The following is a 142605-nucleotide window of genomic DNA, read 5'->3' on the forward strand; positions in this document are numbered from 1 at the left end:
GGTTGTCAAGGAGAAAATCAGGCTAGTTCTGCTGCCAAGCTCTTCTCCGTGTTTTCTCTGTACCTCTTCAATCTCTTGGGGCCACCACTGCCTCCAGCCTGCCCGTTCCTGTGCCGTTGGACTTCCATCAGCGTCTCTTCACATCTCAGACCATGCCGAGCCTCTGGGCTCCCTCCTCATGCCCTCTGACTCCAGGCTTCTTGGCTGGACACTTCTGTACCCTGTGCCACTGCCCACCAGCCCCTGGCACACCACCCTTGTCTATCCCTGACCCACCTGTGCATAGGGTCCTTGGGAAATGCACTGGAGTTGGTGTTCCTGGAGACAACCCTTTGCTTATGTAGCTGAGACTCGCTGGATAAATGACTCTCACACTCTGAGGGACCGAACGTTCTGAGGTAGAGTGACTGCTAAATGAACGTTTAGCAATAGGAATAAACAAATGAGCACTGACGTTTTGAGCTGTTGTTACAGATCTCAGTAGTAGCACTGGGGAGCAGGTTGTGAAGGAATGCTATCTGTATAAATAGCCCGTATTATATGAATTATTTATCATTATAATATATTCACAGCAATAGCAATAGGAACGGTTCAGACCAGTGCCCAAAGAGCAAATTCGCAAAAAACAAACAACAACAACAACAAAAGCGTTGACCCAGGGAGGAAGATACCTGCCCTGGCAAACCAGGTGAGAGGGAAATCCGCAGGCCCATGGCACTGCTGGTAACAGCAACAGTGGGAGGGAGAGCTTAGTGAGCTGCTTTTGAAGTTCCACGCAAACCCCTAAGACAGCAGAGGCAGGAAGAAAAAGAAGGGGGGGCATCTCTCCATCTCTCTCCCCTCTTCCCCCATAGAGACCTGCAGCCAGCGGACAGGCAGGTAGCTGCCACCGCCACCTCACTTGCACGTGCCCAGCAACAACAGGGGTCCTCCCCTACCCATACAGCAAGGGCCACAATTCAGAAAAATTCCTTCCACGTTAGTGCAAGTTGTACCACGCCAATTGCCCAGCAATGAGGGGGGAGGTAGAGTTGCACTTACAGAGGGCAAGTGAGCTGGGCTGCAGTGAATGGGGGCTCTAGGCCTGTGGTCCACAAACCTAATGAGAGGAAAAAGCCCCACACCCCAACTGACACTAAAGCAGGTTGGGATGACCACACAGAGACTGCAGCTCTGGGAACACCTTAGTTTTTATTTTGTTTTGGTTTGGTTTGTTTGTTTGTTTTTTGCTTTTTGACAGGCAGAGTTAGACAGTGAGAGAGAGAGACAGAGAGAAAGGTCTTCCTTCCATTGGTTCACCCCCCCAAATGGCTGCTACTGCCAGCACGCTGCACTGATCTGAAGCCAGGAGCCAGGTGCTTCTTCCTGGTCTCCCATGCGGGTGTAGGAGCCCAAGCATTTGGGCCATCCTCCACTTCCTTCCCGGGCCACAGCAGAGAGCTGGACTGGAAGAGGAGCAACTGGGACAAGAGCCTGGCGCCCATATGGGATGACGGCACCGCTGCTGGAGGATTAACCAAGTGAGCCACGGCGCCGCCCCCCACCTTAGTTTCATTATAGAAAGGACTGGCTAGTGGGACAGAGTGGCCCCATAGACAATCCACCACCCGGAGAGCCCTGGGAGTTAAGTCTGAGAAAACGGTGACTGCATAAGAGGAGACACAGTGTGGCTAGGCCCTGGGCAACTGCAGAGTGCTTCTGCACCCCTTGAGCTCCTCGGTTACCTATAGCAGCTCGTACCAGACGGAACTGTGCTCACAGGAAAACACTGCAGATCAAATATGCAGTTCATTAAGCAGTATGGACGAGTGCTGAGCACACAGGCGACTAACACTGGGGCATCCCACAGCCCTGGGGAGAAGGGCAGGTCACACCAACCGAGGTGACCATTCCCCTCCATCCAGCTAACCAGAGGAGAGCTACCAAGCCCAATGAGGGTCTTACCTTGGATACTTGCCCCACCCTGGAATACTGAACAGAGCACCCTGGCCACATCCAGCACACACCTCTTGGTATTCACTGAAAGTATAGATGTCCCACTAAGCTACAAGAGACACAGATCAAAGATAAAAACCACCAGACAATAAAAAACTACACAAATGCTGAAAAGAAGGAAAAATTTCAAGAAATAAGAAAAAGGAACACATTATAAGTCCCCCAAAGGAGGACTGCAACATTTCAATATTAGAAGGTGAAGGTGAAGAGGTTGAGGAAATGCCAGAAATGGAATTCAGAAAACTAGTCATTGGATTACTAAGAAGCAATCAGAAGCAAATTTATGAGCTAAAGAAACTATATATGATATGAATGAAAATTTTTCTCATGAAATTGAGGTAGTAAAGAGAAATGAAAATGAAATAACAGAAATGAAGAATTCAATAGATCAAAGAAAAATGCAGCACGAATCTCAACAACAGAGTAGTTGAGGCAGAAGAAAGAATATCCAAGCTAAAAGACAAATCTCTAGAAATTTTACAGTCAGACCAAAACCAAAAAGAAATTAGAAAAGAAAACACTGTTGGAGCTCTACAAGATACTATTAAACAACCCAGCATATGGGTCTAGGAGTCCCTGAAGGCATGGAGAGAGAGAAAGGATTAGAAGGCCTTTTCAGTGCAATAATAATAGAAAGCTTCCCTAATTAGGAGAAATAAAAGGATATCCAAGTACAGGAAGCACATAGAACTCCCAATAGACATGACCAGAAAAAATCTTCACCACGACACATCATAGTAAAACTAAAACTCTCCACAGTAAAACGTAAAGAAAAGATTCGAAAATGTGCATGACAGAAATGTCAGATTACATTCAGAGGAACACAAATTAGACTCACAGTGGACTTCTCATCAGAAACCCTACAAGCTGAGAGAGAATGGTGAGACATATTCCAAGTCTTAAGAGAAAAAACTGTCAATCTAGAATACTGTACCCTGCAAAGCTCTCACTTATGAATAAGATATACTACAGGCATTCCATAACAAACAGAAATAGAATTTGTCACTTCCCATCCAGCCCTGCAAAAGATGCTCAAGGATGTGCAACACACAGAAACACAAAAACAGGGATATCACTATGGAAGAAGGTGAAGGCAGAAAATTGCCCAGTACAAGTACCAAGAAGATCCAAAGTAAAAATTAGGAATATTAATGGAAAACTAGTAGGGCAATGTTTTTACATAACAACAGTCACCCTGACTGTAAATGGCCTCAACTCTCCAGTTAATAGACACAGACTGGCTGAATGGATTAAAAAAGAAAACCCATTTATTTGCTGCCTACAAGAAGCACATCTCAACCAGCAACAATACTCACAGACTGAAAGTGAAAGGATAGAAAAGAAATGCATGCTAACAGAAACCAAAAAGGAGCTGGTGTAGCCATCCTAATTTTGGGGAAAAAAAAGACTTTAACACAAAAACTGTTAAAAGAGACAATGAAGGACACTCTATAATGATTAAGGGATCAATCCAACAGGAAGATGTAACTGTTATATGCATATGTATATGTAACTGTATATGCATCCTATTATCGGGCACCTGGCTGTTTAAAAGAAATGTTAATGGATTTAAGGGGAGACATAGACTCAAATACAGTAGTAATGGGGGACCTCAATACCCCACTCTCTTCAATGAATGGATCAACCAGACCAAAAATCAGCAAGGAAACAACAAAGTTCATCGACACTATAGACCAAATGGACCCAAAAGATATCTACAGAGCTTTCCATCTTACAGCCACAGAATGCACATTCTTCTCAGCAGTGCATGGAACTTTCTTTAGGGTTGACCACATGCTAGGCTATAAAGCAAGTCTCAGCAAACCCAAAGACATTGAATTCATACTGTGCATCTTCTCTGAGCACAATGGAATGAACTTGGTAATCAACAACCCATGAACTCCCAGAACATATGCAAACACATGAAGACTGAACAACATGCTCCAAAACGAATAGTGGGTCATTAAAGAAATCAAGAACTTTCTGGAAACAAACGTAGATGACAATAACACATATAGAAACTTACAGGAATCAGCAGAAGCAGTGTTAAGAGGAAAGTTCATAGAGATTGCTGCCTACATCAAGAACTTGGAAAGGCACCAAATAAATGAGCCATCGATGCATCTCAAGGACCTAGAAAAACAACAGCAAACCAAACTCAAAACTACTAGGGGAAAAGAAATAATTAAAATTGCAGAAGAAATCACAAAATCAAAACCAATAAAACAATATAAAAGACTAAAAAAAGAGGAGCTGATTTTAAAAAAAAAAAAACTAACAAAATTGACACATTGACACAACATTGGCCCAACTATCCAAAAAAAGGAAAGAGAAGACTCAAACTAATAAAATTAGGAATGAAAAATGACATGTAACAACAGACGCTACATAAGCAAAAAGAATCATCAGAAATTATTACAAAGAGCTATACACCAACAAAACAGGAAACCTAAAAGAAATGGACAGATCCTTGGACACACATGAATTACCTAAAATAAGCCAATAGGGCACAGAAAACCTAAACAGACAATAACCAAGACAGAAATTGAATCAGTAATAAAGACCCTCCCATCAAAGGAAAGCCCAGGACCAGATGGCTTCACTGCTGAATTCTATAAACATTTAAAGAACTAACTCCCATACTATTCAAGCTATTCAAAATAATTGAAAGGGAGGAAACCATCCCAAATTATTTCTATAAAGCCAACATCACCTTAATTCCTAAACCTGAGAAAGATACAATATAGAAACAGAACTACAGACCAATTTCCCTGATAGACACAAAGCATAGCCACACATATCCTCAACAAAATACTAGCCAATGGAATCCACACCACATCAGGAAAATCATTCATCAAGACAAAGTATGATTTGTCCCTGGGATGCAGGGGTGGTTCAACATCTGCAAATCAAACTATGTGATACATCACGTTAACAAATTGAAGAGCAAAAGCCATATGATTATCTCAATAGATGCAGTGAAACCTTTTGACAAAAAACAACAGCCTTTCATTATGAAAACTTTAAGTCAATTGGGAATAGAGGAACATTTCTGAACAGAATCAAGGCAATCTATTACAAACCCACGGCCAGACTTAAATCTGAGACCTGATATCATCAAATTTTTAGAGAACATTGGAGAAACCCTACAAGGCAGCAGCATAGAGAAAGAGTTCTTGGAAAAGACCCCAGAGGCACAAGCAATCAAAGCCAAAATCAGGAAGTGGGAATACATAAAATTAAGAAGCTTCTGTAGTACAAAAGAAACACTCAGCAAAGTGAAGCGGCAACTGACAGAATGGGAGAAATTATTTGCAAACTGTACAACCAATAAAGGATTGATAACCAGAGTATATAAAGAGATCAAGAAACGCAACAACAAAAAAACAAACAATCTGGTTAAGAAGTGGGCAAAGGATTTAAACAGGCATTTTTCAATGGAGGAGAGATCCAAATGGCCAACATGCACATGGAAAATTGCTCAGGATTGCTAGCCATCAGAGAAATGCAAATCAAAACCACAATGAGGTTTCACCTCATTCCCATTAGAATAGTTCTCATAGAGAAAGCAACAAACAGCAAATGCTAGCCTGGATGTGGGGGAAAAGGTACCCTGATCCGTTGTTGGTGGGAATGTAAACTCATAAAGCCACTGTGGAAGACAGTATGGAGATATCTCAGAAATCTGAATATAGACCTACCATATAAAAAGCCATTCCACTCCTGGGAGTTTACCCAAGGGAAATGAGAACAGCATATGAAAGAGTTATCTGTACCCCCATTTTTATTGCAGCTCAATTCACAATAGCTAAGATAAGGAATCAACCAAGATGCCCATCATTTGATGACTGGATAAAGAAATTATGGGATATATACACCATGGAATACTACACAGCAGTAAAAAAAAAAAAAACTACAAAATCCGGACTTTGCAACAACACAGATGAAACTGGAAAACACCACACTTAGTATAATAAGCCAGTCACAAAGAGACAAATTCTATATGTTCTCCCTGACCTGTGACAAATAATAGAACACCTAAAAGGCAACCTGTAGAAGTGAAATTGACACCTTGAGAAGCAATGACTTTGAACAGCCCTTCTCTTGACTGTTAAGGAACAGGTTTTTTATTTTTGTTTTTCTTCTGTTATCTTTTTTTAACTTTTATTTAATGAATATAAATTTCCAAAGTACAATGGCGTCCCCCCATACAACGTCCCTCCCACCCTCAACTCTCCCCTTTCCCACTCCCTCTCCCCTTCCATTCACATTAAGATTCATTTTCAATTCTCTTTATATACAGAAGATCAGTTTAGCATATATTAAGTACAGATTTCAACAGTTTTGTACCCACACAGAAACACAAAGTGAAAAATACTGTTTGAGTACTGGTTATAGCATTAAATCACAATGTACAGTACATTAAGGACAGAGATCCTACATGAGGAGTAAGTGCACAGTGACTCCTGTTGTTGACTTAACAAATTGACACTCTTGTTTATGGAATCAGTAATCATCCTAGGCTCTTGTGATGAGTTGCCAAGGCTATGGAAGGCTTTTGAGTTCACCGACTCCGATCATATTTAGACAAGGTCATAGTCAAAGTGGAAGAAACACAGAAACACGGTTATCAATATGAAAGAAGGAAAACGAAGGAAACTTCACAGCAAAAGATCACAGGAAGTTCAAAACATATATTAGAAAATATCTTTGGCAAATGGCAGGGCAAAGCTACTACTTATCAATAGTCACATGGAACGTTAATGGCCTGAACGGTCCAGTTAAAAGACACCGATTGGCTGATTGTGTTAAGAAAGAAAAACCATCTATTTGCTGCTTACAGGAAACACATCTTTCCAACAAAGATGAATACAGACTGAAAGTGAAAGGCTGGAAAAAGATATACCATGTCAACAGAAATGAAAAAAGAGTGGGCGTAGCCATCTTAATATCGGACTTCATAAACTTTACCACAAAAACTGTTAGGAGAGACAAAGAGGGGCACTATATAATGATTAAGGGATCAATTCAACAGGAAGATATAACAATTATCAATGTATATGCACCTAATTACAGGGCACCGGTCTATTTAAAAGATATGTTAAGGGACTTAAAGGGAGACTTAGACCCCAATACAATAGTACTGGGGGACTTCAATACTCCACTCTCAGAAATAGACAGATCAACAGGACAGAAGATCAACAAGGAGACAGTAGATTTAAACGACACTATAGACCAAATGGATCTAACAGATATCTACAGAACTTTTCATCCTACACAGAAAGCATTTACTTTCTTCTCAGCAGTACATGGAACCTTCTCTAGGATTGACCACATACTAGGCCATAAAGCAAGTCTCAGCAAATTCAAAAGAATTAGAATCATACCATGCAGCTTCTCAGACCATAAAGGAATGAAGTTGGAAATTAGCAACTCAGGAATCCCTAGAGCATATGCAAACACATGGAGATTGAAGAACATGCTCCTGAATGAACAATAGGTCATAGAAGAAATTAAAAGAGAAATCAAAAATTTTCAGGAAGTAAACGAGGATAACAGCACAACATAGCAAAACTTATGGGACGCAGCAAAAGCAGTGTTAAGAGGAAAGTTTATATCAATAGGTACCTACATCAAGAAATTGGAAAGGCACCAAAGAGATGAGCTTTCATCACTGCATCTCAAGGATCTAGAAAATCTGCAGCAAACCAGACCCAAATCTAGTAGGAGAAGAGAAATAATTAAAATCAGAGAAGAAATCAACAGGATTGAATCTAAAAAAAATTACAAAAAATCAGCCAAATGAGGAGCTGTTTTTTTGAAAAAATAAACAAAATTGACACCCCATTGGCCCAACTAACTAGAAAAAGAAGAGAAAAGAGCCAAATCAATAAAATCAGAGATGAAAAAGGAAACGTAACAACAGACACCACAGAAATAGAAAGAATCATCAGAAATTACTACAAGGACTTGTATGCCAGCAAACAGGGAAACCTATCAGAAATGGATAGATTCCTGGACACATGCCAGCTACCTAAATTGAACCAGGAAGAAATAGAATACCTAAACAGACCCATAACTGAGACAGAAATTGAAACAGTAATAAAAGCCCTCCCAGCAAAGAAAAGCCCAGGTCCAGATGGATTCACTGCTGAATTCTACCAGACATTTGAAGAAGAACTAACTCCAATTCCTCTCAAACTATTCAGAGCAATCGGAAAAGAGGGAATCCTCCCAAATTCTTTCTATGAAGCCAGCATCACCTTAATTCCTAAGCTGGAAAAAGATGCAGTATTGAAAGAGAATTACAGACCAATATCCCTGATGAACATAGATGCAAAAATCCTTAATAAAATTCTGGCCAATAGAATGCAACAACACATCAGAAAGATCATCCACCCAGACCAAGTGGGATTTATCCCTGGCATGCAGGGATGGTTCAATGTGCGCAAAACAATCAATGTGATACACCACATTAACAGACTGCAGAAGAAAAACCATATGATTATCTCAATAGACGCCGAGAAGGCATTTGATAAAATACAACACCCTTTCATGATGAAAACTCTAAGCAAAATGGGTTTGGAAGGAACATTCCTCACTACAATCAAAGCAATCTATGAAAAACCCACGGCCAACATCCTATTGAATGGGGAAAAGTTGGAAGCCTTTCCACTGAGATCTGGTACCAGACAGGGATGCCTACTCTCAAAACTGCTATTCAATATAGTTCTGGAAGTTTTAGCCAGAGCCATTAGGCAAGAACAAGAAATTAAAGGGATACAAATTGGGAAGGAAGAACTCAAACTATCCCTCTTTGCAGATGATATGATTCTTTATTTAGGGGACCCAAAGAACTCTACTAAGAGACTATTGGAACTCATAGAAGAGTTTGGCAAAGTAGCAGGATATAAAATCAATGCACAAAAATCAATAGCCTTTGTATACACAGGCAATACCACGGCTGAGAAAGAACTTCTAAGATCAATCCCATTCACAATAGCTACAAAAACAATCAAATACCTTGGAATAAACTTAACCAAGGACGTTAAAGTTCTCTACGATGAAAATTACAAAACCTTAAAGAAAGAAATAGAAGAGGACACAAAAAATAGAAAACTCTTCCATGCTCATTGGTTGGAAGAATCAATATCATCAAAATGTCCATTCTCCCAAAAGTAATTTACAGATTCAATGAGATACCAATCAAGATACCGAAGACCTTCTCAGATCTGGAAAAAATGATGCTGAAATTCATATGGAGGCACAGGAGACCTCGAATAGCTAAAGCAATCTTGTACAACAAAAACAAAGCCGGAGGCATCACAATACCAGATTTCAGGACCTACTACAGGGCAGTTGTTATCAAAACAGCATGGTACTGGTACAGACACAGATGGATAGACCAATGCAACAGAATAGAAACACCAGAAATCAATCCAAACATCTACAGCCAACTTATATTTGATCAAGTATCCAAAACCAATCCCTGGAGTACGGACAGTCTATTCAATAAATAGTGCTGTGAAAATTGGATTTCCACATGCAGAATCATGAAGCAAGACCCCCTACCTTTCACCTTACACAAAAATCCACTCAACATGGATTAAAGACTTAAATCTACGACCCGACAGCATCGAATTCTTAGAGAGCATTGGAAAAACCCTGCAAGATATAGGTACCGGCAAAGACTTCTTGGAAAATACCCCAGAAGCACAGGCAGTCAAAGCCAAAATTAACATTTGGGATTGCATCAAATTGAGAAGTTTCTGTACTTCTCTTATCTTTTATCATATTTTACTTATCATATTTTCTTTCATCCTAATCATTGAGCTCTTTACTTAACATAGTTAACCATATAGAACTAATTGTTTGGTAATAATGATAGATATAATTATAAAGAGTGAACACTCCAACGTGGGAAGCAGTCCATACAGCAGACACATATATTGACAATCACTTTAAGCAGCATTCTGACCTCAGAACCAGCCCTTAAGGCATTCTGGCCAAGGTGAAAAGCCCAGGGGAGCATCTCAGGCAAGGAAAGGCAAGACACTGTGGCAAAAAGCGTTCTACATGAAGAACCTCTGTGGGTGAGACCCCAGTGGAAAGAAGCGGCCACCAAAGAAGGATGTACTTTTCTCTGAAGGGAGGAGAGAATGTCCACTTTGCGTATGTCCTTGTCGAGTTAGTGGATCTAAGATGCTTCCATGTAACTCATGCTTCCAGGCAACTCATGTCAAGAGCCTCAGGTGATCAGTGGTATCATACATAAGGCTGTTAATTGTTAATTAAATAAGAGTCATTATATGCTAACTTCCCATGCAGGACCTCTGTCCTCAAAGAGTTGTATTATGAGGCATAATAGTAAAACACGTTCTCAATGAATTACTTCCTCTTAGTGCATTAAGTGGGGCATATTCTTCTGCCTCATAAGTTATAGTTATTTATAAGTGCTCACAAAGATGTATCATTCTTGGATTCTTCTTTAAGGACAATTAAGTTTCTAAAAGGAAACAAAGGGGAAAAGGGGAAAGAGGAGAGAGGGAGAAAAGAGGAGAAGAAAAAAAAGCGAAATCACCTTTGAGATGTAATAACTTTGAATAGCCCTTGTCTGGACTGTTGAGGAATAGTTCATTTTTTTTATCCTTTTCTTTTGTTTTGTCTCATACAAGGAATTGAACTCTTTACCTAGAACAGGGTTAATCCTCTGTATATAAAGTTAAATGCAAAAAGATCTTAGTAAAAATCAAGACAGAGAACATGAGAAGGAAGTGGAGGGGGGCGGAGAGTGAGTGGGATGGCGGGTACAGTGAGAAGAATTTCTATGTTTCTAATGTTGGATTTATGAAATGCATGCAAATAAGTAGAAATGAAGAAAGTAGTATATTCTTAAAATTGCATATATGAACTACATTGAATAGATTCTCTTTATGTTAATACCACGTTAACATGAGATTTGATAAGTTTATTACAGAAATTATCATGCATCTGATGTGACCCTGAGAATTTAATGACCAAAAAATTTCACACAATGATAAATAAAAAGGAATATATTTACATATATATTCACCTAATATATGCACAATAAGACAAAAGTCAAAACACTTAAAGAAAATTTATATGAAGTTTATTTGCTTTTTGGCTGTGAGGAAGACTCTCCCAAGGCTTACTAGCAATTGGACTATAACAAACAAAACCATTTACTGGGTATTTACCTTGCTCCAGTAGCTGTTTTAAGCACTAACCAGAAATTAGGTCATTCATCCAGAAATACCACACATTTTCATTGTGGCTATCCTTACAGGTGACATAGTGCATGATTTCCATTTTCTTTTCCAAAATTTCCCTTGTTTTCTCCCTCCCTCTCACTCTCTCTCTCTCTCTCTCTGAGCAAGTGTTACACTTGTAAGCAGAGAAAAAATTAAGACAGTTATTCATCATTTGTTCTTTTTTTTTAACTTTTATTTAATGAATATAAATTTCCAAAGTACAGCTTATGGATTACAATGGCTCCCCCTCCCATAACTTCCCTCCCACCCGCAACCCTCCCCTTTCCCTCTCCCTCCCCCTTTCCATTCACATCAAGATTCATTTTCAATTCTCTTTATATACAGAAGATCAGTTTAGCATATATTAAGTAAAGATTTCAACAGTTTGCACCCAGATAGATCATCGTTTGTTCTTGAGAAAAGCTTCTAATTAGTTCCCAAGGGCACTCCTTGCTGAAGTTTCAGTTATCCTTTTCAATTCATTGGAGGATGTATTTTTCCTCTCAAAGTTCTTCTAATTGGCACCTTTTCTTGATGCCATGAAGAGGACTGTGCTATGATGAAGTCCCCGATGTCACTGAGCCTTGGGGCCGAGGCTAGACATCTCGGGGCCAGTCCCACACAGCGCAGTGCTCTCTGTCTCTGTGGCTTCGAGCTGTTTCAAACAGAAGCATTTTCTAAATTGTACCCACAATGCATGTCTTAACATGAGAATTATTCCTCCAGAGGACAACTGATAGTTGGCTTCATCAGCAGTCACCAGTATTACAGTCTGAGCTATTTTTTTTCTTCTGGCTCTTCCAAGTACTCACAGACAAACACCTGCATACCGGAACACAAAGAATGGGGGTGGGGAGTGCCTGGTGCGCTCAGCCGGTAAGGTTCCGTGCTCTTCCCTGGCTCCAGTCCCAGCTTCGACAGGATGGCCGGTCAAGCCTTTGTGTTTCTGAACCAGAGAAGACCTGTCTGTTCAGAACGTGTTAGATATAGTTGAAGACAGGTCAAGCGTAATCTGTAGTGTAGGCTTAGGAGGTCACAGGACTGGAGTCGGTGTTGTGGCATAGTGGGCTGGGCCACGGTCTGCAGTGCCTGCATACCATATGGTTACGGGTTCGAGTCCCAGCTGCTCCACATCCTATCCAGCTGCCTGCTCTCTCGCTTGCGCGTGCGCGCGCGTGCTCTCTCTCTCTGTAACACTACCTTTCAAATAAATAAAATAAATCTTAAGAAAGGGTACCAGGACCAAGGTGCAGGTATTCAAGAAAGGTGATCAACAAATCAGCAGATACTCAACATCTTCCTTTAATTTCTGAGCTTCAAACCAGTACAGACGTCCCTCAGTGTCTGCAGCGGGTTGGTCCCAGGATCCTCACGAAAAACAAAATCCACATATGCTCACATCCATTTTATAAAACGGTGTAGGATTTGCATGTAATCGACAGACTTCCTCCTGGACACGTTCTGTCATCTCTAGATCACTTGAATTACTTATTACACATACAATGCAAAAGCTATGTAAATAGTGAATGATGACAAGAAAAGAAGTTGGTATGTGTTCAGATGCAATTTTCCCCCAGTATTTTCTGCCTGAGGTTGATTGAATTCCTGGAAGTGGAACCTGCCTTGTAAGCACCTCCAACACAAACAGCCCCAAACACCCTCCCTGTCTGCTTCCCCCAACTCCCCAAGTGTGTGCCTCTGCTTTGTTGTCTGGCTTGGTGGCGAGCTGTTGCACAGCCTTCCTCCTTCTCAGCTCACCTTGCATCTATTCTTGGGTCCCTTTATGTCTGTCTGATCCACCCTCCCTAAGCCACCTGGGCCAGGTGGGCATCATCTCTCACCTATGTGGTGAGAGCAGCCACCCCCCAGTTCTGCCCAGATTCCTGGGCTCCTTTCCTAGGATTTGGCCTGCATGGGCCCTCCTTCTTTTGGGAGGGTCTTGAGACCTGCACAGACTGTCTGACTGTCTTACATGGCCCCAGAGGAGGGCCTGGGCCCATGTACCAGGGCTGGTGGACCTGGCCTAGTTCTCTTCCTTGTGGGTCTGTGAGGGCCCTGAGCCCACCCACCCCCACCCCCCGCCGAGGCAGCTGTGAGGTGCCAGGACCAGAGTCTGGTAGCTGGGAGGCCACTTTGTTCTGAGTGGCTCAGGTGGTCTTCCAGGGGTGGCTGGCAGAATTAAGAGGCCACTTGCCACAGACGGCCCCACGGATGTGTCCTTCTCCTCCTCACCACCAGCCCAATCTATGCCACATCTTCAATGCCTCCTCTCTGGGGCCCCTGAGCTGTCAGGCCTATCCCTACTACCTGGGAGTGGCCTGACTTTCCCTGTGTGCGCTGCCTCCAAGTCACTGTGTGTGTGCTTGTATGTGTGTGTGTCTGAGAGAGAGAGACAGACATAGAGAGAGAGACAGAGAGACAGAGAGGCAGAGACAGAGAGAGAAAGAGAGAGACTGTGATGTGGGGAGGATGGGGCAGCATGTTCTAAGCAAGGGGACTCTCAGGCTAAGAGAACCAATCAGTAGTCTTTAACTTTAAAAAGCTCATCTATTAATTCATTTATTTTCATTTTATTTGAGGAGCAGAGAATCACAAGCACAGAGACAGACAGAGATCTTCCATCCTCTGGTTGACTCTCCAAGTGCCTACAACAACCGGGAGTGGGGCAGGCCAAAACCAGGAGCCTGGTGCGCCATCCTGGTCTCCCACAGGAGTAGCGGGGACCCAAGCATCTGAGCTATCTCTTGCTGCCTTCCAGGATGTGCATTAGCAGGAAGTTGGGATGAAGAGCAGAGCTGGGACTCAAACCCAGGCACTCCAACGTGGGAAGTGGACATCCCAAGTAAACTTAACTGCTGTGCCAAACACCCACCCCTGAAAATGTTTTCTTATGGAAATCACGTATCTACACAAACACAGAGAGAATAGCATTTTCAAAATCTGCCTTTCTCCTATGCCAACAGTTCTCAATAGTTTCCTAGATAACTTTGAAAGTTGGGGAAGATCTGGGGGTGTGAGCAGTGAGAGCTGTTTTCTTGAGGAGACAGAGAGGCTCAAATACACGGGTGCCCACAACAGGCTTCAAGGGACAGTATGTGGGTGGGGTAGGTGTTGTCAGCACCAAGCAGCGGCTAGTCCCATCACTATACTTCTCTGGTTATCACTCCCAGTCTCTCTCTCTCTCTCTCTCTCTCTCTCTCTCTCTCCCCCTTTCTCTCGTCACATGGATTTTACTCATTCATTAATTTATTATTAAAATAGATTCCATGTAGGTCATAGATACAATTCTAAGAATATAATGATATTTCTCTCCTTCCCACCTCCTTCCTTCCTTTTGTTTTATCTTTTTAAACATTTGTGATAACAAATTTTTCTATCTTTTTTAAAGATTTATTTTAGTGGGGGTAGGCACCGCAGTGTAGTGGGCTAAGCCTCCAGCAGTTTGAGTCCCTGCTGCTTCTCTTTGGATCCAGCTCTCTGCTATTTTCTGGGAAAGCAGTAGAGGATGGCCCAAGTGCTTGGGCTCCTGCACCCTTTTGGGAGACCCAGAAGAAGCTCCTGGTTTCCGGCTTCAGATTAGCCCAGCTCCGGCCATTGTTACCCTTTGGGGATTGAATCAGCAGATGGAATACCTTTCTCTCTGTCTGTAACTCTGCCTCTCAAGGAAATAAATCAAATCTTTTATTTCTTTGAAAAACACACACACACACACACACAGAGAGAGAGAGAGAGAGAGAGAGAGAGGTCTTCCATGTACCTGTTTACTCACCAGATGGACACAATGACCAGGATTGAGCCAGGCCAAAGACAGGAGCCAAGAGCTTCATCTGGTCCCCCACTTGGGTGCAGAGGCCCAAGGACTTGAGCCATCTTCTGATGCTTTCCCAGGCACATTCCCAGGGATTGGGAGTGGAGCAGCCAGGACTCAAACTGGCGCCCGTATAGGATGCTGGCATTGCTGGGAAAACATATTTTTATTTTACTTTATAATCACAGGCTCAGTGCTGTACTAAACAAAGAGTCCGACAAGTAAAAAGCAGAATGATTGATATTCAGCAGGATTGTCGACAAGGGCTATAAACAATAATCAAATGCCGAGATGTCAATTTGACTCATATACATGAAATTGTTTTCTTTTTTTTGTACTCTGTATATTAGCTACCACAAATCATTTAGCTCTCATTTCAGCTTCCCTTTGGTCAACCTGGGATTGCCACCTAATGCCCCTGCAAGGACTTCATGATGGTGACCCCTTGCTGCCTGCTTCCACCTAAGGATGCAACATTGCCCAGTTCTGAGGGGGAGGCGTGGCCTGAAGAGGGTTGGCAAAATGGAGGCACCCAGTACCGCACTAAGCTGTGTCTAATCCTCATCACCATTGATTTGGCACCTGGATGCTGGGCCCTGGGCCATGTGTCGCTCTCCATGTGTCATCTCACGAAATTCTCACCGGGAGACCCAGAAGAATCTCCTGATTCCTGGCTTCGGATCAGCACACTTCTGGCCATTGTTACCATTTGGGGAGTGAACCAGCAGATGGAAGACCTTTCTCTCTGTCTCTCCCTCTCTCTTTCTCTAACTCTGCCTCTCAGAGAACTAAATAACATATCTCTGAATCTCTGTGTGTGTCCCTTGATCTCTCTCTCTCCCTTGCTCTCTCTCTTATGCTCTCCTTCTCCCTCTTTTCCTTCTTAGCCCCTTTCCTCTGGTCTGATGGGTCTCCCCACCAATAAACCCTTTCCCTTACTCCGCTGTTTGGTGTATTTTGTGGCGGCCTTACATTGGTGCCGTGACTCAGATCCAGGCTCCCCCAGTGACTTTGCTCTTCCTTCGGGGATCTCTGAGCTGCCTTGGGGTCCTGGATTTCTGCCAGCCACAAAACACACCCCCGGAACTCCTTCCACACCACCGAATGCTCTGTGATCTCCATCCACACACTGGCCTTTCAAATTCTGGGGTAATACATGGAACAGGAAATTCTCATGGCGACTTCCACTGTGGGTTGTGGTTCTACTCCCTCGCCTCAAAGTCCTGGTACCAGGCACTGCCTTGTGTCACTATGGACACTGTGTCTGGGCAACAGTGGGTGTGGGTGACGACTCAACCTCCTGTTTCCTTTCTATGGGCTAAGCCCTGGGCTCCAGCGGGCAGGTGGGTGACAACCCCCACCCCCCATTCCCATATCGTCTTATCAGTTTGATGGCCATGATCTCGGGGACGCCTGATATCTGCCAATATGACACTGCAGGTCTCCATGGGAGCTTCTTTTCTCCCCAGGTTTTGTCCGATTCTTCTCTGGATTGCCTTCTATGTAATATGGTCCCTCTAAAATTGGCTCCAGACTTCAAATGCCGACCCTGATAGTTTCATCACTCCTGTGAGTGATCAGGAAAATGGAAGGAGATCCCATACATTCAAGCTTTTCCTACGTTCGATCTAAACCTTCTATGTGTACTTCCTGCTCTCCTGCCCAGGTCCTTTTGGCCTCTACAGTTTTCACTAGAGGTCAAGGGCCTGAGCCGAAACCCCTTCCCTCTAAGTTCGCGGCCCCGACTCTTCACTGTCTTGGCTCACTGTAACTCCCCCTCTCACCTAGGAATTCCAACTTTATCTTAGAACCAGGCCTGGTCCAAAGTCTACTCTGCCTGTCTTATCAATGACCCTCCCGCAAGTTTGCGAGTGACCGTCTCCATGCCTTCACCCTCCAGCCCTTGTCCTCCAACTGGTCTTTGCCCCTCCCTCTCCTGTTCCAGTTTTACCATAAGACTAGCAAGGGAGTAGAGAGCCCATCCTTCTGAGCTCCCTGTTTACTGTGAGACAAATTAAGTATCCTGCCCTTTGATGGCTCTTTTGTTTTATCACGAGCAAGCCAGACAGGAAAATCAGGTCTTTTGACCTCCACCGCAGTGGACTTCTTGTCTTTGGTGTGTCGGCCCCTGGCCCACGGTCACCTTTGGGAAGTGTCTGGCAGCTGTGTGAACTTTTGTTTCAGAGTCAGTCCCAAGTGGCTGCCTGTTGACTAGGATATCATTGGCCTAAGGTGTTCTTAGGGTAAAAAACTAGACACTGAGTTTGAAAAAATTTCTCTCTTCGAATCTAGGCAGATCACTACCTTTAAAAATATTGCTGTGTAACTTGCCGAACTTATTTTGCAATTTATTTTAACAGGTTTCCGATGCTATAGCGATAGGTAATCAGTACTCGATGAAACAGCAGTGGGTAATCAGTACTAGTTATAGATGAGCGCAATTTTAATTTTAATACATCAGCATCTTAAATCATCTAGGTGTAACTGCTGAATGTAAAATTGGGTAAAGGCAGATGAGATAAATGCGTCTAAATGTAAACTTTGGTACTCTCCACACATTATATTCCATAGAAAAACTATTTCGGTTTGCTAACAAGTAGGTTTTCTTAAACTGTCTATGGAAGATAGTTCAACGCTGCTTAAGAGTAACTAAGGCTGAAATTTGATGTTACCTTATTTTTAAAATGTTGCATTAATTTGGAGATTTTTAACAGGTTATTTCAAAACGTATAGCAAATGAGGTTAAGAAGGAAAGAGTTTTCTTGTTAAGGAAGGCTAAGAAGGAAAGAGTTTTTTGAAAAAGAAAGGATGTGGTCTGTAAGAATTACTTTACACTGATGGCTAGTTTACTCTAGACTGGAATGGAAATGATAGGATGGTTCAAGTAAGTTGAAGAGGGTGTGTGGAAGTCACAGAAGGTTATAAAAGAAAGAGATTTTGGATACAAAATTATTAATCTATTTCTCTTTGACATAGAATTAGGATCTGATCCTCTGTTACAGCAATGAGTTAAAGTAATCTATTAGGTTCTCTTAATGTCTCTGTGAGGTTCTAATTGTTTAAAACAGCTGAGTTTTTTTTAAATTAAGAGTTATGATTTGTTTGACTATATGCTTATTCTAAAACATTTGAATAATCACCTTGTGACAATGATCAAATCTGGTCTATAGTATGTCATCATGTTAAGGGATCTTATTTCAATCAGATATTTTAAGCCTTCTTGACATCCTTGACAGGCATTCAAAAAAGTCAAAGTTCCAAAGCATTTGGACTTTGGCATTTCCAGCTGAGGCCCTGGAAATATCAAAGGATATATGTCTCTCATCTTGTAGAGACACCAACTAATCAGGCTATTTGGATTATATTAGAGGTACTGTCAAGATGGGAAGTGGTGCTAAATTTTAGATTTCGATAATATAAAGTGCTACTGATAGAAATGTCTGAAAGTTAAAAAGTCTAGTGATTCTGTGTTACTAGACATGATAGTTATCTTAATGAGAAAGGCCCAGAGGCCTAAGATGGTTAAATGTTCTGTAAAATCCTACGGGTGCTTTTGAAAATACTATATGAAGTAAGCAAGTGCCTCTTGTTAGTTAGGAGACAGGACCCACATGGTGGCTTTCCTTCAAGATCTACCACTCCATTCTGGGAGTGCCCCTGTGGTGGCCCCAAAGGCAGGGTCATCAGCTAGGCATGGTGAGGAAAGGGGAGGGAGCTGTGCGTGGAGGGGAGCAGGCAGGGCTCGAAACAGGTGATGACTATGGATGTTTTCCATGCCTCAGCTAGGAATGCTGCGGGGGTTCAATCCACAAGGAAAGGTATTGCTGATTAAACCCAGAGCCTGGAGCGAGGTGATCTTGCTGTCGGTTTATTTGCCCAAGGTGAAGGGTCCATCAAGCACTCAGGCTCTCTCCTTCTTGACCCGTATAAACAGCACGTGGGTGCTTCCAAGTGTGGGGGCAGTGGTGATTCTCCCCCTCCTATGAATGAGTAGGAAGCAACCATTGTGTTAAAGTGAATTCTTTCAGTGTCCAAGAGCCCAGGCTGATCTGTGCACTCCTGGAGGGCAGGGACCTTGTCTGGAGTTTTCTCCGCATCCCCGGGGCCAAGCCCAGGGCCTGGTACACAGGAGGTGCTCACTCTTTTACTCAAGAAATATTTGCTGCTAAGGGCTTCGGCGGTGGGAAGCAGAGGGACCTCCGGCACTCGGCCCAGCCTGTGGGGTGGGAGTGGGTGCAGCAGACACTTTCCCGACGTCCCTTCTCTGCCCTTGAATTACAGAGGCCTTGGCCCGACAAGGGATTAAGTGTTTGTATTCCCGTCAGAACCGGGCTCCGACGGTAATTCTCTGCTAAAGCACGTGGGAGTTCCCGATTCAGTCCAACGGCCACTTACTGAACACCTGCCACGTGCCAGGTGCTGCAGTGAGAGTGAGGAGCTTTAGGCCGTCAGGGAGACAGAGAACACGTTCCAGTATTGTCATGAGGCACATGGGTCACAGAGGAGGGGCATCTCCCCCACCCCGCCGGGCCCGGGATGGGCAGGGGGCAGGGCTTGTTGGGAGCAAGTGGCCCTCTGAGTGCAATTGGAAGAGGGAGGAGGAGTCAGCGGGCCTGGAAGCACAAGTGGAGCAGCTTCCCACCCGCCCTAGTGAGGGCGGGGAGCGGTTGGTGGGTGCAGAGTGGGCGGCCCTGGGCCTCGAGGACGCTGTGGCGGCAGCTGCTGGCGCTGCTGCTTGCCTTTGCTGTGGGGTCTCTCCGTGAGCTAGAGAAGACCGCCCCTTAGTGAGGCAGGAGTTCGGTTTCTGGGCTGGTCTGCCTGTCCACCGCTCCACTTTACCTAGTCTGGGTCTGGGAGCTCTTTGCATTTCTATCCCCGCTGGCTCTCTGGCCGGGGCAGTGGCTGGCTGAGGCCGTCCAGTGGGACGGGGGCACGTGGACCCCTTCAGATATAGGTAGAATGTCCTGCACAAGCAGGCTGCCGGCTGCGGCTGGAAAGCCTGTCTCCGGACCGACCGGCACCCCCCCCCCCCCGCCACTAATACCTTCTCGTGCCGCGTGTGTGACCTTGCCGCTTTAAATCACACCTTCAGGTTGGGTGCAATTTCCCTGGGGACAGTCAGACTGGCTCCAGGAGACCCTGGCTCTCTGTGTGACCTTGAGGCTACAGATCACCCCTTCAGGTTGGGTGCAATCTTTCACCAGAGCTAGCAGAGGAGGGGGTTGAGCCCCTAAGGGGACGGGAAGTCTCCAGCAGACCTCCGCTGTCTCCATGAGCCCCAAGCCAATCAACTTACGCATGTGAAACCCCCGTCCAATGGGCACCCCCAAGAGGATGACCCAGTGAACAGACAGTGATGCCTTAGAAACCCAGGACACTTCCTCAAAGCCAGGGTCCCGCTCAGGCACTCCACCTGCTCTCCTCTCGGACCAGACGTTTTCTCTGCCGCTCACCAATCAAATAAACATTTATTTTCTAATAAAAGTCTCTGCCTCTTCGCAAATCGCTTCCCGGCTTTTTATTTCTAGGCTGAGCTGAGGAAGAGAACCCATGTGACTTCGCTCTGGCAACTGCCCTCCCCTCTGAGACCGGTAACAATGGCTCAGGGTCCTGTTTGGGTCATCTCGTGGCCTTCTGCTTGCCGGTGCCCACGTCTCAGGCGGTGCCCCAGATGATGGGTGGGGCTGTCCCTGAGGGCGCCATGGAGCAGCCATGAATGCTCCGAACCGCCACATCTCAGAAGACCCTGGGATGCCATCCACGTTTCAGACCTCAGCACAGGAGCCAGTGGGTGGCAGGTGTTCTCAGAACCATGCAGGCGCCCTCACACGTGAGGAGCCGGGCCGCTAGGTCTGCACTGAGGTGAGAGTGCGTTCTCGAAAGGAGGCCACGTTGGTCCTGGTGGGCCCGGCCTTCGCCTCCAGCTCGCCCTGGGCTGGGCCTCAGTGGCCGTGGCTCTCCAGCAGTCTCCTGAGGGCACCCTTGACTTCCTTGTTCCTCAGACTGTAGATCATAGGGTAGAGCATGGGAGTCACGTTGGTGTAGATTAAGGACACGATTTTGTCCTGCTCTGGGGTGTAGCACGACTTGGGGCGAATGTAGATGAAAATGGCACAGCCGTAGTGCAGAAGAGAGACCAGCAGGTGGCCCGTGCAGGTGGAGAAGGCTTTGCTCCTGCCCTCAGCAGAGTGGATTTTGAGAACAGCAGCGATGATGAACGCATAGGAGAGCAGGATCAGCACGAAGGGAATCAAGAGGATGAGCATGCAGACAACGAAGATGGCGACCTCGTTGGCTCGCGTGTCCGAGCAGGCCAGGAAGAGCACAGCGGGGATGTCACAGAAGAAATGGTTGATCTCGTGGGACTGACAGAAGGGCAGCAGGAATATCAGTGTGGTGAGGGTGAGCGAGAGGGCAAAGCCGCTGATGCAGGCCAGGGCCAGCATCCGCAGGCAGAGGCCCCTGGTGATGAGGAGTGCATAGCGCAGGGGGTTGCAGATGGCCACGAAGCGGTCATAGGCCATCACAGCCAGGAGGAAGCACTCGGCCCCGCCCAGGGCGATGAAGAGGTGCATTTGCAGCGCACAGGCCAGGAAGGGCATCCGCTGGCTCCTGGACAGGAAATTGGCTAGCATGTTGGGGACAATAACCAACGTGTAGCAGATTTCAATGGCAGAGAGGTTTCGAAGGAAGAAATACATGGGAGTCTGGAGGCAAGAGTCGATGAGGGTGATGAGCACAATCGCTGCATGCCCTGCCAGGGTGACAAGATGCATGATTAGAAAGAGCCCAAAAAAGAGGATCTGCAGGTCAGCCATCTCCCCAAAGCCCAGGATAACAAACTCAGAGCTCAAGGTGTGGTTCTTCCGCACCGGCTCCATCCCGTGTGCTCCTCCGGACGGCCCGTGAGCTGGGGAGGCCAGCCTTCGTGCAAGTCCCAGGCCGTGGGAAACCCCGGAGCCCTGTGCACGGACCAGAGTGTCGTCAGCTCTCCCGGCCCTGCCACCGCCTTTTCCAGGCTCGCCCTGGAGTTCACTGTGTCAGCCCCGGGACTCCGGCCCTGTGTTCAGTGAGCATGAAGAGCTGCTCCTGGGAGGTCGCCTTGGAACACCTGTGGGGCTGTTACAGAGACGGAGCAGATGAGTGAACCCTAAAGACGGAGCTGTTTTCCAGAGATGCCAACCCCCGGCTTTCTGCCCAAACTGCTTGCGTCAGGAGGAGCTGGCGGGGGTGGGGGGTGGCGCCATCTCTGCCGCAGAGGTTCAGGGGGAGACTGGGCCTGCGGGGCTGCTGACGCTGCAGGGGGCTCCTGCAGGATGAAGGGTCACTGAGGTGATCTTACACAGTTTGGACTTCGTGCCAGCAGACTCCCAGGATTCCTGCTGCCAACAGGCCGCCCACAGTGGGCTAGGGGGCAAGCCAAAGCCCACAGTGGCAGCTGCCCCTCTGGCACCCATCGCTCCTCATGGCGTGGAGGCCCTGGCTCATGCGTCACCTCCTCCCAGCCTTTGCTCGACCCCTACGTTTCCTCAGCACTCTGGACTCCCCCTAAGCATATTATTTGCCACCAGGTCCTGTCATTCTCCGATGCTTTCTCCAGCTTGATCAACAGCCTATGAGCCCCATAATGGCAAAAGTGGAGAGCCGTGCTGCCTGTCACACCCTGGCTGAGGCTTGCTCAGGATCTCAGTAAACGTTTGTTGAACGAATGCCTCCCGCTCATCTGCACATGCTTCTCTGTTAGTTCCGGGCCAGATGCCGAGTGAGACGAGGGCAGAGGGAGGGGCTGGGTCCCAGGTAAGGCACCCCCAGGACAGAGCGGGAGAGTCAGGGAGGGACCTGTCTCAGGACGCAAGTTACAAGCCAGATGGGGAAGGGGGGAGACCTTATAAGGGGTCTAGAGATTTAGCCAAGCGTGAATCTGCAGGAGTTAGGGACCCTGTGGGAAGGGCGCTGCCACCGAGCGAGCGAGCGAGCGAGCGGGGCTCACTTCTTAGGGACGGCTGAGGATCCGAGTGGTTTTCATGACAGCTCTGCTTGGCATAGGTGGTGGTGGTGAGTCCAGGGGCTCAGCCATGTGCGGGTTACGCTGAGCATCATTGTTGGCTCCTGTTTACCTCACCGGCACCTGGATCGTTAGAGCTGGACCAGTACCTAGAGGGAAATGTGCGCATTCCTCCGTTGCCTGCATGACCTCCCCTCCGCAGCCGACAACAAGCCTGGCCGCACCAATGGCTCTGCCCGGACGCCACAGTCAGTCCCTGCGCAAAGGGCCCCTGCCCTGCTCAGGCCCAGCCCTGCGCAGCCCAGCCAGGGCTTCCCCCCGTCACACAGCCCCACGACGGTCCCAGGAGCCCCAGTTACAAGGACTGGCAGAGGGCCCGGTGATCAGCTCCTTCCACACAAGCGCCGCCTACAGCTGAGCTCAGCCCCGTCTCATGACTCAGCCCGGCCTCCCAGCCTCCACCTGCCCAGCCTTCCTCTGAACCCCAGGTTCTCCTTTGCAAGCTCTGTCTAAGCATGAGAACGCTTCCTGGTTTAAGTTTTTCCTCCTTGGACTGTACCCTGGGCTTTGGCTTCACTGCAACAAATCACTTGTACCCTCTTCCCCCGTGACAGTGCTGTGGAAATGTGGCGATTACTTTCTCATGCTTGGGGCCAAAACCCTTGAAAACATCAAAAACACGATGAAAATGAAAGCACAAGTCACGTAGGATTCAGCAACTTAAACAGTGCGATGTGAAAGTCAGCCTGAAAGTTTTCGATCCCTCAGGGCTCCCTCCCACTCTGCAAAGAGATCCACACGCACACACATTCACACACACGCGCACCCATACACACAAGGCTACTGTAAAAAGCTTATGGGGGAGGGCCGGCGCCGTGGCTCACTTGGTTAATCCTCCGCCTGGGCGCCGGCATCCCATATGGGCACCGGGTTCTAGTCCCGATTGCTCCTCTTCCAGTCCAGCTCTCTGCTGTGGCCCGGGAGGGCAGTGGAGGATGGCCCAGGTGCTTGGGCCCTGCACCCACACGGGAGACCAGGAGGAAGCACCTGGCTCCTGGCTTTGGATCGGCATGGCGCCGGCTGTGGCGGCCATTTGGGGACTGAACCAACGGAAGGAAGACCTTTCTCTCTGTCTCTCTCTCTCTCTCACTCTCTGTGACTCTACCTGTCAAAAAAAAAAAAAAAAAAAGAAAACGAAAAAGAAAAAAAACCTTATGGGGGAAATAGGGAAATATGAGTTTACTCTGGTGCAAACTGCTTTCAGATAGATGCCCAGTTTTTTCAGAACGTGCGTTTTCCACATATTGTGGAAAAAGTCTGCACCAAAAAAGCCCTTTTGCACCAAAGTATACTGATACATTTTGTGTGAACTTTTTGAAGTACTCTTTTTTTTTTTTTTTTTTTGGACAGGCAGAGTGGATAGTAAGAGAGAGACAGAGAGAAAGGTCTTCCTTTGCCGTTGGTTCACCCTCCAATGGCCACCGTGGCCGGTGCGCTGCGGCCGGCACACCACGCTGATCCGAAGGCAGGAACCAGGTGCCTATCCTGGTCTCCCATGGGGTGCAGGGCCCAAGCACTTGGGCCATCCTCCACTGCCTTCCCGGGCCACAGCAGAGAGCTGGCCTGGAAGAGGGGCAACCGGGAAAGAATCCGGCGCCCCGACCGGGATTAGGACCCCGTGTGCCGGCGCTGCTAGGTGGAGGATTAGCCTAGTGAGCCGCGGCGCCGGCCTTTGAAGTACTCTTGCATGCACTTGCAGCTGCATACTCGTACACACAGTCATTCACATAATTGCACATCCATGCACACACACACAAACAAAATGCACGAAGGCTCACATGCACACGCTTGCACGTGCACCTGCGTAAACAATCACCGCAAACATTTTTAAAAAGACCCGGGTGAGATCCTCACCTCGGAATTCCGCGCATCGGTTGACTTCATTCTTTTTGATGGCTGCGTTGTGGATGCACTGTGACTTCAGCAGGCGTAACTAAACACTAATGACAAATATATGGAACTGTATGAACAAGGAGAAATGAAATAAAGACAAGGTAATGCCTTCATTCTGTGATGGCCTCCACGGTGCAGCGCTTTCTTCTCTCTCTCTGTCACATTCCGCGGCACAAGCCCAGCCGGGTGTGGAGCAGAGAGCACTGCCCTGCTCGTTCCTCACGGGCCGAGCAGCCCTGGAGAAGAGGCCGGGGGTCACCTGAGAGGGGCGCAAGGGTGTCCGAAGCAGAAATCTGGGGAGCAGCCAAGGTGGGACGGAGGTTCTTCTGCTCCCACCTGCGGTCAGGGAGGAGCTGAGAAGGATGCACGGCCCAGCCTGGGGAGAGCAGCGGCCGGAGCGGGCGACCGGGACCTGGCAGCAACAGCTTTGCAGAGCCACACGGCAGCTCATCAGCCTGTGTGGACCGGAGGGAGCACCCCCCGGAAGGGTTGCTGCTGGCTGTTATGAAGGCTGCGTCCCGGGAGGAGCAGGTCCGACCCGAGACTCGGGCTAAACAGCAGGGAGGGCCGGAGGGGAAAGTCCTGGGAGAGGTCAGGGAGGAGCCCGGGCTGCAATCCTTCCCCACCGGGAGTGCCTTCCCCAGGTGGCTCAGCCCAAGCCAAAGCCAAACCCAGAGCCGGAGGGCTGCCGATTGCTTGTGAACTAGAGCGTCCTACAGGGCTGCATGATGCCGGAGCCCAGTTCGCTGCACCCCCCCACCCCGTGGTGGGCTTAGCAGGGTGTAAATGGGCCTGGCGGGCTGCATCCAGTGGCAGAAAACCTCCTGGTTCGGGTTGGGTGGAACCCAGTGAGCAAGCCTTGCTCAGGAAAGGCGTCCAGTGTGCAAGGGAGCCTAGGTGATGGCTTTGTGAGCTCCTCCATCCCAGGCTGAGCGCCTGCGGTTCTGTATGGTCACTGAGAGGAGCGGGATCAGGGCTCGCATCTGCAAACAGGAAATGGGAATGGGACCTACCCCGCCCCCCCCCCCCAAGACATCCCTGTTTGTGCTTAGAGTCACGCACAAGCCCGCTCCAATAATTCTAGTAGTTTCTCCTCTATCCCTGAGAAGGACTCCCAACACTGCTGGCAGGGGCTGGGGGTGGGGGTGGGGGTGGGGTCACGGTACCTTTCCAGCCTTGCCACTATCCCCCCCACCCATTCCCCATATTCTCTGTGCCCCTCCTCACCGCCCAAGTTCCTAGACAAAAGTTCCTTGGTTGTTAGCAGGACAAAGGGATTCAAAGCTTAGTGTTCTCAGCTCTCACGGAGGAGGCTTTGGCAGCAGCTCTGTGATGTGCTCTTGCCCTGCCTTGGGCAAGAGTGGGACTGCACGAGGTCCCTGAAACCCACCCCTGCTCAATCTGAGAGGCTGACCAAGGAAAGCCCCAGCAGCCCGAGGGAGAGGCCTGGCCTGGAGGCTGGGAGTGCCCTGCTCACAGAGGCCAGGGGACTCTTGCAGCAGGCGTGGTGGATGCCGGGCTTACCTTCAGGTAGGGCCCACAGGCAGGGGAGGAATGGAGGAGCTGTCACACACGCACTGCACGCTTTGGAAGACAGCTGCCTCAGAGGGCATGCAGGTAACTGGGCCTGCTGCCTCGGAAGCCCCCAGACCTTCCAAAGCAATAGCAGCTCAGGTACTGCAGCTGGCAAACTACCCCTAAGGCCTGCTTCTCTCTCTGTTTAGACAGCATGAATTCTGGTAGGATTTGGGGCCATCCACTACTGAGTTCTGGGAACGTAGCTCTGCTGGGACATTTTAAGACAATGACTTGGGGCCGGCATTGTGGCACAGTGGTTTGAACCCCAGCTGCTCCGTTTCTGATCCAACCCCCTGGGAATGCACCTGGGAAAGCAGTGCAAGATGAACCAAGTCCTTGGGCCCCTGCACCCATGTGGGGACTCGATGAAGCTCCTGGCTCCTGGCTTCAGCCTGGCCCAGCCCTGGCCATTGGGGCAATTTGGGCAGTGAACTGGTGGATGGAAGATTTCTCTCTCTCTCTCTCATTTTATCTCTCTGTGTCTCTCTCTTTCTCTCTGTTACTCTGCCTTTCAAAGAAACAAAACTTTTAAAGCAACATTGCCTTGCATTATAAATGTGGTGGGTGTAGGACTGGGGATCGATATCAAAGACATCCTTTGAACTATGTGGACTCTGTCTAAGAGAAAGCCACAGGGAGTTGGCATTGCAATCATACAGTAAAGCTGACTTCTGAGTAGAAGACAGATTGGAGACTGTGACTTGTGACAATTCCTTTCAGCTCTGTCTCATCACATCTAAAGACTTTCATTTTGAGATTCTCTCAAATGTCTTTGAACTTCAACTTGCAAGGAGACTTTTGAACTTTACTCTCTCCCCAGGAAGCTTCTCATGATGATGGTTTATATTTGGGTCGCCTGGTATGCTGGATGCTTATGACTGGAGTGTCATAGGGTTGCATTTGCTCTTGCTGCAGGATCTCTGATGCGATGCGTCGGGCAATGTTTGCTGTACATATCTTTTGTAAATTAATTAGTTAATTAATTAATTAATTTGAAAGACAGAGTTACAGAGAGAGGTCGAGAAAGAGAGAGAGGTCTTCCATCTGCTGGTTCACTCCCCAAATGGCCGCAATGGCCGGAGCTGAGCATATCTGAAGTCAGGAGCCAGGAGCTTCTTCCGGGTCTTCCATGTGGGTGCAGGGGCCCAAGGACTTGGGCCATCTAGAACCGGTGCCCATATGGGATGCCGGCACTTCAGGCCAGGGCTTTCACCAACTGTGCCACAGCACTGGCCCCCATACCTTTCTGATCACGTGGTTCATTCATCAAAAGCTCTGAGCTGAAGGGGCTTTGGTCTCTTTTGCTTCATTTTTCTAAGAATTATTTATTTGTTTGAAAGGCAGAGTTATATATACAGGGAGAGATAGAGGCAGAGACAGAGAGAGGTCTTCCATTCACTGGTTCACTTCTCAGATAGCCACAATGGCCAGAGCTGTGCCAATCCAAATCCAGGAGCCACGAGATTCTTCTGGGTCTCCCACACGGGTGCAAGGGCCCATATGGGATGCCAGCACTGAAGGCGGCGGCTTTACCCGTTACCCCGCAATGGCACCGGCCCCATCTTTTGCCTCTTCTTTCCACCCAGCTGAGGATGTGGGCCTCCTCTACAGAGCCTCCCCTTCCTCCAACGGGTTGTTCCAAGCATAGACACCAGGTGAGCACGGCATCAGCAAGCCCGCTCGGCTCGCACAGCAGGCTAGATCCACAATGAAGCCTGTGTCAGCACGAGGGCTGGGTGTGGGGTCCCCAGCTGCTGGCAGGGAAGAGCTGTGCTGTGCAGCTGCTGTTCCCTGATCAGCCACATCGTGAGCCTCAGGCCTGACTCACATTTATCATTTACTTAGTTATTGGGGTGTCAAACACACAGGAAAGCAATCCTAATTGGGGGCCTCAGATTTCCTTTGGCCTTCTCGGCCAGCACTTCTGGTTCCCAGAGTGCAACCCCCGCCCAGTCCCCTGCGTCATGTTGCCCGTGACCTTGATGCTTGTCTGCAGGGAGTGAGGAAGCCACAGCTGGCCCCGCAGCTGGGCACTAAACTCAGCAGAACCCTCACATGGATTAGATTAAAATGAGATGGAGCAACCTGGTTGATCACTGGTTTCTCATTTGAGCCATCATGGAGGACCGCCTCCCTCCCTCCTTCTCCCTCCAGCTGGGAGGACCCCCTCCTCGCTCTCTCCCTCCCTCTCCCGCCCACCCCCTCGGTCCATCCCTCCCTCTCCCACAGTCATGGAGGACCTCCTCCTCTCTCCCTCCCTCCCTCTCCTGCCTTCCTTCACCCCCCCCCCAACCCTCCTCTTTTTCTCTCCCTCCTTCCCTCTTGCTTCCCTCTCCTCCTGGGTTTCCAGTCTAGCATGAATCCGTACTTTTGAAAAATACAATAAAACTGGTAGTGAGATTAACTGAATAAATACATTCAAAATGTAACTTCATATTTTTATCACTAGATTCAACAGACATAAAGTCACTCTGTTGCCTAAACCCTCAGTACTTTCCACGGACCACAAATACTTTGGGGGTCATCACCAATCCTCAGACTGTCTTTCTTTTTTGGGGCTGTCAGAACAAAATACCACAAAACAAACTGTGTTGCATACAACAACAGAAATGTGTTCCCTTCCAAGCCCTGGAAGTCACTGGTCCAAACTCAGTCCTGGAGGTGGCTGGCATTCCTTGGTTCCCCTTGCCTTTTAGGCACTGAGATGAATCACTCCAGCCTCTCTTGCCTCTGTGTCTGTCTCCACATGTCCAATTTTATAAGCCCACCAGCTTCTGGACCACTCGAATGAGTTCCTTTCAAGTAAGTACATGTTCCTGGTTCCAGGTAGTCCTAAATTGGGTGAGGTGGGATACTATTCCACCCCTCCATGGACCATCATCATTTTGCAAAGCTGACTTTCCGTGGCCCTCACATACAGGGCGCAAGACTGATAGAAAGGCAAAGTCAGGCCTTGTTCCTGGTTCCTTGTGGAAATCACAGGTGCTATCCCACAAGGGCCTGAGCTCAAGGTAAGGCTGAGCTATGCAGCAGCTGGAGAAAGGGCACACTTCCTGCCCTGCCAGCACTCCTGGAAGCCCAGTCAAGTTGTGGTTTCAGTTCTTCTTCTTCCTCCTCCTCCACCTCCTTTCCTCCTCCTCCTTCTCCTCCTATTCCACCTCCTCCCCTTCCTCCTCCTCCTCTTCCTCTTCTCCTTATTCCTCTCCTCCTCCTCCTTCTTCTTCTTTTCATCCTCCTCCGCCTCCTCCTCCCCTCCTCCTCCACCTCCTCCCCTCCTCCTCCTCCTCGACCTCCTCCCCTCCTCCTCCTTCCTCCTCCTCCTCCTCTTCTTCTTCTTCCTCCTCCTCCTCTCCTTCTTCTTCCTCCTCTCCTCCTCCTCCTCCTTCTTCTCCTTCTCCTCCTCCTCCTTCTCCTTCTCCTCCTCCTCGACCTCCTCCCCTCCTCCTCCTTCCTCCTCCTCCTCCTCTCCTTCTTCTTCCTCCTCCTCCTCTCCTTCTTCTTCTTCCTCTCCTCCTCCTCCTCCTTCTTCTCCTTCTCCTCCTCCTCCTTCTTCTTCTTCTTCTTCTTCTTCCTCCTCCTCCTCCTCCCCTCCTCCTCCTATTCCACCTCCTACCCTTCTTCTTCTTCCTCCTCCTCATCCTCCTTCTCCTCATTCTTTTCCCCTTCCTCCTTCTCTTCCTCCTCCTCCTCTTCTTCTTCTTATTCCTCCTCCTCCTCTTCTTCTTCCTCTCCTCCTCCTCTTCTCCTCCTCCTCCTTCTCCTCCTCCTCCTCCTTCTTCTTCTCCTCCTCCTCCTTCTTCTTCTCCTCATCCTTGTCCTCCTCCCCTCCTCCTCTTCTTCCTCCTCCTCTTCTTCTTCTTCTTCTTCTTCTTCCTCCTCCTCCTCCCCTCCTCCTCCTTCTCCTCCTATTTCACCTCCTACCCTTCTTCTTCTTCCTCCTTCTCCTCATTCTTCTCCCCTTCCTCCTTCTCTTCCTCCTCCTCCTCCTCTTTCTCCCTCCTCCTCCTCTTATTCTTCTCCTTCCCCTTCTTCTCCTTGTCCTCCTCCTCCACCTCATCCCCTTCCCCTCCTCCTCCTTCTCCTCCTCTTCCTCCTTTTCCTGCTCCTCCTCCTCCTCCTCCTCCTCTTCTTCTCTTCGTCATCCTGGCTGGGCTTGAGCCAGGAGCGATGACCTCCACCCATGTCTCCTATGACAGCGGCAACCATCACTGCCACCTCCCAGGGTCTGCATCTGCAGGAAGCTGGGATTGGGAGCTGGAGCCAGGACTCAAACCCAGGCACGGGAATGTGGCATGCAGGCATCTGAACTGCCAGGTCAAACGCCCACCCTGTTCTCAGTTTTTCTTCGAGACAGTCTGAATTCTGCTGCTTACGTCTCAACGTCCACTCCGAGTGCGCACGTTTGCCTTCCTGTCAGTCCCTGAACCCATGCTGAGCATTGCTTCACTCACCACAGTCAGTACAGATCCTGGCCTTGAGGCGGTGCACAGTGAATGACGACAGTGTGCCCGGACAGGGGTCACTGACTCTTGCAAGGCTCTCGAAACAAAGCCTTGGACAGGGAGCCCTGAAATCCTATGCGTTGAGCTGCGAGGTCACAGAATGAACTTGTATGTTGCAATTCTTGGCTCAAGGAGTCCATCTTTCGCTCCATCAGAGACCACACTTACAATTGCAGCTGCCCCGAGAGACTACTCACAACTTCAGAGTATGCTTGCTGTGCACCTCTAAGGGTTCCCCCCTGAGGCTTTCTTGTCAAGATCTTCGATGTTTCCTAAGGCTCTCTCTGGTGAATAAGGCCAGCAGAGTCAACTTCCAAGTTGGCTTTCCCCTCCTCAGCCACATTGCCAGACTGGGGCACTAGGATTCCCCCCCTGAGCCCTGTGACTCTGGGAAGTTTCTCTCTTCCTAGAGTGTGAGTCTCACTGGAGATGTGCCAGGAATAGTTGGCTTTCGTGTGTCCCTAGCAAGGAAACCAGACTTTCATATGATGTCTCCTGGCTTTATGCCATCCCTGGATCGTGTGCATTGGAGCGACAGTGGAGGGCTACAGGGCGCCTCCAATTCAGGCTGCTTCTCTGGGGACAGCCCAGGCCTCTGAAGTCCTTTGCAAGCTTGTGGCTAGAGAGCGGTCCCTTTCATCTTTCCCAGGTGGGCCTCAGCCTCCAGGGACCAACTAGTTAGGAAACATTGATAGTCATGGAAAAAGAGTGAAGTTTAGCCTCTACCCCCAGGAGAGAAGAAATACTCATCTCTGTCCACATGTTCATTTTTTACTACACTGCTTTTCCAGAAGCAGAAGAGAATTACCTGTTAAGCATCCAACCTTTAAAGAATCAATTGGGAACTAATACATTAGTAATGAAGACACACACACACACACACACATACACACACACACAGCTAGGAGGCCCTTGGGTCTAGTTTAATCTCTTACTGTTGTTAGCTCCTCAAGCCACTAAGGGCTGGGCCCCTTGGCCTCTGTCAGAAGGAACGGTTTTTATGGGCAGAGATCACAGTTCTGTCTCTCCTCTCTCTCACCACAGTGAACCACGCGTCAGCACTCTAGGTGCAGGAAGACTTTATATGGGCATGCAAAATATTGCTTAATTGGGGCAAATGCATCATGGCACGACAAGAGAAGGGTTATGAAACATCGCATCGTGTTTATCCCATAGCAGATTTAGTCTCGAGGTCTTGGGAACACAAATTTGGCTCAAATCCGAGCAGAGAGGGCTCTTGGCCTGATTTTCTGCACCTCCACCCTGAGTGTGTGGGTCTACTTGAGTCAGCTGCTCAGCCCACCTCACAGACGTGACGGTGATGATTCTATCTTCCAAGGGGTGATAGGACAGGGGTGCTATTTTTGGAACTGCATGCCACCTGTGGGGTTCTTGGTGGAGAGCCCTTTGGGGCACGTCCCTTGGGGATGGTGGTGACAAGGTCTCAGGTCTTTGGATGGAATCCCCAGAAGAGAAAGGAGAGTCTAGTCACTCAAGTGCATCTGTGTGAGCACTGGCCCTCGTGGCAACAAGAAGCCGCCACCTTCCAGAAGAGCTCGTCTGTTTCATGCCGCAGGGCATGGTAGCAGGCTTCGCAGTGGGAGCTTGCCATGGAGCACACTCCGTCTGTCAGTGGCCTTTGAAAGGCTGTGTGGTTTCAGTGCCTGCTCTTCAAACCTAGGTAGGTATGCACACTGCCGAGGGTCAACAATGTCGCTCCAAGGGGTGGCAAACTGTGAGTGTTCATGGTAAGCCAGAATCATATCATGGTGAACTATTTAAATGTACAAAAACTATCAGACACTGGTTTGAAGGGGTGTGTGTGTGTGTGTGTGTAGAAGTGTGTGCGCACAGGTTCACAAAATGCTGCAGGGAGGAGAACAGCAGCCTCCGAGGCGTATCGGACAGAATCTCGGCCCGGCCTCAGTCCTCTCCTCTGTCAGCTCTGTGACTAGGAACGTGACAAGTGGATACAGCGACCTCTTCCCAAGGGCCTCACGGGAAACTTACCTTTGCTTCCCCATGTCCACAGGGAGCCCCTGCTTTGTTTCGGGCCTATGCTGGGGCCCCGGGCACCACTGGCCACCAGTGCCAGGACCTGGAAATGTGTTCAGCTGAAACCCATGGAAGGCACACAGCCCTGGGGAAGAGCAAGGAGGGCACATTCCTGCGGCAGAAGTCTGCTGCTGGAAGAGTCTGGGGGCTCGCACTGGGGAGGGGCAGGCTGGCTTCACCAGGGCTAAGGCGAGGGTTTTTCTCCCTCACTCTGTCATGGGGACCCCACAATTAGTAAGCATCTGAAAAGCTTTGTGTCTCCCCTCCTTCCTGCTTGAGGACAGAAGCCAAAGACCATCAGGAAATGACTAAGTTGTGTTCAGTCTGATGGTTCTCAAACTACAGGGGCATTGGTACCACTTGCAGGGCTTGCTAAAGCAGGTGTCTGAGCCCCACTCCCGGAGATTCCGACACAGCAGGTCCAAGACGGGACCTGAGAATCTGCACCTCTGTCAGGTCCCGGGGCTGCTGCTGCAGCTGGCCCAAGCGCCTCACCTTCAGAGGCCCTGATCTGGCCACCTGGCACTCCTGTGAGGCTATTGGGATGAGCTGCTCATGAATGCAGTTGCTGCTTTCCTCTGGCTGCCCCCTCCTCATCCTACAGGCAGGGCCAGCCCTTTGGACCCCACTGCTGGGGAGCAGGAGCCAGGGTGTTACCCTTTGTTTCTTCTCCCCACCCCACCCCTCCTCTCATTCTTCATGTCTCAACAGAGAGGGCACCTCCTCCCTGGTGAAAGGGCTGGGCGCCCCTGCTGGGTGCTTTTCAAAACTAGGACCTCAGACCTCCCCAGGATACTCTGCTGATTCTTTCTCTCTCATCCACTTGAGCACCACTTGAGGGCAGGGACTTACATGTTTAGGAGGTTTCTGGTAGTGAGTCTTGGTGTGAGGGAAGGAGTCTTTGGTTTCCAAAAGTGTAGAGCTTGAGAGAAAGCATGGATGTGTGTGTGTGTGTGTGTGTGTGTCTGTGAGAGAAGGAGAGAGGTGTGTGTGTGTGTGTGTGTGTGTGAGAGAGAGAGAGGTGTGTGTGTGTGTCTGTGAGAGAGAGATAGAGATGTGTGTGTGTGTGTGTGTGAGGGATGTGTGTGTGTCTGTGAGAGAGAGAGAGGCAGAGGTGAGAGAGAGAGAGAGAAAGAGAGAGGATGTGTTTGTGTGTGTGTATGAGAGAGAGGGGGGTTGTCTGAGAGAGAGGGGTGTGTGTGAGAGAGAGAAAGAGAGAGGGATGTGTGTGTGTGGAGAGAGAGGGGGCATGTGTGTGAGAGATATGTGTGTGTGTGAGAGAGGTGTGTGTGTGTCTGTGATAGAGAGGTGTGTGTGTGTGTGAGAGAGAGGGATGTTGTGAGAGAGAGAGAGAAAAACAGAGATGGAAATGTGTGTGAGAGAGAGAGGGGGTTGTGTGTGTGTAGGAGAGAGGGATGTGTGAGAGAGAGATAGAGAGGGATGTGTGTCTGTGAGAGAGAGAGGTGTGTGTGTGTGTGTGAGAGAGAGAGAGAGAGAGGGAGGTGTGTGTCTGAGAGAGAGAAAAAGAGGGGTGTGTGTGTGGCAGAGAGAGAAAGGGATGTGTGTGTGTGTGTTAGAGAGAGGGATGTGTGCGTGTGTGAGAGAGAGATGGATGTGTGTCTGTGTGTGAGAGAGAAGAGTGTGTGTGTGTGTGTGAGAGAGAGAGAGAGAGAGGTGAGTGTGTGTGAGAGAGAAAAGGGGGATGTGTGTGTGTATGAGAGAGAGAGAGATTGGGGGTGTGAGCGAGAGAGAGAGGTGTGTGTGTGTGTGAGAGAGGGATGTGTGTGTCTGTGAGAGAGAGATGGGTGTGTGTTGTGAGAGAGAGAAAGAGAGAGGGATGTGTGTGTGTGAGAGAGAAAGGGAGTGGGATGTGTATGTGTATGGGAGAGAGAGAGGGATGTGTGTGTGTCTGTGAGAGAGAGGGTGTGTGTGTGTGTGTTTTTGTGTGTGAGAGAGAGAAAAAGAGAGATGATGTGTGTGTGTGAGAGAGAGTTGTATGTGTGTGTGAGAGGGGTGTGTGTGTGAGAGAGAATAGAGAAAGAGAGAGAGATGTGTCTGTGTGTGTCAGAGAGAGAGAGGGATGTGTGTGTGTGTGTGAGAGAGAAATAGAGAGTAATGTGTGTGTGTGTGTGTGTGTGTGAGAGAGGGGTGTGTGTATGAAACAGGGATGTGTTTGTGTGTGTGAGAGAGAGAAAGAGGGATGTGTTTGTGTGTGAGAGAGGGATGTGTCAGAGTGTGTGTGTGAGAGAGTGGGATATATATGTGCGTCTGCGAGAGAGAGAGAGGGGTGAGTGTGTGTGAGAGAGAGAGAGGAGTGTGTGTGAAAGAAAGCGAGAGAGAAGGAGAGAGGGATATGTGAGTGTTTGTGTGAGAGAGGGGGAGTGTGAGAGAAACAGAGAGATGTGTGTGTGAGAGAGTTGTGTGTGTCTGTGAGAGAGAGATAGGTGTGTGTGTATGAGAGAGAGAGGAGTTGTGTTGTGAGAGAGAGAAAGAGAGAGGGATGTGTGTGTGTGTGAGAGAGAGGGAGTGGGATGTATGTGTGTATGAGAGAGAGAGTTGTGTGTGTGTTTGTGAGAGAGAGTGGTGTGTGTGTGTGTTTTTGTGAGAGAGAGAGATAGAGAGAGGTGTGTGTGTGAGAGAGAGATAAAGAGAGATGACATGTGTGTGAGAGAGGGGTGTGTATGAGAGAGTTTAGAGAGAGAGATGTGAGTGTGAGGGGGGTGTTTATGTGTGTGAGAGAGAGGTATGTGTGTGTGAGAGAGATATAGGGATGTGTGTGTGTTAGAGAGAGAGAGGGGTGTGTGTGAGAGAGAGAGTAGAGAAAGAGAGAGGGATGTGTCTGTGTGTGAGAGAGAGGAAGAGGGATGTGTGTGAGAGAGAGAGAGAAAGAGAGAGTAATGTGTCTGTGTGTGAGAGAGGGGTGTTTGTATGAGAAGACGGGGTGTGTTTGTGTGTGTGAGAGAGAGGGAAGTGTGTCTGTGTGTATGTGAGAGACATAAAGAGAAAGAGAGGGATGTGTGTGAGTGGTGTGTGTGTGTGAGAGAGAGGTGTGTGTGTGTGAGAAAGGGGTGTGTGAGAGAGAGAGAGAAAGAGAGAAGGATGTGTGTGTGTGTGAGAGAGAGAGGGATGTGCCTGTGAGAGAGAGATTGGGTGTTGTAAGCAAGAGAGGGGTGTGTGTGTGTGAGAGAGAGGGATGTGTGTGCGTGAGAGAGGGATGTGTGTGTGTGAGAGAGAGGTGTGTGTCTGTGTGAGAGAGATAGAAAGAGAGAGGGATGTGTGTGTGAGAGAGGTGTGTGTGTCTGTGTGAGAGAGAGGGGTGTGTGTGTTAGAGAGATGGATGTGTGTGTGTGTGAGAGGGATGTGTGTATTTGTGTGTGTAAGAGAGGAAGGGATGTGTGTGTGAGAGAGTGGTTTGTGTGTGTGTGAGAGTGAGAGAGAGAAAGAGAGAGGGATTTGTGTGTGTGTGAGAGGGAGGGGTGTGTGTGTGTGAGAGAGAAGAGAGGGATGTGTTTGTGTGTGTGTGAGCGAGGGGGTATGTGAGAGAGATGTGTGTGTGAGATAGAGGTGTGTGTGTCTGGGAGAGAGAGGTGTGTGTGTGTGTGTGAGAGAGAGAGAGGGATGTGTGTGAGAAGGAGAGAAAGAGAGAGGGATGTGTGTATGGGGGGTGTGTATGAGAGAGAGAGACGTGTGTGTGTTTGTGAGAGAGGTGGATGTGTGTCTATGATAGAGAGAGGTGTGTGTGTGAGATAGAGACAGAGATGGATGTGTGTGTGTGAGAGAGAAACAGGGATGCATATGTGTGTGTGAGAGAGATGGGGTTGTGTGTTTGTGAGAGTGAGAGGGATGTGTGGCAAGAGAGATAGAGAGGGATGTCTGTGTCCTGAGGAAGAGAGAGAGGGGTGTGTGTGTGTGTGTGTGTTTGAGAGAGAGAGAGAGAGAGAGAGAGAGAGAGAGAGAGAGAGAGAGGTGTGTGAGAGAGAGATGTGTGTGTCTGTGTGTGAGAGAGAGGGATGTGTGAGAGAGAGAGAAAGAGAGGGATGTGGGGGGCGTGTGTGAGAGAGATGTGTGTGTTTGTGAGAGAGGTGGATGTGTGTCTGTGAGAGAGAGAGCTGTGTGTGTGTGAGGGGGGGATGTGTGGGGGTGTGTGAGAGGGGTGTGTGTGTGTGTGAGAGAGGGATGAGAGTGTGTGTGAGAGAGGGATGTGTGTGTGTTTGTGTGTGTGTGAGACAGAGGTGTGTGAGAGAGAGAGACAGAGGTGTGTGTGTGAGAGAGAGAGGGGCTTTTGTGAGAGTGATAGAGAGAGGGATATGTGTGTGAAAGTGAGAAAGAAAGGAAGGTGTGTGTGTGTGAGAGAGAGAGGAGTGTGTGTGTGAGAGAGAGAGGGATGTCTGTGTCCTGAGAAAGAGAGAGAGGGGTGTGTGTGTGTGAGAGAGATGTTTGTGCGTGTTTTAGAGAGAGGTGTGTGTGTGTCTGTGAGAGAGAGGTGTATGTGGTGTGAGAGAGAGGGGTGTGTGTGTGTGTGAGAGAGAGAGATAAAGAATAGGGGTGTGTGTGGAGAGGGAGGGGGTGTTTGTGTGTGTGAGAGAGATGTATGTGTGTGTGAGAGAGGTGTGTGTGTCTGTGATAGAGAGAGGTGTGTGTGTGACATAGAGACAGAGATGGATGTGTGTGTGTGTGAGAAACAGGGATGCATATGTGTGTGAGAGAGATGGGGTTGTGTGTGTGTGAGAGTGAGAGGGGGATGTGTGACAGAGAGAGATACAGAGGGATGTCTGTGTACTGAGAAAGAGAGAGGGGTGTGTGTGTGTTTTAGAGAGAGAGAGAGAGACAGGGAGGTGTGTTTCTGAGAGAGAGAGAGGGATGTGTGTGTCTGTGAGAGAGAGGTGAGTGTGTGTGTGTGTGTGTGAGAGAGGTGAGTGTGTGTGTGTGAGAGAGATGTGTGTGTGTCTGAGAGAGAGGTGAGTGTGTGTGTGTGAGAGAGGGATGTGTGAGAGAGACAGAAAGAGAGAGGGATGAGGGGCGTTTGTGTGAGAGAGATATGTGTGTGTTTGTGAGAGAGGTGGGTGTGTGTGTGTGAGAGATTGCTGTGTGTGTGTGTCAGAGGGATGTGTGGGTATCTGTGAGAGAGAAAGAGGGGTGTGTGTGATATAGAAAGAGAGTGGGATGTTTGTGTGTCTGTGAGAAAGAGAGGGGTGTGTGTGTGTGAGAGAGAGAGATATGTGTGTGTGTTTTAGAGGTGTGTGTGTGTCTGTGAGAGAGAGGTGTATGTGGTGTGAGAGAGAGGGGTGTGTGTGTGAGAGAGAGATAAAGAATAGGGGTGTGTGTGGAGAGAGAGGGGGTGTTTGTGGGAGAGAGAGGTGTATGTGTGTGTGAGAGAGGTGTGTGTGTCTGTGATAGAGAGAGGTGTGTGTGTGACATAGAGACAGAGATGGATGTGTGTGTGTGAGAGAGAAACAGGGATGCATATGTGTGTGTGAGAGAGATGGGGTTGTGTGTGTGTGAGAGTGAGAGGGATGTGTGACAGAGAGAGATAGAGAGGGATGTCTGTGTCCTGAGAAAGAGAGGTGTGTGTGTGTTTTAGAGAGAGAGAGAGAGAGGGAGGTGTGTTTCTGAGAGATAGACGGATGTGTGTGTGTGTGAGAGAGAGGGATTTGTGTGTGTGTGTGTGAGAGAGAGAGAGAGAGGGGTGGGATGTGTGTGTGAGAGAGAGAGGGATTTGTGTGTGTGTGTGTGTGAGAGTGAGAAGGATGTGTTTGTGAGAGAGATGTGTGTGTCTGTGAGAGAGGGATGTTTATGTGTCTGTGAGAGAGAGAATGATGATGAGAGAGAGAGAGAGAGAGAGAAAAAGAGGGATGTGGGGGCCGTGTGTGTGAGAGAGATGTGTGTGTTTGTGAGAGAGGTGGGTGTGAGTCTGTGAGAGAGCTGTGGGGGGTTTGGGGGTGTGAGGGGTGTGTGTGTGAGAGAGACATGAGAGTGTGTGTGAGAGGGATGTGTGTGTGTTTGTGTGTGTGTGAGAGAGAGACAGAGGTGTGTGTGTGAGTGAGAGAGGGGCTTGTGTGAGAGTGAGAGATAGAGAGGGATGTGTGTGTATGAGAGAGGTGTGTGGGTGAGAGAGGGATGTGTGTGTGAGAGAGAGGATGTGTGTGTATCTGTGAGAGAGTTGGGTGGGTGTGAGAGAAAGAGAGAGGGATGTTTGTGTGTCTGTGAGAGAGGGAGGTGTGTGTGAGAGAGAGGGGGGATGTGTGTGTGAGAGAGAAGGGTGTGAGAGAGAGAGGGGTGTGTGTGTGTCAGAAAGAGGCATGAGAATGTGTGAGAGGGATGTGTGTGTGTTTGTATGTGTGAGAGAGAGAGACAGAGGTGTGTGTGAGAGAGAGGGGCTTGTGTGAGAGTGAGAGATGGAGAGGGATGTGTGTGTATGAGAGAGGTGTGTGGGTGAGAGAGGGATGTGTGTGTGTGTGTGAGAGAGAGAGGAGTGTGTGTGAGAGAGAGAGGGATGTGTGTGTGAGAGAGATGTGTGTGTCTCTGAGAGAGAGGTGAGTGTGTGTGTGTGAGAGAGGTGAGTGTGTGTGTGTGAGAGAGAGAGGGATACGTGAGAGAGACAGAAAGAGAGAGGGATGGGGGTGTGTGTGTGACAGGGATATGTGTGTGTTTGTGAGAGCGGTGGGTGTGTGTCTGTGAGAGAGAGAGAGCTGTGTGTGTGTGAGAGAGGGATGTGTGGGTATCTGTGAGAGAGAAAGAGGGGTGTGTGTGAGAGAGAGAAAGAGAGAGGGATGTATGTGTGTCTGTGAGAGAGGGGTGTGTGTGTGTGAGAGAGAGAGAGAGAAAGATGTATGTGGTGTGAGAGAGAGAGGGGTATGAGTGTGTGAGAGAGAGAGAAAGAATAGGGTGTGTGTGGAGAGAGAGGGGGTGTTTGTGTGAGAGAGATGTATGTGTGTGTGAGAGAGGTGTGTGTGTCTGTGATAGAGAGAGGTGTGTGTGTGACAGAGAGACAGAGATGGATGTGTGTGTGTGTGAGAAACAGGGATGCATATGTGTGTGTGAGAAAGATGGAGTTGTGTGTGTGAGAGTGAGAGGGATGTGTGACAGAGAGATAGAGAGGGATGTCTGTGTCCTGAGAAAGAGAGAGAGGGGTGTGTGTGTGTGTTTTAGAGAGAGAGAGATAGACAGGGAGGTGTGTTTCTAAGAGGGGGGCATGTGTATGTGAGAGAGAGGTGTGTGTGTCTGTGTGAGAGAGAGGGGGATGTGTGAGAGAGAGAGAGAAAGAGAGGGATGTGGGGGGGCGTGTGTGTGAGAGAGATGTGTGTGTTTGTGAGAGAGGTGGGTGTGTGTCTGTGAGAGAGAGAGCTGTGGGGGGATGTGGGGGGTGTGAGAGGGGGGTGTGTGTGAGAGAGAAAGAGAGAGGGATGTTTGTGTGTCTGTGAGAGAGGGATGTGTGTGTGTTTGTGTGTGTGTGTGAGAGAGACAGAGGTGTGTGTGTGTGAGAGAGGGGCTTTTGTGAGAGTGAGAGAGAGGGATGTGTGTGAGAGAGAGAGTGAAAAAGAGAGGAATGTGTGTGTCTGTGTGAGAGAGAGGAGTGTGTGTGAGAGAGAAAGAGAGAGGGATGTATGTGTGTGTGAGAGATGTGTGTGTGTGTCTGTGAGAGAGAGGGGTCTGTGTGTTTTAGAGAGAGCGATGTGTGTGTGTTTTAGAGAGAGGGATGTGTGTTTCTGTGTGAGAGAGAGGGTCTGTCTGTGTGAGAGAGAGATATGTGTGTGTGTCTGTAAGAGAGAGGTGTGTGTGGTGAGAGAGAGAGCGGGGTGAGTGTGTGAGACAGAGAAAGAGATAGGGATGTGTGTGTGGGCAGAGAGGGGGTGTTTGTGTGTGAGAGAGATGTGTGTGTGTGTGTGTGTGTGTGTGAAAGAGGTGTGTGTGTCTGTGATAGACAGAGAGGTGTGTGTGTGAGAGAGATAGAGATGGATGTGTGTGTGTGTGAGAAACAGGGATGCATATGTGTGTGAGAGAGGGGGTTGTGTGTGTTTGTGAGAGAGAGACAGGGAGGAGTGTTTCTGAGAGAGAGAGAAAGAGAGGGTTGTGTGTGTTAGAGAGAGGTGAGTGTGTGTGTGAGAGAGAAAGAGAGAGGGATGTGAGAGAGAGAGAGGGATGTGTTTGTCTATGAGGGAGGGGGGTGTTTGTGAGAGAGGGATGTGTGAGAGAGAGAGAGAAAGAGAGAGATGTGTATGTGTGTGAGAGAGGTGTGTGTGTCTGTGAGAGAGGGATGTTTGTGTGTCTGTGAGAGAGGGATGTGTGTGTATGTGAGAGAGAGAGAGGGATGTGGGGGGCATGTGTGAGAGAGAGATATGTGTGTGTTTGTGAGAGAGGTGGGTGTGTCTGTGAGAGAGAGCATGTGTGAGAGAGAGATATGTGTGTTTTGTGAAAGAGGTGGATGTGTATCTGTTGGAGAGAGAGCTGTGTGTGTGTGAGAGAGAGGGATGTTTGGGTATCTGTGAGAGAGAAAGAGGGGTGTGTGTGTGAGAGAGAAAGAGAGTGGGATGTTTGTGTGTCTATGAGAGAGAGAGGTGTGTGTGTGTGTGAGAGAGAGATGTGTGTGTGTGTGTGAGAGAGAGAGAGAGGTGTGTGTATGGTGAGAGAGAGAGAGGGGTGTGTGTGTGTGAGACAGAGAAAGAGATAGGGATGTGTGTGTGGAGAGAGAGGGGGTGGTTGTGTGAGAGAGAGATGTGTGTGTGTGAGAGAGGTGTGTGTCTGTGATAGAGAGAGAGGTGTGTGTGTGTGACATAGAGACAGAAATGGGTGTGTGTGTGAGAGAGAAAGGGATGCATATGTGTGTGTGAGAGAGGGGGGTTGTGTATGTGTGAGTGAGAGAGGGATGTGTGTGTGTGTGAGAGAGAGGGATGTCTGTGTCCTGAGAAAGAGAGAGAGGGGTGTGTGTGTGTGTGTGAGACAGAGAGAGAGAGAGAGGGAAAGGGAGGTGTGTTTCTGAGATAGAGAGAGAGATAGAGAGATGTGTGTGTTAGAGAGAGGTGAGTGTGTGTGTGTGAGAGAGAGAGAGAGAGAAAGAGACAGGGATGTGTGTGTGAGAGAGAGGGATGTGTGTGTCTATGATGGAGAGAGAGGGGGATGTGTGTGTGTCTCTGAGAGCGAGAGGTGTGTGTGTGAGAGAGAAAGAGAAAGAGAGAGGGATGTGTGTGTAAGAGAGAGGTGTGTGTGTGTCTGTGAGAGAGGGATGTTTGTGTGTCTGTGAGAGAGAGAGGGATGTGTGAGAGAGAGAGAGAAGGAGAGGGATGTGGGGTGTGTGTGTGAGAGAGAGATATGTGTGTGTTTGTGAGAGAGCTGGGTGTGTGTCTGTGAGAGAGAGCTGTGTGTGTGTGAGAGAGAGAGGGATGTGTGTGTATCTGTGAGAGAGAAAGAGGTGTGTGTGTGAGAGAGAGAAAGAGAGTGGGATGTTTGTGTGTCTGTGAGAAAGAGAGGGTGTGTGTGTGTGTGTGTGAGAGAGAGACAGATGTGTGTGTGTGAGAGGGATGTGTGTGTATCTGTGTGAGAGAGAGAAGTGTGTGTGTGAGAAAGAGAGAGGGATGTTTGTGTCTGTGAGAGAGAGAGAAGGGTGTGTGTGTGTGAGAGAGAGAGGGGTGTGTGTGTGTGTGTTTCTGTGTGAGAGAGACAGGGATATGTGTGAGAGAGATGTGTGTGTGTCCATGAGGGGGAGAGAGAGAGAGGGATGTGTGTGTGTTTGTGAGAGTGAGAGAGGTGTGTGTGTCAGAGAGAGGTGTGTGTGAGAGAGATGTGTGTGTGTTTGTGAGAGAGAGGGATTTGTGTGTGTGATATAGATGGAGGTGTGTGTGTGTGAGAGAGGGGGCTGTGTGTTTGTGAAAAAGAGAGAGAGGGCTGTGTGTGTGAGAGAGAAAGAGAGAGGGATGTGTGTGTCTGTGAGAAAGAGAGGGGGTTGTGTGTGCATGAGAGAGAGAAAGGGATGTGTGTGAGAGAGAGAAAAAAAGAGAGGAATGTGTGTGTGTGAATGAGAGCATGGGGGATGTGTGTGTGTGAGGGTGGGAGAGTCATGTGTGTGTGTGAGAGAGTGATGTGTGTTTGTGTGTGAGAGAGCTGTGTGTGTGAGAAAGAAAGAGGGATGTGTGTGTGTGAGAGAGAGATGGCTGTGTGTGAGAGAGAGTGAGAGAGGGATGTGTGTGTCTCTGCGAGAGAGAGGGGTTTGTTTGTGTGAGAGAGAGAAAGAGAGAGGGATTGTGTGTGTGAGAGAGATGTGTGTGTGTGAGAGAGATGTGTGTGTCTGTGACAGAGAGAGGGATTTGTGTGTGTGTGTGAGAGAGAGAAGGAGGGATGTGTGTGTGTCTGTGAGATAGACAGGGGTGTGTGTGTGAGAGAGAGGGGTGTGTGTGTGTGTTTGTGTGTGTCAGAGAGAGGTGTGTGTGTGAGAGAGAGAGAGGAAGAGAGAGGGATGTGTGTGTGTGTGAGAGAGGGATGTGTGTGTGAGAGAGAGATGTGTGCGTGTGAGAGAATTGTGTCTATCTGTGATAGAGAGAGAGGGGTGTGTGTGTGAGAGGGATGTGTGTGTGAGATAGAGTGAAACAGAGATGGATATTTGTGAGGGGGGTTTGTGTGTGACAGAGAGAGAGGGATGGGTTAGAAAGAGAGATATAGAGGGATGTCTGTATCTGTGAGAGAGAGAGGGTTGTGTGTGTGAGAGAGAGAAGGAGAGGTATGTGTGTGAGTGTGAGAGAGAGGTGTGTGTGTTTGAGTGAGAGAGAGGGATGTGTGTGTGAGAGAGAGAGGGGGGTGTGTGAGGGAGAGAGAGGTGTGTGTGTGTGTCTGTGAGAAAGAAGAATGTGTGTGTGTGAGAGAGAGAGGTATGTGTGCGAGAGAGAGAAAGAAAGACAGGGATGTGTGTGTCTCTGAGGGAGAGAGATGGATTTGTGTGTGTGAGAGAGAGTTGGGGGGTGAGAGAGTGAGGGGTGTGTGTGTGAGAGAGAGAGGAGTGCGTGTGTGTGAGAGAGTGATGTGTTTGTGTGAGAGAGATGTGTGTGTCTGTGAGAGAGAGAGGGATGTTTGTGTGTCTGTGAGAGAGAGAGAGGGGTGTGTGTGTGAGAGAGAGAGCGTGGGGCATGTGTGTGTATGAGGGTGGGTGTGAGAGAGGGATGTTTGTGTGTGTGAGAGAGAGAGGGATGTCTGTGTGTGAGAGAGATTGGGGGTGTAATCAAGAGAGAGAGTTTGTGTGTGAGAGAAAGAGGGATGTGTGTGTGTGAGAGAGGGATGTGTGTGTGAGAGAGAGAGGGGTGTGTGTGGGAGAGAGAAAGAGAGAAGGATGTGTGTGTGTGTGTGTGAGAGAGAGAGAGAGAGAGATAGAGAGGGATGTGCATGTGAGAGAGAGATTGGGGGTTGTAAGTGAGAGAGAGGTGTGTGTGTGAGAGAGAGAGTGGTGTGTTTGTGTTTGAGAGAGGGATGTTCGTGTGTCTGTGAGAGAGAGAAGGTTGTGTGTGTGAGAGAGAGAGCATGGGGTATGTGTGTGTGTGAGGGTGGGTGTGAGAGAGAGAAAGAGGGATGTGTGTGTGACAGAGAGTTCTGTGTGTGAGAGAGAGTGAGAGAGGCATGTGTGTGTGAGAGAGAGGGGGGAATGTTTGTGTGTGTGAGAGATAGGGATGTCTGTGTGTGAGAGAGATTGGGGGGTGTGAGCAAGAGAGAGAGTTGTGTGTGTGTGAGAGAGAATGATGTATGTGTGAGAGTATGTATGCGTGTATGTGTGAGAGAGGGGTGTGTGTGAGAGAGAGGGATGTGTGTGTGTGTGACAGAGAGAGAGGGATGTGTATGCATCTGTGAGAGAGAGGAATGTGTGTGCGTGAGAGAGAGAGGGGTGTGTCTGCGTGAGAGAGAGAAAGAGAGAGGATGTGTGTGAGAGTGAGAGAGAGAGAGAAAGGAAGGTTTTTTGTGTTGAGAGAGATGTGTCTGTGTGAGAGAGGTGTGTGTTAGTCTCTGAGAGAGAGGGAAGTGTGTGTGTATGTGAGAGAGAGGTGTGTGTGTATGAGAGAGGGGTGTGTGTGTGTGAAAGAGGCATGTGTGTGAGAGAGAGGGATGTGTGTGTGTGACAGAGAGGGATGTGTATGTGTCTGTGAGAACAAGAGGAATGTGTGTGAGAGAGAGAGAGAGAAAGGAATGTGTTTTGTGTGTGAGAGATGGGGGGTGTGTGTGAGACAGAGGTGCGTTTTTGTCTGTGAGAGAGAGAGAGGGAAGTGTGTGTGTGTATGTGAGAGGGAGGGTGTGTATGTGAGATAGAGAGAGAGAGAGGGATGTGTGTGTGTGAGCGGTGTGTGTGTGAGAGACAAGTGTGTGTGTGAGAGAGAAGAGTGTGTGTGTGTGAGAGAGGGTTGTGTGAGAGAGAGAGAGGGATGTGTGTGGGAGAGAGAAAGAGAGAAGGATGTGTGTGTGTGTGTGTGAGAGAGAGAGAGAGAGGGATGTGCCTGTGAGAGAGAGATTGGGGGTTGTAAGTGAGTGAGAGGTGTGTGTGTGTGTGAGAGAGAGAGTGGTGTGTTTGTGTTTGAGAGAGGGATGTGTGTGTGTCTGTGAGAGAGAGAGAGGGGTTTGTGTGTGTGAGAGACAGAGGGGTGTGTGTGTGTGTGTGAGAAGGGGTGTGTGTTAGAGAGAGGTGTGTGTGTGTGTGTGTGAGAGAGAGTGATGTGTGTGTGTGTGAGAAGGGGTGTGTGTGTGAGAGAGGTGTGTGTGTGTGAGAGAGAGGGTGGTGTGTTTGTGTTTGACAGAGGGATGTGGTGTGTCTGTGAGAGAGAGGGGGGGGTTTGTGTGTGTGTGAGAGAGAGATAGAGGGATGTGTGCGAGAGAGAGAGAAAAGGACAGCGATGTGTGTGTGAGAGAGAGACAGAGGAATGTGTGTGTGTGTGTGTGTGTGTGTGTGAGAAGGGGGTGTGAGAGAGAGGTGGGTGTGTGTGAGAGAGAGAGAATGGTGTGTGTCTGTGAGAGAAAGAGAGGGAAGTTTGTGTGTCTGTGAGAGGGAGAGGGGTGTGTGTGAGAGAGAGAGAGAAAGAGAGGGATGTCTGTGTGTGAGAGCGATTGGGGGGTGTAATCAAGAGAGAGAGTTGTGTGTGTGAGAGAGAGAGGGATGTGTGCATGTGTGTGTGAGAGAGGGGTGTGTGTGAGAGAGAGGTATGTGTGTGTGACAGAGAGAGGGATGTGTATGCGTCTGTGAGAGAGAGAGGAATGTGTGTGTGTGAGAGAGAGAGAGTTCTGTGTGTGTGAGAGAGAGGCATGTGTGTTTGTGAGAGAGAGAGGGATGTTTGTGTGTGTGTGAGAGAGAGGGATGTCTGTGTGTGAGAGAGATTGGGGGGTGTGATAAAGAGAGTTGTGTGTGAGAGAGAGAGGGATGTGTGCATGTGTGTGTGAGAGAGGGGTGTGCGTGTGAGAGAGGGATGTGTGTGTGTGACAGAGAGAGAGGGATGTGTATGTGTCTGTGAGAGAGAGGAATGTGTGTGCGTGAGAGAGAGAGGGGTGTGTCTGTGTGAGAGAGAGAAAGAGAGAGGATGTGTGTGAGAGTGAGAGAGAGAGAGAAAGGAAGGTTTTTTGTGTTGAGAGAGAGATGTGTCTGTGTGAGAGAGGTGTGTGTTAGTCTCTGAGAGAGAGGGAAGTGTGTGTGTGTGTGTGTGTATGTGAGAGAGAGGTGTGTGTGTATGAGAGAGGGATGTGTGCGTGTGTGAAAGAGGCATGTGTGTGAGAGAGAGGGATGTGTGTGTGTGTGACAGAGAGGGATGTGTATGTGTCTGTGAGAACAAGAGGAATGTGTGTGAGAGAGAGAGAGAGAAAGGAATGTGTTTTGTGTGTGAGAGATGGGGGGTGTGTGTGAGACAGAGGTGCGTTTTTGTCTGTGAGAGAGAGAGAGGGAAGTGTGTGTGTGTGTGTGTATGTGAGAGGGAGGGTGTGTATGTGAGAGAGAGAAAGAGAGAGGGACGTGTGTGTGTGAGTGGTGTGTGTGTGAGAGACAAGTGTGTGTGTGTGAGAGAGAAGAGTGTGTGTGTGAGAGAGAGGGTTGTGTGTGAGAGAGAGAGGGATGTGTGTGGGAGAGAGAAAGAGAGAAGGATGTGTGTGTGAGAGAGAGAGAGAGAGAGAGAGGGATGTGCCTGTGAGAGAGAGATTGGGGGTTGTAAGTGAGTGAGAGGTGTGTGTGTGAGAGAGAGAGAGAGAGAGACAGAGGTGTGTGTGTGAGAGAGAGAGGGGCTTGTGTGAGAGTGAGAGAGAGAGGGATGTGTGTGTATGAGAGAGGTGTGTGGGTGAGAGAGGGATGTGTGTCTGTGAGAGAGAGGATGTGTGTGTATCTGTGAGAGAGAGTTGGGTGGGTGTGAGAGAGAGAAAGAGAGAGGGATGTTTGTGTGTCTGTGAGAGAGGGAGGTGTGTGTGAGAGAGAGGGGTGTGTGTGAGAGAGTGAGGCATGAGAGTGTGTGAGAGAGAGGGATGTGTGTGCGTTTGTATGTGTGAGAGAGAGAGACAGAGGTGTGTGTGTGAGAGAGAGAGGGGCTTGTGTGAGAGTGAGAGATGGAGAGGGATGTGTGTGTATGAGAGAGATGTGTGGGTGAGAGAGGGATGTGTGTGTGTGAGAGAGAGGATGTGTGTGTATCTGTGAGAGAGAGCGGAGTGTGTGTGAGAGAGAGAGGGATGTGTGTGAGAGAGATGTGTGTGTCTCTGAGAGAGAGGTGAGTGTGTGTGTGTGAGAGAGGTGAGTGTGTGTGTGTGAGAGAGAGAGGGATATGTGAGAGAGACAGAAAGAGAGAGGGATGGGGGCATGTGTGTGAGAGAGATATGTGTGTGTTTGTGAGAGCGGTGGGTGTGTGTTTGTGAGAGAGAGAGAGCTGTGTGTGTGTGAGAGAGGGATGTGTGGGTATCTGTGAGAGAGAAAGAGGGGTGTGTGTGAGAGAGAGAAAGAGAGAGGGATGTTTGTGTGTCTGTGAGAGAGGGGTGTGTGTGTGTGAGAGAGAGAGAAAGATGTATGTGGTGTGAGAGAGAGAGGGGTATGAGTGTGTGAGAGAGAGAGAAAGAATAGGGTTTGTGTGGAGAGAGAGGGGGTGTGTGTGTGAGAGATGTATGTGTGTGTGAGAGAGGTGTGTGTGTCTGTGATAGAGAGAGGTGTGTGTGTGACAGAGAGACAGAGATGGATGTGTGTGTGAGAGAGAGAAACAGGGATGCATATGTGTGTGAGAGAGAGATGGGGTTGTGTGTGTGAGAGTGAGAGGGATGTGTGACAGAGAGATAGAGAGGGATGTCTGTGTCCTGAGAAAGAGAGAGAGGGGTGTGTGTGTGTGTGTTTTAGAGAGAGAGAGATAGACAGGGAGGTGTGTTTCTAAGAGGGGGGGGATGTGTATGTGAGAGAGAGGTGTGTGTGTCTGTGTGAGAGAGAGGGGGATGTGTGAGAGAGAGAGAGAAAGAGAGGGATGTGGGGGGGCATGTGTGTGAGAGAGATGTGTGTGTTTGTGAGAGAGGTGGGTGTGTGTCTGTGAGAGAGAGAGCTGTGGGGGGGATGTGGGGTGTGTGAGAGGGGGGTGTGTGTGTGAGAGAGAGAAAGAGAGAGGGATGTTTGTGTGTCTGTGAGAGAGGGATGTGTGTGTGTTTGTGTGTGTGTGAGAGAGACAGAGGTGTGTGTGTGTGAGAGAGGGGCTTTTGTGAGAGTGAGAGAGAGGGATGTGTGTGAGAGAGAGAGTGAAAAAGAGAGGAATGTGTGTGTCTGTGTGAGAGAGAGGAGTGTGTGTGAGAGAGAAAGAGAGAGGGATGTATGTGTGTGTGAGAGATGTGTGTGTTTCTGTGAGAGAGAGGTGTGTGTGTGTGAGAGAGAGAGAGGGATGTGTGTGTGTTTTAGAGAGAGGGATGTGTGTTTCTGTGTGAGAGAGAGGGTCTGTCTGTGTGAGAGAGAGATATGTGTGTGTGACAGAGAGAAGTGTGTGTGTGTCTGTGAGAGAGAGGTGTGTGTGGTGAGAGAGAGAGAGAGGGGTGAGTGTGTGAGACAGAGAAAGAGATAGGGATGTGTGTGTGGAGAGAGGGGGGTGTTTGTGTGAGAGAGAGATGTGCGTGTGTGTGTGAAAGAGGTGTGTGTGTCTGTGATAGACAGAGAGGTGTGTGTGTGAGAGAGATAGACAGAGATGGATGTGTGTGTGTGAGAGAGAAACTGGGATGCATATGTGTGTGTGAGAGAGAAAGAGAGAGGGATGTATGTGTGTGTGAGAGAGGTGTGTGTGTCTGTGAGAGGTGTGTGTGTGTGAGAGAGAGAGAAAGGGATGTGTGTGTGTTTTAGAGAGAGGGATGTGTGTTTCTGTGTGAGAGAGAGGGTCTGTCTGTGTGAGAGAGAGATATGTGTGTGTGTGAGAGAGAAGTGTGTGTGTGTGTCTGTGAGAGAGAGGTGTGTGTGGTGAGAGAGAGAGAGAGGGGGGGGTGACTGTGTGAGACAGAGAAAGAGATAGGGATGTGTGTGTGGAGAGGGGGGGTGTTTGTGTGAGGGAGAGATGTGCGTGTGTGTGTGAAAGAGGTGTGTGTGTCTGTGATAGACAGAGAGGTGTGTGTGTGAGAGAGATAGACAGAGATGGATGTGTGTGTGTGTGTGAGAGAGAAACAGAGATGCATATATGTGTGTGAGAGAGAGGCGGTTGTGTGTGTTTGTGTGAGAGAGAGACAGGGAGGAGTGTTTCTGAGAGAGAGAGAGGGTTGTGTGTGTTAGAGAGAGGTGAGTGTGTGTGTGTGAGAGAGAGAGAGAGAGGGATGTGTGTGTGAGAGAGAGAGGGATGTGTTTGTCTATGAGGGAGAGAGAGGGGGGTGTTTGTGAGAGAGAGAGGGATGTGTGAGAGAGAGAAAGAGAGAGGGATGTGTGTGTGTGAGAGAGAGAGATGTATGTGTCTGTGAGAGAGGTGTGAGTGTGTGTGAGAGAGGGAGGGATATGTGTGTGTCTGTGAGAGAGAGAGGGGTGTGTTTTTGTGAGAGAGAGAGGGATGTGAGAGAGAGAGGGATGTGAGAGAGAGAGAAAGAGAGAGGGATGTGTGTATGTGTGTGTTGTGAGAGAGAGGGATGTGTGTGTGTGTGTGTGAGAGAGTGATGTGTGTGCGTTTGCGAGGGGGGTTTGAGAGAGAGAGCTCTGTGTGTGAGAGAGAGAGATGGATGTGTGTGTGTTTGTGTGAGAGAGATGTGTGTGTGTCTGTGAGGGAGAGATTGAGAGTTGTGTGTGTGTGTGAGGGGGGGGAGGTGTGTGTGTGTGAGAGAGGGATGTGTATGAGAGAGAGAGAGAGAGATGTGTGTGCATCTGTGAGAGAGAGAGAGAGAGAGAGAGAGAGAGAGAGAGGACATGGGAAGATTTTTCCCAGTGCCTACCCCACAGGATGTGTCTGTAATGCTCATTCAATTCAACCAGCACGTTAACAAGGCTTGCTGATGGACAGCATATGGAGAGTAAGACAGAGAAGGCTTCTAACTTTTGGAGACCTCCAATATATCCCAGACCCTGAATGAGACGGCAGATGTGGAAAATGGTATTTACCTAGGGAGGAATGGGGCAAAACCATGAGTTGACTTCCACCAAGCGGTGCTGAAGGTGGTAGCGAATGCGCGAGTGGAGGTGCCCGGCTGTTCGGCGGGTCAGCAGATGTGTTGATCGCTTCTAGCACAGCGGTCAGGGGCTTTGCAAAGAACACGGGCACGGGCCTCAGCCACCTTTGTCTTATCCAGCAAGCCCCCTTCAAGATCTCACACTGCAAATGCAGTCAGTTCAGGCCTCGACAGCTGCCAGGACATTTGCAACCAAGCCCAGAGCAGTGCTGGCCTGGCCTGCCCCACCCAGCTGCCCACCTCTATGCAAGAGTCCAAAGGGAACGGGGCACCCAACAGGAGAGTCCCTAGCTGGCTCGCGATGGGGGCCTCCCCTGAACATCCTGAGCCTGTCCCCATTCCCTTTCTCCTTTCTCTCTTCTCTGCTGGGAAGACTGATGAGCTGCTGGTTGGAGAGGTGGGAGGAAACCCTCGTGGGTCTTTCAGCCTCAGGCCCAGTGCGGGAAGGGACGCGGGACCTCGAGCAGTGAACTTGATCAAGCAGCAAACAGTATCGACCTGAGGACCTTTCCCTGTGCCGCCGTGCTGTCATCCTTCTGCCCCTGGATGACAAGACCATGTGCATCCTCCCATGCTCAGATCTCGTTTAGCTTGGAGCGGGAGATCACTGGCGATGTGTTTGGCCAGATGGCTAGGTGGATGCTCTGTTCTCTCTTCCTCAAAGACTGTGCGTGCTAGTCCAGGGCTGCCGACCCCGCTTTGCCAGAGGACTGCCTTTTCATTTCCCCAGCGCAGGATGCAGAGATGGGGCTGGAGCTGCTGGCAGGCAGGGCCTGAAAGTTTCCGAGATGAGCTTGTGTCATGGGCTGCTGTGCTTCGACTAACTTGGAGGTTTAACCGATGGACTCCTGGTTAACAAAGCGCTGCTCCTCTGCTTTCTCTCCCTGCCTGTAGCTGTGCCTAGAGGAAATGAATTACCAGGAAAGTGGAAACTACACCAGAGTGACGGAATTCGTTCTGCTGGGGCTGTCCACGCACCCCGCATCCCAGAGTGCCCTCTTCTGGTCACTCATGTTTCTCTACATGGTGACTTTGGCGGGAAACGGCATGATCATCTTCCTGGTAGGAGTCAGTTCTCCGCTCCACACCCCGATGTATTTCTTCCTCAGTAACTTATCGTTACTGGATCTCCTGTTCTCCACCAGTGCTGTGCCCTTGATCATGGTGCACTCTCTGCAGGACTTCCCCACCATCTCCTACCGCTCCTGCTTTGCCCAGCTCACCATCCGAGCCTTCCTGGTACTGGCTGAGTGTTTCCTGCTGGCCATCATGGCTTACGACCGGTTTGTGGCAATCTCAGCTCCGCTCCGGTACAACCTGGTCATGTCTTCTCGAGTGTGCGCTGTGCTGGTGTTGGCTGCATGGATGGCAGCTCTCCTCCTCACCGTTACACCCGTTCTGCTCTTGCCCATCAGCTTCTGTGGGCATAACACCGTCAATCACTTCTCCTGCGAAGTGCAAGCCATCTTTAAATTGCTCTGTTCCAACACCACTTCCCTAGAGGTTATGATGATGGTGTGTGCTGTTACTTCAATGCCAGTACCTTTGAGTTTCATCCTGATCTCCTACCTTTGTATCCTCAAGGCTGTCTTAAGAATCCACCCAGCCGAGGCCAGGCTTAAAGCCTTTTCCACGTGTGGCTCTCACCTGGTTGTGGTCACCATCTACTTTGGGACACTAATATATATTTACGTGAGGCCTCAGACCAAAAAGGTCGAGGACGGAGACAAGATTGTCTCTATATTTTATGCAGCGGTGACCCCAATGCTAAACCCCCTCATCTACGCCCTGAGAAACAAGGACGTGAAGGCTGCTCTCAGGAGAGTGACTTGTGGGGCCAAGTCCTGAGGCTCCAGCACACAGCAGGGTGCTGGGTGACAGGACGGTGCAAGGGCTTGAGCTGTCCTGGCAGCTTTGCATCTGCGAGTGGCACTACGGGAAGGGAAAAGGACTTGCAAGGCGTCCGCATATCGGAAGAGATTACGCAAGAATGAGGATCTGACGCCACAAACATAGACAAGTGCTAAATGTCACCTGCATCTCAAATACAAATAAAGTGCAAACTCAACACGAGGAGCAAGGGCTACAATGTGTATGCCAGAAAAATAATCAACGTCTCGTAGATCATGAAGCCAGAGGAGAAATACCCCAATAAGACAATGGCCAAAAGGCACGAACATGCATTTGATTAAAGAGGAAACCAGAGCTCAGACCTAAGCAACAGTAAGGTAGCACTTTGTACATATCGAATTCACAAAAATGGAAAGTGTTTGCAGCATAGGGCACCGCTGAGTGTTTAGGTAAAGACGCCAGGGTGGGGGATGTGAGTGGGTGCACGTCCACTCACATAGGATGACCTATTCTGTTGGGGTGGAGGTAGCTGGCAGCTGGCAGCTGGCAGCGGCCTCGTCTTCTGCATTTGCTACTCTGAGAACACCGGGGCAGATATACAGGCCTGGTGGGGGCTCTGAAAATGCCCAACCTGAAACATGATGTCAGTCTCTGCCCACAGAGACTGCACAGTTGGGGCACTTGCCCTTGCACCCTCCCCAGTAGTGGGAGGACCTGGGGTGAAGGATGGTTTCCCTCCAAAGGCAACTCCTCCTCTTCTGCCCTCTGTGTGAGGGAGCTCCAGGGGGCGGTTGGTCTTGCACAGGTGGTCCGCTTTATGTAGAACGGGAGGCCTTCCGAGGACCCTTCTTCACAACTGGGAGCTTTGGGAAGATGGGAAAGACCTGCTTTGGCATCTTATGTCACCATGCCGCCTCGATGCACCTGTGCCACAGAATGCTTACGCATGCAGGTAACACGTATGTGCAAGAATGCTCCTTAAGGCACTCTTGGGACTTGTGAGAATTTTGAATAAAAGCCTTAAGTGTCCCTGCATAGTGCAGTACTATGGAACACCGTGTAGCTAGGATGGCCCTACTCGGTCTCTCTTCTGGGGCCAGAAGGTGATCTGGAGGGAGCACATACTATGTTCGTGATGAAGACAAAAGTGCAAGGGGGTGGTCAGGATGTCTCCCAAGGCCCAGGGTCAAATTAGCAGGTTGTTACTTTTGTCGGTATTTGATGAGCTAAAGTAGGGAGAGTCTAGCTCAACACAAGTATCAGTGGGGCATGGAGATGTATTCTGTCACTAGAGGGAGGAACACCAAAGTCAAGAGGCTGAGGGCGTGGCTGAAATGGAGGATTAAGAACTAGGGGAAATGTTGCAGTTCACCATAGAGGGCAAAGATGTCGGCAAGGGAGCTGGCAACTTCACCCCCGGTGTAGATGGGAGTGCTGAGAAAAGAAAACTCCAAGTGTATACTCGAACCCACATCTGGTGGCTCTGGCTGGTAGGTACCTTCAGCACTGGGCCCCGGGTTAGTGTGGGCCCTTTCAATTGTGTGCTGGGTTGCTGCTAGACAATAAATACCCTCCTCGCAACTCCCGCATCTATCCTTAAGTTTCTGGACGTTTGGATTGCAAGCATTTTCAGAAATGTGTCATGTTCGACAGCGAGAAGCTGCCTCTATCCAGACAGTCTGTTTGGACTGTGTGGGTGTAGGTGGTGGAGAGAGCAAGCAATGGGGCACAAGGCACCCATGTTAGATCTGGGCTCCTGGATTTCCAATGGGGCGCCACCTGCGTAGCACAGCTTACAAGCAAGATGGACAAGACACACGGTCAGGTCAATCTTGGGCAGCAATTGTGTTCCCAACTCTTAAAACGTATGTTGATGAAGACAAAGAACAGCCAGAAGCAGAGTAACGAGATGCGACAACTAAAATAGCAGGGGTTGTAGTCAGAGAACAATATATTCTCTATTTTGCACTGAAAAATGCTAAAAAACAGGGCAGGTGTTTGGCCTAGTGATGAATATACTGCTTGGAGCACCTACATCCCATATCCCAGTGCCTGGATTTGAGTCTCAGCTCTGCTCCCAATTCCAGCTGTCTGCTAGTGTGTATCCTGGTAGGCAGCAGGTGATGGCTCAAGTACTTGGACCCCTGCCACACACGTGGAAGACCTAGATGGAGTTCATGGCTCCTGGCTTTGACTCGACCCCTCCCTGGCCACTGTGACCATTTCTGGAATGAAGCAACAGATGGAAGATAGCTTTCTCTCGCTCTCTCTCTCACTCGCTCTCTCGCTCTCGCTCTCTCCCTCTCCCCCCCCCCACTGTGGCCATTTGAGGACTAAAACAGGTACAATAGATAGAAGATTGATAGCTCTCTATCTCTATATCTGCCTTTTGAATAAATAAATAAATAAATCTATTTTTAAAAAAGCAAGCCACAATCTGAAAGAAGATATTTGCTATGCATAAAACTGACCAAGTGAGTAGCTAGATTTTAGAATATAAAGAGTTCCTATTTCCTAAACAAAAGCCCCCTGCTTACAGCCCATTGACACGAAGTTAATCTTAGGATCAATCCTAGTGGCAAGAAAGACCAGGAAATCTTTGTGCTAGGCTGCCATGCACCAGATACAGATCAGAGAGCTCAGGCAGTGGATGGCAGCCAAGACGGAAGGAGAGGGAAAGATGAGCATGGCCTACTCACTTGGCCACAATATTGCTCGAGGGTTCTAGCTCACCCCGTTTGCTTGTCAACGAACGTATTTTGAAGAGCATCTCTCTTAATTTTTTGCTTTCTAACTCATCAACATCTGCTCTTATCTATTTCCTTTGTACTTTTTTAATGTTTATCCTGTAGATGTTTTATTGGCTTCTTGAATCAGACACAATTTATGTCCAGTCTTTTAGGACTTTTCAGACCTTTTCCATGTTTGACTTTTTCTTGTGAAATGATTTTAGACTTACAAAAGAGTCACAAAGAGTACAGAGAATTTCTGTCTCCTTCAAACAGCTTCCTCTAAAGCTAACTTCTTAAAAGTTTATTCTGGGAAATTGGTGTTTTGTACTTGAGATTTGTACATCTTTACGGTGCACAGTGCAACATTTATCCACAGCAGGCAATCAGCACCCCCACTTCCCCACCTTTCTCCCAGCTCCTCTCCTTGGGTTCTTATACAGCATATAATTCATGAGCATGACCGCTAGTCATCACTGTGGTTTGCTACCTGCCACCGCACCTCCTCCTACCCCTCTGCCACACTTTCCTGTCTCCAGTAATCATGATTCTAAGTTCAGGTAGTGATTTCCAATTCCATTTTTCCATAACCATCTTGAAGCACATTTTTTTTTGGCAAGTGTAGAATAGTATTTGAACCAACATTTTCACTATAATGAAAATTACTCTTCAATGTTGATCCAAGTTCCCACAACCGAAGGTTTGGGGAAGTATTGCACTTTGTATTTTCTAGCACTCCTCATACACGGAAAAGGTTTTAAAAACATTTTGCTTGTTTTGTCTTATGCACTCTCCCAAATTCATCCACACATTCATTCCAAACCAATGTCAGGTTATCCCCAAAAAGGGGAAAAACTCCCAAAAAATGCACTAAAGTTCTGTAAAGAAAAAACATATAATAAATTGCCTTATACAAATTTCAGAACATCTAAGTGCTTGCCAAGAGAGGTGCTTATTACTTATCCTCGTTCTCATTCTCCTGGCCAGAGCCATCTGACATGTCACCTTCCCACTGGTGAGCTCCAATACGATTCAGTGAAGCCAACACCTGCAACATGATAGAGGCTGGAACTGTAATGGTATTTCTAGTCTCTTCCAGCATGAGTTTGTTTCGAGTTATAACTTCATCAGCAAGCTTTCGGTTAGAAATCCTTAACTCTTCTGGTGGTGACCAGATCTTTATGTCATAATCTATGCCGCATGAGGCTAGACCATTGTCCTGGAGTTGCGATGGCCTTTATAAACCACCATTACCAGTGGCCTTCTAATGTTCTTTCTTTTCCCCACCTGAAGAACTGCTGAATGCGGGCAACTGCAGAGCGTCTATCACCAGGTCCTGCTGGATACCTTGCACCTGGGATCATCATCACTATCATCTGTGTCCTGAAGAGCAGCATCCCTGGCTGATGTTTCCTCATGAGCTGACGGCTCGATGGCTTCTGTTTGGGCCTGAGGCTCAGGATTGGTGAATTTGGATTGGAAGTACTCTCAGTGCTAGTCCGATCTGAAGTTTCTGGTTCCTTGCCTTTTTGGACAAAGAGGATTCTTCTGGAACCTCACAAAAGCTACCAAGATTGAAGTTATTCCTTTCTCCCGAGTTGGAACCCAGTGGCTCAGTTGCAAGTACATCTGATTGTGCTGTATCTGTACTGTTCCAATCTAGGTTTTCTGCAGATGTGTGCCTGTTAGGTCTGGAATAGTGTGGGGCTCTGGTCTTTTGTACCCCGAGAAAGGAGAGAGAAAAAGGAGATGGAGACCGACCTCAACAGAGACAGGTTGCTGTACTGGAAGCACAGAGGTTGGCAAGAGTCTGTTCCTGTGAAGAGACTGTGCTGGGTGCATTTGGGACTCAGGTTTCATCCCGTTAGGAGGGAATTGGGGAGAGGTATAGAAGGCAGCTGGCAGAAGAGTAGGGGGCTCTTTGAAGTCTCTGGGAATTTCCCTCTCATCTGTTTCATAGCTGCCCTGTGTAGTTTATCTGTTTTTCCATTTGCAATGCAAGGAGTTGAGAAGGTCTGCTTAGGCACCAAGGCTCTCCACAAAAGGGAGGATGTGGGGGGGGGGCGCAGGGATAATGGAAGGAGGGGAAAGGTACATCAAGTCCTTTAGTGCCTTCTTGACATTTTGTCACACGCTCTGATGATTCTTCAAAACCTGTTTCATTATCTCCTTCTGGTGGTGGTACAGAGCTCTGTGGGACCAGTGATTCTTTTGACCCGCGGATTTGCAATGGCTCCCATTTCCTCTAGAACTTGAGGCTGTACTGCTCCATTCATCTGTAAAGTTCAGTCTTACTGTGCTTGTGGTTGTTTCTTCTGTGCTATAGGGCAAACTTAAAGCTGCTTCACCTGTCCCTGGATTGGGGCTCAGCTTTTCATTATTGTTATCCTGTTGCTTGTCAAGGGACATGGATCCGAGCTGTTAACCACAGAAGGAGAATCTGACCCTCTCTAGGCTGCCTCCATGCTCCTGTGGGGCTCTGTGGTAGGGGGCCAGCACCAGCAGACTCTACAGGGTGCTGTCACTCTGAGCAGGAGTCAGCAACCCATGACTTCGGGGGACCAGACTGATGATGTGTATGGTGCCCAGATGCCTCAGCAGCCAGTCTCTGTTCGCTGTCTGGAGATGATAACAAAGAAGTAGAATGAGGGCTTTCTGTGGAAGATAAGGTCAAATGGGCTGGAGCTGATACTGTAGAAGTCATAGAAGGTTAAGGTAATTGATGAGAAGGAGTATTTACATCCATTGCAGTTTCACCCACTTCCAAATCCGGACTTGATGGGCCAGTAGGAACAGTTGAAACATCTGACTGACTCCTTCCACGTCTGGGTCAAGATCTTCCTCGTCCTCTATTACTCTGTGCAACTTCATTTGCTTCTCAAGCCATCTTGATAACATATCAGACATTCTCTGCATCAGTGACACCACTGGGACTTTGTTCTCCATCTCATTCTCATTCACTCTCAGGCCTTGCTCTGGGTCCAGTATCTGACCAATCACCAAGAAGCCTCAAACGCTTAACTGGTGGCTGTCGGAACTCTTCTCTCTTCTGCAGAAGGAGTCTTACATTCTCGTGCTGTGTCATCTTTTGGGTCAAAAAGGTATAGGTAATCTGAAGAGTAACTAACGAGAATCTCTTGGCCATCTTCACTGTAACACAGAGGTGTCACTCTGCAGGATTTATTATTAAGATGGGAAGGAATAAAACAGGCAACCATTCCAGTGACTCCTCGCACTGCATAATTCGCTGTAACTCTTGTGCCCAGCATTCGGCGATCATGTCTTCATACTGAGTTATCAGAACAACCTAGAGCAAGGTAATACGGTATTGGTGAATGAAGAGCTATGGATGTGGCAGCACGGCGACAGTCAATATCAGAACAACCTAGAGCAAGATAATATGGTATTGGTGAATGAAGAGCTATGGATGTGGCAGCACGGCGACAGTCAATCAAAATGTCATCTTTGCAATCTTCTTTTGTGCAGCTAGTTTTGATGTGTGCATCAAACCACCCAACTGTTCCGTCTTCATCACAAGGTAGAAAAGTGTAAGGGTCATTTGGTACAGTCATAATCTCATAAGTAGTTCCAGAATGGCGCGTGAATTGGCACTATTACTTTCCACATCTTGCTCAACATTGGTATAAAATACTACTCCATCTCCAGAGCAGGATACAATCTGCTTATCATCCGTACATGGTGAGAACTTTGCACTAAATATATTTGCTTGATGCCCTGAACCAATTGTCAAAACCTTTCTGCTATAAGGATTACTAATTACTAACTTGGTGTCATTTGAGCCAGATAAAATACATTCTCCAGTGCCATTCCAACAGATTGTATTAACACAGCCATCAGGCACATTTAGAGTTGCTTCAGGTTTTGATCTCTGGATAAATTCTCTTCTTCTGGTACCATCCGCGGGCCAGGGCTTGTGGGCGCAGCGAGTTAGATGGCGGCCTCGGCGCCTCAGCCCCCAAAGACCGGCCCCGCCTGGGCTGGAACTCACTTCATACTCTTCTCCTCAGACTACTCCTATAGAACACCCAGAGATCAGCCTCGAAGCACAGTTGTGTTTGTGTACATATGTGTGTGGGTGTGTGTTTATGTGCATGTGTGCAAGTGTGTGTGTGTGAGCAATTTGTAGCCTGGCATACGCATCCACAAAGAAGCTACAGGATGCTTTGGAGGGAGGGCTTTAATGTGCGCATCGTAGCCTATCCTATATCTTGCTTTGCAGTTTGCTTTCTACGCTCATTGCAATGCCCTTGAAATTTGGGTTAACACAGCCTCATCCATTCCTTTTCGCTGCTGCATTGTAATTTGCTGGAGGAATAGTCTGTGTGGCATTTGCCCATTCCCTTACTGTTGGAAACATAGATATTTCCTGTTGTTTCCTACCATTAACACCCCAGGGCATGAGTCCTTACAGACACCATGCACCAGTGTTTCCTCAGGAGAGAGACCTGGGAGTGCATCTGCTGTCCATAGAGGGAATGGACATTTACAGTTTGAATTCTTTCTGTGCAAAGCAAGGCCCTGTCATCATCATGGACTCTGACGACAGAGTTGTCCACATGGTGCCCATCCACATGGGGTACGCCCTCCCCTGGCTGGCCAGGACCTGACTGACTACCTCATGAATCTTCACAGAATGTGGCTACAGCTTCACCACCAAGGCCCAGTGGGAAATCGTGCCCGACCTCAAGGAGAAACTGTGCTACGTCGCCCTGGACACGGAGTGGGAGATGGCTGCAGCCACGTCCTCCTCCTGCCCCCGTGAGAAGAGCGAGCTGCCCGTTGGCCAGCCACGTGATCCCCATCAATGCCCAAGGATTCTGCTTTCCCAGGGCGCTCTTCCAGCCCTCTTTCCTGGGCATGGAGTCCCGCGGCAACCACAAGACCACCTTCAAGTCCATCACAAAATGTGATATCGATATCCCCCAAGGACCTGTACAGCAACGCTGTGTTGTCTGGTGGCCCCACCAAGGACGCAGGCATCGCCAACAGGATGCAGATGGAGATCACTGCCCCGGCACCCAGCACCATGAAGGTCAAGGTGTGTGGGTGGCCTGTCACCAGAGCATGGCGCAGTGGGTGGGGGCATTGCCATGAAGGCAGCATTGACTAGAGCCGCTCCCTCCCTGTCCTCGCAGATCATCGAACCCCCTGAGCGGAAAGTACTCCGTGTGGATGGGCGGTTCCGTCCTGGCCTCCTTGTCCACCTTCCAGCAGATGTGGATCACTGAGCGGGAGTATGATGAGCAGGGCCCCTCCATCGTCCAACACAAATGCTTCTAAAAAGACTGTGAGCAGGTGGGTAGCATTTGCAGCATGAGCTGATCCAGAAGGATACATTTTCCCTGGCAAAAGTGAAGCTGGAATAAGCCTTTGAAAAGAAAGGTGTCCTTGAAGCTTGTATCTGATATCAACACTGGATTGTAGAACTTGTTGCTGATTTTTTTTTTACTTTGTATTCAAGTTCACTCACTGTTCCCTTGGTGTATGTTCAATGCCCTGTACACACGTTTGATGTAAACCTTAGGCTGTGTGGCTCGGTCACTACGTGGCTGAGGTGAGAAGTCCAGGTGCGCCTTGGTGTGTCTGCCTGACCACAGTCTGCAGATCTGTGCAGGGTATTAATGCGGCAGAGCTGACAGTCCAGGATTCCTCAGAGGCTGGCAAGAGTTGCTGAACCAGCTATTCTTTCTGTCTCGCTGGTCTTGACAGAGGAGAGGGGCGGGTGTCCCAGCCTTGGGACCCAGTGTCCTTTCCTACTCACTTTTCCTGCCAGGTTGCACCTGCCTTGAGTTGGAAACGGCTTTCAGGTACACCTGTAAATGCATTCATCCTCTTAAGTTATGTAAGGTTTCTGTACACCAATCTCAATTCTTTGAGACATGACCACAAAGTTTGGTTTGCTACTGTTAAGTAAGAACATGAGGCCCCAGCAGCCCTCCTGTCAGGAGAAATGCGTGCTGCAGGCAAACAATCCAACAAACACAGCAAACAAAGCAAGGCCCTGGGCCCTGGGCCCTGGGCCCTGACCCTGAGCCCTGAGCCCAGGCCACCTTGTTTCAGTCCTGCTGCAGACACTGACAAGCTCCAGGTCTCTGGGCAAGTTGCTGACCCCCTCTGTACCTTTTTCCTCATCCAGAGACACCAATAACAGTACACAGTTCAGACACAGGGTTCAATTTACAAACGGTAGCCTCTTCCATACCTTGTTTTGCAGTTTGCTTTCTACAGGCCTCGGGAGTCAGTTCATATGCGATGGATAATATTTGCAGTGTTCAGAAGAAGGACAAGAGCTTAAGGAAGCAAACGGCTTGCTATCCACAGGTCCCGCCACCTAACCCTGCCAAGTGGCTGTCCCAATTTACATGCCCACCAGCACTGTGCCAGACACCAGTTTCCTCATAACCTTGTGCTGCTACACTGTTTGTTTATTTTTCTTCATTTGAAAGGCAGAGTGACAGAGAGGGAGGGGGGAGGGAGGGAGGGATGAAGGGAGAGAGGGAAGGAGAAAGAGCTATCTGCTTTTTTATTTTAAAGTTTATATTTAACGAATACAATTTTCATAGCTACGACTTTAGGAATATAGTGGTTCCTCCCCATACCTACCCTCCCACCCCCATTCCCGTCCTACCACCTACTCCCTCGCCCATTCCATTCTTCATTAAGATTCATCTTTAGTTATCCTTAGGTATATAAAGTTAATTATCTTTATGTGTTTAAAGTTAATTGAAGGCCGGCGCCGCAGCTCAATAGGCTAATCCTCCGCCTTGCGGCGCCGGCACACCGGGTTCTAGTCCCGGTCGGGGTGCTGGATTCTTTCCCGGTTGCCCCTCTTCCAGGCCAGCTCTCTGCTGTGGCCCGGGAAGGCAGTGGAGGATGGCCCAAGTGCTTGGGCCCTGTACCCCATGGGAGACCAGGAGAAGCACCTGGCTCCTGCCTTCGGATCAGGGCAGTGCGCCGGCCGCAGTGCGCCAGCCGTGGCGGCCATTGGAGGGTGAACAACAGCAAAAGGAAGACCTTTCTCTCTCTCTCTCTCTCTCTCTCTCTCTCTCTCTCATTATCCACTCTGCCTGTCAAAAAAAAAAAGTTAATTGAAGATGAATCTTAAGAATGGGGTGGGAGAGGGAGTAGGAGATGGGATGGTTTGCGGGTGGGAGGGTGGTTATGGGGGGAGGAACTGCTGTAATCCAAAAGTTGTACTTTCAAAATTTATAGTTACTAAATACAAGTTTTCTATAAAAATCTTTATGTACAAAAGAGCAACTCTATACTAAGTAAAGATTTCAACAGTTTGCACACACACACACACACACACTCACACTCACACACTCACACACTCACACAATGTAGAAAATACTGCTTGAGAACAAGTTTTGCAGTTAATTCTCATGGTACAACTCATTAAGGACAGAGGTCCTACATGGGGAGTAAGTGCACAGTGACTCTTGTTGTTAATTTAACAATAACACTCTGATTTAATTGTTAGCAATCACCCAAGGCTCTTGCAATGAGCTGCCAAGGCTATGGAAGCCTTTTGTGACCACAGACTCCATCAGTATTTGGATAAGGCCATAATTGAAGTGGAAGTTCTCTCCTCCCTTCAGAGCAAAGTACATCCTTCTTTGGTGGCCGCTTCTTTCTGTGCGGGTCAGCCGCACCAGTCGAACGGAACCCGAGGGAGGGAGAGGGACCTAAAAGAGAGGCAAGCGATCGCAGAGAATGGAGCCAAGACAACAAGGCTGATCAAGGCTCATTTATTCCAATGTCTCGGTGGTATTTATACATAACCAGCACAAAGAAGCACAAAGAAGCACAAAAGATAACAACATACGTAAGCAACTTATCGGGGCCTCCGGTGGCACAGATAATTTTAACAGAGCGTTCTTGATTATCATCCTCCTTCAGGATGGGAGTATGTGACTTTCTTATCCCAAGAAATCCACAAGCCAAGACTGGCCTTGATTTGTCCAAAGGCTGCCTACACTTTCCACTAACTAAAGTCTCACCCACGGAGGTCCTTCATGTAGAACGTTTTTTGCCACAGTGTCTTTCCTTACCTTGCCTGAAATGCTCCCCTGGGATTTCCACCCAGACCAGAATGCCTTAAGGGCCGATTCTGAGGTCAGAGTGTTACTTAAAGCGATTGTCATTCTATGAGTCTGCTGTGTGAACTGCTTCCCATGTTGGACATTCCCTCCTTTTTAATTCTGTCTATTATTATTACCAGGCACGTGATGCTATTTATATGGTCTCTTTGACACTTCATCCTATCCATATGACAAGGAGCTATCTTCTAACCCCTGGTTCACTTCCAAATGCCTGCAACAGCCCAGGCGGGGCTACACTGAAGCCCAGGATCAGGAACTCCACCCTGGACACTAGCCATCAAACAAGAGCGCCTGGTGCAGTCGAGTTCCTCTCTCTCTTTCTCCATCTCTGTAACTCTCTGCCATTCAAATACATAGATAAATCGTTTTTGTAGAGAGCAAAATTAAAAGATAAGCTTTTTTTGGGGGGGGGGGACCCTTTTGAAATCCACACAGTTTTCCATATCACACACTTTCCAGGAAGTTCTGGAAGACACCCCTTATATTGGCATGAATCTCCCAGGTTTTGTTTGCATCAAAGCAGATGTGTGTTTTCATGCCAGTGGCATGAACACTGTGGAAGGCTCTGCCGTGAGCCACTTCTGCAAGTGGCTCGAGGTTTTGGCTTGCATCTGCAGATCGCTGATGGTGAGCACAGGAATTCCCTCTCCTCTGAGTTCGCTGGGGCGTGGTGCAGACCTGGATCCGCAGTTCCAGTCCGGCCAGCAGGCAGAGCTGTAGTGGCCACGAGCACTCGTTGACTTGTAGCACGGGGTGCCTTTCCCGCCTCCACGGCCTAGGGAGTTCGCCAAGCCGAAGGTACTTCCTAGGCCGGCCTGCACAGAACCCCGTGCTCGCCCCTGCTGACAGGGAAGCGCGCTCTGCTCTTCGGCCCGGGTGGTCAGCCGCGCATCGACCGCTCCCTCTCGCGGGCCGCAGCATGCCTCCTACGGGTCACAGCCACGGCGCTCAGCCTGGGCAGCCCCTTCCGCACTGCAGAGCCCCAGGCCCGAGCTCGGGCAGCTGGCGGGCGGGGCCGCCGGCTCGGAATCTGGAATTCGGCCCCTCCCACGGCGGGCCCCCAGGTCACGGCGCTCGCTCGCTGCGCGCTCACTGGTCGCCCCCTCAAAGGGCGGCTACGAGGCGAGCGCTGATTGGCGGGCCGCAGAGCCCGTGCGCTCTGCCGTGCGCCTCAGACCGGCTTCGACGACTGTGCGGGTGAGGATCGCTCCCTCTCTCCCGCGAGCTTCGCTGTGCTTCTGGAGACATGAGCTCCTCGGCTGGGGATGAGGTGAGTGCCGGGGTGCGGGGCTCTGGGTCGGCGTCACCGGGAGGGCGGTGGTCGCGAAGAGCGGCGGCCCCGGTGAGGGCTTCTGACGGGCGTCGAGGGGCCAAGGTGTTCCGTGGAGGCCGTGGGGCGCGGGCAACAGCGGCCTGGCTGAGGACGCCCCCTCGGGATGGCAGAGATGAGGGCGGCCTGGGTGAGAGGTTGGGCGGGGCTGCCTCAGGAGGGCAGGGCAAGTGGCCTGGGTGGGCCCCCCTCCCCCCGGGCATTGCCACCTCCTTCCTTCGCCCCTGGGCGGGTCTGGGGAAGGGCAGGAACCGGAGAGGCGCCTGAAATCCCGCTGTGGGTCCCCAGGAGCCCGCTCCAGCCAGCCAGCGGCCGTCAGACCTAGAGCCTTCCAACCTGCCCTCAGAGGAGACCCCGAAGGCGCCGCTGCCGCTGCCGCTGCCGCTGCCGCTGCCGCTGCCGCTGCCGCTGCCGCTGCCGGCTGGGGAGGTTGTCCCCAGGGAAGGAAGCCCTGCCAAGTCCAGCGGCCCGGAGGACCCCGGAGACGCCGCCACGCGGGACGTCCTTGGGGAGCCAGGTGCTCTCCCAGCCTCTGTTCCCTTGCTTGGGGAGCTCAGAATCTCTGCTCCCCACAAGCCGCCGGCAAAGAAGACGGTGGAGTCGGTCAGCGGGAAGAGAGGCGGCAAGTCCAGCCGCGTGGCCCAGGCCTCTCCGAGCAAGGCCTCCCCGGAAAAGAAGGGCGTGGCTGGCAGTGTCCCCAGACTTGTCCTGGGGAGGAAAGCCCAGGCCTATCTCTCCGAATTTCCCCCAGGACTGGGAGCTTACCCTCTGGTCTCCGGCCTTCCAGCACTTGGGAGAGCTGAGAAAAATGCCGTGGCCCCCTGGGGCCCCAAACAGCCCAGGCACCATACCGGGAAGAAGCCTGCGGCCAGCAGGACAAAGGAGCCTGAACTGGTGGCCCAAGAAGATGCCGACCGCTTCAGCCAGCCGGCCCCAAAGGGCCAAGTGAGTAGGGCACCCTCATCCTCCCCATCTCTCCTCCAGTGGTTTCCTCTGCCCCACACGTGTTCCCAACACACACATCTCCCCACCCCCACGCCCCACCCCCGCTCCTCTGTCCTCTGATGCCATTTTAAGAGGATCAAATGCTTCCGAGGTGCCAGGCACTCCTCTCAGCTCTTTACTTGATGTCGGCCTCTTCCTGGCAGAGGGGCGGGGGAGGGGGCCCTAACAAGGAAGGGGCACTGGTCAACCCCTTCACGGTTGGGTGTTCCTAACTCCTGCTGTTTGCCCTGAAGTGGCCCTTGGCAACCCCGGGAGAAAGTGCTGCAGAGATTAGGCTTTTGCGTCCCGTCTCTATACCCTGCTTCACCCCAGCCCCGACACACACACACGCACACGCACACGCACACGTGCACACACGCACACACACAAGCAGCCAGCCAGAAATTTCTGTTTTAGTTTCCAGCAAGCAGGTCAAGGCCGTCTCGCCTGTCTGCATGTCATGGAGTAGGGAGCAAGGGAGACTCCAAGACCAAGAGCTCTCGAGTTCCAGGAAACGCACAGCTCCTGGCTATGGCCCAGGGAGATGTCAACGCCAGGGTGCCCCCACCGACAGGTGAGAAGATTTGCCTGAAATGGAGGGGGCTGTGGAGGGGGAACTGGCTCCATCACTCCAAGTCCTCACCTTACACCCAAACTGCTCCTCCTGCTCAGACACCTCTGTGAGAAATGATGCAGGGTGGCAGGGCTGGCCTTAAGCCAGGGCGCCGGGAAGGCTGGACCAGAGAGCCCTTTCTGCCTCTCTCCTCGGCCCAGGGAGCCACATTGTGTGCTCTCTTTCAGACGACCATGGGCCAGCTCATCATCTGCGACAGAGAAGGAGGCAGCCAGCGCCTGCAGTGCAATCCTGCCCTCAAGTAATGCTCTCTAGGCCTAAGCAGCGGGGTCTGTGTCCCGGTTAAGCTCATTCCCCTCCCACCGCCCACCCTCCAGAAGAGAGAGCACCTCCTTCCCGACGGATGGCCCCTTTCCGGTTTAGCCGCTGGGCTTTGGGATGGGGTGGGGGTGGGTGCTTGGCAGTAAGGGCCAGAGGCGCGTGAGGAGAGAAGGAGAGGGAGGAGGTAAGAGCATACTGACCATGTTGCTTTCTCCCCTGTCTGCTGGGCTAGTGTCATGTGCTGCAGAGGGAAGTCAACAGACTGAAAGATGAACTTGGTAGGCTGGGTAGCAAGGGAAGACCAGGTGTCTTAGTGCACGGGCTGGGGCAGCGTGGGGCTGGGCTGAGGATGTAGGGGGCCACTTGGGACCACCATTCTTGTGGGATGGAGACTCTGGCAGACCTGGCCCTGGAACCTTGTGCTCATTTACCTGGCTGTCTATACGTCCATCCTTCCATCCCCACCCACATAGAAATAACGTCCTTTGAACCACATGTACGCTTCGCCAGGAAGTCCGGGAATCATGTTTTAGCCCGTTTGGAGACTCGGCATGTATTTTCTCTTTAACTGCTGCTTGACAGGCAGTGTACATGTTTTATCAGATTCTGGATGATTCTGTTCCTCACCAGAGTCTCAGAACTACTCGAGCACTATGTTCCAATTTGGAAAACTTGTCTCTCTTTAACTTGAGTGAGTGGGTCATTCTCAGGGCTGGGGACTGCCAGGTTTGAACGGGGTATTGGGGTGGCTGAGTCAGTCCTGTCCCACAGGGTGAGGGAAGGGTTCCCACCTCCCTGCACCTGGAGAGTCTAGTTGTGCCTCTGTCTGTTGCAGCGGCCAAAGAGTGCCTTGATGACAAGTCTCAGATGCATTGAGGTGAGTGGGCCCCATCCCACGCCCTTTCATGGTCAGAGCCGTCTGGGAGGCCTGAGGGCTGCCACCCACTGGCGGCTACTGCCTGACTCTGCTTTCCTTGGTTGGTTGCATACAGTCTCCCCGTCTGCAGAAGCTGCTGGTACCTTTTGAGCCAGGGTCTACACCACACCAGTACCCCCTTCTACTTGTGTTTCATTGGTAGGCTCTGCTGTGCTGCTCTGCCAGGGTTTCCTGTCTTTCCCAAGGTTCAGTTTGGCTTTTGTCCCCCAGTTCATTGCCACTTCTCATTAAAGTACTTCTCAGAGTTTGTGGTCTGCCTCTTCTCTGTCAGGGAGCCCTGCATTCAGCTGGCCACGGTGACCAAGGTCTAGGGACCCATCACCCTGCCTTTATTTGCACTATGTTGTTCTTTTCATGTCTTCTCTTTCTCAGAGCTCCCATCCCCCACTGCTTACCCTGCAACACACACACACACACACACACACACACACACACACCATTAGCAGTAACACTCTGCCCCCTTCCTGAACTCTACAAGGGTTCTTTGCCCTGGTCCTCCTCCATCTCCCCTGGCTTGAAGGTAGTCTGTCTTTCCCCAACAGTGATTATACAGGACACTTGAGCTTGTCTTTCCTCTACCCCAGGTCTGCTTCTCCTGGACTCGGCTTCCACTGGTATCACTTGGGGACGGGGACTCTTTTCCACGTGTGTGGACAGCTCAGCCAGAACCTGTGTGTGGTCCTCATTTCCTGTTTCACCCTCACTTGCCGCTTCTCCTTCCTCCCTCAGTTTCCGTAGAAGAGGGGAGGCAGGAGTCACAGCACAGCGGTTTGTGGATCGAACGGGAGACATGAATCTCTTGGTGACTGCAGGCCGACATGAGGGAAGTTTTCCAGAGGCAGAAATGTATGGTCGCAGAGTCAGGGGTTTCTTTCCTCTGTGCCCCAGCTGTGATTGCCACCATACTAGATATCTGCCGAGGTCCTCCCAGCCCGCTGTGTCTGCCCCATGCCCAGCACACATGCTGCCTCCTGCCCCGTCGGCCTGCCTGCACATTGCTCCGTTGGACTTCACTGACATAACACGAGTTCAAATACAAAGTGAACAGGAATTTCAAGTGGTGACAGCAGAGCGCCGGACAGAGTGTGGGGGCCTTCTGAGATCAGGGACCCATGCAGAGGTCACATGCCCAGGACGCTGGCCCTGGGCGCACCTGATGGCATGCAATGACAAGGCTGCGGTTACGTCTCTAGTGGGATGGTGAAGGCACGGTTAAAACCTGAAAGAGTTGTGTATCTAGAAGGGACAAGCAGAGGCTAGCTTCTCCAGTGCAATCTGAAGGTGATCAGAGGGAGGAATGGGAAATACACTGCAGTCTCTGGTCCACAGCAGCAGACTGATTCCCTCTGAGCACCAGCCCCAGCAGTGGGGCGGCAGGGGGCCCCTGGACCTGTCCTCTGGGAAAGACTCATCCTCACAGCGTGCTCTGTAGCCACTGGCTTTGCCATCTGGGACTCTGTCCTTATCCATCCGCCCCCTGCCATACACCACGCCTGAAGTCAGCAGTAGAGAGGCTGCGTGGTGTGGGCAGCAGCATGCTACTTACTGGTGCCAGTTTAGGGGCCCCTGTGGGGGTGTGTTGGAACGCTTGTTGGCTTTGGCAGACTTAGCTTGCAGTTTATGTGGCTCTGCAGATTGTTTGGCTTCCGGTCCGTTTTTAGTCTTGAAGTCGCTCATCTTTACACTTGGTTTTAAGCTTGAAATCTCTCATCTTTTTGCTTTCTCTTGTCTTTGCTGGCCTGGGCCCCTCTCTGACAATGAATGGCACCCATCTGGAGGCTTTCTCAAGCAGTGAGCTTAAATGGGAAAACAACACTCTGAAGCTGTTTGCTCGGCCACTGTAGTCAGTATCTTTCTCAGGAGGCTGATTCCAAACTGCCTTTACAAATTACGGACATTGGAGCAAGAGTTTGGCACGGTGATTGGGGTACAGCTTGGGTCACTTGCATCCTAGATCGGGGAGCCTGGTTCAAGTCCCAGCTCAGCTTAGCTTCCAGCTGGTGCACACCCTTAGAAGGCAACAGATGATGGCTCAAGTACTTGGCTCCCACCACCCAGGTGAAAGGCCCAGATGGAGTTCCTGGGCTCTTGGCTTTGTCCTCGCCAAGCCCTGGATGTTGTGGGCGTTTGGAGAGTGAACCAATGGATGAAAGTCAGTCTCTCTCTCTCTCTCTCTCTCTCTCTCTCGTTCTTGCTCTCCCTCTCGCTCACCCTCCCTCCCTCCCTTCCTCTCGCTGTCACTCTGCCATTCAAAAAGAAAACGGAAAATAAAATTTAAAAAAGTTGCTGGAATTGCAGCTTCAGAAGTGATTGGCTTTCTCAACCTGAAAAGGCCCAAATGATAAGGCATTGCTCTCATTCGGCAGATCTGCCTGTGGACTGCTAGCTCAAGCCTGTGGTCCTCTTTCCCAAAGTGACAAGAAACTGCTAGCGCTTCCCCAGCACTGTGGTCATTTCCAACAGGGCACTTCAGTACTGGACAGCACGTCTGCCTTCCAAGGTCTTGCAGGAGGCAACAGTTTGATCAGTTTTATTGAGGAATAACTCACATAGAACAACGTGCATCCATTTAGAGTGTTTTTTTTTTTTAACAAATGCTGGCAAGGGTGTGGAGAAAAGGGAACTCCTATACACTGTTGGTGGGAATGGGGATTGGTGCGGTCATTGTGGAAATTGGTATGGAGAGCTCTAAAGAAATTAACCTTAGAATTGCTATATAAGGAAGCAATCACTCTACCAAAGGAAAAGAAGTTGCCACCTTGGAAAGATACAGCAGCCCCACATTTGTCTCAGCCTTGTTCACAACAGCCAAGACATGGAAACAGCCGTCAAAATAGTATTTTTTGCAACTCGAGTGTCCGTGTTGTTCCTTATTCACTATTACTGCTATTTGTTTTAGAAGGTGGGAAAACCATTTAAAAGGAAACCTGTTCTGCTTTAATGTCTTTAACTGCATGTTTTCCTGTTTGAAGAAAAGGTACTGTATTTTTATTGAAAATTGAAGTATTTTACTTATTTGAGCTGGGGGAGAGGGAGAGAGAAGGAGAAAGAGGGAGACAGACAGATCTCTCCCATCTGCTGGTTCACTCCGCAAGTGGTCATAACAGCCAGGGCTGGGCCAGGCTGAAGCCAGGAGCTGGGAACTCCATCAGGGTCTTCCAATTGGGTGGCAGGAGCCCAGGTGGTTGGGCAATCACCTGCTGCCTTCCCAGGTGCATTATCAGGGCGTTGGATCAGAAGCAGAGCGGCTGGGACAAGGACCAGTCCATATCAGTCCCATATCAGTATGGGACGCCGGAGTTTCCAGTGGCAGCTTAACTGCACTGCGCCATAACACAACCCCATCATCCATTTCTTTTGTTCCTCTGTTCCTACATCACTATCTTCTTTGGTGTTACATTGATATTTCTAGACCATTTTAATTCTTTCTTTTACCAATTTTTAAAGTTACTTTCTTAGAAGTTGCCCCGGGGATAACAGATGTCCTCTTCTAACAATCTATTACAGATTTATGCCAATTTAATTTTAAAATAACATATAAAGTTTTTTAAAACTTTTATTTAGTAAATATAAATTTCCAAAGTACAGTTTATGGATTACAATGGCTTCCCCCCCCCCATAACTTCCCTCCCACCCGCACCCCTCCCATCTCCCGCTCCCTCTCCCATTCCATTCACATCAAGATTCATTTTCAACTCTCTTTATATACAGAAAATCGATTTAGTATATATTAAGTAAAGATTTCAACAGTTTGCACCCACACAGAAACACAAAGTGTAAAATACTGTTTCAGTAGTAGTTATAGCATTAATTCACATTGGACAACACACTAAGGACAGATCCCACATGAGAAGTAAGTACACAGTGACTCTTGTTGTTGACTTAACAATTTGACACTCTTGTTTAAGGCGTCAGTAATCTACCTAGGCTCTAGCCATGAGTTGCCAAGGCTATGGAAGCCTTTTGAGTTCGCCGACTTTGATCTTATTTAGACAAGGTCATAGTCAAAATGGAAGTTCTATCCTCCCTTCAGAGAAAGGTACCTCGTTCTTTGATGGGCCGTTCTTTCTACTGGGATCTCACTCACAGAGATCTTTCATTTAGGTCCTTTTTTTTTTTTTTTTTTTTTTTTTTTTTGCCAGAGTGTCTTGGCTTTCCAATAGCATATTAAGTTTGCTCCTATATGACCCCCGTACTTCCCTCCCTAAGCTTGTGGTATTTTTAAACCACATGCACATTACATGTTTCCACCATATCAGTCCATCAACAGTTTTAGACTTACGGCTGTATGTAGTGGTTTTTCAAATCACCGGAACAGAAAAGAGTTCTTAAAAATAGAATACACTGTTTTATAACATGCTGCAGTGACTTTTCCGTACTATTTTGTCTGTTTGCCTGTCTCTGTGTTTTCTTGGACACTGGACATTTCCCATATCATAGCGTGGCAGTTCTGGAAATCAGAATCTTCCCCTGTATAGGATCTGTTGTTATTGGAGCTGTTTCATGCATTTGTGAATGAATCTTGTAAAGTGTGCATTCTTTGTTGTGCATGCCCAATGCAGTGTCTGCTTCATTAACTTAATGGTCCTGTAAAGATCCGGCTGATACTTCTTCAGATTCTTAAGCCAGTATGTTTCCCAGCCTTTGTGTGTGTTGGAGCACAACGCCCCCAGTCAGCCAGCCAGTTGATAACACTGCCGTAGCCATCACTTCCGCCTCGGGCAGAGCTTCAAGTGTAGGCAGAGCCGGGAGCTTTGGGCCTTCCCAGGACTTTGCTGAGCAGGGCCCCAGGCCTGTGGGGGTTCCTGTCTTTCTAGATTCCCGGGATTATGTCTGAGCTTTGCAGAGCCCTCTATAGCCATCGCATTTCCTAGACTTTCTGTCTTTCTCAACTTCAGGGCTAGGCCTTTGTCCCAGTTGCTATTTACTGCCACCGGTGGCCATGATGGTAGATAGCTGCCTGTGTTTCCTTCTGACACTCCTCACCACACTGGTCAGGAAAGGCTGGGCTAGGTGAGCAATGACTCAGGCCAACCATAAGAAGAGCCTTTGGGTGCAGTCTTCCAGGGGACCAGCAGGCTGGTCGAATAATGGCCATTGTCTCAGAATGGGGCTTTGAAGGCTCTCCGTACCTGCTCTACCCTCACCAGTGGTTCCCAGGTTCCTGGGAGCCACAAAGCCCATCCAGGGCTCCTACATGGTGACAGGACCCAAACAGTTGGGCCATCACCTGCTGCCTCCCAGGGTGCACATTAGCAGGGAGCTGAAATTGGGAGCAGAGTCAGAACTCTAACCCGATAGAGTTAGAAACATACCAGGGGATTCCAATTCAATCCCATCAAGGTGGCATGTACCAATGCCATCTCACTATTCCAAGTGATCAATTTCAGTTCACAATTGATCATAATGAAAGGACTAAGAGTCAAAGGGAGCACATAAACAAGTCTAGTACCTGCTAACACTAACCGATAGAATAAATAAAGGGGAGAGTGATCCAACATGGGAAGTGAGATACTCAGCAGACTCACAGAATGGCAGATGTCCTAAATAGCACTCTGGCCTCAGAATCAGCCCTAAAGGCATTCGGATCTGGCTGAAAAGCCCATGAGAGTATTTCAGGCATGGAAAGCCAAGACACTCTGGCAAAAAGATCTCTGTGAGTGAGATCCCAGTGGAAAGAACAGGTCTTCAAAGAAGGAGGTACCTTCCTCTGAAGGGAGGAGAGAACCTCCACTTTGACTATGACCTTGTCTAAACAAGATAAGAGTCGGAGAACTCAGAGGGCTTCCATAGCCTTGGAAACTCATGACTGGAGCATAGGGAGATTACTGATGCCATAGACAGGAGTGTCAATTGGTAAAGTCAACAACAGGAGTCACTGTGCACTTACTCCTCATGTAGGATCTCTGTCCTTAATGTGCTGTACATTGGGATTTAATGCTATAACGAGTACTCAAACAATATATTTCACCTTGTGTTTCTATGGGGGTACAGACTGTTGAAATCTTTACTTAATGCATACTAAACTGATCTTCTGTAAAAAAAAAAATTATCAATTCCCAACTTGACTCTCACTGGGATTAAACATGACAATAGGTCTGATCTGATTTCATCATCATTTAAAAAAATCATCTATTATTTTCACTTTATGTTTCTGTGTGGGAGCAAACTGTTGAAATCCTTACTTAATGTGTGCTAGGCTGATCTTCTGTATGTTAAGATAATTGAAAATGGATCTTGATGTGAATGGAAGGAGAGAGGGAGTGGGAGGGGGGAGGGTTGTGGGTGGGAGGGACGGTATGGGGGGGAAGCCATTGTAATCCATAAGTAGTACTTTGGAAATTCATATTCATTAAATAAAAGTTAAAAAAAAAAGAACTCTAACCCGAGCGCTCCAATGTGGGATGTGGGCAACCCAAGAGGTGTCAACCCCTGAGCCCTGAGCAGGGCCTTCTCCATCTCTGTGAGTTGGTCCTGGTGGGCCTGCCTCCAGGGGACCTCTAGTATCCTTTTCAATCAGCGCCCATCATGTGCAATTCTTTCCCTCAGTACAGTTGATTCTAAAGCCTGGCCTGCCCAGGGGGATGGGAGGAGCATGTGGAAAATATGAAAACGTTCCTGCCTCCCAAGGGCCCACACGGTTCCTCTCTAATAAGCCTTTCTGGGGATTGCCCTCCCGGGGCCCTGGAGTCCCTGAAGCATCTTGGTGTCTTCCTTGCAACGGTGGTCCCAGCCTCTTCTCGCAGCTGCCACTCTGCCTCGTACCCTCAGCTTCTGCTCTCCTACTCTCCTAGATCAAGGCTCCAGGGAGGCCCCTGAGTGTGTCATACGGAATTTCCTGGTGAGAGGTGGGTGAAAAGCCAGCTGGTTCCTACAGGTGGTTCTGAAGCCAGCTGGGGAGGCTGGGTGCACACCTGGCTATGAGGAGCTGGGTCTTGGCAGCCTGCCTTCCCAGGAGTCAAGGCAACTTTTGTTGCCTTTGTCCACTGGGCTGATGAAAGAACTCTGCCAAACTGCAGCCAGGAGCTAGCTGGGAGCGGGGGTTCCAGAGAACTCATGGACATCTCCAGGAGTCAAGATGAGACATCTGCAGCTTACAGATCAGCTGGCCCAGAAAGGGACAGAAATCTGGAGGCACTGGGAGCGGGCAGTCACAGCTTGACCCTGTGTCAAAGCTGCACACCTCGAGTTGTACAGTCTGCATGAGTGAATCGATAGTAGATATTTAGCACATGCACCTAGAGTCGTGTTTACCTGAGTGCCTGGGGGAAGAGTTCATGGTCTCTGTAGCCCTAGCCTGTGCAGGAGACTGGATGCAGTTGCGTGCCAGCAGCTCACAGGGCATCTTCAAATGCATGAAGACCTTTGCCCATGCACAAGGGGCAGGGAAGGCGGGCTGCTGTCCATGCGAACAGTCGGTAACGAGCCGGAGAGGGACGAGGTATGTGTTTGAGGAGGAGGAGGGTTCCATCCTCAAGAAGGTGCAAGGGGAGACATGTGCTGGGGCAAAGGCTGCAAGAACAGGAGATTCGTGGCATGGGCATGGGCAGGGGCTTTAATTTGCACCAGGAAAACTGGCTCAGGCATTCCCTCCGGGGGCACCCGGGGGTGAGCAAAACCACTTCCCTGGCACAGAGGGGCAGGGCCGGGTTGGCAGCAAGGAGGAAAACCCATGTGTACACCACGGGCTACTGAGCAGGCCCTGGCCACTGTGTGGTACATCTGGGGATGCTGGGGTCCAGCCCTGGGGCCATACCTGGGGGCACAGGGGCCTTGTGCTCCCTGCACAGCTGATCGAGATGTGCCTTCCAGATAACCCTGGAGGAGAAACCCTGGCCAGGAGGTTGTGGCAGCACTCTTTATCCAGGCACCCGTGTCAGCGCCAGGACCTGGGGGCCACAGTGTGAAAAACACAGGGAGGAACAGAGAGAGGTGGTGCAGAGGCCAGGGCAAAGCTGGCCTTGAGTCCGTGCGGGCGGTGCCCAGACAGGACAGCTGAAGGGGGCACTGCCGGTGCCATCCGTAGACCCCTTGGTGTGGTGCTCAGCTATGCCAGGTCCCAAGTCTTGGCTGCACCATGGTGCCCGGGCAGGGTTGGTCCACGAGCAGCTATGCATTGTGACCAAGCCCTCAGACCCGATGTTCCAAGCTGTGGTGACACCAGAAGGTGTGGGTTTGGTGGCCCAGGTGTTGGGGATTCAGAGTGGGCTCGAGGGTGGGCAGGCAGAATCGAGGGAGACTGGCCCCGGCATCATGGCCATCTTGTCTGAGTCTTGTGTCTGACCTGCTGTGCAGGGCACATGGACTACACAGCAGACCCCGCCTTGCCTCTGCTGCTTCTGCTGCTGCTGCGGAAGCCTCCTCACCTCCATCAGGGCACCTTCCTTCCCCGTCTGCACATTCCTTTGAAAGCATTTACAGTTTATGAATCCCCTCACGGAAAATCCACCCAGTCACTGCAGAGGAAGTCACGGCAGAATCTCACCTCCTCTTCCTCTTACCCAACCTCCAGCTCTGTTTTAGCCAGCACCAACACTGGCCTCCACAACCCCCTGCCTTTGTGCATTCCATCCTTGCCTCCCTCTCCCTCCTTCCCTGGGATCCTTTTCTTCTCCTACAGGCCATGCCTCTCCAGGCTGAGTTAAGGTTCATTCTCTTGGCATCGTGCAAGGAATCATAGTGCACGCCAGTGCCAGTTGTTTGCCACCTCCCAAAGGGGTTCTGAATCCAAACAGCAAGACGGCACCTGCTCCAGTCATGCACGCTGCAGCGAGTTTTCCCCCAGTTTCTGTGCTAGGGACTGTTGCCTTTCCAGGGTGAGGGACACCCAAGTCCATTTGCTTCATCTGAAGTGCTTGGCTGGTCATGAATTTCCTGGTCCAGAAAGCTGGAGTGTCATTAGTGATGGCTGTCCGTCTTCAGGCAGCCAGGAGCCAGGACCTCAATCTGGGTATTCCACATCGGTGGCCGCGACTCAAGTGCTTGGGCCACTACCAGTTGGCATCAGCAGGAAGCTGAAACCAGGAGCGGAGCTGGGACTGGAACCCAGGCACTCTGAGATGGGGTGTGTCATCTCAAGTGGCATCTGAACCACTATGCCAAGTGCCCACCTTGGTTTCTTCAAATATTCCTTTCAGCACTTCTGTTCTTCCTTCTGAGAATCAACAACATGTTTGTTGGTCTCCTCAATGATGTCCCACAGGTCTCTCAGGCTCTGCTCATTTTTCTTCATTCTTTTTTCGTCCCTCTCTGCCTGGATGATTTAAGTTTACCTATCTTCCCGGTATTAGTCATTTCTCCTGTCTGTTCAGGTCGGCTGTTGAAGACAGCATTGTGTGCTCCTCACTTCACTTTTGGGACTTTCTGGCTCCGTAGCTGCTACTTGGTTGCCTTTTTCATAACTCCTAGGGCACTGTTGATACTGCCATGTGTTGAGACGTTGTTCTCTGGATTTCTTCAAGTTTCTTTGCTTGGTGCCTCCTGTCCATCCTTAGGGAATCCTGGGGTAGGTACAAACAGACAAGCGCAGTTCCTTGAGAGCTAAGGCTTTTCTCCTCCTCCCTGAACCAAGAACCGCACTTGACTTGTGGGTCACCTTGACTTCAAGGTCACTGCTGTGCTGGGGAGGGAGGGCTATGGGGCAAGGCTAAGTTGGAACACCAGAAAGTTCACCTACCCTGCTTACGTCACCGTTATCTTGATCTAGTGTTTGGTTGCTGGAAATCTTTGAGTGTTCTTGTGAGTTCTCACAAAGTGTACTCACACAGTGTTTCGTCGCTTTCTGGTGTTTCTGTGGAGAGATGGGCCCTTAGAGCTTCCTTTTCTGCCATTTTTGTTATTCCTAGGTCTTTCCTTAAAGGGTGGAGGAGGGGCAGGCATTTGATGCAGAAATTAACACTCCACATGGAACATCCATGCCCCCTATTAGAGTGCCTGTGTTTGACTCCTAACTCTGCTTCCAATCCAGCTTCCAGCTAATGAACACCCTGGGAGGCAGGAGATGATGGCTCAAGTACATGGGTCCCTGCCATCAATGTGGGAGACCTGGATTGAGTTCTTATCTCTTGGTCTTAAATTGGCCCAGCCCTGGCGCATGCTCTCTCCCTCTCTCTCTCTCTCTCTCTCTCTCTCTCTCTCTCTCCAAATTAATAAAAATAAATAAATGTTGAAAGAATGCAGGAAATGTCGGGCTGGCAAGTAGCACCAGGAGGAAGGACATGTCACGGACCCCACCTCCCATCCTTGAGAGGAAAAGTGGGTTTTCCCTGGAAAGGAAAGGGCTGTGAGAAAGCAGTGTCCTTGGGGCCACAGCCTAGCCCCATTGAGGAGGAGGGTGGAGGATGCTTTGAGAAGGAATTTGTCATGCATGATGAGCTGCAGAGGACACACAGGAAGGGTTGGGATGGGGGCAGCTTTGGGGGCAGGGTGTAATTTTGCCTGGGGCATGGCTGTCCAGACACTGGTGCTTTGAGACGAGGCTGCAATTCCAGTCTCATCAGGGGTTTTAAAAATCAAGAAGGGATGCCAGGTTTTACGAGTTCCATTTAACATCCTTGAGATTTGGAATACTGTTTTTCTCCTCCCGTCACACAGTATGCTTAATTGCATCGGTAGGAGTCATCATTCCAGTCATTCTTGGATTCCTGTTTGCTGCATTATACCTTGTAGATACTAACGGATTGGCTTTGCCTGTATTCGAGATTTTTGCTTCATCATTCTTTATGTGTGTGCTGTTGCTCTCTGGTTTTAGTTTTCGTGTTATGCTGGCTTGAGGAGGCCATGGGGTTCAGGAGTGAACCAGAGAGATGTTGTTCCTTCCCTTGCAGATTTTCAGTATTTGAGGAGACATTTTTCATGTTTTAGGGAGGTAACAGTCTGATGGATTAAAATAATTGTTCTTAAAAGCCCCTGCATTAAAGGTGGGATGCGATTTATTTTTAAGTGGAGATCCATGGACTCTTTGGAAATGGAACACTTGTATGTGCATCCCCTTACCCTTTTTGGGTCAATGTCTTTTAAGCCAGACTTTATTAAGTTTTCCATTTCATCAGATTTATAAGTGTACATCTCTCCATCTAGTGCAAACACACCTCATGGGCGTGTAGCCTGTGTGGAGTCCATGCCATGAGCAGGAGGCGAGAGGAAGACAGAGGGACACGATTTTTAGATACAGCCTATGGTGTGAGAAGGCTCTGCATATGAACCTCTGATGCACACATCCGTCCGAATGAGATGGCACACTCGAAGATCAATGAGACTACTCCCGTGTGGGTGAATGAAACCACACACTCATGGGTTCAAGAGACTTCACATGCATTGGTGAATGAGAGCACACATGTGTTTGTTAATGAGACTGCACATGTATGATTGATGAGATCACACATGTGTGGGTGAATGAAACCGCACACGTGGGTGAATGAGACTGCACACAAGAGTGTGAATGAGACTACACACATTTTGATGAATATGACTGCACATGTGTAGGTGAATCAGACTGCAGACAAGTGGGTGAATGAGACCACATGCATGTAGGAGAATATGACAGCTCATTTATGGGTGAAGGAGAAGGCACACATCAGTATGAATGAGACAGCATATGTGTGGGTGAATGAGACTGCACACTCGTGGGTGAAAGAGAACGCACATTTTTGGGTGAATGAGACTTCACAATGTGTGGGTGAATGAGAGCCCTCAGAGTTTGCTGGTCCCCACCTGCTTGCATCTTCCCCAGCCAAGGCACGGACCTCACAGGGCAGAGACACCGTGTACCCACCACGCCCTGCCTCAGTTCCTGACCCCCTGAATATGTGTGCATAACCTATGGCGGTTTTAAACTGCTAATGTTTTGTGGTAATTTCTTGTGTAGCTACAATAACTGGAGCAAATAGCATTTGCTACGACAGCAACACAAGAAAATCATGATTGCTAACGCTTACGTGGCACTGAGTTTGTTATGGGTTTTTCTTCCAGGTACTTGTCTTACAGACTCAATTGCTTCTCATGGCAACCCTCTTTGTGGTAAGATGTGCGCACTCTTACCCTCCCCACTCCCCAGACAACAAAGCCTAGGTCCAGTGTCGCTCCCCCATTTGCGGAGGAACGACACTAGACCCTGCGCTGTTCTTTCTGCCCGGCCCTTCCCGGGTTAGCTGCTGGTCCCTCACTCGCAGAGGAACGACGCCGTCCCGGGTTAGCTGCCAACCCCTCCACCTCCGTGGAGGGGCGGCACCCCCCACCGCTTTCCCCGCTTCCGCGGAGGAGCGGCACACTGCCGGCCGGCTCTCTCAGGGGCTGCTCAGATGTTCCTCAGGTGTTCCTTCAGATGTTCCTGGTGCATGGTGTCTCTCTCCTCCTTTATAGTCCTCTTCCACCAATCCCAACTCTGCTACCCACACGCCGAGCACGCTGCTCTCCAATCAGGAGCAGGATTAGCTCCTGCAGCTTATCAGTCAAATCGGCGAGAGGCAGCTGTGTAGAGGTTGTTTGGTCTCTCTCAGCGCCATATTGTGGGAGAGCAGATGCATAGAATAAGTCTTAATTCCAGTAACTTAGTCTAGTCTCAGTTGCTGCTTAGTCTAGTCTCAGTCCAGGGCTGCTGGAGGATTGGTGCAAAGTCATGTGACTATCGTGGGGCTGCACCACAGCCGATTTCCGACCTTCTAGATTGATCACAAGGTAGCAAAGGGCTTCCTGTGGCAAGAGAGACCAAAGCCCAAGGTGCCAGTGTCCCTCAAGCTTCCACTTGTGGCATGAGCTAACTGTGCCTCTTGCAAATACAAGGCACATGGTGGAGGTCAGATCCGCGCAACAGAGGAGAAATCAGCCCTACCTCCCATCAGGAGGAACGAACAGCAGTCACCTTTTAAAAAAGATTTATTTCTTTGAAAGACAGAGTTAGAAAGTGAAGGAGAGAGAGAGAGAGAGAGAGAGAGAGAGAGAGAGGTCTTCAGTCCACTGGTTCACTCCCCAAATGACCATAACAGCCAATGCTGGGCCGGGCTGAAGCCAGGAGCCAGGAGCTTCTTCCTGGTCTCCAACGTGGGCACAGGGGCCCAAGCACCTGGGTCATCCTCCGCTGCTTTCCCAGGTACATTATCATGGAGCTGGATTGGAAGTGAAGCAGTCAGGATTCAAACTGACATCCATATAGGATGCCGGCATTGCTGGTAGCAGTTTTATCTGCTACACCACAAACCCGGCCACAAGTAATCACTTTTGAAAGGCACAAACAGGGATGGGAGGAATCTGTTATCACTTTACAAGGCATCACAGTGACCATCACTAATTCTTTTCTTCATTATTTTATGGCACAGTAATATGGTTTATAGTATGTATTTCTGAGAAAGTTTAAATCGGGTACTTCTGCATCTTTTTAAAAGGAAACCTTTTGCTAATTAAAATGGGAATTTTACTTTTTCAATTAAAGTCAGATAAAATTCCTAGATTTTGCTGTTCTGAGTTTATAGCAGAGCTCTGAATGGGTTTTGAGGATATGGAAAACTTGCTTATTGGGCTGTTTTGAAGGTCCCAGCTTGCGAACATTCAATAATTCTTCCAATTTTCAAATAAAGAATGTGACTTTTAAAAGTATTGCGTGTGGTGGACACATCAAATAAATGTGATGTTAAGTAGCATCAGTGTGGCTTATAAGGCATCTGTGATGCTAATCCTATCTCATCTTCTGGAGTTTATGTGATTATGTCATACTGGAACATTCTCTGTCGACAAAGAATGTTTATTGCTTGGTGTTACAATACATTAAAATGATCAAGGGTCACAAAAAGATATGTGTCCATACTACTTTATCTGGAATCTTTACAGAGCATAGCACCCCAAGGTAGATTACTGTCATGCCTTGTCTATGCTGCCTGTCTCAATACTTGATGTAATGGATATTACAGCTTGTCACATAATCCAAGTTTATCTCCCAAACTTGTAAATCTCTGGAACTTGGTTCTCTTTTTTTTTTCTATTTCAAGCAGTGCTTTACTGCTGTAACATACCCAAACTGTATCCATAATTTCACACAAAAAGAGAGAAATTTCTGGAATTACCATTGCATTGCAGGGCTTCGATTTTTATTTTGTACAGTTAACCTAGACCTAAAGCCATACCCCTAGCAAACACTGATTACATATGTGAAAATACTTGAAACATTTACTAGGTAATTGAAAGAAATCACAAAAGGGGTGGTCCATGACCTTATCTGTGGAAAACAGAGCCAGGCAACTCGGATACACATATGCTTTCATTTTTCTAGTATGGAAATACCATCTTCATTTTCACTTGCAAATGACGCTGATGCATTGATGATTTTATTGATGATGTTGTGACTGTGTTATTCCTTTTTGACACGCATAAAATATTTCATACAGCAGATTAGAGAATTGTCAATATCATTACATGGCTTCAGAAAATGTTAGGAATAAATTGGGAAGATAACAGATGACGACTGGAGTGCAAATTAAGTTTCTGCTGTCTTAGAAATATCTTGGTTTGCTTGAGACAAAAACTGGAAGTACTTTGTTCAGCAAAGGCACTAATTTATTTCTTTTCTTTTAAGATGTTATTTATTTATTTATTTGGGAGGTAGAGTTACAGACAGTGAGAGGGAAAGACAGAAACATCTTCCATTCATTGATTCACACCTTAAATGGCTGCAACAGTTGGAGCCTGGCTAATCCAAAGCCAGGATTTTCTTCCGGGTATCCCATGCGGGTGCCATCTTCCACTGCTTTCCCAGGCACCAGCGGAGAGCTAGATCATAAGAGGAGCAGCCGGCACTTGACGAATTCCTTACATGTCCCATCTCCAAATACAACCACACGGGGGTTAGGACTTTGACAGGGAATTTGGGAGAGGACAAAACAATCCATCCACAGTACCCATTAACTGATACATGTGGTGACCACAACTGTCAGCTGTCATGATACAAATGCATCATGAACTATGTGTGAGAGAGGGTGCGGTCAACTTACAGGAGGACGAGCTATTGATGGTCCTGAGAACATCAATGCAATGGTTTGTATCTGCTCTGCTAGGATGAAGTTTCTTTCTGTCTTTATGGTCTCTGAGTGGACTGACTGCCTGTGATAACACATCCCATTCTGCTGCTATGCATATTAATCACTAAAAATGATTTCTAGCTTTGTGGAGACCTTTTCTGGATGGCAGGCGAGTTTTCTGAGAGAGGGAGCAGGGGTGGGGTGGGGGAGAAAGAGCCTGAGCGAGTCCCTTACCCACTGGTTCTCTCTCCAAATGCCAGGAGTCTCTGCCCTAGAGAAAGTTGCTCAGCCTAGGGCCAGACTCAGGATTGGGCCCCACACCCTTGTGCCACGGTGAGACGTCCCTGGAGGCACAAAGCGCTGCATGGCCTGCGCCACCAAGGACAGCTGGTTGAACAAGGAGGCTATGGAAATCTGAAGCAGACCAGAGTTTTCGGCAGCTATTCGGCTAAAAGGGAAGGGAAAGAGAAGTCACGTGAGAGGGGCTAAGTTCACGCCCAGGGCCCTGAGTCCTGCCGCGGCCCCCCTCCCCGCCCTGCCGCGGCCCCCTGCAGTCCTTGGGCCTAACCCTCCAGTGTGCAGCTCAGCAGGCCTCAGTAGTCAGGTGTGGCAGTGACCAGGTCCCCTCCTTCGACTTCACACTGAAATGTCTCCAGGTGTCCACCAGAGGGCGCCCTCTGCCAGAGACTAGCGCCGTCCCCGGCTGCGTGCCTGCCTGCCTGTACCGACCCCCACCCCCGACCCGGGCCGCCGCCTGCCCCTTCTAGAACGTACACGAGCAGCTGGCTGCCAATCACTGTGAGCGCCCTGCGGACCGCCCCTCTGAAGGGCCGGGCACCTGGAGCCAGGCATCTGAGGGCAACCTCTGCCTCCGTGGCAGACACGAATGACGCCGAAAGTCGGCTGGTGGGGATTCAGCTGAGGCAACTTTGCGCTCGAGCCTCTGGCCTCCCGGGCTAGCCGAGGCTCCTCACCGTCTCCTGGCGCCACGCTCGCCCACAGCACCCGCTCCCGCCATTTGGGCCGGTGCTCTCAGACTGCCTCCTCCAGCCACCGTCGGCTCCCCGACTCCTCTCTCTGTCCTCTGCCCCCAGGGCGCTCCTTGCCTGCCCGAGGCCACCCTCAGCCCCGTCCCTCGGCCCCGTCCCTCCGCCCTGGGGTGCGCCTTGGAAAGGATACCACTCCTGCACCTGGCGCCCTGCCGCGGTGGACGCCTGGGCTGAGGCAGAGGCCTCGCCACCTTGCCCTGCGGCCTGCGACAGCCCTCGGCTGGAGGAGCGCCCGCCCCCTCAGCAGGGCCCGCTGCTTCTGGGCCGGTCCAGCTGCTGGCCCATTCCCGGCCGCCTGCGTCCCCGGCATCGTCCGAGCCCCTGTCGGGGGCATGCATCGAGGCTCTGCTGCCTCCTGACGCCCACGGCAAAGGCTTCCCGCCTGCTAGAGTCCGCTGAGGGACTGGGGCTCTGGGGCGAGCTTGGCGCCCAGCTCCGGCCCTTCCACAGAACGCCACAGGGGTGAGCCCCGCGCCTGCGCCGGGAGGCCCCTGGGAAGGCGCCCCTGTGGTGGAATGAGAAGGCCATGCCAAGATGGCCGCTGGCGAGCCAGCGCCAGTTACTCAGGAATGGCTTGGAAACCCACCTGGCGACGGAGCCAGCCTGGCAACAGGCTGTGATTGGATGGCTTCGGATACTGCCTGGCAACAGGCTGTGATTGGTTGGGGCACAGACCGCCCCTTGACCAGATTGGCTGCCTCGGCTATTTAAGCTGCTGAACCGACTGAAATAAACGCGTCTGCGGGCTGCTAGCCTCTGGCCCGCTTTCACGCGACTCCCGGGTCTGTGTGGTGACAGACCCCGTGCCTCTTGCCCGCATCACGCTCCTCCTCTCAGAACGAATGCACTTCCACACGCCCCCAGGTGTTCCGGACTTGCTGAGCCCGCACTGCGGCCTGCTGTCCCCTGGGAAGGCGCCCCCACGTGTTCCGGGCGTGCTGAGCCCGCGCTGCGGCCTGCTGGGCCTGGAGATCCCTTGGGTTCCGGAGGGGCCTCGGCTCCTGGCGAAGCCCGGCCCTTGGTCCCTGACACCAGCTGGGCTGCCCAGGGTGCCTGCGCCACCAGGCCCGGCCGAGTGGCCTCTCGGAACAGGGTTGGTTCCCTGCAAGCCCGCCACGAGGCTGGGCTCGTGCCGGCCTCGCCTCAGCGCCTGTCACCCGCCTTCCTTGAACTCTCCTTTCCTGGACCCTGTGCGCCCTGCCCCCGACTCCAGGGGGCACCCGGGAGACACGCAGCCCGCACAGCGATTTTGGGGAGGCGGCCGCTGGAGCGGGGATTGGGCGTCTGCACAAGGCCAGGGACAGACTGGGAACGGGCAGGCTGGGCACGGGTCTTGTGGGCCGCACTGGACACTCCCTGGCGCTGAGTGGAGGGGCATGGGCAAGAGAGACAATGACAGGAGAAGAGCAGGAGGCCTTCGCGGCCTGGACTGGCTAGACCAGATAAGGCAGCCTGCGGGGAGCCGTGGCAAGGGCCTGTTGAGGGGAGGACCAGTGGGAAAGGGTCGTGAGCATCCCTTCTGGGTGTGGGCGGGGGTCTCACTGTCAGTCTCTTCATGCCGAGTCACGTACCTTATGTAGCAGTAGCTGCCCGTGCCACCCAGGTGCAGGCACGGAAACCCCAAGAGCCTAGGTAACAGTCCTAGAAAATGACCAGGTGTTGTAGTCCTAGAGTTTGAGGTGATTCATGTACACATGAGTGTATGTGATTAAAAGTGTCCGTAATGGTAGCAGCGCCCAAGTTTCGGACAATTGAACACTCAGCTCTCGGGAGCCCACATGAGCTAGCGCCCCAGCACCAGCGCGCTTCTCTCCCCTTCACCTGTTGAGAGAATCCACTTATTTATTTATTGTTTTATTTATTGAATTACCGATTTGAAAGATTTACAGAGAGAGAGAGAGACCATCCATCCGCTGGTACACTCCCCAAACGGCTGCAATGGCCGGGGCTGGGCCAGGCTGAAGCCAGGAACCTAGATCTCCCACGTGGATGTCAGGGACCCAAGCGCTTGGGGTCATCTGCTGCTGCTTTCCCAGGCACATGTGCAGGGAGCTGGATTGGAAGTGGAGCAGCCTGGACTCGAACCCATGCCCATATGGTATGCTGACACTGCAGGTGGAGGCTTAACCTTCTTGCCATAGTGCTGGCCCCATGTTCAACATTTTTACTTGTTAACCATTTCCACGTCTTTGTTTTGGAGAATGTTTGTTACTTGATTGAATTATTTGGACAGATTTTTTTTTTCTTCTTTGCCATTGATTTGTTTGAATTCCTTAAATTTTCTGAATATTATTCCCTTGTCAGATGTATAGCTGGTAAATATTTTCTCCCACTCTGTAAGTTGTCTCTTCACTCTATTGATTGATGCTTTGGCTGCATAAAAGCTTTTTAGTTTGAAGAAATCTCTTATCTAGTTTTGTTTTTGTTTCCTGTGCTTGTGGGATCTGATCCAAAAAAAAAAAAAAAAAGGCTTACCCATTGTAATGTCCTGAAGCTATTTCCCTATGTTTTTGTTTCTCTTTTACACATTTATTTCTTTATTGGAACGGCAGAGTTACAGAAAGACAAGACAAGAAAGACAGAGACAGAGACAGAGTGAGAAAAAAATCAGTCTGTCATCAGTTGGTTCACTACACAAATGGCCGCAATGGCCAGAGCTGGGCCATTCTGAAGGCAGGAGCCAGGAGCTTCCTCCAAGCCTCCCATGTGGGTGCAGGGGCCCAAGTACTTGGGCTATTTTCTACTGCATTCCTCTGGTGTGTTAGTCGGGAGCAGAACTGGAAGTGGAGGAGCTAGGATTTGAACTGGCATCCATAGGGGATGCTGGTGCCACACGAGGCGGCCTCACCCACTACACTAAAGGGCCAGCACTTCCCCCATTTTACTTCTAGTAATTTTATGGTTTCATGTCTTACATTTGGCTCTTTGATCCACTTTGTGTGGCATTATGATACATGGTGAGAGATAGGTTCTGGTTTCATTCTTCTGCCTGTGGCCATCCAATTTTCACAGCATCAATTGTTGGAAAGACTGTCTTTCCTCCAATGTATGTTCTCAGCACCTTTGTCAAAGACCCGTTGGCTGGAGAAGTGTGTGTTGTATTCTGCTCCATTGGTCTGTGTTTCTGTTTTCACGCTAATACCATGCTGTCTTCATTGCTGTGCCTTCCTAGTGCATTTCAAAATCTGGTAGCGTAATGCCTCTTGCTTTATCCTTTCTTGATGAATAATGCTATGGTTATTTGGAATCTTTTGTGATTCCATACAAATCTTAGTAGCAGTTTGCCTACTTCTGTGGCAAATGCCATAGGTATTGTGATTTAGATTGCACCAAGTTGCACATCATATATTGTACATATTAATGATACTGATTCTTGCCCTCTATGTAAACAGGATGTCTTCCCACGTTTTGGGTCACCTTCAAATTCTTTAATCCATATTTTGTACTTTTCAATGTAGATTTCTTTTACTCCTTTCTGGGTAAATTTGTAGGTTTCTTTAGCTATTAGAAATGGGATAGGCTTTTTTATTTTTTTCAGAAGAGCCGCTGTTAGTGTGCAATGATGCCACTACTAGTGTTTGTACATTGACTCTGTATACCGCAACTTTGCAGAATTTGTTTATTAATTTTAGCAGTTTCTGGTGGAGAATTTGGGGGTTCTATATATAAGATCATGTCATCTCTGAGCAGGGACGATATCATGTGGGGGGTTGTTTGCTCTTGTTTTTCTACTTAGTTAAAATACAGCGATAGTATGCTTCTTTGAGATCATTCTGCCTTTCTAAAATTAGTTGAGGGGCTGACGCTGTGGCATAGAATGTTAAGCATCCCACATGGGCACAGCTCAAGCCTGGCTGCTCTACTTGCAGTGCAGCTCCCTGCCAATGTGCCTGGGATAGCAGTGGAGGATGGCTCGAGTGCTTGGGCCCCTGCGCCCACATGGGAGACCTGGAAGAAGCTGCTGGCTCCTGGCTGCCTGGCCTAGCCCTGGTTGCTGCAGCCATTTGGAGAGTGAGCCAGCGGATGGAAGATCTCTTTGTCTCTCTCTCTCTCTCTGCCTTTCAAATAAATAAATCTTTTTTTCAAATAAGAACAAAAGTTAGTAGAGAGTGGTTTCGTGTGGCCTACCCCATGATCTAATACTGAAGACTATCTCACGTGCTGTAGTAGAGGAAGTGTATTCTGTAGACGTTGAATGATCTGTACACGTCCATGAGGTCTAGGGTGTGGTTTAAGTTCTGTTTCTTCTGTCTGGATAATCTGTCCATTGCTGAAAGTGGTGTGTTATGGACCCCGATATTATTGTACTGGAGTCTCTCTCTCGCTTTTGGTCATGTTAGTATTTTCATGAAGTATTTGGGTGCTCCAATATTGGGTGTACATATACTGAGAATTGCTATTTCCTCTTGCTGAACTGAACCCTTTATCATTATATAATGGTCTTCCTTTTGCTGCTTTTTCATTTTAAAAACATTTTATCCACTCTAAGTATAGCTAGTCTTGATTTCTTTTGGACCTCATTGACAAGGACATTTTATTCCATCCTTTCACTTTCAGAGTGTGTGTGTCCTTAAAGGTGAAGTGAGTTTCCTGTAAGCACATCCTGTGTATTTTTAAATAGGTTGTCTTCAAGCCCCCTAATCCTTGCTGCTGTTTGATTTATTCCACTATTGACACTTTCTATCACACTTTTAATTTCACTTAGTGTACTTTTCAGCTCAAGGATTTCTGTTGGATTTTATTTCAAAGTACTTCCAAACTTCTATCTCTCTAAGCCTCTGATAGACTATTAAATCATTTCCCTGTGTTCTCTTGATGTTCATTAATTTCCCCTGAAATAGCTATTTTGGGACCTTCATCTGAGCATTTGAAACGTTCAGTCCTAGTTGGTTGGGTTTGTTTGTCAAGATGACAACAGTATCCACGGAAATAGGTCTGTCCCACCATAGCAGATCTACCCACCTGAGTCTGGGGCCCGTCTAGAGGCTCCGTCTCTGAGCAGTAGCCTGAGGATAGAGGCCGCCTTTGAGCTTCATGTGGTGTGTCACCGTGGCAGGCCTGGTACTGAGCCCCAAATCAATGTCCTGAGATCACTTTCCTGCCTACTTCCCAGCAACTGGAGTCTCTCCCTGCTATCTAGCAAAGATTGGGGGAGGGGTGGTTGAGGCGATCCCTTGGCCATCTGGCTAAGGAGAGCCCAAAGGATCGTCTTTCAGGTACATACCCGGAGCGTGGCACTGTGCTGCACCAGAGCAGGCTGGGCACGGGTGTCAAATCTATGATCTTAGGTACCTCTGCCTCCCCTGAGTCGGAAGTGAGCTACCTCTCTCCATGCTGTGCTTCTTGGGATGGGAGAGGGTTGATGTGGCACCCTTCTTTCCTGCTTTCTTCAATATGTCTCCTCTTACTATGATAAGAAGCAGACACTATCGTCTCTCACCTGGCTTCCTCAGCTCTCTTAGTGATGGTGACCTGGGATCACTGTGAGTTTTTGTTCAAGTGGTTGTCTCTATGCAGAAGTGGGTCTTCCTTTGTTGCCCTCTTGCACTGCTCCCCCCGCCCCCCGAATTTTAACATACATCTCGGCTTCTCACCTTCCTCACAGCACTGTGTACAGAGCAAACATTTAACATTTTGGGACCGGTGCTGTGGTACAACCTGTTAAAGAGCCCCAGTCCCAGCCTGGAGTCCCGTAAGGGTGCCAGTTCTGGTCCCGGCTGCTCCACTCCCAATCCAGCTCCCTGCTTATGTGCCTGGGAAAGCAGTGGAAGATATCCCAAGCCCTTGTGCCCCTGCACCCATGTGGGAGACCCAGAAGAGGCTTCTGGCTCTAGCTTCTGAAGCCATTGTGAACATTTGGGGACTGAACCAGCGGATGCAAGACCTCTCTCTCTGTCTCTACCTCTCTCTGTAACTCTGTCTTTCAAACAAAAATAATTAAAAAGTTTAACATTTTGACATATTCCCATTTATATTTCCTCATCATTTGTGCTTTAGACTCTGTTGTATACAGAGCTCAGGGAGAAATTTTGATAAACTTGTGCATTATAGAGGCTCCTCCCATGGTTTCTTTCCTAAAATTAGATGTCTTACTAGGACCTTAGAGAAATGCTTCTGCTGCTGTCTATGGCTCTGTCTGCAAAAATGATCTTGATCTTCCTTCCATTGGCACCCCTGTAGCACAGCCCAGGGATTAAGTCAGCTATTGCCATCGGAGGTTTGTAACACTGACGATACTGATCTGAGGCTTTCTAGAAAAGGACACTTTTACACATAAGCAGAGTCTAGAGTCCCTTTCCAAGTAACGCATGCATGCTTGGGCACACACACACACACACACACACGCAGTGAAAATGCCTGATGGTATTCAAGTAGTGAAAGGCCTTTAAGAGGGAAGTGGGGCAATGTAGATCTTCCGCGAGGCTTCAACACAGCCTCCTTAGCTTGGAGGAGATTTAGATATGATGTGCAGTAACAGTGATGCCTGGTGGGAAAGAAGTGAATGAGCCAGTGGAAAGAGTGGCCACGGGAAAGTGTTGGAGGAGACACCTGCTGTCTGCCATGTGACGCAGAAGCACAACTGAACCAGAGGAAATTAAAAGAGGAGAAAAGTTCTTTAGGAAGTGCTCCTTGAGGGGAGCTGGGGAAATGCCCCCCCCCGCTTCCTCTAACTGCAAGAGTTGGGCCTCCTTGGCCTCCTCCTCCCCCACCCATCAGAAGTGTCAGTTGTACATTATGATGTCTGAGGCATCTGAAGACTCCCATTGGCTGGGGGGCACACCCTGCTGACCAATGAAAGCTGAGGTTGTTGGCTCTTCATTGTTGTGCGGAGCATATATTTAGAGAGGTCCAGAGCCCTAGTGCAGACCACTCTTGGTAGCCATGGCTGAGCTGGATGAGCTTGAGGCACAGCAGCCAGAGGAAGCTCTCAGTGATGAGGAACCAATGGCTGCAGTTGCCAGCCCATCAAGGCTAAGCATCACGGAAGGGACGGAAGAGAGTATTCCTCTTGATCCCAACATCGAAGAGGCTGAAAAGGTCAGAATACTTCCCGTGGCCCTCTATCTCACCACTGACCCCCACCCCCACCCCGCCACCCAAAACTCCCCAGCCTCTCCTCGTTTGGCACAAAGCCCTTCCTCGGCCCGCACCTCTTTTTAGAAAACCATCCTTCCCGTTCACCTGTTCCTGTCTTGCCCCACACGCTGCCTCTGAACTAACATCCCGTCTGTGCTCCCTCTGTTTCTTTACAGTTGAAAAGAATCATGAAGAAAGTGAAGCTTGCCCTGCAACACAGCCCAAGACCCAAAACGGCGCCCAAGTCTCAAATAATCGTCATCTACCGCAGGGGGCTTAAGAAGAAGCAGGGACCGAAGGCAGACCAGGAACCCGAAGGCCTGTGTAAGTGGGTCTCTCCAAGCAATGCCTTGTGCATCAGAAATACTGAAGAGATGCAACTGGCCCGTGTCTCCGGAGGCAGCTCTGGAGACGTTGCTAGCCCCGAAGACTCACTCTCATACCCATGATGTCAATAAAGTCAGAGGGCTCTAAAGCGATGTGTCTGTATTTTTGTAAGCTCTCTTCTGGTGGGGAGGAGGAAGGAGAGGTGGGTGTGGGAGAAGGGAGGAAGGTGAGGCCTGTAGGGCTGGAAGCCAGCAGAACTGGGGAGGCGGACTGGGAGAGATGGACTGGGTAAGGCTGGGCACAGAAGACGGCTTTCCCTGGACTCTTTTACCTGCCAGCCAGCAGGAAAGGCTTTGGTGTTGCTAGGAAATGGGCCGGGAGGCATGGCTGGGAAGGGGGTAGCGGGAAGACACTGGGGATGAGAGTGCCAGAACCCAGAAGGGGAAATGTATGGTGCAGGTTTGTGGAGCAGCATGTAAACAATGTCTGAGAGCCGAGAAAGATGGCTGAATAGACGGGAACTGCACTTACCTCGGCCACAGAAGATGACCAGAAGGACCGGAAGGGAGGATCCAGGAGAGAGGGAGAGAGAGAGAGAGAGAGAGAGAGAGAGAGGAGGGGGAGGAGGAGGGAGAGGTGGAGAGGGAGAGGGAGAAAGAGAGGGAGAGAGAGAGAGAAACGGGAGGGGAGGAGGGAGAGAGAGAGAGGAGGGGGAGAAAGGGAGAGAGAGAGAGAGAGGGAGAGAGAGACAGAGGGGGGCAGGAGGGAGAGGGAGAAAGAGGGAGTGGGGGGAAGGCAGACGGGGGAGGGGGCGGGTACAGGGAGAGGGAGAGGCAGAGGGAGAAAGAGAAAGAGGGTGGGGGAGGGGGAGTGGGGAGGAGGAGAGAGGAGAGGGGGAGGGAGAAAGAGAAAGAGGGAGGGGGAGAGGGGAGGAGAGAAGAGGGGGGAGGGGGAGAGAGGAGAAGGGGAGGGGGAGGGGGAGGGAGAAGGATAGAGATACAGAGGTGGAAGGGGGAGAGTGAGAGAGAGAGGGAGCTGGAGAGACGGGGTGGAGGATGGAGAGGTGGAGAGGGAGAGGGGGGAAGGCAGATGGGGGAGGGGGCGGGTACAGAGAGAGGGAGAGGCAGAGGGAGAAAGAGGGAGGGGGAGGGAGGAGGGGGAGAGAGGAGAGGGGAAGGGGGAGGGAGCAGGATAGAGATACACAGTTGGAAGGGGGATGGGGAGAGGGAGAGGGAGCTGGAAGGGGGGGAGGAGGGAGAGGTGGAGAGAGAGAGAGAGAGAGAGAGAGAGAGGGAGAGAGGGAGGGTGGGGGAGAGAGAGAGAGAGAGAGAACATGCTGCAGCATCGACTCTGCCTGGCTCCTTCTTGGCTAGGGGGCTGCCCGCTGCCAGGAAAAGTAAGCAGAAAGTTCCTGGGTCCTACCCCCACCACCAACACCTCCACAGACCAGCAGCCCCAGCTCCATGAGAATCTCCCAGGGATCCCTGACTTTTAATCTAATTTGCTTTGCTCCAAGAAAGGAACCTACCTTGCCTCCCTCCACCCACAAGGCCCCAGACCTGGGCTTCTGAACTACCTTGTGCTTTAGGCAAGCGTAGGAGGCCCCCTTCAACAACAGAGGCCACACAGCTGGAGCTAGGGCTCTTCCCAGGGAACTGAGCAGGCTGCCCCGAGTCCTGCAGCTGTGACACTACTGGGCACAAGCTCCAGGGAGCTACACTTGCTCACTCATGATCTAGGGACGTTCCCCTGGGCTTCTTGAGGCTCTGGGCCAGCAGTAGCCTATACACAGTCCTGGAGGATCAGCTCCAAGGACGCCCCTTCTGCAGCTCTAGCACAAGGTGCTGGGTGGCCAGGGCACAGGCCCCAGCATCACCCTTGCATGTCCTGAAGCACCTGGGGACAGTCCCCTCTGTACACTGAATTCTGGGATTGTCACTGTTGGTGCTGCAACCCCTGGAGTATGCCACACTCACCCGTGGCATCTAGAGGGCCTAGCCTATCTTCCTCTGCTTCAGGCAGGTAACTGCCCGTCTGCAGTCCCTGGAATAGCTGGCATTCACCTGTGAGTCCTTGCATCCTGGAGCTCCAGGTCTGCGACTCCGTACTACAGTTCTCAGAGTCACTGGCACATAGTTACTGCAGGACATAGGAAAGACCTTACCTGCATGCCACTGCTCCAGACCCACATCTTTCAGTGCAATTTCCCCAGCACAATCTGTACTCACCCCAAGGGACCGTGGCAAGTTCCACTCAACATTCCCTAGTGCTTGGACTAGGTCTTGTGGTGCTACACACCTCAGCATTCATCACACCCACCCAGCAGGAGGAAGGACCCATTCTCAACGCACAGTCACGTGGCCATAGCAATCAGCGCGACAATCCCCGTCATCACTGAGGCTTGTCTGGTGGGACAAGGGGACAGCAACGCAACACAGATAGAGATTTAAAGTGATGTCTTGAAAACAATTGGTGACTTGAATGAGAAAATCAATAAAGAGATAGAAATCATTAAAAACAACCACATGTGTGCAGTCGCTTTCACCCTGCATGCGCATTCTTATTCACCCATGTGTGGGTGGTCTCATTCACCCACACGTGTGCACCTCATTCACCTACACGTGTGCACCTCATTCACCTGCGTGCGTGCATCTCATTCACCCACACATGTGCAGTCTCTTTCACCCACACATGTATGGTCTGCCCAGGGCAGCAGCTAGGCTGGGCCCTGTGGACCAGAACACCTCCATGTGGCCTCTCCACTCAGCTTGCCGTCCTCACAGCACACTGGCCTCCGCGCTAGTATTCCACACAGCCATCTGGAAGCTCCTCTGGGAGCAGGGTGAGCCCCGGACAACACAGGGCATCACTGCTGCCATACTCCTCCAGAGGAACCAGCTCCCAGACTCCCAGGGAGGGGCACGGAGCCCACCGCTCACTGGGAAGCTGTCGAGGCCATGGTGTAACAGAATATGTGGGACAGGCCATGGTCATGACCATCGCTGGAAAGACACTCAGGAGCGCTGCCCGTTCTTGTGCTCCACACATCTCCAAACGGCGGTGACCTTGTGCTCCTCACTGTGCCTGGCAATGAGCTCTGTGCAGTGGGAGAGTAAGTGCCTGGCGGGACAGAGCGAGGGCACGGCGTGGGCCCCCCAGCAGCAGTCAAGGGGCACCTTGGATTTTTTGCACTGCCCTCACGGGCCTGTTGGTGGTACCCTGGGCAAAACCCGTACACCCACTCCTTCCCGGTGACAGGAGCCCCCCACGCCCCCACAACCTCGTTCTCTGGAGAAATGCAAGGAGCCTCCTCAGCTCCATCTGAACAGTCAGTCTCCTACACTCACAGGTGAGGATGCTTTGGTTCCGCAGGCCTCCGTTTGCTGGCTCACCCAGGACACAGAGGCAACAGCAGCATCTCCCCCACAGGGCTATGTGGCGTCGACAGTTGCCCATCAAAACCCACGGGGCAGGCAGGGGCTGCAGGGGCTGGGGAAGGACAGAGAGGACGAGTTGGAAACCGGGTCCCCACGCAAACAAGCTGCTTCCCCAGGGACTGGCCCACGAGAGTCACTCAGGGCGTGTTGGTTGACCAAGTGGAAGAAGGTGACGACAGCAGAGAGGCAGGGCCGGGCTGAACGCCTGCCCCATGGGCCTTGTGGACAGTCCCTGCCCACATGAAGCGGGGAGAAGGCATGTGTGCTGGGAGGCGGAAGTTGCTGTCCTCAAGAGGAGAGCTGTCCCCAGCCACAGAAGGGGAGCAGTGTAAGGATGACTGACAGTGAGACCCTATTGATGACATTCAGCATGCTGATGACAGCAGGGAAATGGTGCTATGCATGGAACAGACGGCAGGTGGCACTTGCAAACCCTTCATTCCTGACCCTTAAGACACTTTGAGGGGAACACACTGTAGTGCAGGGTGCACTTCTGATCCAGCTCCCTGTTGAAGCACCTGGGAAGACGGTAGAAGATGGCCCGAGTCCTTGGGCCCCTGCCACCCAGGTGGGAGAATCGGATAGAGTTCCAGACTCCTGTCTTCAGCAGGGACCAACCCCAGGCATTGCAGCCATTTGGAGAATGAACCCAGAGGGTGGAATATCCCTGTCTCTGTTGCCACTGTCTCTGTAACTTTGCCTCTCAAATGAATAAATAAAATATTCAGAGAGACAAAGAGAGAGTATAGAGAGAGCAGCCAACATTTTTATAATTTTAAAATGTGAGGGACTTTTCATAACAAACAAAATCTACATCCAAAATGAAACAAAAGCACATCCCGCACATTTAAATATATTGAAGATTTTTGTACATTTTGTCCAGAGGGGCATATTTGGATCATGTCCTGTGAGAGGGGCCAGAGGCAGCGGACTGGGCTGGGCTGGGCCAGATGGAGCAGGGCAGCTTGCAGAGAAGTGGGAACTTCAGCACAGGGTGGGAGAGCAGCTGGCCCCTCCCGGAGAGCCCAGCCCCAGCAACCTCTTCTCTCCCAGGTGCTCACTGCTCTGGACCGAGAAGCATCCTGTGGGAAGCAGAGACTGCCACAAGCTGCAGCACGTCATCAGCATCCTGTTCAGTGACAGCTAAGGGTGGCCAACGCGGCGAGGAGGGCGCTCGTCTCTGTGCAGCTGTCCTCTGCACACATGGAGCGGCCACTTCCAAAGGGAGTCCAGGGCTGAGCCCCACGTCATGTGTTGTGGGGAGGGCGCCGGCCACGATGCCCCCTGCACACCTGGGCCCCCTTCGTTAGTGCCTTTTTTGGACCCTGTGGGAGCATGGGGTGAGAGCACAAAGCAGAGGGAAGAGGAGGAGGGATGGAACTGAAAATGGTGGGGGGGGGGGCAGGAAAGCTTTTCGGGAAGGTGACACTTGAGGGAGGCAGATGCACACTGGCAGAACAGGGCTGAGGATGGGGATAATCCAGCGCACTGGCCCTGAGACAGGGATGGTGATGAAATTAGTGTTGCTGAGCCGCAGAGAGAGCCGGGGGAGACTCCAAGGGGAGGAGGCCAGAGAAGACTCGGGCCAGGTAACTTCGGGCTGGCAAGCCACTGTCAGGGCTTCGGCTTTGGCTCTGAGCTCGCTCAGAGCTCACTGGAGGCTGTGAAACACAAGCGTGGCACAACCTGACTTAGTGTGCAGGTCTTCCGGCCTCCGCAGTCTGTCCAAAGGGCCCAGGCCACAGGCTGACTGTGGCTTTCCTGTGTGAGAGAGGAAGGAACAGACTAAAACATCACCCTGACTCCCAAGGGTGGGAGGGACTGATCCCACACTCCCAGGCCAGTGGCGGCAGCACCATCCGGGAAGGGCAAATCCCGATGCCTCGTCTGCTTGTCCCTTTCCCCAGCCACTCCCTTGCAGTCGCTCCCCTCTCTATCGGTTCTCACCCACAAGTCTCATTTGTCTGCTTTTCTAACAGAATACAACGTGATGGCTTCTCAGCTAGGAGTTAACCCTTGGCCAGAAACCATGCGTATTTCTCCCTTTAGGGAGAGAAGGCCCAAGTTCTCAGGTGGCACCAGGCAAATCAAGAAATAAACACATGGGTCTTCAGTGTAATGCTAAATAGTCAAGAATTTTCTATCGCATGGGATTAAAAAAAATGAAACAAGAGAGATTCCAAGATGGCAGAATAGGGAAAGGGCAGACTGCTCCAGGCTAGGGAAAAATAGTAAAAGAAAAAAAAGTGGAAAATGTGCATTCTCAGGGGAGAGTTGGAGGGAAAACTGCAGTGGAGATTCTGCAGAAGCAGCAGAGACATCGTGGATCTGTGTGGAAGGCGCAGATTCACAGCAACGAGCTTGGACACCACACACGACCCCAGCAGCCTAGAGCCTGAGACAGCACCAGCTTTGGAGAGCAAGGTGAGATCAGACTGCAGCGGCCTATGCCACTGGTGATGCAGCTGAAGGGAGAGTCTAGCGGACTTCACTGTCTTTGAGTGCAGCCTGGAGCCCTGAGGGGAACAGGGTGCTTGCTAACCACAGCAGAAAAGGAAAGGGCACATTTCACTCTCCCCATCCCCCCACAACAGCACCCAGCAACTGGCTGAGAGAAGGCGGGCACCATTTTGGATAAGTCAGTGTTGTCCCCGCTCCTGCCCGCATGCCCTGCACCTGGCTGGAATAAGATGCCGTCTTCTCAGCATAGGCACCAGCGGTAGCTCGGGGGCGTGCACACAGCAATGGGAGGGGAAAAGCCGCCATTCTGAATCAGTACCGGCTGCAGAGATTCTTGCACATGCCTGCCTCGTAACCGGCGGGGAAAAGGTGTGACGGTGAAACGAGTTAGGGCTGTGGCCGGTGGCTATTGTGCACGCCTGTGATCCAGGGATTTTACCAGAGGGAATAATCAGCATGATCCACCGTCTTTGATTCTGGCTGGGGAGATTGACAGGCAGCTGGACACCCCCATAGGACTGTGAGGTTCTCCCAGCATCGCAACATTTCACAGGCCCCAGGTCTCAAGTCGCCTAGGTGGAGCACCCACAGGACGCTGGCTCTGGGAACGTCTCAGTCTCTCCATGGACAGGACAGGCTAGTGGGGTGGAGTGGATCCTCTGCATCCCATGACTGTGGGAGCCTTGTGTGCTGAGACTGTGGGAACTCTGCGACTGCATTAGAGGGTGCAGGGTGCAGCTGGGTCTCTGAGCAATCATGTGTGCATCTCCACAAGCTCACTGCCCCCTGATAGCCTAGGCTGAGTCATTGCAGCTGTATCTGTGCTCACACCAAGGACTGAACAGATCATTTGTACAGAAGCATGGATGAGGACTGTACCCACTGAGGGCTAACACCTGGGCATCAATCACCTTGGAAGAGAGGAGGTGAGAGTGTAATTACATCAACAAAGGTGACAAGATCTCTGTTAACAAGAGATCTACCACATGCAACTTGGGTGTCACCCTGGATACTTGCCCCACCCTGGAGCACTGAACAAAGCACCCTGGCCACACCCAGCACACACCTCTGGATATTCACTGAAAACAAGACACTCCACTAAGCCACAGAGCCATAGTTCAAAGAAAAAAAAAGCAATCAGGGGAAAAAAAACCAACAAGTATCTCCACAAATGCCTAAAAATACACACAGAAATTCAAGAAAGAAGGATAAGGAAGACAACAAGATCCTCTCCCAAAGGAACACAACAAGATTTCAATATTAGAATGTGAAGATGAAGAGATTGATAAAATCCCTGAATGGGAATTCAAAAGATTAATCATAGAATTATTCAGAAGCAATGAGAAGCAAATTCACAAATTAAAGTAATCCATACATAGCATGAGTGAAAAATTCTCCCATGAAATTGAGATTTTGAAAAGAAATCAAAATAATAATGTTAGAAATGAAGGATGCAATAGATCACATAAAAATATAGTGAAAATCTTTAACAATATAACTCATCATGCAGAAGAAAGAATATCCAAGCTAGTAGACAGAACTTTGGACATTTTCCACTCAGACCAAAAAAGAAGAAATAAGAAAAATTAAAAACTTGGAGATATGATCAAATGACCCAAGGTACAGATTGTAGGAATGCATGAAGGTGTGTAAGAGGAAGATTGATTAGAAGGCCTATTTAATGAAATAGTCACAGAAAATTTCCCTAATTTGGAAAAAGAAAGGGGCATCAAGTGCACAAAGTACATAAAACTCCTAACAGACATGAACAGAAAAGACCCTCACCACGACACATTGTAGTCAAACTCTCCACAGTAGTACATAAGGAAAAGATTCTGAAATGTGTATGAATGAAGTGCCAGAATACTTTCATAGGATCTTCAGTTAGACTCACAGAACTTTCATAGGATCTTCAGTTAGACTCACAGATGACTTCTTATCAGAAACCTTATAGGCCAGAAGGGAATGTCAAGATATAGTCCGAGTCTTAAAAAAAAAAAAAAAAAAAAACTGTCATCCCAGAATACTGTGCCCTGCAGAGCTCTCATTTATGAATGAAGATGAATAAAGTCCTTCCATAACAAACAGAAATTGAAAGAATTTGTCACCACTTGTCCAGGCTTACAAAAGATGTCTAAGGATGTGCTACACACAGGAAGATTACCATCTTGTTGAGGAACAGTTTTCTTAGTTTTTTATTCCGTTCTTTCTTTCTGTCTCTCTCTCTTTCTTTTCCTTTCTCAGACTAAACAGGAGAGGAAAGAGGAAGAGGTGGGAGGAGACTAGGTGGGAGGTCAAGTATGATGGGAAGAATTACTACGTTCCTGATATTGTATTTATCAGATACAAATAAAAAGAAAAAAAAAAGGAAAGCGAGTCATCACTATGAAAGAATGTGAAGGCAGATAATCTCCCAGTAAATGGACAAAAGTAATCCAAAGTAAACAGCAGGAATATTTATGGGAAAATGGCAGGGCCAAGTTGTTACTTATCAATAGTCACGTTGAATGTAAATGGCCAAAATTCTCCAATTAAAAGATACAGACTGGATGAATAGATTAAAAAACAAGACTCATCTATTTGCTTCCTATAAGATACACACCTCACTAACAAAGATAAACACAGACTGAGGGTGAAAGGATGGAAAAATATATTCCATACTAATGAAAACTAAAAAAAGAGCTGGTGTAGCCGTCCTAATATCAGACAAAATAGATTTTAACACATAAACTGTTAAAAGAGACAAAGAAGGGCACTCTGTAATGATTAAGGGAACGAATCAACAGGAAGACATGACTATAATAAATATATAGGCACCTAATTATGGGGCACCTGGTTTTTAAAAAGAAATGTTAATGGATCTAAAAGAAGACATAGACTAGAACACAATAGTAATGGGGGTGGCTGGTGCTGAGGCTCAATAGGCTAATCCTCTGCCTGCGGCGCCAGCACACCGGGATCTAGTCCCAGTCGGGGCACTGGATTTTGTCCTGGTTGCCCCTCTTCCAGGCCAGCTCTCTGCTGTGGCCCGGGAGTGTAGTGGAGGATGGCCCAGGTCCCTGGGCCCTGTACCCTATGGGAGAGCAGGAGAAGCACCTGGCTCCTGCCTTCGGATCAGCGTGGTGTGCCGGCTGCAGCGCGCCAGCCGTGGCGGCCATTGGAGGGTGAACCAATGGCAAAAGGAAGACCTTTTTCTCTGTCTCTCTCTCTCACTGTCCACTCTGCCTGTCAAAAAAAAAATAGTAATGGGGCACTTCAATACCCCACTTTCAGCAATGGGCAGATCAACCAGACAGAAAATCACAAATGAAACAGACTTAATCCACACTATAGACCAAATGAACCTAACGGGTATTTACAGAGCATTTCATCCTACATTTGCAGAATACACATTATCCTCACTAGTGCATGGAACATTCTCTAGGATAGACCACGCGGTAGGTCATGAAACAAGTCTCAGCAAATTCAAAAAAATTGAAATCATATCATGCCTCTTGACTACCACAATATAATGAAGCTGGAAATGAACAATTCAATAATCTCTCGTACATATGCAAACACGTGGAGACTGAAGAACATGCTCCTGAATGAACAGTGGGTCATAGGAGAAGTCAAAGATTTCTGGAAATGAAAGAATATGACAATATAATATATCCAAAGTCATGGGATTTTGCTGTCAAAAGCAGTGTTAAGAGAGAAATTTCTAGCAATTGGTCCCTACGTCAAGAAATTGGAAAGGCGCCAGCGCCGTGGCTCACCAGGCTAATCCTCCGCCTTGCAGTGCCGGCACACCGGGTTCTAGTCCCAGTCGGGGCACCTGATTCTTTCCTGGTTGCCACTCTTCCAGGCCAGCTCTCTGCTGTGGCCAGGGAGTGCAGTGGAGGATGGCCCAAGTGCTTGGGCCCTGCACCCCATGGGAGACCAGGATAAGTACCTGGCTCCTGCCATTGGATCAGCGTGGTACGCCGGCCACAGTGTGCCAGCCACGGCGGCCATTGGAGGGTGAACCAACGGCAAAGGAAGACCTTTCTCTCTGTCTCTCTCTCTCACGGTCCACTCTGCCTGTCAAAAAAAAAAATAAAAAAAAAAGAAATTGGAAAGGCACCAATAAATAAGCTAACAATGCATGTCTAGTGGAAAAAAAACAAACCAATATGAAATTAGGAGGAAGCAAGAAATAATTAAACTTAGAGAAGAAATAAACAGAATTGAAACAAAAATAATACAAAAGATCAGTGAAATGAAGCGCTGTTTCTTTTTGAAAAGATAAACAAAATTGATACATCATTGGCCCAATTAACCAAAAAAGGGAGAAGGCCCAAATCAATTAAATCAGAGATGGAAAATGAAATGTAACAACAAATAACACAGAAATAAAAGGAAATACCAGGGACAACAACAAATAGCTGTATGTCAACAAATTGGGAAACCTAGAAGAATGGATAAATTCTTGGACATATACAATCTATCAAAACTGAGTCATAGGCCGGCGCCGCGGCTCACTAGGCTAATCCTCCGCCTAGCGGCGCCGGCACACCGGGTTCTAGTCCCGGTCGGGGCGCCGGATTCTGTCCCGGTTGCCCCCCTTCCAGGCCAGCCCTCTGCTGTGGCCAGGGAGTGCAGTGGAGGATGGCCCAGGTGCTTGGGCCCTGCACCCCATGGGAGACCAGGAAAAGCACCTGGCTCCTGGCTCCTGCCATCGGATCAGCGCGGTGCGCCGGCCGCAGCGCGCCGGCCGCGGCGGCCATTGGAGGGTGAACCAACGGCAAAGGAAGACCTTTCTCTCTGTCTCTCTCTCTCACTGTCCACTCTGCCTGTCAAAAAAAAAAAAAAACTGAGTCATAAAGACATAGAACATCTAAATAGACCAATAATCAAGAAGGAGATTGAATCAATAATAAAGCCCCTGCCAAAAATAAAAGACAAGGGCAGGATTGCTTCACTGCTGAATTTGACAAGACATTTAAAAATAGTGAATTCCAATTCTTCTCAAGCTATTGAAAACAATTGAAAGGGAATGAATCCTCTACACTCCTTCTATGAAGCCAGTATCACCTTAGTTACTAAACCAGAAAAACATACCACAGAAGTAGAACTATAGACCAGTATCCCTGATGAATATAGATGCAAAAATCCTCAACAAAATACTAGCCAATCTAATCCAACAACACATCAGAAAGATCATTCACCTGGACCAAGTGGGATATATCCCTGGTATGCAGACATGGTTCAACATTCACAAATCAATGTGATACATCACATTAACAAACTGAAGAACAAAAACCATATGATTATCTCAATAGATGCAGAGAAAGCATTTGATAAAATGCAACACCCTTTCATGATGAAAACCTTAAGCAAATTGGGTATAGACGGAACATTCCTCAACTCAATCAAGGCAATTTATGACAAACCCACAGCCAGCATCTAATTGAATACCCACTCTCACCACTGCTATTTAATATACTCCTGGAAGTTTTATCCAGAACCATTAGGCAAGGGAAAAAAACCCAAAGGATATAAAATGGAAAGGAGAAAGTCAAATGATCCCTTTTTGCAGATGATATGATCCTGTATATAGGGGATCCAAAGGACTCGGCTAGAAGACTATTGGATGTCATAGAAGAACTTGGTAAAGTGGAATGGCAGGATATAAAATTAGCACAGAAAATCAATAGCCTTTGTACACACAGAAATTGGTATAGGTGAGAAAAATCTTCTAAGAACAATCCCATTCATAATAGCTATGAAATAATTCAATATCTTGGAACAAATTTAACTGAGGAAGACAAAAATCTTTACATTGATACAAAACATTAAACATAGAAGAAGACACAAAAAGTGGAAAAATCTTCTATGTTTGTGGGTTGGAAGAATCAATATCATCAAAATGTCCATACTACCAAAAGTAATTTACAGATGCAATGTAATTCCAATCATAATACCAATGACATTCTTCTCAGATCTAGAAAAAACTAAGCTAACATTCATTTTGAAACAGAGTGGAGAGGCCAAGGCAATTTCGGCTGGCTGTCAAGGTCACAGCAGAAAATCTGTTTCAGCAAGGTGTGAGAACAACAGCTGCGGTCCTCTTGGTGGTTTTAGGTTTGCTGGGAACTACACACTGCATAAGAAAGCCGGAACTTCCTGGTGGTCCCAATAATGATTGCTGTATTTCTAATTTTAGGGAAGAGCACTTAGTCTCATAATCCCCAGAATGTCCATTGCTTTGTAGAATTTTAATCAAGCAGAATGTTAGTGTAGGAGAAGGGGTTGATGCTTTAAGCAAGGTTGAGCTGTTGTGGAAAGGAATTAAAAGGCAACAGGCTCCCTGGTGCATACTTCCCACTAGAATAAAGATAAATGTTATTAAAGCTTTAATTCAATAGGTGCTACAAATACAACAATGGTTTGGCTGTCAAAACTGTGGAATAGATCTAAGTGAACCTTTCGATGAGTGCAATAGAGAAATTAAAGAGTTACAGAAAGAACTGCAAAAGAGGGGATTCATTTAAAAAAGGGCCTGCTTTGAACACTGGGGCTTCTAGTAAAGATTAGATTAGGAAGGTAATATTCTAGCTTGTGTAGCCAATTTCTGCATAGCTCAACAACACTCCAGGCCTTGGCTTGTGTGGGCAGCCCGTTATCTCGCACCTGCTGATTGTAACCCATGCTCTGACTATGCCCTTGAAAATCAAAGAAATTGTAACAAGATGAAAATGGACAATAGACTTTTTATTGTAAGAAGAAAGAATCATTATGTGACTTATGCTATAAAAATGAAGTCTGGTGCTCGAGAGCCAGATCCATGCCATCAGCCTTGCTGTGAGTGTGTCTCATTTCTTCCTGCGCCGACACCTCTCAGACCTTTGGGAACCCCTGGACTGGCTGAAACTGGACTCCCACACAAGAGACTCCAAACAGCTAAAGCAAGCTTATACAGTGAAAACAAAGCCAGAAGCATCACAATACCAGATTTCATGACATACTACAGGGCAGTCATAATCAAAACAGCCTGGTACTGGCAAAAAAACAGATGTGTATTCCAATGGTACAGAATAGAAGCTCCAGAAGTCAATCCAAGCATCTACAACCAAGTTTTCTTTGACAAAGGAACTAAAATCGATCCCTGTTGCAAACACAGTCTCTTCAACAAACGGTGCTGGGAAAACTGGATGTCCACATGCAGAAGTATGAAGCAAGACCCCAACTTTAAACCTTACACAGAAATCCATTCAAAATGGATCAAGAACCTACTTCTATGACCTGATACTATCAACTTACTAGAGAACATTGCGGAAACCCTACAAGACATTGCCCTAGGCAAAGACTTCTTGGAAAATATCCCAGAAGCACAGGCAATCGAAGTCAAAATCAGCAAATGGGATTACATCAAACAGAAGCTTCTGCACTGCAAAAGAAACACTCAGAAAAGTGAAGAGGTAACTGACAGAATGGGAGAAAATATGTGCAAACTATGCAACTATCTGATAAAGGATTAATATCCAGAATCTCTAAAGAGATTAAGAAATTCAACAACAAAACAATCCAGTTAAGAAATGGGTAAAGAACTTAAACAGGCATTTTAAAAAAAAAGGAAATTCAAATGGCCAACAGACACATGAAAAAATGCTCAGGATTGCTACCCATCAGGGAAATGCAAATGAACTTTCACCTCACTCCAGTTAGAAGGGCTTTCATACAGAAATGAACAAACAAGAAATGCTGGCAAGGATATGGTGGAAAAGGTACCCTAATCTACTGTTGGTGGGAATGTAAACTGATACAGCCACTGTGGAAGACAGTAGGGAGATACCTCAGAAATTTGAATATAGACCTACCATATGACTCAGCCATCCCATTCTTGGGAATTTACCCAAATCAAAATAAATCAGCATATGAAAGTGTTATCTGTACCCCCATATTCATTGTAGCACAATTCACAATAGCTAAGAAATGGAATCAACCCACATGTCCATCAACTGTTGACTGGACAAAGAAATTATGGTATATATGCACTATGGAACAATTTACAGCAATAAAAGATGAAATCCTGTCATTTGCAACAAAATGGGTGCTACTGGAAACCATTATTCTTAGTGAAACAAGCCAGTCCCAAAAACAAATGCCATATGTTTTACCTGATCTGTGGTAAGTAATAGAGGACCTAAAACATAATCTATAGGAGTGAATTTGACATTTTGAGATTTGATGCTTGTTTATAGTCCTTGTCTGGACTGTTGAGGAACAGTGTTTTTTCCTTCATACTATGTGTTGAACTCTTAGTGTAGGGTCAATCTTACGAGTATAAAGTAAAGTGAAAACAGAGATTTAGAAAAACTGAGAATGGGAATAAGAGAGGGATGCGAAAGAATTGTGGGAGCATGGGCAGGATGGAGGGTAGGGTGTGAAGTATCACTGTGTTCCTGAATGCATATATAGAAAATACATGAAATTTGTATGCCTTAAATGAAATTTTAAAAAAGTGAAAGAACCATCAAAAGCATTAACATTGGCTTAATTCAAAGTGGGAACATTTGTGTCTGTGTGGCTGAAAGGTCCAAGGGCAGTTCTCAGTTTCAGGCACAGCTGGATCCAGGGTTTGGTTCTCTGACATCTGCCTTCCCATTCCAGTTTCCCCTCCAACCAGTGCCAGCCTACCCCCTTGCAGCTTTCCAAGTGTCACTGCCTTGGTTGAGATCACCATAGGTAGAGGAGTGCAGTGCTCTTATTGGCTAGGCCTGAGCCTCATCTCCAATGCTGGGGTCAGGGGTGAAGTTGACTCTACCACAAGTAAATTGCTGAAGGCAATAGGAGGGTTTTCCTGTAGGGTAATAAGGACATCTGAACCTGGAGAAAGGGAACAGATGGATACTGGGTGACAAAACCAACAGGTGCCCTCTTTTGTGGCAAAGACACAATTTTATCACATTCAAAATCCATTTCCAATGTCTTGAAGTAACAAGACTAGGAAACAAAATTCCTTAAGTTAATTGAGTAGATGATAATTTTCCAAAGTAAAACTATTTATCATGGTGCAGAAGAAAGAATATCCAAGCTAGAAGACAAAACTTTGGAAATTTTTCATTCAGACCTAAAAAAGAAGAAGAAATTAGAAAAATTAAAAATAGTGTTGGAGACATATGGGATACTATCAAACGACCCAATATACGGATTAAAGGAACGCATGAAGGTATAGAAGAGTAGAATGGATTACAAGTCCTATTTAATGAAATATTCACAGAAAATTGCTTTCCCTGATTTGGAGAAAGAAAGGGACATCCAATTTCTAGAAGCTCATAGAACTCCTAACAAACATGAATAGGAAAGACCCTCACCACGACACATTGTAGTCAATTTCTCTACGGTAAAACATAAAAAGATTCTAGAAAGTGCATGACAGAAACGCCAGAGAAGTTTCAGAGAATCTCCAATTAGACTCACAGCCAATTTCTTATCAGAAATCCTACATGCTATAAGACAATGTTGAGATATATTCCAAGTCTTATGAGAAAAAACTGTCAACTCAGAATGCTGTATCCTGCAATGGTCTCATTTTTGAATTATGGTGAAATAAAGACCTTCCATAACAAACAGAAATTGAAAGAATTTGTCACCACTCATCCAGCCTTACAAAAGATACCTAAGGATGTGCTACACACAGCAACACAGAAAAATACTCATCACTATGAGACAATGTGAAGTCAGATAATCTTCCAGAAAAAGTCAAAGGAAATCCAAAGTAAACAATAGGAATATTTATGAAAAAATGGCAGGGCCAAGTTGTTACTTATGAATAGTAACCTTGAATGTAAATGGCCATAAATCTCCAGTTAAAAGATACAGATTGGCTGAATGGATTAAAAAAGAAGACTCATCTATGGGCTACCTACAACAAACACACCTCACCAACAAAGATACACACGGACTGAAAACAAAAGGATGGAAAAATGTTCCATGCCATCAAAAAGCAGAAATAAGCAAGTATAACCAGCCTCATATCAGACAAAATAGACTCTAACACAAAAACTGTTAAACAAAGAAGGGCACTATGTAATGATTAAGGGATCCATTCAACAGAAGATGTGACTGTAATAAATGTCTATGCACAAAATTACAGGAAGCCTGGCTATTTAACAGAAATGTTAATGGATCTAAATGGAGACATAGACTCTAATTAAATAGTAATGGGGGACTTCAACACACCACTTTCAATGGACAGGTCAAGTAGATAGAAAATCAACAAAGAAACAACCGAGCTAATCGACACTATGGACCAGATTGTCCTAACTGATACCTACAGAACTTTTCACCCTACAGTTACAGAATGCACATTCTTCTCATTAGAGCATAGAAGTTTCTCTAGGATAGACCATATATTAGGCCATAAAACAAGTCTCAGCAAATTAAAAAAAATCAAAGTCATATGATGCATCTTCTCTGACAACAATGGAATGAAACTGGGAAGCAACAACTCAATAATGTCTAGATCACATGCAAACACAGGGAGACTGAAAAACATGCTCTTGAATGAACAGTGGGTCATAGAAGAAATAAAAAGAGAAACAAAAAATTTTGGAAACGAATCAAGATGACAATATTCCATTTCAAAATCTGTGGTATACAGCAAAAGCAGTCTTATGAGGGAAGTTAATAGTAATTGATGCTTTTATGAAGGAATTGGTGGAACAGGTTCCAAGACAGCAGAGTAGGGAGGGAGCTTACTGTTCTAACCCAAGAGAAGATAGTTTAAAAAAAGTGGAGATAGTGTAGTCTTGGGGAAAATTTAGGGAGAAAATGGCATAAGAAACTCTACCGAAATTAGAGGGTCATGGTGGACCTACATGGAAGGCATGGGCACCCACGGCTTGGGACTCCAACAGCTGAGAGCCTATGCACCAGCACTGAAAAGTGAGGTGAGACCAGACCACAGCAGCCCAAGGCACTGGCGAAAAAGAGGCAAGAAGAGCCTAGAGGGAACCCAGCTTGGAGCCCCGCGGGGGAAAGCATACCAACCAAACTAGAGGAGAAAAACAAAGGACAGGACAGACACATTTCTTTCTCTCCAATCACTTTACAACCATGTCCAGTAACAAGCAGATAGAGAGGGTGCCATTTTGGACATACATGACAGCTTCACCAGCTTGTTTCTGAGCCTGACAACCAGCTGGGTGGAGACTCATGACTCTGGTGGGGAGAATTAACAGGGAGCTAGGAGCTTGTGACTGCGTGAAGCTTTTGTTCCAGGACTGTGAAAAAAACAGGGTGTGTGAGAGGACTTACGGTGTGGCTGGGATGTTGAGCAGTCTCAGTGGGAGATTCCACAAGCTTGGGGGTTCCTGGCTACCTGGTGAGAGGCATTGCTGGGGAACCTGAACTTACACTGAGGACTGAACAGATCCTTTGTGTGGTCCTTGGGACACAGCGGACAAATATTATACCCACTGGAGCTAGTGCTCAGGCACTGGTCTCTATTGAGGAGAGGTGCTCAGCTGAGCAGAATAAACCTGCCTTCTTATTAAAAAAAGATTTACCACACCAAACCTGGGTGTGTCACCTTAGGCACGACCTTAACCCTGGAGAACTGAACAGAGCTCTCTGGCCACCCCCACTACAAGCCTCTAGAGATTCTAAAATGTACAAAAGAGAAGCACCAGATTACTTTCAGAGGATTTCCAATTAGACTCACAGCAGACTTCTCATCAGAAACCCTATAGGCTAGGAGAGAATGGCGATATATAGGCCAAGTCTTACGAGAAAAAAAAACCTGTCATTCCAGAATACTATACCCTGAAAAGCTCTCATTTATGAATGAAGTTGAAATAAAGATCTTCCATAACAAACAGAAATTGCAAGAATTTGTCACCACCCATCCAGCTCCACAAAAGAGGCTTAAGGATGTGTTGCACACAGAAACACAAAAACATATTCATCACTATGAAAGAAGGTAAAGGAGGAAAATCTCTCAGTAAAAGACCACAGGAAGTTCGAAGTATAAATTAGAAAAATCTTTGGAAAAATGGCAGAGCAAAGTCACTACTTATCAAGTCACTTTGAATGCAAATGGCCTCAACTCCCTAGTTAAAAGAAACAGACCGGCTGAAATGGATTAAAAAACAAAACCCATCTACTTGCTGCCTACAAGAACCACATCTCACCAACAAAGACGCCTTCAGAGTGAAAGTGAAAGGATGGAAAAAGATATTTCATGCCAACAGAAACCAAAAAAGAGCTGGTTTAGCCATCTGAATACCAGAAAAAAAGAGACATTAACAAAAAAAAAACTGCTAAAAGAGACAAAGAAGGACACTATATAATGATTAAGGGATCAATTCAACAGGTAGATGTGACTATTGTAAGTGTACATGCACCTAATTACAGATCACCTGGCTATGCAAAAGATATGTTAAGGTATTTAAAGGGAGACTTAGACTCTAATACAGGTGTATTGGGGGGCTTCAATACTCCACTTTTAGCAATGGACAGATTAACCAGGCAGAAAAATCAACAAGGAAACAGTAGATTTAATCAACACTATAGACCAATGGACCTAACAGATAACTACAGAACTTTCTATCCTACAGTTGCAGAATACACATACTTCTCAGCAGTACATAGAACTTTCTCTAGGATTGACCACATATTGGCCATAAAGCAAGTCTTAGTAAATTCAAAAGAATCAGAATCATACCATGCATCTTCTCAGACCAACAAGAACAAGGAAGACATCATGACGCTCCCAAATGAACATGACACTCCAATACAAGATTATGAAGATGATGAGATAGAATAAATGCAAGATATGGAATTAAAAACATTTATGATAAGAACATTTAGAAGTCATCAAAAACAAATGCATGAACTACAGAAATCCATACAGGACAGGACAGAAAATCTCTCTCGTGAAGAGGAAATCTTAAGGAGGAATCAAAATTAAATGAGGAATTTATAGAACATGAAATTGAGATATTGAAGAGAAATCAAAATGAAATGAAGAATTCAATAGAACAAATGAAAAATACATTCGAGAGCCTTAAAAACAGAATCAGTGAGGTAGAAGAGAGAATATTGGACTTAGAAGACAGAGCACAGGAAAGTATACAGTCAAACCAGACAAGAAGAGGAAATTAGAAATCTAAAAGATATTGTTGGGAATCTACAGAATACTATTTAAAAAAGCAACATTCAGGTTCTAGGAGTTCCTGAGGGCATGGAGAGAGAGAAAGGAGTAGAATGCCTTTTCAGTGAGATACTAGCAGAAAACTTCCCGGGTTTGGAGAAAGAAAGAGACATCCAAGTACAGGAAGCTCATAGAACCCCCAGTAAACATGACCAAAAGAGATCCTCACCATGACACATTGTAATTAAACTCACCACAGTGAAACATAAAGAAAAGATTCTAAAATGTGCAAGAGAGAAACGTCAGATTACTCAGAGGATCTCCAATTAGACTCACAGCAGACTTCTCATCAGAAACCCCACAGGCCAGGAAGGAATGGTGAGATATAGCCCAGGTACTAAGATAAAAAAAACTGCCATCCCAGAAGATTATATCCTGCAAAGCTCTCATTTGTGAATGAAGGTGAAATAAAGATCTTCCATAACAAACAGAAATTGAAAGAATTTGTCACCACTCGTCCAGCCCTGCAAAAGATGCTTAAAGATGTGTTACACACAGAAACATAGAAACACGGACATCAATATGAAAGAAGGTAAAGGAAGAAAACCTCCCAGTAAAAGATCACAGGAAGTTCAAAGCATTTATTAGAAATATCTTTGGAAAAATGGCAGGGCAAAGTCACTGCTTATCAATAGTCACATTGAATGTTAACGGCCTCAACTCTCCAGTTAAAAGACACAGACTGGCTGAATGGATTAAGGAACAAAACCCATCTATTTGATGCTTACAAGAAACACATCTTTCCAACAAAGATGCATGCAGACTGAAAGTGAGAGGTTGGAAAAAGATATTCCATGCCAACAGAAATGAAAAAAGAGCTGCTGTAGCCATCTTAATATCAGACAAAATAAACTTTAACACTAAAACCATTAAGAGAGACAAAGAGGGACATTATAGAATGATTAAGGGATCAATTCAACAGGAAGATGTAACTATTATGAATGTATATGCACCTAATTACAGGGCACTGGGTTATTTAAAAGATATGTAAGGAACTTAAAGGGAGACTTAGACTCCAATACAACAGTATTGGCGGGCTTCAATGCTCCACTTTCAGTAATAGACAGATTAACCAGACAGAAGATCAGCAAGGAAACAGCAGATTTAATCGACACTATAGCCCAAATGGATCTAACAGATATCTACAGAACTTTTCATCCTGCACTTAAAGAATACAAATTCTTCTCAGCAGTACATGGAACCTACTCTAGAATTGACCACATACTAGGCCATAAAGCAAGTCTCAGTAAATTCAAACAAATTGAAATCATACCATGCATCTTCTCAGACCACCATGGAATGAAGCTGGAAATTAGCAACTCAGGAATCCCTAGAGCATATGTGAACACTTGGACACTTGGAGACTGAACAACATGCTCCTGAATGAACAGTAGTTCAGAGAAGAAATCAAAGGAGAAATCAGAAACTTTCTGGAAGTAAATGAGGATAACAACACAAAACTTATGGGATACAGCAAAAGCAGTGTTAAGAGGAAAGTTTATAGCAACAGGTGCCTACATCAAGAAACTGGAAAGGCACCAAATAAATGAGCTATCAATGCAACTCAAGGAACTAGAAAAACTGCAGCAAATCAGACCCAAATCAAGTAGGAGAAGAGAAATAATTAAAATTAGAGAAGAAATCAACAGAAATGAATCCAAAAGAAACATTACAAAGGATTAGGAAAATGAAGAGCTGGTTTTGAAAAAATAAACAAAATTGACACACCATTGGCCCAACTAACTAAAAAAAGAAGAGAAAAGACCGAAATCAATAAAATCAGAGATGAAAAAGGGAATGTAACAACAGACACCACAGAAATAAAAAGAATCATCAGAAATTACTACAAAGATTTGTATGCCAGCAAACAGGGAAATCTATCAGAAATGGATAGATTCCTGGACACATACAACCCACCTAAATTGAACCATGAAGACATGGAAAACCTAAACAGATGCATAACCGAGTCAGAAATTGAATCAGTAATAAAGGCCCTCCCAACAAAGAAAAGCCCAGGACCGGATGGATTCACTGCTGTATTCTACCAGACATTTAAAGAAGAACTGACTTCAATTCTTCTCAAACTAGTTTTCAAATAATTGAAAAAGAGGGAATCCTCCCAAATTCTTTCTATGAAGCCAGCATCACCTTAATTCCTAAGCTGGAAAAAGATGCAGTATTGAAAGAGAATTACAGACCAATATCCCTGATGAACATAGATGCAAAAATCCTTAATAAAATTCTGGCCAATAGAATGCAACAACACATCAGAAAGATCATCCACCCAGACCAAGTGGGATTTATCCCTGGCATGCAGGGATACACCAAATTAACAAACTGCTGACAAAAACTGTATGATTAGATTAATAGATGCAGAGAAAGCATTTCATAAAATACAGCACCCTTTCATGATGAAAATTCTAAGCAAATTGGGTATAGAAGGAACATTCCTCAACACAACCAAAGCAATTTATGAAAAACCCATGGCCAGCAACTCTACTGAATGGAGAAAAGTTGGAAGCATTTCCACTGAGATCTGGTACCAGACAGGGATGCCCCCTCTCACCACTGCTATTCAATATAGTATTGTAAGTTTTAGCCAGAGTCATTAGGCAAGAAAAAGAAATTAAACGGAAACAAATTGGGAAGGAAGAAGTCAAACTATCCCTCTTTGCAGATGATATGATTCTTTACTTAGGGGACCCAAAGAACTCTACTAAGAGACTATTGGAACTCATAGAAGAGTTTGGCAAAGTAGCGGGGTATAAAATCAATGCACAAAAATCAACAGCCTTTGTATACACAGGCAATGCCATGGCTGAGGAAGAACTGCTAAGATCAATCCCATTCACAATAGCTACAAAAACAATCAAATACCTTGGAATAAACTTAATCAAGGATGTCAACGATCTCTACGATGAAAATTACAAAATCTTAAAGAAAGAAATAGAAGTGGATACCAAAAAATGGAAAACTCTTCCATGCTCATGGGTTGGAAGAATCAATATCATCAAAATGTCCATTCTCCCAAAAGTAATTTACAGATTCAATGCGATACCAATCAAAATACCAAAGACATTCTTCTCAGATCTGGAAAAAATGATGCTGAAATTCATATGGAGGCACAGGAGATCTCGAATAGCTAAAGCAATCTTGTACAACAAAAACAAAGCCGGAGGCATCACAATGCCAGATTTCAGGACATACTACAGGGCATTTGTAATCAAAACAGTATGATACTGGTACAGAAACAGATGGATAGACCAAAGGAACAGAATCGAAACACCAGAAATCAATCCAAACATCTACAGACAACTTATATTTGATCAAGGATCTAAAACCAATCCCTGGAGTAAGGACAGTCTATTCAAGAAATGGTGCTGGGAAAACCTGGATTTCCATGTGCAGAATCATGAAGCAAGACCCCTGCCTTTCACCTTACACAAAAATCCACTCAACATGGATTAAAGACTTAAATCTACGACCCGATACCATCAAATTATTAGAGATCATTGGAGAAACTCTACAAGATACAGGCACAGGCAAAGACTTCTTCGAAAAGACCCTGGAAGCACAGGCAGTCAAAGCCAAAATTAACATTTGCGATTGCATCAAATTGAGAAGTTTCTGTACTGCAAAAGAAACAGGAAAGTGAAGAGACTACCGACAGAATGGGAAAAAATATTTGCAAACTATGCAACTGGTAAAGAATTAATAACCAGAATCTACAAAGAGATCAAGAAACTCCACAACAAATAAACAAACAACCCTCTCAAGAGATGGGCCAAGGACCTCAATAGACATTTTTCAAAAGAGGAAATCCAAATGGCCAACAGACACATGAAAAAATGTTCAAGATCACTAGGCATCAGGGAAATGCAAATCAAAACCACAATGAGGTTTCACTTCACCTCGGTTAGAATGGCTCACATACAGAAATCCACCAACAACAGATGCTGGCGAGGATGTGGGGAAAAAGGGACACTAACCAACTGTTGGTGGGAATGCAAACTGGTAAAACCACTATGGAAGTCAGTCTGGAGATTCCCCAGAAACCTGAAGATAACCCTACCGTTCGACCCAGCCATCCCACTCCTTGGAATTTACCCAAAGGAAATTAAATTGGCAAACAAAAAAACTGTCTGTAACTTAGTGTTTATTGCAGCTCAATTTACAATAGCTAAGACCTGGAATCAACCTAAATGCGCATCAGCAGAAGACTGGATAAAGAAATTATGGGACACGTACTCTATAGAATATTAGTCAGCAGTCAAAAACAATGAAATCCAGTCATTTGCAACAAAATGGAGGAATATGGAGCACATCATGCTGAGTGAAATAAGCCAGTCCCAGAGGGAAAATACCATATGTTCTCCATGATCGCTGACAACTAACTGAGCACCAAAAAGGAAACCTGTTGAAATGAAATGGACACCATGAGAAACAGTGACTTGATCAGCCCTTGTCCTGACTGTTGATGTACAGCTTAATACTTTATCCATTTTAGTATTTTTTTGGTTCTACTTAATACTATTGGTTGAAATCTGTAATTAACATACAATTATTCCTAATTCCTAGGTGTTTAAATTTAACTGAAAAGTGATCTCTGTTAAATATAAGAGTGGGAATAAGAGAGGGAGGAGATGTACAATTTGGGACATGCTCAAGCTGACTTGCACCAAATGGTGCTTGGTTAGTTTTCACTGATCAGGGAGAACATATGATATTTGTCCCTCTGGGACTGGCTTATTTTACTCAGCATGATGTGTTCCAGATTGCCCCATTTTGTTGCAAATGACCAGATTTCACTGTTTTTTACTGCTGTATAGAGTTAGAAATGTGCCAGGGGATTCCAATCCAATCCCATCAAGGTGGCATGTACCAATGCCATCTCACTAGTCCAAGTGGTCAATTTCAGTTCACAATTGATCATACTGATAGGTCTAAGAGTCAAAGGGATCACATAAACAAGACTAGTGTCTGTTAATACCAACTGACAGAATAAAAAAGGGAGAGAAGGATCCAAATGGGAGGAGGGATACACAGCAGACTCATAGAATGGCAGATGTCCTAAACAGCACTCTGGCCTCAAAATCAGCCCTTAAGGCATTTGGATCTGGCTGAAGAGCCTATGACAGTATTTTAGGCATGGAAAGCCAAGACACTCTGGCAAAAACAAAAACAAAAACAAAAACAAAAACAAAAACAAAAACAAACTACTAAATGAAAGATCTCTGTGGGTGAGATCTAAGTAGAAAGAACGGGCCATCAAAGAACGAGGTACATTTCTCTGAAGGGAGGAGAGATCTTCCACTTTGACTATGACCTTGTCTAAATAAGATCAAAGTCGGCAAACTCAAAAAGCTTCCGTAGCCTTGGCAACTCATGACAAGAGCCTAGGTAGATTACTGACGCCTTAAACAAGAGTGTCAAATCGCTAAGTCAACAACAGGAGTCACTGTGCACTTACTCCTCATGTAGGATCTGTCCTTAATGTGTTGTTCAATGTGAATTAATGCTATAACTAGTACTCAAACAGTATTTTACACTTTATGTTCTGTGTGGGTGTAAACTGTTGAAATCTTTACTTAATATATACTAAATCGATCTTCTGTATATAAAGATAATTGAAAATGAATCCTGATGTTGATGGAATGGGAGCAGGAGCAGGATTTGGAAGGGTTGCGGGTGGGAGGGAAGCTATGGGGGGGAAAAAGCCATTGCAATCCATAAGCTGTACTTTGGAAATTTATATTTACTAAATAAAAGTTAAAAAAGAGATCTTTTTGGTGAATCTGACTTTGTTTGCAGGTATTTACTTATTGGAAATTGAAAGAGAGGGAGAGAGAGAGAGAGAGAGAAAGAGAGAGAGAGACATAGAGGACATAGAGAGACACACACACACACACACACAGATATCTCCCATCTGCTGGCTCATTCCCCAAATGGCCTCAACAGCTGGGGCTGAGCCAGGATGAATCCAGGAACCTGGAGCTTCATCCAGGTCTCCCATGTGGGTTCCGGGACCCAAGCACCTAGGTCATCTTGCACTGATTTCCCAGGCATATTAGTAAGAAGCCGAATCCGAAATGACCCAGGCCAGGTTTTGAATCCAGGTACTCTGATATGAAATACGGGCATATCAACCACCGCCTTAACTGTAAGCAAAACCCCCACCTCCGTTGTTAAAATTTTATCGGATGCTATAGTTAACACATTGGTGGATTATGCCTCATTTTTACATGCCAGAGTTTGGACAGACTCCTAAAGGTGGAACAAAGGGTATGCACATCCTTAACACAAAATGTCAGATGACTATCTAGATATATTTTACTACACCCCTCCTATACTGACAGAAAAAGTCCTTGTTTCTGAAACCTATTGCCTTGCCAAACACTGGAAACTGTCAATTAATTACATAAATCTTACATTAAAATGTGCTCTCGTCTCACTGTGCAAATCCTAAAAGCAAGACTCAAAACTGTTTCCAAATAACAGCATTTCAGAAAAAAAAAGCTCAAGAAGGGTTTAGAACCAGAAAAACATCCAACACTCAAGGAGAAGTTCTCAATCTCTCCTAACCAATCTAGTCTACCAGGCTTGCAAGGAAACAGGGAGATCCAAACCATCAAAGGGAAATCAATCAATCAAAGCCATCCGGGGGCCGGCGTTGTGGTGCAGTGAATTAAGACACTGCCTGCAACACCAGCATCCCATCTAAACACCAGATGGAGTGCCAGCTGCTCCACTTTCCCTCCAGCTCCCTGCTAATGTGCTTGGTAAAGCCACAGAAAGTGGTGCAAATATATAGGCAACTGTCAGTTACGTGGGAGACCCGGATGGGAATTCTGGGCTCCTGGTTTGGCCTGGCCCAGCCACGGCTGTGTGGGAGCTGGTGGATGGAAGATCTCTCTCCCTTTCTCTGTATCTCCTTCTCTCTATGTGACACTTTCAAGTAAGTAACATAACTATTTTTTAAAAAGCCATCCAAAGGAGATCCAAGATGGCTAAATAGGGAGAAGATGCACTGATTTTAACCAACGGAAGACACAAGAAAAACCAAGGAAGGGTCGTGTTACCAGGGTACAGCTGGAGGAGAATTTTCAGTGGATAACCTATTAAACAGAGATTTCATGGAGCACGAGGGACAGTATACAAACAGGCAGCAGCTGCCAGTATGCTAGCAGTGCCTCCTCGAGCTGTCGGCCGGGGGAGATGGCATCTTCTCAGAGGAAGGTGAGAGGAGGCTGCAGCGGCCTCTGTGCCACTGGCGGTTTTCTCTGAGGGAGGACTCCGCATTCCCCACACGCTTTGACTGTGGCCTAGAGAGCTGGCAGGGGCAGGCCGTCCACTTAGCTCCATGGAGAGAGGACACCTTGTTTCTCTCCCCATCTCACATAGAAGCACCAGGATCGCCTTGCCGAGGCAGAGCTCTAAGCAACCTGTGTCAGGCTGGCAGCTCACTCTGGGCTCCGGGGATGTGGCAGCTCACTCCAGGGATGGGGCAGCTTGCAGGGCAGAGAACAGATCCCCTGCACCCTGACTAGGGGAGTCCTGAACCTTGGGACTGTGGGCATCCTTCGACTGTGAGCTCTGCAGAGGCCATGAAACGCAGATGGCTGTGGGGTAAGGCTGTGTCTATGGGCAAATACTTGGTCTGACTCCAAAAGCTCAGAACTCCCTGAGTGCTGTGGAGGGACCTCACATAGCGCTTGGCACTCACATTACAAAGTGCTTAGATCTGATGGGAGTTCATGGACTAGAGTGGGTGGGGTGTGCAGGCACTGTGAGCTCATCCTAGACACTGAATCAGTGGGTGCACCTTGGCACAGAGAAGGGCTGATGTTGTGAACACACCAGCCAGCGTGATCAGACTCTGCCTCTACTGAACATAACCAGAAGAGGCCTATCACAACCAAATTTGTGTCGTTCTGGACTCTTGTCTCACCCACACAGGCTGGCCAGAGCTCCCTGGCCCCAACCAGCAAACACCTCTGAATATCTGCTGTGACCCGCAGGCATTCCACCAAGTCACAGAGACACATTTCTGAGAACACAGCCTTCCAAGGAGATACCAACAAGTGATTCCCCAGAAGCACAAAAATAAATGAAGAAATACAAGAAATATCAATAAAGAGGACAGTGTCATTCCCCAAAGGGAACACAATGATACCTCACTAGTAGAGTGGGAAGATGAGGAGATTGAGGAAATGCCTTGAACACAAATTCAAAAGAATGATTCAAGATTACTCAAGCGTACAGAAGCAGGTACAAGAATTAAGGAAATCCATACATGTCACAGATGGGAAATTCTTCAAGGAGATAGACATATAAAAGAAAAATCCAACCGAAATTCTAGAAATGAAGAATTCAGTACCCCAAATAAAAATACAACAGAAAGCCTTAACAACAAACTCAGTGAGGCGGAAGAAAGACTATCCAAGCCAGAAGACACACCTTTTGATATGTCACAGACAAAAAACAAAAAAGAAAGAAAAAAATCAGAAAAACTGAAAACAGTATTCAAGATCCATGGGATACCATCAAATGACAAAATGTACATGTCTTAAAAGTTCTGAAGGAATGGAAAAACAGCAAAAGCAGTGTTACATGGAAAGCTTACAACAATTAGTGCTTACATCAAGAAACTGGAAATGTATCAAAGGATGTAACAATGCAGCTCAAGAAAAACCAGAAAGAAACAACTCTATTATTAGTAGGAGAAAAGAAATCATAAAACCTGGGGGGGGGGGGGTTGGTGCTGTGGCACAGCGGGTTAAGCGGCAGTCTGCAGCGCTAGCATCCCATTTGATGCCTGTTCAAGTCCTGGCTGTTCCACTTCTGATCCATTTCCCTGCTAATGGGCCTGGGAAAGCAGTGGAGGATGCCCAGGTTCTTAGGCCCTTGCATGCACGTGGGAGACCCGGAGGAATCTCCTGGCTCCTGGTTTCAGCCTGGTCCAGCCATTTGGGCAGTGAATCAATGGAGGCAAGATCTCTCTTTCTCTCTCTATTTCTCCTTCTCTCTGTGTGTAACTCTGACTTTCAAGATAAAAAATCTTTTGAAAAAATTAGGGAGGAAATAAACAAAATTGAAAAAAATACAAAATATTGGGGAAATAAATAGCTGATTTTTTCAAAAAGTAAACCAAATTGGTAAATCATTGGCCCAACTAACCAAAAAAAAGGGGGGGTTATGTGGGAAGACCTAAATTAATAAAATCAGAGATAAAAACAAGATGTTACAACTGACACCACAGAAATAATTATCAGAAATTATTACAAACTTCTTTATGCCAACAAATTGGAAACGCTAGAAGAAATGGATAGATTTGTGGACACATACAAATGACTAAAATGGAGGCATGAAGACATAGAAAGTCGGAATAGATCAATAATCAAGACAGCACACATATTCCCATTTCTTGCTCTGCTTTTCCCAATTACAGCATTCTGCTATTCCCAAATATCATTGTTCTGTGGAAAATTTCTCTCTTGGGGCCGCCGCTGCAGCATAGCAGGTACAGCTCCGCCTGCAGTGTGGGCATCCCATATGGCACACAGTTCAAGCCCTGGCTGCTCCGCTTCCCATCCAGGTCCTTGCTAACGTTCCTGGGAAAAGCCGTGGAGGATGGCACAAATCCTTGTGTTCCTGCACTCATATGGGAGACCTGTGTGAGGCTCTAGGATCCTGGCTTTGTCCTGATCCTGCAATGTCCATTGCAGCCATTTGGAGAGTGAACCAGCAGATGGAAACTCTCTCTCTCTAACTTAGGCTTTCAAATGAATATTTTTAAAATATTACATTAAATTTACCGTGGCCACAAAGAAATTCAGATGCAGACCAGCAACTCAGTTTATTTTCTGCAGAAACAAACAATAAAGCATCCCCACTCTCCACTCCCCCTCCCCGCCCCCCCGCCAGCCTCATCAGGGAAACAGAAGGCCAACAGTGGCCAGGTGCCTCTACATTGAGACAGTCAGGCCGCTGTAACAAAATGACAACTACTTGCAGGAGCCCATGCTCTGGGGAAGGAGGCATGACCGCAGAAGGGACGCTGAATTGGTTTTAGGCTGCTTTGCCAGGGGAAGGATGAACAAAAAGCACGGGCACAAAGCGCTGCAGGATCTGCAGCAGCAGGGAAAGCTGGTTCAAGCAGGAGGAGATGGCAGTTTGGAGCAGGCCTGGGTCCTCAGCGGTCAGCTGGCTAAAGTGAGGGGAGAAGACAGCCATGTTAAGGTGAGACTTCTGCTCCTGTTTCCTCAGGTGGAAACAGGCCCAGTCCACCAGGTCTCTCTAACCCTGCCTTTGGGTGGTCCTAGTTCTTTCTTTATTTTTTTTTAAAGATTTAGATATTTACTTGAAAGTCAGAGTGAGGGAGAGAGAAAGTGAGAGAGAGCAGTCTTCCATCTGCTGGCTCATTCTCCAAATGGTGGCAACAGGGGCGGGGCAGATCAGAGCCAGGAGCTTCTTCCACGTCTCCCACGTGGGTGCGGGGCCCCACGCACTTGGGCCATCTTCCATTGTCTTACCAGGCGCAGTAGTCGTGCAGGCGGGTCTCCAACCTCGGCCATGTGTGATGGCGGCCTCACCCACTAGGCCACAACACTGGTTCCAGGGGTCCTACTTCTCTATGGGAGCCACCTTGGTTGGAGATTGACCCCAGCCACCCTGCAACATAGGTCACCCAGGACCCCTGCAGAACTGACATAGCCAGCAGATTGCCAAGTACTGTGACCTCCTGCTGAACCGCCCCTCCGAGGGGATAGGCAGATGACTCCAGCGACTGGCGGGCTAGCTCCGCTTCCACTCACGTCGGGAAAGGCATGGTGAGCACGCTGCTGGAGGTCCAGTTAAGGAACCACCTGCTTCCGATTTCCACCATATCTCAGGCCCCCTTACAGACGCCAGGGCCCGTTGTCCCCCAGGCTGCCCTACAGGCCACCCGCGCCCTCTCACCCGGACAAGGCTAGTTCCGCCCGCGCCCCGGCCCATCCCCGCTGTCCCTGTTCCTTGCTGGGCCTCCATGGCCCTCCAAAATTCCTCCGCGCCCCCGCCTGTCCTGCTGCCCTCCTCCGCCCGCCTCCTGGACACCTCGCCCACGCCAGCTCAGCCCCACTCCGGGTCCACTGGAAGCTCCTCAGACAGGATACGACTGCGGCACCCAGCTGCTCGGTACACTGGCCGAGGGCCCGGCCTCTTCATCCAGCCCTGGGGTGCCTGGTGCCACAGCAGCCTGTGGCGTTTGGCCAGTGGCGGCATCCCCCTCTCTGGCGCCATCGGGGTGGCCGTGGCCATCTTGGCTGTCAGCATTGCCAGGCGGCTCACCCCCTGCACCTTGATCACTGGCCTGCATGGCTCCTCACTCCGTCTCCGCCCTCACGGCAGCCAACAACAAGTGCATCCGAGGAGAAGCCAGCCCTGACAGACTGACGCGCGACACACCTCAGGCTCCTGGATCGCCTGCGCAAACCCTGAGCCACAGACGGCACTGCTAGGCCAGTGATTGGTGCGTTCATAACTAGCCCCGCCCAAAGCGTAGCCACGCAAACCTTGGCGCCCTGTGCCACCGCAGTGCGGCTGCGCAAACAGACGCTGTGTCGTCTCCCGCCCTGACTGGGTCCCCGAGACCCCGTGAGGTCTCGAGGAGGCCACGCACGTGCCCGGTTCCCGCCAACAAACCCCGTGGGCCCGGAAGGCTGTACCCCGTCGGCAGGGCCACCCTGACTTGTGACCAGGCTGCCGGCCTGTGCCCTCGCTCGTCAGGAGCCTCTGGGCCCAACTCCTCGGGTCAGGTGCTGTCCTGTGCTGTCCCTCTGCCCCCGCGCCTTGCCCAGCCCTGGGACATGACATGGCGAAAGTCCCGCAATGCCGTACGTTTTCAAAAGTCACTCCTGGGCCCTGCCAGTCCTCGAGGAGTGCCCCACGCCAGTCCGGGTGGCTGAGGTCAGCCTTCGTTTGTCACTGTCCCGTCTGTGATGTTTGCCCCGTGAGGGAGCAGGGCTGCGTGTGCGCGTGTGTGTCTGGGGGGTGCAGTGTCTGTGTATGTGTGTGTGTGTGTGTGTGCGGGGGTGTGCGGTGTGTCAGGTGTGCAGTGTGTGTGCAGTGTGTGCATGGGGGGAAGTGTGTGTGTGCAGTGTGTGTGGGGTGTCGGGGGGTACAGTGTGTGTGCAGTGTGTGTGTGTGCAGTGTGTGTGCGGTTGAGTGTGCGGTGTGTCGGGTGTGCAGTGTGTGTGTAGTGTGTGCATGGGGGCAGTGTGTGTATGCAGTGTGTGTGCGGTTGAGTGTGCGGTGTGTCGGGTGTGTAGTGTGTGCGTGGGGGGCAGTGTGTGTATGCAGTGTGTGTGCGGTTGAGTGTGCGGTGTGTCTGGTGTGTAGTGTGTGCGTGGGGGGCAGTGTGTGTGCGGTTGAGTGTGCAGTGTGTCGGGTGTGCAGTGTGTGCATGGGGGGCAGTGTGTGTGTGTGCAGTGTGTGTGCGGTGTGTCTGGTGTACAGCATGTGTGGGGTGTGTGTCTATGGAGGGGTGCAGTGTGTGTGTATGCAGTGTGTGTGCAGTGTGTCAGGTATGCAGCATGTGCGGGGGGTGTCTGTGGGGGTGCAGTGTGTGTGCAGTGTGTGGAGGGGTGTGTGGTCTCGGGGCTGTGCAGCATGTGTGTAAGGTGTGCGTTGGGAGTGTGTGTAGCATGTGTGGGTGGGTGTGCAGCATGTGTGTGGGCTGCAGTGTGTGTGAGGTGTCTGTAGTGTGTGCAGGTACAGCATGGAGTGTGTGTGTTTGGGGTGTATGGTGGGTAGGGGAGTGTCTGTCTGTGTTTCAAGAGTGTGTCCTGGGCCTGGCCAGCAACGACACCACCTCCCACCCACCAGGGTCTCCCAGGCTCCTTGCATACCATCTTGACAGGCTGCAGGGGAGTAGAGCCGTGACCCCTCGGGGCAGACCCCAGTCAGCCCAGCTGTGCTCTCCCTCTCCTAGGAACAAAGTGTTGCAGCTCTCTGGGGGGCTCGAAGTGCTGTGTGCCCTCAGCTGGGAGGTGACCCTGTGTTTGCTGGCCTGCTGAGTGCTGGTCTACTTCTGTGTCTGGAAAGGGGTGAAAGCAACGGGAAAGGTACCGCTGGGCTCAAGCAGGGGAGGGGGCGGGTCTTGCCACCGGGAATTGCATGTCTGTCTCCACACATCCACTACCCAGAAGCCCCTGGAGCTGGGGGTTGCAGCGTTCTGTTGCAGGGACCTGGACTGCTCATCTGGCTCGCTCAGGCCTGCCCCACCCTGCTCCCTGGGCTGGGTGCGACTGTCCACAGGACCGTAGATGGGCACCACCCAGGGGAGGGGTCCCGGGCAGGGCTCCCACCGACAAGCTTAAGGCCGAGGCACTTTCCACGTCGCAAGTCTTCCCGCGGAACAGCTTAAACCCTCGCCTGTGTCCTGTCCCGCCCCAAGAAGCTGAGCAGCCCCCAGAAAGGCTCCCCCCCACACATGCAGGGATGGATGGAGACCCCGGCTGGAGGGTGGGGCTGCTGAGGGCGGTGGGCCAGTGGGGGCGTTCTTACTGTGCTGAAAAGCCACTGCAAACCTAGCAGTAAAAACGTCACTTTCCAAAGCTGCCCCCTGCTTCTACCTCTGCCTCCCTGGGAGGGGGCTGGGGTGCGGGAGGTTTGGGGGGACCTTTCCCCAGCCCCCGCGGCTGCAGTCTGTTGTCTGAGGGCCCGTGTGCCCGGTATGCTTCAAGGAGCTTGGGCGAGAGCAGGGAAGGAAGCAGACAGAAGTTCCCCTGGAGCGGACATACCTGGGGAGCAGAGGGCATTAGTCAGAGAGGAGCCGAGGGAGCGGGAAGGGTGGGGATTCCAGAGTCAAGGAAAACATGGGAAAGAGCTCATTAGGTTCAAAACATCCTTTAAATTTCCATAAGGAAGGACTGGATGATGAAGATGAAGGAGAGCATTGTCCATGAGGACCTCCAGGGTCTGCGGTGACTAGGTCCTCCGGAGATGGGGTTGTCAAGGAGAAAATCGGGCTAGTTCTGCTGCCAAGCTCTTCTCCGTGTTTTCTCTGTACCTCTTCAATCTCTTGGGGCCACCACTGCCTCCAGCCTGCCCGTTCCTGTGCCGTTGGACTTCCATCAGCGTCTCTTCACATCTCAGACCATGCCGAGCCTCTGGGCTCCCTCCTCATGCCCTCTGACTCCAGGCTTCTTGGCTGGACACTTCTGTACCCTGTGCCACTGCCCACCAGCCCCTGGCACACCACCCTTGTCTATCCCTGACCCACCTGTGCATAGGGTCCTTGGGAAATGCACTGGAGTTGGTGTTCCTGGAGACAACCCTTTGCTTATGTAGCTGAGACTCGCTGGATAAATGACTCTCACACTCTGAGGGACCGAACGTTCTGAGGTAGAGTGACTGCTAAATGAACGTTTAGCAATAGGAATAAACAAATGAGCACTGACGTTTTGAGCTGTTGTTACAGATCTCAGTAGTAGCACTGGGGAGCAGGTTGTGAAGGAATGCTATCTGTATAAATAGCCCGTATTATATGAATTATTTATCATTATAATATATTCACAGCAATAGCAATAGGAACGGTTCAGACCAGTGCCCAAAGAGCAAATTCGCAAAAAACAAACAACAACAACAACAAAAGCGTTGACCCAGGGAGGAAGATACCTGCCCTGGCAAACCAGGTGAGAGGGAAATCCGCAGGCCCATGGCACTGCTGGTAACAGCAACAGTGGGAGGGAGAGCTTAGTGAGCTGCTTTTGAAGTTCCACGCAAACCCCTAAGACAGCAGAGGCAGGAAGAAAAAGAAGGGGGGGCATCTCTCCATCTCTCTCCCCTCTTCCCCCATAGAGACCTGCAGCCAGCGGACAGGCAGGTAGCTGCCACCGCCACCTCACTTGCACGTGCCCAGCAACAACAGGGGTCCTCCCCTACCCATACAGCAAGGGCCACAATTCAGAAAAATTCCTTCCACGTTAGTGCAAGTTGTACCACGCCAATTGCCCAGCAATGAGGGGGGAGGTAGAGTTGCACTTACAGAGGGCAAGTGAGCTGGGCTGCAGTGAATGGGGGCTCTAGGCCTGTGGTCCACAAACCTAATGAGAGGAAAAAGCCCCACACCCCAACTGACACTAAAGCAGGTTGGGATGACCACACAGAGACTGCAGCTCTGGGAACACCTTAGTTTTTATTTTGTTTTGTTTTGGTTTGTTTGTTTGTTTGTTTGTTTTTTGCTTTTTGACAGGCAGAGTTAGACAGTGAGAGAGAGAGACAGAGAGAAAGGTCTTCCTTCCATTGGTTCACCCCCCCAAATGGCTGCTACTGCCAGCACGCTGCACTGATCTGAAGCCAGGAGCCAGGTGCTTCTTCCTGGTCTCCCATGTGGGTGTAGGAGCCCAAGCATTTGGGCCATCCTCCACTTCCTTCCCGGGCCACAGCAGAGAGCTGGACTGGAAGAGGAGCAACTGGGACAAGAACCTGGCGCCCATATGGGATGACGGCACCGCTGGTGGAGGATTAACCAAGTGAGCCACGGCGCCGCCCCCCACCTTAGTTTCATTATAGAAAGGACTGGCTAGTGGGACAGAGTGGCCCCATAGACAATCCACCACCCGGAGAGCCCTGGGAGTTAAGTCTGAGAAAACGGTGACTGCATAAGAGGAGACACAGTGTGGCTAGGCCCTGGGCAACTGCAGAGTGCTTCTGCACCCCTTGAGCTCCTCGGTTACCTATAGCAGCTCGTACCAGACGGAACTGTGCTCACAGGAAAACACTGCAGATCAAATATGCAGTTCATTAAGCAGTATGGACGAGTGCTGAGCACACAGGCGACTAACACTGGGGCATCCCGCAGCCCTGGGGAGAAGGGCAGGTCACACCAACCGAGGTGACCATTCCCCTCCATCCAGCTAACCAGAGGAGAGCTACCAAGCCCAATGAGGGTCTTACCTTGGATACTTGCCCCACCCTGGAATACTGAACAGAGCACCCTGGCCACATCCAGCACACACCTCTTGGTATTCACTGAAAGTATAGATGTCCCGCTAAGCTACAAGAGACACAGATCAAAGATAAAAACCACCAGACAATAAGAAACTACACAAATGCTGAAAAGAAGGAAAAATTTCAAGAAATAAGAAAAAGGAACACATTATAAGTCCCCCAAAGGAGGACTGCAACATTTCAATATTAGAAGGTGAAGGTGAAGAGGTTGAGGAAATGCCAGAAATGGAATTCAGAAAACTAGTCATTGGATTACTAAGAAGCAATCAGAAGCAAATTTATGAGCTAAAGAAACTATATATGATATGAATGAAAATTTTTCTCATGAAATTGAGGTAGTAAAGAGAAATGAAAATGAAATAACAGAAATGAAGAATTCAATAGATCAAAGAAAAATGCAGCACGAATCTCAACAACAGAGTAGTTGAGGCAGAAGAAAGAATATCCAAGCTAAAAGACAAATCTCTAGAAATTTTACAGTCAGACCAAAACCAAAAAGAAATTAGAAAAGAAAACACTGTTGGAGCTCTACAAGATACTATTAAACAACCCAGCATATGGGTCTAGGAGTCCCTGAAGGCATGGAGAGAGAGAAAGGATTAGAAGGCCTTTTCAGTGCAATAATAATAGAAAGCTTCCCTAATTAGGAGAAATAAAAGGATATCCAAGTACAGGAAGCACATAGAACTCCCAATAGACATGACCAGAAAAAATCTTCACCACGACACATCATAGTAAAACTAAAACTCTCCACAGTAAAACGTAAAGAAAAGATTCGAAAATGTGCATGACAGAAATGTCAGATTACATTCAGAGGAACACAAATTAGACTCACAGTGGACTTCTCATCAGAAACCCTACAAGCTGAGAGAGAATGGTGAGACATATTCCAAGTCTTAAGAGAAAAAACTGTCAATCTAGAATACTGTACCCTGCAAAGCTCTCACTTATGAATAAGATAAACTACAGGCATTCCATAACAAACAGAAATAGAATTTGTCACTTCCCATCCAGCCCTGCAAAAGATGCTCAAGGATGTGCAACACACAGAAACACAAAAACAGGGATATCACTATGGAAGAAGGTGAAGGCAGAAAATTGCCCAGTACAAGTACCAAGAAGATCCAAAGTAAAAATTAGGAATATTAATGGAAAACTAGTAGGGCAATGTTTTTACATAACAACAGTCACCCTGACTGTAAATGGCCTCAACTCTCCAGTTAATAGATACAGACTGGCTGAATGGATTAAAAAAGAAAACCCATTTATTTGCTGCCTACAAGAAGCACATCTCAACCAGCAACAATACTCACAGACTGAAAGTGAAAGGATAGAAAAGAAATGCATGCTAACAGAAACCAAAAAGGAGCTGGTGTAGCCATCCTAATTTTGGGGAAAAAAAAGACTTTAACACAAAAACTGTTAAAAGAGACAATGAAGGACACTCTATAATGATTAAGGGATCAATCCAACAGGAAGATGTAACTGTTATATGCATATGTATATGTAACTGTATATGCATCCTATTATCGGGCACCTGGCTGTTTAAAAGAAATGTTAATGGATTTAAGGGGAGACATAGACTCAAATACAGTAGTAATGGGGGACCTCAATACCCCACTCTCTTCAATGAATGGATCAACCAGACCAAAAATCAGCAAGGAAACAACAAAGTTCATCGACACTATAGACCAAATGGACCCAAAAGATATCTACAGAGCTTTCCATCTTACAGCCACGGAATGCACATTCTTCTCAGCAGTGCATGGAACTTTCTCTAGGGTTGACCACATGCTAGGCTATAAAGCAAGTCTCAGCAAACCCAAAGACATTGAATTCATACTGTGCATCTTCTCTGAGCACAATGGAATGAACTTGGTAATCAACAACCCATGAACTCCCAGAACATATGCAAACACATGAAGACTGAACAACATGCTCCAAAACGAATAGTGGGTCATTAAAGAAATCAAGAACTTTCTGGAAACAAACGTAGATGACAATAACACATATAGAAACTTACAGGAATCAGCAGAAGCAGTGTTAAGAGGAAAGTTCATAGAGATTGCTGCCTACATCAAGAACTTGGAAAGGCACCAAATAAATGAGCCATCGATGCATCTCAAGGACCTAGAAAAACAACAGCAAACCAAACTCAAAACTACTAGGGGAAAAGAAATAATTAAAATTGCAGAAGAAATCACAAAATCAAAACCAATAAAACAATATAAAAGACTAAAAAAAGAGGAGCTGATTTAAAAAAAAAAAAACTAACAAAATTGACACATTGACACAACATTGGCCCAACTATCCAAAAAAAGGAAAGAGAAGACTCAAACTAATAAAATTAGGAATGAAAAATGACATGTAACAACAGACGCTACATAAGCAAAAAGAATCATCAGAAATTATTACAAAGAGCTATACACCAACAAAACAGGAAACCTAAAAGAAATGGACAGATCCTTGGACACACATGAATTACCTAAAATAAGCCAATAGGGCACAGAAAACCTAAACAGACAATAACCAAGACAGAAATTGAATCAGTAATAAAGACCCTCCCATCAAAGGAAAGCCCAGGACCAGATGGCTTCACTGCTGAATTCTATAAACATTTAAAGAACTAACTCCCATACTATTCAAGCTATTCAAAATAATTGAAAGGGAGGAAACCATCCCAAATTATTTCTATAAAGCCAACATCACCTTAATTCCTAAACCTGAGAAAGATACAATATAGAAACAGAACTACAGACCAATTTCCCTGATAGACACAAAGCATAGCCACACATATCCTCAACAAAATACTAGCCAATGGAATCCACACCACATCAGGAAAATCATTCATCAAGACAAAGTATGATTTGTCCCTGGGATGCAGGGGTGGTTCAACATCTGCAAATCAAACTATGTGATACATCACGTTAACAAATTGAAGAGCAAAAGCCATATGATTATCTCAATAGATGCAGTGAAACCTTTTGACAAAAAACAACAGCCTTTCATTATGAAAACTTTAATTCAATTGGGAATAGAGGAACATTTCTGAACAGAATCAAGGCAATCTATTACAAACCCACGGCCAGACTTAAATCTGAGACCTGATATCATCAAATTTTTAGAGAACATTGGAGAAACCCTACAAGGCAGCAGCATAGAGAAAGAGTTCTTGGAAAAGACCCCAGAGGCACAAGCAATCAAAGCCAAAATCAGGAAGTGGGAATACATAAAATTAAGAAGCTTCTGTAGTACAAAAGAAACACTCAGCAAAGTGAAGCGGCAACTGACAGAATGGGAGAAATTATTTGCAAACTGTACAACCAATAAAGGATTGATAACCAGAGTATATAAAGAGATCAAGAAACGCAACAACAAAAAAACAAACAATCTGGTTAAGAAGTGGGCAAAGGATTTAAACAGGCATTTTTCAATGGAGGAGAGATCCAAATGGCCAACGTGCACATGGAAAATTGCTCAGGATTGCTAGCCATCAGAGAAATGCAAATCAAAACCACAATGAGGTTTCACCTCATTCCCATTAGAATAGTTCTCATAGAGAAAGCAACAAACAGCAAATGCTAGCCTGGGTGTGGGGGAAAAGGTACCCTGATCCGTTGTTGGTGGGAATGTAAACTCATAAAGCCACTGTGGAAGACAGTATGGAGATATCTCAGAAATCTGAATATAGACCTACCATATAAAAAGCCATTCCACTCCTGGGAGTTTACCCAAGGGAAATGAGAACAGCATATGAAAGAGTTATCTGTACCCCCATTTTTATTGCAGCTCAATTCACAATAGCTAAGATAAGGAATCAACCAAGATGCCCATCATTTGATGACTGGATAAAGAAATTGTGGGATATATACACCATGGAATACTACACAGCAGTAAAAAAAAAAACTACAAAATCCGGACTTTGCAACAACACAGATGAAACTGGAAAACACCACACTTAGTATAATAAGCCAGTCACAAAGAGACAAATTCTATATGTTCTCCCTGACCTGTGACAAATAATAGAACACCTAAAAGGCAACCTGTAGAAGTGAAATTGACACCTTGAGAAGCAATGACTTTGAACAGCCCTTCTCTTGACTGTTAAGGAACAGGTTTTTTATTTTTGTTTTTCTTCTGTTATCTTTTTTAACTTTTATTTAATGAATATAAATTTCCAAAGTACAATGGCGTCCCCCCATACAACGTCCCTCCCACCCTCAACTCTCCCCTTTCCCACTCCCTCTCCCCTTCCATTCACATTAAGATTCATTTTCAATTCTCTTTATATACAGAAGATCAGTTTAGCATATATTAAGTACAGATATCAACAGTTTTGTACCCACACAGAAACACAAAGTGAAAAATACTGTTTGAGTACTGGTTATAGCATTAAATCACAATGTACAGTACATTAAGGACAGAGATCCTACATGAGGAGTAAGTGCACAGTGACTCCTGTTGTTGACTTAACAAATTAACACTCTTGTTTATGGTATCAGTAATCATCCTAGGCTCTTGTGATGAGTTGCCAAGGCTATGGAAGCCTTTTGAGTTCACCGACTCCGATCATATTTAGACAAGGTCATAGTCAAAGTGGAAGAAACACAGAAACAGAGTTATCAATATGAAAGAAGGAAAACGAAGGAAACTTCACAGCAAAAGATCACAGGAAGTTCAAAACATATATTAGAAAATATCTTTGGCAAATGGCAGGGCAAAGTTACCACTTATCAATAGTCACATGGAACGTTAATGGCCTGAACTGTCCAGTTAAAAGACACCGATTGGCTGATTGTGTTAAGAAAGAAAAACCATCTATTTGCTGCTTACAGGAAACACATCTTTCCAACAAAGATGAATACAGACTGAAAGTGAAAGGCTGGAAAAAGATATACCATGTCAACAGAAATGAAAAAAGAGTGGGCGTAGCCATCTTAATATCGGACTTCATAAACTTTACCACAAAAACTGTTAGGAGAGACAAAGAGGGGCACTATATAATGATTAAGGGATCAATTCAACAGGAAGATATAACAATTATCAATGTATATGCACCTAATTACAGGGCACCGGTCTATTTAAAAGATATGTTAAGGGACTTAAAGGGAGACTTAGACCCCAATACAATAGTACTGGGGGACTTCAATACTCCACTCTCAGAAATAGACAGATCAACAGGACAGAAGATCAACAAGGAGACAGTAGATTTAAACGACACTATAGACCAAATGGATCTAACAGATATCTACAGAACTTTTCATCCTACACAGAAAGCATTTATTTTCTTCTCAGCAGTACATGGAACCTTCTCTAGGATTGACCACATACTAGGCCATAAAGCAAGTCTCAGCAAATTCAAAAGAATTAGAATCATACCATGCAGCTTCTCAGACCATAAAGGAATGAAGTTGGAAATTAGCAACTCAGGAATCCCTAGAGCATATGCAAACACATGGAGATTGAAGAACATGCTCCTGAATGAACAATAGGTCATAGAAGAAATTAAAAGAGAAATCAAAAATTTTCAGGAAGTAAACGAGGATAACAGCACAACATAGCAAAACTTATGGGACGCAGCAAAAGCAGTGTTAAGAGGAAAGTTTATATCAATAGGTACCTACATCAAGAAATTGGAAAGGCACCAAAGAGATGAGCTTTCATCACTGCATCTCAAGGATCTAGAAAATCTGCAGCAAACCAGACCCAAATCTAGTAGGAGAAGAGAAATAATTAAAATCAGAGAAGAAATCAACAGGATTGAATCTAAAAAAAATTACAAAGGATCAGGAAAATGAAGAGCTGGTTTTGAAAAAATAAACAAAATTGACACTCCATTGGCCCAACTAACTAAAAAAAGAAGAGAAAAGACCCAAATCAATAAAATCAGAGATGAAAAAGGAAACGTAACAACAGACACCACAGAAATAGAAAGAATCATCAGAAATTACTACAAGGACTTGTATGCCAGCAAACAGGGAAACCTATCAGAAATGGATAGATTCCTGGACACATGCCAGCTACCTAAATTGAACCAGGAAGAAATAGAATACCTAAACAGACTCATAACTGAGACAGAAATTGAAACAGTAATAAAAGCCCTCCCAACAAAAAAAAGCCCAGGTCCAGATGGATTCACTGCTGAATTCTACCAGACATTTGAAGAAGAACTAACTCCAATTCCTCTCAAACTATTCAGAGCAATCGGAAAAGAGGGAATCCTCCCAAATTCTTTCTATGAAGCCAGCATCACCTTAATTCCTAAGCTGGAAAAAGATGCAGTATTGAAAGAGAATTACAGACCAATATCCCTGATGAACATAGATGCAAAAATCCTTAATAAAATTCTGGCCAATAGAATGCAACAACACATCAGAAAGATCATCCACCCAGACCAAGTGGGATTTATCCCTGGCATGCAGGGATGGTTCAATGTGCGCAAAACAATCAATGTGATACACCACATTAACAGACTGCAGAAGAAAAACCATATGATTATCTCAATAGACGCCGAGAAAGCATTTGATAAAATACAACACCCTTTCATGATGAAAACTCTAAGCAAACTGGGTTTGGAAGGAACATTCCTCACTACAATCAAAGCAATCTATGAAAAACCCACGGCCAACATCCTATTGAATGGGGAAAAGTTGGAAGCCTTTCCACTGAGATCTGGTACCAGACAGGGATGCCTACTCTCAAAACTGCTATTCAATATAGTTCTGGAAGTTTTAGCCAGAGCCATTAGGCAAGAACAAGAAATTAAAGGGATACAAATTGGGAAGGAAGAACTCAAACTATCCCTCTTTGCAGATGATATGATTCTTTACTTAGGGGACCCAAAGAACTCTACTAAGAGACTATTGGAACTCATAGAAGAGTTTGTCAAAGTAGCAGGATATAAAATCAATGCACAAAAATCAACAGCCTTTGTATACACAGGCAATACCACGGCTGAGAAAGAACTGCTAAGATCAATCCCATTCACAGTAGCTACAAAAACAATCAAATACCTTGGAATAAACCTAACCAAGGACGTTAAAGTTCTCTACGATGAAAATTACAAAACCTTAAAGAAAGAAATAGAAGAGGACACAAAAAATGGAAAACTCTTTCATGCTCATTGGTTGGAAGAATCAATATCATCAAAATGTCCATTCTCCCAAAAGTAATTTACAGATTCAATGAGATACCAATCAAGATACCGAAGACCTTCTTCTCAGATCTGGAAAAAATGATGCTGAAATTCATATGGAGGCACAGGAGACCTCGAATAGCTAAAGCAATCTTGTACAACAAAAACAAAGCCGGAGGCATCACAATACCAGATTTCAGGACCTACTACAGGGCAGTTGTTATCAAAACAGCATGGTACTGGTACAGAAACAGATGGATAGACCAATGGAACAGAATAGAAACACCAGAAATCAATCCAAATATCTACAGCCAACTTATATTTGATCAAGTATCCAAAACCAATCCCTGGAGTAAGGACAGTCTATTCAATAAATAGTGCTGTGAAAATTGGATTTCCACATGCAGAATCATGAAGCAAGACCCCCTACCTTTCACCTTACACAAAAATCCACTCAACATGGATTAAAGACTTAAATCTACGACCCGACAGCATCGAATTCTTAGAGAGCATTGGAAAAACCCTGCAAGATATTGGTACCGGCAAAGACTTCTTGGAAAATACCCCAGAAGCACAGGCAGTCAAAGCCAAAATTAACATTTGGGATTGCATCAAATTGAGAAGTTTCTGTACTTCTCTTATCTTTTATCATATTTTACTTATCATATTTTCTTTCATCCTAATCATTGAGCTCTTTACTTAACATAGTTAACCATATAGAACTAATTGTTTGGTAATAATGATAGATATAATTATAAAGAGTGAACACTCCAACGTGGGAAGCAGTCCATACAGCAGACACATATATTGACAATCACTTTAAGCAGCATTCTGACCTCAGAACCAGCCCTTAAGGCATTCTGGCCAAGGTGAAAAGCCCAGGGGAGCATTTCAGGCAAGGAAAGGCAAGACGCTGTGGCAAAAAGCGTTCTACATGAAGAACCTCTGTGGGTGAGACCCCAGTGGAAAGAAGCGGCCACCAAAGAAGGATGTACTTTTCTCTGAAGGGAGGAGAGAATGTCCACTTTGCGTATGTCCTTGTCGAGTTAGTGGATCTAAGATGCTTCCATGTAACTCATGCTTCCAGGCAACTCATGTCAAGAGCCTCAGGTGATCAGTGGTATCATACATAAGGCTGTTAATTGTTAATTAAATAAGAGTCATTATATGCTAACTTCCCATGCAGGACCTCTGTCCTCAAAGAGTTGTATTATGAGGCATAATAGTAAAACACGTTCTCAATGAATTACTTCCTCTTAGTGCATTAAGTGGGGCATATTCTTCTGCCTCATAAGTTATAGTTATTTATAAGTGCTCACAAAGATGTATCATTCTTGGATTCTTCTTTAAGGACAATTAAGTTTCTAAAAGGAAACAAAGGGGAAAAGGGGAAAGAGGAGAGAGGGAGAAAAGAGGAGAAGAAAAAAAAGCGAAATCACCTTTGAGATGTAATAACTTTGAATAGCCCTTGTCTGGACTGTTGAGGAATAGTTCATTTTTTTATCCTTTTCTTTTGTTTTGTCTCATACAAGGAATTGAACTCTTTACCTAGAACAGGGTTAATCCTCTGTATATAAAGTTAAATGCAAAAAGATCTTAGTAAAAATCAAGACAGAGAACATGAGAAGGAAGTGGAGGGGGGCGGAGAGTGAGTGGGATGGCGGGTACAGTGAGAAGAATTTCTACGTTTCTAATGTTGGATTTATGAAATGCATGCAAATAAGTAGAAATGAAGAAAGTAGTATATTCTTAAAATTGCATATATGAACTACATTGAATAGATTCTCTTTATGTTAATACCACGTTAACATGAGATTTGATAAGTTTATTACAGAAATTATCATGCATCTGATGTGACCCTGAGAATTTAATGACCAAAAAATTTCACACAATGATAAATAAAAAGGAATATATTTACATATATATTCACCTAATATATGCACAATAAGACAAAAGTCAAAACACTTAAAGAAAATTTATATGAAGTTTATTTGCTTTTTGGCTGTGAGGAAGACTCTCCCAAGGCTTACTAGCAATTGGACTATAACAAACAAAACCATTTACTGGGTATTTACCTTGCTCCAGTAGCTGTTTTAAGCACTAACCAGAAATTAGGTCATTCATCCAGAAATACCACACATTTTCATTGTGGCTATCCTTACAGGTGACATAGTGCATGATTTCCATTTTCTTTTCCAAAATTTCCCTTGTTTTCTCCCTCCCTCTCACTCTCTCTCTCTCTCTCTCTCTGAGCAAGTGTTACACTTGTAAGCAGAGAAAAAATTAAGACAGTTATTCATCATTTGTTTTTTTTTTAACTTTTATTTAATGAATATAAATTTCCAAAGTACAGCTTATGGATTACAATGGCTCCCCCCCCCCCATAACTTCCCTCCCACCCGCAACCCTCCCCTTTCCCTCTCCCTCCCCCTTTCCATTCACATCAAGATTCATTTTCAATTCTCTTTATATACAGAAGATCAGTTTAGCATATATTAAGTAAAGATTTCAACAGTTTGCACCCAGATAGATCATCATTTGTTCTTGAGAAAAGCTTCTAATTAGTTCCCAAGGGCACTCCTTGCTGAAGTTTCAGTTATCCTTTTCAATTCATTGGAGGATGTATTTTTCCTCTCAAAGTTCTTCTAATTGGCACCTTTTCTTGATGCCATGAAGAGGACTGTGCTATGATGAAGTCCCCGATGTCACTGAGCCTTGGGGCCGAGGCTAGACATCTCGGGGCCAGTCCCACACAGCGCAGTGCTCTCTGTCTCTGTGGCTTCGAGCTGTTTCAAACAGAAGCATTTTCTAAATTGTACCCACAACGCATGTCTTAACATGAGAATTATTCCTCCAGAGGACAACTGATAGTTGGCTTCATCAGCAGTCACCAGTATTACAGTCTGAGCTATTTTTTTTCTTCTGGCTCTTCCAAGTACTCACAGACAAACACCTGCATACCGGAACACAAAGAATGGGGGTGGGGAGTGCCTGGTGCGCTCAGCCAGTAAGGTTCCGTGCTCTTCCCTGGCTCCAGTCCCAGCTTCGACAGGATGGCCGGTCAAGCCTTTGTGTTTCTGAACCAGAGAAGACCTGTCTGTTCAGAACGTGTTAGATATAGTTGAAGACAGGTCAAGCGTAATCTGTAGTGTAGGCTTAGGAGGTCACAGGACTGGAGTCGGTGTTGTGGCATAGTGGGCTGGGCCACTGTCTGCAGTGCCTGCATACCATATGGTTACGGGTTCGAGTCCCAGCTGCTCCACATCCTATCCAGCTGCCTGCTCTCTCGCTTGCGCGTGCGCGCGCGTGCTCTCTCTCTCTGTAACACTACCTTTCAAATAAATAAAATAAATCTTAAGAAAGGGTACCAGGACCAAGGTGCAGGTATTCAAGAAAGGTGATCAACAAATCAGCAGATACTCAACATCTTCCTTTAATTTCTGAGCTTCAAACCAGTACAGACGTCCCTCAGTGTCTGCAGCGGGTTGGTCCCAGGATCCTCACGAAAAACAAAATCCACATATGCTCACATCCATTTTATAAAACGGTGTAGGATTTGCATGTAATCGACAGACTTCCTCCTGGACACGTTCTGTCATCTCTAGATCACTTGAATTACTTATTACACATACAATGCAAAAGCTATGTAAATAGTGAATGATGACAAGAAAAGAAGTTGGTATGTGTTCAGATGCAATTTTCCCCCAGTATTTTCTGCCTGAGGTTGATTGAATTCCTGGAAGTGGAACCTGCCTTGTAAGCACCTCCAACACAAACAGCCCCAAACACCCTCCCTGTCTGCTTCCCCCAACTCCCCAAGTGTGTGCCTCTGCTTTGTTGTCTGGCTTGGTGGCGAGCTGTTGCACAGCCTTCCTCCTTCTCAGCTCACCTTGCATCTATTCTTGGGTCCCTTTATGTCTGTCTGATCCACCCTCCCTAAGCCACCTGGGCCAGGTGGGCATCATCTCTCACCTATGTGGTGAGAGCAGCCACCCCCCAGTTCTGCCCAGATTCCTGGGCTCCTTTCCTAGGATTTGGCCTGCATGGGCCCTCCTTCTTTTGGGAGGGTCTTGAGACCTGCACAGACTGTCTGACTGTCTTACATGGCCCCAGAGGAGGGCCTGGGCCCATGTACCAGGGCTGGTGGACCTGGCCTAGTTCTCTTCCTTGTGGGTCTGTGAGGGCCCTGAGCCCACCCACCCCCACCCCCCGCCGAGGCAGCTGTGAGGTGCCAGGACCAGAGTCTGGTAGCTGGGAGGCCACTTTGTTCTGAGTGGCTCAGGTGGTCTTCCAGGGGTGGCTGGCAGAATTAAGAGGCCACTTGCCACAGACGGCCCCACGGATGTGTCCTTCTCCTCCTCACCACCAGCCCAATCTATGCCACATCTTCAATGCCTCCTCTCTGGGGCCCCTGAGCTGTCAGGCCTATCCCTACTACCTGGGAGTGGCCTGACTTTCCCTGTGTGCGCTGCCTCCAAGTCACTGTGTGTGTGCTTGTATGTGTGTGTGTCTGAGAGAGAGAGACAGACATAGAGAGAGAGACAGAGAGACAGAGAGGCAGAGACAGAGAGAGAAAGAGAGAGACTGTGATGTGGGGAGGATGGGGCAGCATGTTCTAAGCAAGGGGACTCTCAGGCTAAGAGAACCAATCAGTAGTCTTTAACTTTAAAAAGCTCATATATTAATTCATTTATTTTCATTTTATTTGAGGAGCAGAGAATCACAAGCACAGAGACAGACAGAGATCTTCCATCCTCTGGTTGACTCTCCAAATGCCTACAACAACCGGGAGTGGGGCAGGCCAAAACCAGGAGCCTGGTGCGCCATCCTGGTCTCCCACAGGAGTAGCGGGGACCCAAGCATCTGAGCTATCTCTTGCTGCCTTCCAGGATGTGCATTAGCAGGAAGTTGGGATGAAGAGCAGAGCTGGGACTCAAACCCAGGCACTCCAACGTGGGAAGTGGACATCCCAAGTAAACTTAACTGCTGTGCCAAACACCCACCCCTGAAAATGTTTTCTTATGGAAATCACGTATCTACACAAACACAGAGAGAATAGCATTTTCAAAATCTGCCTTTCTCCTATGCCAACAGTTCTCAATAGTTTCCTAGATAACTTTGAAAGTTGGGGAAGATCTGGGGGTGTGAGCAGTGAGAGCTGTTTTCTTGAGGAGACAGAGAGGCTCAAATACACGGGTGCCCACAACAGGCTTCAAGGGACAGTATGTGGGTGGGGTAGGTGTTGTCAGCACCAAGCAGCGGCTAGTCCCATCACTATACTTCTCTGGTTATCACTCCCAGACTCTCTCTCTCTCTCTCTCTCTCTCTCTCTCTCTCTCTCCCTTTCTCTCGTCACATGGATTTTACTCATTCATTAATTTATTATTAAAATAGATTCCATGTAGGTCATAGATACAATTCTAAGAATATAATGATATTTCTCTCCTTCCCACCTCCTTCCTTCCTTTTGTTTTATCTTTTTAAACATTTGTGATAACAAATTTTTCTATCTTTTTTAAAGATTTATTTTAGTGGGGGTAGGCACTGCAGTGTAGTGGGCTAAGCCTCCAGCAGTTTGAGTCCCTGCTGCTTCTCTTTGGATCCAGCTCTCTGCTATTTTCTGGGAAAGCAGTAGAGGATGGCCCAAGTGCTTGGGCCCCTGCACCCTTTTGGGAGACCCAGAAGAAGCTCCTGGTTTCCGGCTTCAGATTAGCCCAGCTCCGGCCATTGTTACCCTTTGGGGATTGAATCAGCAGATGGAATACCTTTCTCTCTGTCTGTAACTCTGCCTCTCAAGGAAATAAATCAAATCTTTTATTTCTTTGAAAAACACAGAGAGAGAGAGAGAGAGAGAGAGAGAGGTCGGTCTTCCATGTACCTGTTTACTCACCAGATGGCCACAATGACCAGGGTTGAGCCAGGCCAAAGACAGGAGCCAAGAGCTTCATCTGGTCTCCCACTTGGGTGCAGAGGCCCAAGGACTTGAGCCATCTTCTGATGCTTTCCCAGGCACATTCCCAGGGAGCTGGATTGGGAGTGGAGCAGCCAGGACTCAAACTGGCGCCCGTATAGGATGCTGGCATTGCTGGGAAAACATATTTTTATTTTACTTTATAATCACAGGCTCAGTGCTGTACTAAACAAAGAGTCCGACAAGTAAAAAGCAGAATGATTGATATTCAGCAGAATTGTCGACAAGGGCTATAAACAATAATCAAATGCCAAGATGTCAATTTGACTCATATACATGAAATTGTTTTCTTTTTTTTGTACTCTGTATATTAGCTACCACAAATCATTTAGCTCTCATTTCAGCTTCCCTTTGGTCAACCTGGGATTGCCACCTAATGCCCCTGCAAGGACTTCATGATGGTGACCCCTTGCTGCCTGCTTCCACCTAAGGATGCAACATTGCCCAGTTCTGAGGGGGAGGCGTGGCCTGAAGAGGGTTGGCAAAATGGAGGCACCCAGTACCGCACTAAGCTGTGTCTAATCCTCATCACCATTGATTTGGCACCTGGATGCTGGGCCCTGGGCCATGTGTCACTCTCCATGTGTCATCTCACGAAATTCTCACCGGGAGACCCGGAAGAAGCTCCTGATTCCTGGCTTCGGATCAGCACACTTCTGGCCATTGTTACCATTTGGGGAGTGAACCAGCAGATGGAAGACCTTTCTCTCTGTCTCTCCCTCTCTCTAACTCTGCCTCTCAGAGAACTAAATAACATATCTCTGAATCTCTGTGTGTGTCCCTTGATCTCTCTCTCTCCCTTGCTCTCTCTCTTATGCTCTCCTTCTCCCTCTTTTCCTTCTTAGCCCCTTTCCTCTGGTCTGATGGGTCTCCCCACCAATAAACCCTTTCCCTTACTCCGCTGTTTGGTGTATTTTGTGGCGGCCTTACATTGGTGCCGTGACTCAGATCCAGGCTCCCCCAGTGACTTTGCTCTTCCTTCGGGGATCTCTGAGCTGCCTTGGGGTCCTGGATTTCTGCCAGCCACAAAACACACCCCCAGAACTCCTTCCACACCACCGAATGCTTTGTGATCTCCATCCACACACTGGCCTTTCAAATTCTGGGGTAATACATGGAACAGGAAATTCTCATGGCGACTTCCACTGTGGGTTGTGGTTCTACTCCCTCGCCTCAAAGTCCTGGTACCAGGCACTGCCTTGTGTCACTATGGACACTGTGTCTGGGCAACAGTGGGTGTGGGTGACGACTCAACCTCCTGTTTCCTTTCTATGGGCTAAGCCCTGGGCTCCAGCGGGCAGGTGGTGACGACCCCCACCCTCCATTCCCATATCGTCTTATCAGTTTGATGGCCATGATCTCGGGGACGCCTGATATCTGCCAATATGACACTGCAGGTCTCCATGGGAGCTTCTTTTCTCCCCAGGTTTTGTCCGATTCTTCTCTGGATTGCCTTCTATGTAATATGGTCCCTCTAAAATTGGCTCCAGACTTCAAATGCCGACCCTGATAGTTTCATCACTTCTGTGAGTGATCAGGAAAATGGAAGGAGATCCCATACATTCAAGCTTTTCCTACGTTCGATCTAAACCTTCTATGTGTACTTCCTGCTCTCCTGCCCAGGTCCTTTTGGCCTCTACAGTTTTCACTAGAGGTCAAGGGCCTGAGCCGAAACCCCTTCCCTCTAAGTTCGCGGCCCCGACTCTTCACTGTCTTGGCTCACTGTAACTCCCCCTCTCACCTAGGAATTCCAACTTTATCTTAGAACCAGGCCTGGTCCAAAGTCTACTCTGCCTGTCTTATCAATGACCCTCCCGCAAGTTTGCGAGTGGCCGTCTCCATGCCTTCACCCTCCAGCCCTTGTCCTCCAACTGGTCTTTGCCCCTCCCTCTCCTGTTCCAGTTTTACCATAAGACTAGCAAGGGAGTAGAGAGCCCATCCTTCTGAGCTCCCTGTTTACTGTGAGACAAATTAAGTATCCTGCCCTTTGATGGCTCTTTTGTTTTATCACGAGCAAGCCAGACAGGAAAATCAGGTCTTTTGACCTCCACCGCAGTGGACTTCTTGTCTTTGGTGTGTCGGCCCCTGGCCCACGGTCACCTTTGGGAAGTGTCTGGCAGCTGTGTGAACTTTTGTTTCAGAGTCAGTCCCAAGTGGCTGCCTGTTGACTAGGATATCATTGGCCTAAGGTGTTCTTAGGGTAAAAAACTAGACACTGAGTTTGAAAAAATTTCTCTCTTCGAATCTAGGCAGATCACTACCTTTAAAAATATTGCTGTGTAACTTGCCGAACTTATTTTGCAATTTATTTTAACAGGTTTCCGATGCTATAGCGATAGGTAATCAGTACTCGATGAAACAGCAGTGGGTAATCAGTACTAGTTATAGATGAGCGCAATTTTAATTTTAATACATCAGCATCTTAAATCATCTAGGTGTAACTGCTGAATGTAAAATTGGGTAAAGGCAGATGAGATAAATGCGTCTAAATGTAAACTTTGGTACTCTCCACACATTATATTCCATAGAAAAACTATTTCGGTTTGCTAACAAGTAGGTTTTCTTAAACTGTCTATGGAAGATAGTTCAACGCTGCTTAAGAGTAACTAAGGCTGAAATTTGATGTTACCTTATTTTTAAAATGTTGCATTAATTTGGAGATTTTTAACAGGTTATTTCAAAACGTATAGCAAATGAGGTTAAGAAGGAAAGAGTTTTCTTGTTAAGGAAGGCTAAGAAGGAAAGAGTTTTTTGAAAAAGAAAGGATGTGGTCTGTAAGAATTACTTTACACTGATGGCTAGTTTACTCTAGACTGGAATGGAAATGATAGGATGGTTCAAGTAAGTTGAAGAGGGTGTGTGGAAGTCACAGAAGGTTATAAAAGAAAGAGATTTTGGATACAAAATTATTAATCTATTTCTCTTTGACATAGAATTAGGATCTGATCCTCTGTTACAGCAATGAGTTAAAGTAATCTATTAGGTTCTCTTAATGTCTCTGTGAGGTTCTAATTGTTTAAAACAGCTGAGTTTTTTTTAAATTAAGAGTTATGATTTGTTTGACTATATGCTTATTCTAAAACATTTGAATAATCACCTTGTGACAATGATCAAATCTGGTCTATAGTATGTCATCATGTTAAGGGATCTTATTTCAATCAGATATTTTAAGCCTTCTTGACATCCTTGACAGGCATTCAAAAAAGTCAAAGTTCCAAAGCATTTGGACTTTGGCATTTCCAGCTGAGGCCCTGGAAATATCAAAGGATATATGTCTCTCATCTTGTAGAGACACCAACTAATCAGGCTATTTGGATTATATTAGAGGTACTGTCAAGATGGGAAGTGGTGCTAAATTTTAGATTTCG

The 142605-nt window shown here is 47.8% G+C and overlaps 3 protein-coding genes and 2 pseudogenes across 4 annotated transcripts; 3 read left to right on the forward strand and 2 right to left on the reverse strand.

Moving 5' to 3' along the window:
* Positions 1 to 20988: 20988 nt before the first annotated feature.
* LOC138847487 (olfactory receptor 10V1-like) lies at positions 20989 to 21956 on the reverse strand. Its single transcript, XM_070066374.1, has one exon. It carries the CDS (start codon positions 21954 to 21956, stop codon positions 21018 to 21020), a length of 939 nt encoding a protein of 312 aa, XP_069922475.1. The 3' UTR covers positions 20989 to 21017.
* Positions 21957 to 51052: 29096 nt separating this feature from the next.
* LOC138847570 (olfactory receptor 13H1-like) lies at positions 51053 to 52599 on the forward strand. Its single transcript, XM_070066706.1, has 2 exons — positions 51053 to 51148; positions 51646 to 52599. Exons 1-2 carry the CDS (start codon positions 51053 to 51055, stop codon positions 52597 to 52599), a joined length of 1050 nt encoding a protein of 349 aa, XP_069922807.1.
* A 3687-nt stretch (positions 52600 to 56286) lies between these two features.
* On the reverse strand, positions 56287 to 58903 carry LOC138847602 (DDB1- and CUL4-associated factor 6-like; annotated as a pseudogene).
* Positions 58904 to 59827: 924 nt separating this feature from the next.
* Positions 59828 to 60632, forward strand: LOC138847571 (actin, cytoplasmic 1-like; annotated as a pseudogene).
* A 3947-nt stretch (positions 60633 to 64579) lies between these two features.
* Positions 64580 to 67850, forward strand: LOC138847517 (uncharacterized protein CXorf49 homolog). Of its 2 annotated transcripts, none has more exons than XM_070066573.1 (7): positions 64580 to 64727; positions 65076 to 65732; positions 66189 to 66345; positions 66573 to 66646; positions 66899 to 66944; positions 67502 to 67543; positions 67659 to 67850. In XM_070066573.1, exons 1-6 carry the CDS (start codon positions 64704 to 64706, stop codon positions 67540 to 67542), a joined length of 999 nt encoding a protein of 332 aa, XP_069922674.1. In that variant the 5' UTR covers positions 64580 to 64703; the 3' UTR covers position 67543; positions 67659 to 67850. The 2 variants fall into 2 exon arrangements, with proteins under 2 accessions (XP_069922674.1, XP_069922675.1); XM_070066574.1 differs by having other exon boundaries at positions 67746 to 67850.
* The last annotated feature ends 74755 nt before the right edge of the window (positions 67851 to 142605 follow it).

Source organism: Oryctolagus cuniculus, chromosome X (genome assembly GCF_964237555.1).
Source record: "Oryctolagus cuniculus chromosome X, mOryCun1.1, whole genome shotgun sequence".
Taxonomy (NCBI): Eukaryota; Metazoa; Chordata; class Mammalia; order Lagomorpha; family Leporidae; genus Oryctolagus; species Oryctolagus cuniculus.

Bases quoted from the DNA above. Each gene is read 5' to 3' on its own strand.
- LOC138847487 (XM_070066374.1), bottom strand. From the start codon at position 21,956: ATGGAGCCGGTGCGGAAGAACCACACCTTGAGCTCTGAGTTTGTTATC.
- LOC138847570 (XM_070066706.1), top strand. From the start codon at position 51,053: ATGGGGGCCTCCCCTGAACATCCTGAGCCTGTCCCCATTCCCTTTCTC. The intron at 51,149-51,645 runs GTGGGAGGAAAC...CCCTGCCTGTAG, and splicing joins ATGAGCTGCTGGTTGGAGAG to CTGTGCCTAGAGGAAATGAA.
- LOC138847517 (XM_070066573.1), top strand. From the start codon at position 64,704: ATGAGCTCCTCGGCTGGGGATGAG. The intron at 64,728-65,075 runs GTGAGTGCCGGG...GTGGGTCCCCAG, and splicing joins GCTCCTCGGCTGGGGATGAG to GAGCCCGCTCCAGCCAGCCA. The intron at 66,346-66,572 runs GTGAGAAGATTT...GCTCTCTTTCAG, and splicing joins CAGGGTGCCCCCACCGACAG to ACGACCATGGGCCAGCTCAT.